The sequence below is a fragment of the Gymnoscopelus braueri genome (genome assembly GCF_963280865.1).
Source record: "Gymnoscopelus braueri genome assembly, contig: SCAFFOLD_233, whole genome shotgun sequence".
NCBI classification, from domain to species: Eukaryota; Metazoa; Chordata; class Actinopteri; order Myctophiformes; family Myctophidae; genus Gymnoscopelus; species Gymnoscopelus braueri.
This window is the reverse complement of record NW_027660698.1, coordinates 1-103,810: the sequence shown is the minus strand read 5'-3', so window position 1 is coordinate 103,810 and position 103,810 is coordinate 1. Positions and strand designations below refer to the sequence as shown.

At 41.3% G+C, this 103,810-nt stretch overlaps 1 protein-coding gene across 1 annotated transcript; it reads right to left on the bottom strand.

Annotated features, from left to right (window-relative positions):
* Positions 1 to 12,212: 12,212 nt before the first annotated feature.
* Positions 12,213 to 70,658, bottom strand: gabrg1 (gamma-aminobutyric acid type A receptor subunit gamma1; the record flags this gene model as incomplete). Its single annotated transcript, XM_080457679.1, has 10 exons — positions 12,213 to 12,494; positions 18,503 to 18,708; positions 26,494 to 26,646; positions 31,145 to 31,282; positions 42,152 to 42,234; positions 47,777 to 47,997; positions 50,407 to 50,474; positions 55,339 to 55,499; positions 68,682 to 68,698; positions 70,533 to 70,658. 10 exons carry the CDS (start codon positions 70,656 to 70,658, stop codon positions 12,213 to 12,215), a joined length of 1,455 nt encoding a protein of 484 aa, XP_080313805.1.
* Between the last annotated feature and the right edge of the window lie 33,152 nt (positions 70,659 to 103,810).

The following is a 103,810-nucleotide window of genomic DNA, read 5'->3' as shown; positions in this document are numbered from 1 at the left end:
GTATAGGCTATTAAGCCTATACTACTGACCCCGATCCCCCCCCCCCCCCCTCTCTCTCTCTCTCTCTCTCTCTCTCTCTGTTCCCCCCCTCTCTCCCTCTCCCCCCCCCTCTCTCTCTCTCTCTCTCTCTCTGCATATTACGCACGGTTTTACGCATTTCGAATTGGAGGGGTTTCGGACTTCAAAAATCCATTTCGGAATCACGGATCGTCTAAATAGAGATGCGTCGATGTGGGGGTGCGTCGAAGTGGGGGTGCGTCGAAGTGGAGGGTTGTTACCCAGACCGTTAGACAGACAGACAGACAGACAGACAGACAGACACTCCGTCACTCCCAGGTGGTGAGCGCACGCACTCAAGCAGCTCTCTGCCAGAAAAGCTTCCAAATGCGAAGTTTTATTTTCGCTTGATATCGGTGGTTGATAGAGAGAAAATGAATTCGTGACTGATAGACAGACAGACAGACAGACAGACAGACAGACAGACAGACAGACAGACAGACAGACAGACAGACAGACCCAGGCCGTCCGTGGGAGCGCACTCACACCAATGCGCTAAATTATAATATAATAATAATAGGGTAATAATAATAATAATAATAATAATAATAATAATAGCATCAATTTGTTTATTGCACTGCACATTTATGCACAGCCTCGTTTGGTTTGAGACACAGTGTCCACTGTCCAGTCTGGTCTAATATCAAACCAAACCAGGCTGTCGGTGGACAGCTGTGCTTAATCTCATCTCATGGACGCCTCTTGAAGACTTCATTTATGTGAATATGAAGTGGACTAATATAGTAAGTGGACAGATTAAGGTGAAAGTTTAATTTCATCATACTTCTGGTGGTGACAGAGACATTAGAATCACAGACAGTTGTTGTGAATTAGGTGAGAAAAATCCTTCTGAATGTGGCAATTTGGAGAGCTCCAAGTTCCGCACAGATGTTTAATTTATTTTTCCTAGTTCCTTAAATGCTACAGTTTCTTCGAAAATATGTAATCTCCTAGTTCAAAAAGGCGTGGCGCTGTGATGCATCCAAGTTCATGGTCATGTTACCAAGCCATATTGTAGTACAGTCAATAGTAGGCTAATAGGCTGCTTATTAAATCTACAATGAAATGACAACGGATCACCCTCCCATGCGCGTGTTGTTCTGCAATGATTTTTCATTCATTGGAGGCAGCAAATAAGCAACACATTTAACATATTAAGCTCAGATGATTCCAACCAGGAGGAAAGAGACGGGAGGGCAGGAGAGAGGAGAGGGAGAGAAACGATATATAATGCTTTTTCTTTTCTTTTTGTTGCGTGTCAACTTGCACAGCGCGCCCCATCCCACACCGCGATAATGGACTCTGAAATCTTGGCTCATGTGTAGCCTATCATAATTATTCACAAAAGTAACATATGGATATATACACTTAGGATTTACAGAGAACCCTGAACTATTGCGCTTGAGATTTGGGTACATTCTGGGTTAAAACTAGCCCCTACGGAACCTCTCCCTCCGCTAAGTAGCTCCGAGATGAGGTCCCTCTTTAATTCCTGCCGGATGCGGTTGACATTTTCGGACATTTTCCAGTTTTACATGTTTCTTACCCCTTTCTGCACATCGTATCCAAAAAGCAAAGCAATTGCGCCACTCTCTCAGATGTTTTAAGTTCTAGCGGAACATAACAGCTTCCAACGTGTTGAAGAAAGTATTTAATTTGCCTCGGTTTTCATCCGGTTACATGTTTTTAAGACATTGCGCAAGAGTTGCGCCCGTTGAGATAACATTACTGATTACCCTACTGGTCAAATGTTGAATTGCATCTTCTAATGCAAAATATTATGGAACCGGATGAAAACCGAGGCAAATTAAATACTTTCTTCAACACGTTGGAAGCTGTTATGTTCCGCTAGAACTTAAAACATCTGAGAGAGTGGCGCAATTGCTTTGCTTTTTGGATACGATGTGCAGAAAGGGGTAAGAAACATGTAAAACTGGGAAAATGTGCGAAAATGTCAACCGCAGCCGGCAGGAATTAAAGAGGGACCTCATCTCGGAGCTACTTAGCGGAGGGAGAGGTTCCGTAGGGGCTAGGTTAAAACTGAATCTCTCCATTGTCTCCAAACTAAAGGCCCAGAATTAATTGGAGACGACAAAAAGAAAGCAGTGCTGTTCACAAAAATGACATATGCCTATGGTTGAGGCGGGTGTAAACTTAAATTTTATTTAATAAAGGAGGACAGGTGCTTTGATGTTGGGCTAATTTGACAATAGATCAGATGCAAGTGTCTCATTAATGCGCATGAGATGGTTTACCAAGTATGCCTACATTAATTCACATTCATTGTGATTATATATTCGCAGCTTCTGATGAGTATGTTTTCATAGCTCTGCAGCTGACCGTGCTATGACAATCAACTACAGATCTGTGAAGCTTACGCGTGCAGAAAATGATGTTATGGTCGCTTAGACTGCACTCAATGACCCCACTTAAAGGAATCCTCAACTGGTCTGATGTCAAAATGAGGTCAATGATGGTCTGAGAAGTGGGGCCTACCCTCGTGATATTTTTTATCATTTGGGTGAGGCTATGCATGTCACAGAATTTACTGAAAGATTTAAATATGGCGGCGTCTTTCCGGAGTACATCCGTATTGTAGTCGCCAATCAAAATCAATTCCGTGTTGTGTTTGCAGCAGGGCAGTGGGGGAGGGGATGGACTTTTGGGGGAAATGGGAAACTCAGGGAGAAAATAATCTCTGTTTCCACGCCGATCCCACAGAGGAAAACCTTGTAGTTGACCTCCAGTGCCCGTTGGAAAAACAGGGAAAAGAACTCCGCATTCCTCTCGGTGGGACACTTTGTTGTTGTCCTGATATCGACTGGTGGTGGTGGTGGTGGTGGTGGTGGTGGAGGAGGAGGGGGGGGTGGGGGAGGGGTGAATCTGTTGTCCCGCATCATCGCCATGCGGTGGTGCCAGGAGATAGGAAAAACAGTGGAAAAATCACTGTATCCCTGTGCTTCCCTCTGAGAAAAACCTTGCGTTTGTCTCGAGTCCATGTTGCGCATGAGGAAATCCTCTCGGTGACGATGTTGGTGGGGAAACCCCTGTGACGTCATTGGTGGGGAAACCCCTGTGACGTCATCGGCCAGATTTCCTCTAGCAGTGGTGTTCTGTATGAGAACGTGGGTCCTGGAACCAACACAGACGTTAAACGGGACAAATAATCCATTCTTGTTTCTCCAGGGCTCTGCTGGGGTTCGTACTTATCAGGTGAGGTGGTCCGTTGCCAAACAAAGTTATTTGTCTGCATGTTGTAGACCGCCGGGCTTTGTCTAACGCTTCCATCGCGTGTGTAATCAGCTGGGATGTTAGTTCGGCCATTGAAGTTGTGATCATAGCGAGTATCCGTGCACATTACGGTCGGTGGGCCGGGATTAGGGTGTACATTTCCCGACAACAATAGACTCAAACAAATGATCAATCTTACGGTTAGGCCGTCAAGCTGACTTGGGGTTCTTGTTGCTGTGTTTCGTTGAGACATGGCTTGGAGAGAAGACCCCCAGCGAGGCTGTAATACTAACAGGCTACACAGCCTTCAGAGCCTAGCAGCGGATTGTGGCAAAACTTGCAGCGGAGGTGCAGTGATCTATGTCAAGCAGTCCTGGTGTACTGACACAAAGGTAATATCCCAGTCCTGTTCTGAGGATGTGGAATATATCACCTTAAAGTGTAGGCCATTCTTCTTACCAAGAGAATTACAGTGCATCGTTCTGAGTGTCGTATATGTCCCCCCCCCTCTGCTAATGAGGAGAGAGCTCTGAGCGAGCTGCATGACATGATCAGTGGACATGAGAACATGTACCCGGACTCTCCTTCTATTGCACTTGGAGATTTTAATCATTGCAATTTGAAGAAGGCTATGCCCAAATTCTACAAGTTTGTGGATTTCCCTACCAGAGCGGAAAACACGTTAGATCAGTGCTACAGCAACATTAAAAAAAAGTATTCATTGCCATTCCCAACCCTCAATTTGGAAAATCTGACCACCTGGCAATCCTGTTAAGGCCCACTTACATCTCTACGCTAAAAGCAAACCCAGTCACAATTAAAACAACCTGGATGTGGACTGACAGTGCACTGGCAGACCTACAGGGCTGCCTGGAGGCCACAGACATGAATGTTTTTTATAGAGGCCACGGGCAATATTCATGACTACACAGAGACTGTTAGTGGTTATGTTGAATGGTGCACTTCCATCTGCATCCCCTCCCGTACTATTCGAGTCTTCCCTAACCAAAAGCCCTGGTTCAATGCAGACGTACGCATGAAAATCAGGTACCATGTGTGCAGCTTTCAAGCCGGTGTGCAGCTTTCTATGCTAGATTTGACAGACACTCCCTCAAAATCTCCCCACAACCCTGGGGAGACGGCACTACAGGTGACACACACACAGGTCCTGCGGGCGTTTGGGCAGGTCAACCTAAGAAAGGCAGCCGGCCCTGATGGAGTGTCACCAAGAGTCCTGAAGGCCTGTGCTGGGCAGTTGGCGGGGGTGTACTCGGACAGCTTTAACAGCTACCTTGCACAGGAAATAGTTCCCCGGCCTTTCAAATCTTCTGTCATAATACCAGTCCCTAAAAAAAAAACACAAGCACAATGAATGATTTCAGACCAGTGGCACTGACTTCAGTGGCAATGAAGTGCATGGAAAAGCTGGTTCTTCAGTCCATGAACTCTGTTATTCCTGAATCATTGGACCCCCTGCAGTTTGCCTACCGCAAAAATAGATCTGTGGATGATGCGGTGGCACTGGCACTTCATTCTACATTGCCGAAGTCCCAAACTCTACTCCTTGGACACACATGACTGCATTTCCACCCATAAGAGTAACAATTTAATAAAGTATGCCGATGACACGACCATCCTGGGCCTTATTAGGGGAGGAGACGAGTCAGTGTACAGGGAACAGGTAAACAACATCATCAGCTACGGAGAGGACAATGACCTCGTCCTCAACGTGGACAAAACGAAGGAAGTAATTCTGTATTTTAGGAGGGGACCTCCCACACTGCAAACTATACCCTCCCCCTCATTATCATAACACAACAGGTGTGGCCATGAGGAGGAGGAGGGACTAGGACAGGTGGGTGGTGCTAAGGTGGTGGAGGAGGTGCTAAGGTGAGAACCAGGTATACTTAATGAACTGGAGGCGTGTCCACAGAAAAACATAATTTTAACACTTTCTGTACACTTTTTTGAAAAAAAACTTCCTCCTAGTATAACCATAATACCTGATGATTATGTTTTAGGGGGGGGGGAATCACTGAAAATCACGGCACCCCGTCTTTAAGTTTCTCTGCCTTCATGTGTCAACAAATCTGAGCTGGACTAAAAACAGTGATTTTCACTGTTGCTACAGTCCCCGGCCCCTCACTCTGGCCTACAGAGGACTTGTTGAAAGCATCCTCACCAGCGGTATCACGGTGTGGTTTGGAAACACTACCCAAGCTGAGAAGAAATTGCTCGAGTCATCAAAACTGCAGAGAGGATTATTGGATCAGATCTCCCTGCCATGGACACAATCTACACACAGCGCTGTAGGAGGAGAGCACATAGCATCCTTAAGGATCTACATCATCCTGCTCACCCTCTGTTTGTGTGGAGGGACTCAGGACACAACCTGAGACACAACAGGCCAGAGAGCATCTCCACCCACACAACACGCTTTTTTAACAGTTTTTTTCCCTGCCACTGCCACACCGAGGACATTAAGGACGGTAGTCAATATGACAGATGAACTGAATCAGAGCAGATGAATTAAATCATGATAGATCATGATAAGATGAATTGCACTATTATTTGCACAGTTTTTTAGACTGTGATGTGCTTATTTATGATATTTGCCTTTTAGGGGATGTGGTATGTAGGATTGTAGGATGTACTGTATGTTTTCTCTGTATTGTCTGTACTTTCTGTGTTCTTTTAAAATGCTGACCCTGGGAGCTGAGCTCCAAAATGTCCTATGCACTTGTGCAAATGGAAAATAAAGTTTATTGTATAATTTGTTTTACTTTATACTTGAGTATTTGTATTTTTGGATACTTGTGACTTTCACTCCGCTACATTTCAAACAATTGTTTGGGGGTTTCTTTTGGTTTATTTTTGCTCTTTTTATTACTATTACTAATGTTTGTATTACTATTATAAATGCTGATACAAGGTCTGAGGAGAATAAAAAATAAAATGTATGTGGACTTCACGTCTGCTATACACATTTAAAAATGTTCAAGGATCACCATACCGGTAATTCTGAGACTGTACAACTGGTTCCATTTGTACTCTCTCGGACTTACAGACCTGTAAGTGTCCAATTTGGAACCCCCTCAAGTAAACCAGAGATTCCCTGGACCTCACTTTGAGAACCACTACAATCATATGTATGCAATGCTTGTATTTGCGTTTATAACACTTGTTTTCAAAGAAGCCCAACATTATATCGATTTAAATCGTTAAAGGGAACCGTTAAGGAATCGCACTGTTAAGAGGGAATCTTTAAGGAACCGAAATCTTGTGCAGGAGAAAAAAACTGCACGTGGACCTTTCAAGCACTGCTTTATTCTTTCACAGTGGGTGAACTTAGTTTTCACAATACATTCTAGACAACATTTAGAGAGAACAACATTGTACACAGAACAACACACACAATATGGCTTTGAGTTGATACACAGCATTGGTAGTTTGTCCAGTATGACAAAACAACAGTGGTGGAAAGTACATTTACTCAAGTACTGTACTTAACTCATTGGCCGCCATTATCGCATTAACGCGATCTAATAAATAGCGCGCTTGGCCGCCAGGATCGCATTAATGCGATCTAACGTCTTTATTGATCTTTATGCTCTGATCACGCTATTCTGTTATGAATCAGGCTAAGTTTCGGGTTCCACTTACTTCAACCACCACTGCATCCGGTTCCATGACTTGGGTTCCGTTTTCGGTTTTACATTTTTCCCCCCAGTCATTTTCGACCATAATAGGGAAACAAACGGTTTTTCACACGCTATGAAAAGCGATCGGAGACCTCCCCTCCTATAATCTATGGTCTGGGTGACGAACAGTCATCCCCGTTGTGTATCACAAAGTAATTTTCGCCGATAACAGAATCTGGGACATTTCACTTCCGGTTCATGTGTTTCACTGTGTGAGTGGGTCTGGGAGGGGGCGAGTGTGATCGAGAGGCAATCAAGCTTGGTATGTGCTGCCCTCTAGTGGTGGAACGATCAAAACGATTCAAGTGTCAAGGTAGACTTTCTAGATGTGAATTAAATAACAAAATAACGAAACAAAAAAACACGAAAATCGCTGGCAAGGGCTGCTATGAACGAGGTTTTAACTCTGGCAGTCAATGAGTTAAGTACAATTTCGGGGTAATTTTTTACCTTACTTTGAGTATGTTTTATATTTCTATTCCACTACATTCCAGATGCAAAATGTTACTTTTTACTCCACCACAATTATTTGACAGCTTTAGTTACAAGTTATGCAGTTTGCATTAAGCCTATTTTTATTTTAAGCCTTATATTTTATACTTAGGCTATTCAAAAAGGATGACATGCTGTGAGCTTACAGATCAACATTTTTGTTACAAAGTAACTTTGGCACTTAAAGTTTATTTAAGTACAATTGTGGCCTACTTGTAACAGAGTATTTCTACATTGTGGCATTGTTACTTTTACTTAAGTAAAAATGTAAGTACTTCTTCCACCACTGCCAGTATGGCACACCAAACATAGACATGATACATAGACAACGTGGCTGCCATATTGGTACAGGCAAATTACCATAACTCCACTGCAAGCACTATGCCTGAGTTGTACTGTATGTCTGGAGACTAAAACATTGTCTCTGTTTTATTACGATTACTGTTGCTACTGTAAGATAGGCCTACTTTGATATGAAAACCCACCATTTTTAATTAAACTAAGTATCCTGTATCATAACATAACTACATTTGTAACAAACCAAACCGCTTGAAAAGCGGGTGAGAATTCAGCGAGTTGATGATTTTAATTAATGAGAGACCTCCTGCTTCAATGGACATACGTGCATTATGACTTAAGATGATTGTAATAGTGTAGAGACCTCCTGCTTCAATAGACATACGTGCATTATGAGTTATAATGGTTTTAATAGACATACACACATTATGAGGCGTGGCTTGTCCCTGCCAATATGGCGGCTGAACACCAACCAACAGTCTTGCTCAAACACAACCTTGAGGAAAAACAAAAATGTAAAGCAGATTTTGAAGTCAACTGCTATACACAGTAAAATTCTATAAGTGCTGATTTGACTCTGAGAATGTGCAATTGGACCCTTATGGGTCCATTTGGTTAGATTTGTACATTCTCTGAGTTACAAACATGAAGACTGATGATTTTACCGTGTACTTGAAATTATGAAAGCATTTCAATTTGTGAGATGTAGTGAGTAAACCTGTGTAACACTAAAAAATTGTAGGTCATAATAATACTTCAAGTCAATGGCAAGGCCTCAGATTTTTACTTTCTAAACAAACCATAGTATGGCAGAAATAAAAATACCAAATTAGAATAACAAGTGGTACACCGTCAAATCGACGTTGTTCATTGATCCATGACATTTACACACTCTCACAGTTCAATTAACACCCATGTAAAGGCTCTTTATCCATAAAGTAATAGGTGACAATGTTTATTTTTTCTTTTAGAACGCAGACCTGACACCACACTGTAAAATCCTCAGTTAAAGTTAAGCCGGCACTATGTAATGTTGGGTATCACTGGCTACTTTTGACACAAATAACATGGCAGCCAACGTCTTTGCCTTCATTACCCAAGATTCTCTGCGTCCCTGCTCGGTCGCGCTAGTGACCTGAGACACTATGTTTGAGTATTGTGTCTGAATGGGCGTGGCTTTGCAGGAAATAGCAGCGAATGGCACTCCACTTCACTGACTGGCTTTGTCTTCGTTGTATGTGACTTCTGCCTTTCGGTAATTAAGCCAATCGCAAGAAAGTAGGGGTGGTGCTTGGTATAAGTGTGACGTAGGCTAGAATTATTAGCAGATCTACAAGCTCACAGCGCATCCCCGCAGCACGACACGTTGTGAGCTTGTACCTCATTGTCTCCCCTATTCATAGTAATACAGTAAATAGACCCCTCATGGGTCTATTAAGTTGTGGAAGGGTGTTTGTTATTGCTTACAAATTGAACATTGTAATTGTGTGGGACATAATATGCTATATCGTTTTCAAAAAGTTACATAGTGCCGCTTTAACCTCTTCTATGTGTACACTCAGACAACCGTAAGGGTCAATTTAGATTAATTTGTACATACTTGGGAGTAAAAAAAAATCATCTGTACAACCTTACCCCACCTTTCTCTCCCTTTGAATGAGTTGGAATAGAAAATAATTCATAATTATTTAATACAAATGCCATCTGGTAATTATTGGAATGCTACTTAGCAATAAATATTGGAACTTTTGCGAAACTATAAGTATTAGATTTGTTGCTCATCATTACAATCCAAATTGAACCTTAACGTCACACATTTATAGAATAGAATAGTAGAAGTCCCCACTCCTTGGGGTGTTTTTGTGTCACTATACAGTATGTATATATATGCACATACGTGAAATTCGTCCTCTGCATTTATAAAAACTTGTAACAACTAGGAGCAGTGAGCAGCCATTCTACGGCGCTCTGGGAGCAATTAGGGGGTAGGTAAGAGTCTTGCTCAGGGACACACATCGACACATTGCTGGCCTGGCATCGTACCTGGGACATCCAGGGGCTCTGGCTTCTCAGGCGGGCTCACTAACCACTCAGCTATGGCCACCCCTAATTTTTTTTAAATGCATATCAAACTATATCCCGGTGCTGTCGGGCAGAAACCTTGTATCTCCATATTTCAACAAGCCAAACAAATAACAGAAAATAGCAGATCTACAAGCACACAACACGCCACATCATGACGGGTTGGGAGCTTGTAGATCGGCTATTTTCACGATTTTATTTTATTTTTCAAATAGTAATAAAAAAAACATACAAGTTTTCCACCGGACAGAGAGGATTTGACAGTTCCTTTGGTTTATGTGAAACCTTACAGCTAATCTAGCTTTACTGTAGTTATTTCATGTTTGCTGTCTTATTGTCTGCAGGTTTCCAGCTAAAACTAGCGGCTGTAATTTTACATAATGTAAGCTACATTTGAAAGAGCATGAGAGTAATGTTCAGGTTGAGTCATATTAGATCTACTACATTAGTAATATCTGAATTGGAAGTATTTAAAATACTATGTACATGCAATACAATAAATATAATCAAATTCATTTATGTATTTAATCTGACAGTGAACGAGTTAAAAGCCATTTACTGCCAAAGAGTTCTGGTCTATTATTTGTCATGTTAGACAAAACTAATTGAAAACGCCAGACTGGAAATTGTACCTAATTGTCTTTTAATCCTGTACCATACTGTAGCAGACACAAAAGCAAAAGCATTTTGTTTAATAAAGCAATAAAACATTATTTGATCTACTGTCTTGAGTTTATTGCTAGTGTGATATTGATACAGGCTATTTACAGCTGCCGTTTGGTCAAGCTAATTTGTGGAATTTGTCATTCTGTCCCTAAGGGTATGCAACTCAAGTGGCGCTGATTTGGCTGAAGCTGACTTCGCAACGCTCGGCAGCTCGCTCGGCGGTGCCTCTCACTCAAGTCCGCTTCAGACTGTCGTTTTAAAAGTTTTTATTTTTCTTTCATTTTTTTCCCCATTGTGATACCGTTAAACAGGAACTTAATTGTTAGTTCCATTAATCCAAGCTGGAACACAAATAAACATAATCTGAAAATGCATGCAGGCTACCCGGCAAACACTTTCAAGATTTGGGAGTGGGGCCCGATCTACAAAAGGTTGAGAACCACTGCATTACAGTATACAGCTTGAGATTGAGAATGTGTTGAAAGGTGTTTTAGGGAAGCTCAGTGCTTTGGCCAGACGTATGGACAGCATCTAATTCAAACATGCCACAGAAGTATTGTACAAAAACAAATTCAAGTCATTCACCAGATGCATCGTGGAGGGTTTAGTTTGTGTCAAATTCATCCAGAACCAAAGGCAAGGCCCCAATTTGGCAGTAGTGGAGAGTAACAGTACTATTTGCTCAAGTACTGTACTTAAGTACAATTGTAGGTACTTGTACTTTACTTGATTAATTAACATTTTCAATACTCTATCCTTTAGTACAAAATGTTTTTTACTCCTCTACTTATTTTACAAATTTAGTTGCAGGTTTTTTTGTTTTTGTTTTTTACAAGAAAAACATTAACCGATTAAGCCCTATTTCATACTTTGACTTTTCAAAAATAGCCGATCTACAAGTTCAGAACGAGTTACAATGTGACACGTTGTGAGCTTGTAAATCAGCTATTTTCGAAACATTTTGACAAATTTTGAAAACCTTTGAAAAACAAATATGAAAAGGGACATTCAGTATAATGAGTACTTTTACATTTGGTTGTATATTTGGATGGCAATAATTTTATTCAAAGAATCTTTCACACAGGCCTTTTACATTTAACAGAGTGGTATTCTATTTTTTTTTCTTTCTTTTTAACAAAAAAAATGTCTTCCACCACTGCATTTTAGATAAACTTTCCAATGTGTTTGAATGCCTCTAATAGACAACATTGAGTACAAAATGTGGCTGCAGCAAAAGACCAGCCCTATTTGCTTCATCAGAATAAACTGCTTCCCAGAGGTTAGAGATCCTGATCATGCAAGAGCTAATGAGCAAAGACGCCACTAGCTAGAGCTAGAAAAATACAGTTCAAAGATTCAGTAGAAAGGGTACTACATTTCCCACAATTCCACCTGCTATAAGTGCAAGTGCAACGCACTTTTTTGTATCGCTATCAGCTGTACCGATATTATTAGCAAGGCGAGCGAGAGTAACAAAACATCTGGAAAAGCTGTTTCCCCCTTCCTGGTTTGATGGCGATAGCTGTAGTTTTTTTTATAGATAAAGATATATTATATCGAGTAAACCATAGCTTTAGTTTTTATAGATACAGATAGCTTTAGTTTGTTATAGATACAGATATCCCATAGCTTTAGTTTTTAAAGATACAGATAACCAATAGCTTTAGTATGTATTATTATTATTTTTTATAGATACAGATATCCTATCCAATAAACCAGGTTGAACAGGCCAAAGGCGGTGGGGAAGAAGACTCGCGAGTAGGTGTCGATCTTGGAGACGTGGACGTGCATGCGGTTCTTTCGCCAGGCACCTGAGCGACAGTCGTCGAAGCAGCAGAAGAAGCTGGCGCAGTCCTTGCCGTCCAGACAGTCGTAGTAGTCTTCATCTTCGTGATACGACGGAACCATGTTGTTCATGTGCAGCAGTGACGTTCCTGGGCGGATGTTCAGCATGCTGGGTGCCCTCTGCTGGACAACAAACAAATATATCAACAATCACAGTGGGTTTTTTTTCCCAATTTTTTTTTGCCAGGTATGTTAACACGTTCACCACCAATCCCGTAGATCTATGGGATATAAAATTCAACCGTCCCCCGCCGATCCCGTAGATCTACGGCATACATGGGCAACTGGCGGCCCGGGGGCCACATGCGGCCCCCACCTTCCCTTTATGCGGCCTGCAGGTTAATATCGGAATATTGATATATTTTTCATTTCAGCTGTTACAATTCCAAACATGACCCCCTTTAATTACTTCAGTCTACATTAGCAGCTTAATGACTATTACAATTTTCTTTTTTATGTCCAATGTATTTGTATTTAAGTTCTTAAAGTTAACATAAGTACAACTAAATGCATTTGAAATTAAATAAAAATGTTACTTTTCAGGATTTAAATTTAAAAAATAGCAAAAAAATATCAGGATTCCAATTCAAAAATATCAAAAATAGCAGATCTACAAGCGTTTTGAGCTTGTAGATTGGCTATTTTTGCTACTTTTGTGTGACATAGAATGGCCTGACAATATATGCAATGTGGCCCTCTTCATTAGATTGGACCGTTCGGCACATGCCGCGGCGGAACAGGAGGCCTACCTGGTTGATCCTGCCAGTAGCATATGCTTGTCTCAAAGATTAAGCCATGCATGTCTAAGTACAAACGGCTTGTACCGTGAAACTGCGAAGAAGAGAGGGCTAGCTTGTAGATCTGCTATTTTCACAATATTTATCTGTGGAACCAGTCAAACAAAATGGGGGTCCCCAGTTCAAATATGATTATGATTATTTATCACAGCCTGAAAAGGTTGAGAAACACTGCATAGATTATTGAATCAGGTCCATTTGGTTGCAAATGTTTGTGAACAGAGACATCTCACTGTGTGAGAGAGAGACAGACAGAGAGACAGCCAGAGAGAGGGGAGGAAGAGAGGAAGAAGAAGAAGAGAGGGCTAGCTTGTAGATCTGCTATTTTCACAACATTTATCTGTGGAACGAGTCAAACAAAATGGGGGTCCCCAGTTCAAATATGATTATTTTGGGGGTTCACAGCCTGAAAAGGTTAAGAAACACTGCATAGATTATTGAATCAGGTCCATTTGGTTGCAAATGTTTGTGAACAGAGACATCTCACTGTGTGAGAGAGAGACAGACAGACAGACAGACAGACAGAGGGGAGGAAGAGAGGAAGAAGAAGAGAGGGCTAGCTTGTAGATCTGCTATTTTCACAATATTTAGCTGTGTAACCAGTCAAACAAAATGGGGGTCCCCAGTTCAAATATGATTATTTTTTGGGGGCCCTGGCATCCCTTATTTGTATTTATTTATTTTCACACGCACACGTGTTTTAATGTTTTGTGTGGGATTAGCCCTGAAACATGACTGTCATACCATGACAGTCATGGTGCCGAGTCCCCCTGGTCTAAAGTTGTGTTCGATTTTTTCACATTGCCATCTCTCACATAAACATAAACGTTCAGATTTCAAATATAAAGTGCTTACCACCGAGCCACGGATGTTACAAGGCGATGCGGACCGCGATGAGTACCCGTATCTCCCGTATTGTTCAATAAAAAGCATTTTAATCCCATCGCCGGCCATTTTCTTTTTTTGTTTTTTTTTGTTTTGTAATGTATCAGAGTGCAATACACCTCCCAACCATTAGTGTCGCATGGTTGAAAGTATCGGAGACAATTTGGAGAAAATGGCCGGCGATGGGATTAAAATGCTTTTTATTGAATAATACGGGAGATACGGGTACTCATCGCGGTCCGCATCGCCTTGTAACATCCGTGGCTCGGTGGTAAGCACTTTATATTTGAAATCTGAACGTTTATGTTTATGTGAGAGATGGCAATGTGAAAAAATCGAACACAACTTTAGACCAGGGGGACTCGGCACCATGACGCTTGTATACAAGCGTCATGTGAACCATGGCTAGTGTGGGATGTGCATGACATATTAGTGTGAGTGTATTGTGATAGAGAGACATGAGCAAAGTGAAAGCAACGGCGGGGGTTGAAGCGAAGTGGTCGCGTCGCGTGTGTTGTTGTTGTGGGGAGATTTCAATAGCGAATGCGTGGTGTTGCTTTCGGTTTCGCTCGGCGGTGGTCGGTGGCGGTGCTCACACTAAAGGGAACAAAATGGTGTACCCGTAATGTTGTCCGGCTCGCGGTGTTTCGGTTGCGCTCGGCGGTGGTCGGTGGTGACACTAGGGAATAACATGGTCGACCCGTAATGTTGTGAGTTTGTGCTGGCCGCAATTAATTATGCTCCGAGGAGGCAAATGTGTGGTGAGCAATGAAAAGTAGCCTACGCCACCCGCAAATTAATTGCGCACGTTGTGGCTTGTGTTGTTAGTGACATGTGATATGTTGTTGTTGTGTTTAGTGCGAAACAATGACACGGCCTATGAATTAATTACCAAGGCCCTCATTGGAAACAAGCCCGCAAGGACTTTTATGAACGGACCTGTTAGACAAAGTATTTTAAATGTAACTGTGCTGTTTTACATTTTTTTGCCTAATAAAATATTCAATCAATCAAACGGGAAAAATGAGGACGGACTTCTCTCCAATGTAATAATAGATGGCATAAAAGGAAAAAAAAAGCTGATCTACAAGCTCAGTAAAAGCTTGTAGATCTGCTATTTGTTGCTATGAATACAGGTGTCGCTTGAGATTTTGACTTGCCCATTGGTGTGGCTTGGGCACAAAAGGTTTGAAAACCACTGCAGTATAGAATATTGGACTGGAAAATAAGTGTTCTCATGAGCTCTCGATGACCAATTTATTGATGTTGCACTTTGAACTTTGAGTTATTATTATTTATTGTTATTTGATGTATATAACTTGAGTTGAAAATTTTAGTTTGAAATGAGCTAATAACCTTGCACTTTGGAAGCCATAAATGTACATTTAAAAGCAGTTTATTTTTATTTTTTTATAAGCAAGTACTGTTTAGATGACTACTGTCACTGAAGGCGCAAAATAAATGTCAAATCACTTGTTAACACATTGAATGCCAAAAACGGTCCGGACCGTTTTTGAGGGTCCAAACGAGAAGTGCCGAAAACGGTCCGGACCGTTTTTGACCCAATTCTATTTTTATACATGTGGGCCACGTGGGGCGCTAAAACGAAACTTTGACATCACCCAAGCAGTTTCTGAGAAGAAGAGGCTGGATCTGGCTCCATGTCAAAAATCCTTCCGGTCGGCGTTTTCAATGTTATCTCCTTGACTAAAAGCTTAATATCTCCATTTCTTTTTAATGTGGTGGAAACGAGCCGTTTTCGATCGGCGATCACGCTGCAATGGAGGATCGCGTTAGAAATATTATTGTTCCAGGCGTTAGTCGGGACCCTCCGCCGTCTCGCACGCACGCTTTGTTTACATGCACTTCCTCGTCGGGGCTTCTCACAGCACGAAACTTATAACGCAAGTGGATGGAAGAAATGCAGGCACTCAACGTATAATATTTTAATAAACCTCTGGCACCCAATGTGTTAAATCATCAAAAAAAATTGCCTGTAACCTAGTGTGTGTAGTGAAAGTCGCTTTCACTAAAATGCCCATAACTCTGATTCTAAAGAAAAAGTTTGTTTTCATTTTTTTGTAAAAACAAGCTATATTCAACTACCAATAGCTAAAAAACGGAACATGCTATCAACTCAACTCACTTGAGATGAAAGAAGAGATTCTAATCTTTGTTTTGAGATATTCCATGTGTTCATAGTCATAGCACAAAATATTCTGTGGGTACTCAAAGATGAGTCAGAATGGTCAAAAAGCCTGGCAGAAGCTGCAGCCTGTTCTAGAGAAACTCTGGCAGTGAATGTGTTAAGGGCTGGCACGATCATGTCATTTTAGATGATGAGTAATTGTCATACAAATAAATGTGGTTAATGATTTAATTGTGTTTTTTGGTATTGAACATTGTATTGGGACGTTGAACATAAACAAAGGCATTTATGTTGGCATTTTAGGCTTTGATAACAAACTATGACAAACTAGAAACAAAATGTCTTAGACATTTTAAGTGTGCCTAAAGCTCGCCAAGTCTGTGCAAACCTTTTGTTCGAGAGGTTGGGTCAAATAAATGAATGTAGTGGCTTCCGGTTTTCTTGACTTCCGGTCTGTACCTTTGGATTTCTCATAACCATAAATAGGCAGAGTTTTGGGTCTCTACGACCACTTTCTGGTAAAACCGGAAGTGAACAGATCCACTTCCGGTTTGCAACATTTAACTCCTGTGTGGGTGAAGTTTAAAGACAATCAGACAAACCAGAAGTAGGAAGTAAAAAAACGGAAGTGGTCATTTGTGTATGAAATTGGAGGTCTATGGGACCACCCACCAAGTTTGAGACCTGTAGCATGCTGGGTACTGGAGTTATGGCTGTTTAAAGCCCAGCCAATAGGAAGACAGAGGGGGCGGGACTTCAGCAATTACAGCTCATCCCTATTGGTGGTTTAAGTCCACAAACCAAATTTGTGCTTGGTACCATGCTGCCAACTCGAGTTATAGCTGTTTAAAGCCCAGCCAATAGGAAGACAGAGGGTCAAATTGCGTGTGTGTGTGTGTGTGTGTGTGTGTGTGCATGTGCGTGTGCGCGTGCGCGTGCGCGTGTGCGTGTGTGTGTGCGCGTACTTATATACTGGAGTTGGCAAATCCTCACAGACCCCTGTCGGTCCCTGGACCGCACTTTGAAAACCAATGATGATTTGAAAACCCCCTAGAAATCCCTCAAGGACCCCTGGGGGTCCCCGGACCACACTTTGGGAACATCCACTCTCAGAGTCAGCAATCATTTACCTGGGGCCCCCTGGGAAGACCTCAAAGACCGCTGGGGGTCCCCGGACCACACTTTTCTGTTGGCCCCATAGAAAGTCAATGGCTTTTTTTGGCGTCGTTTCTTGCATATTACGTCGCCATGGTAACACGCAACGGCTAGAAAAATTATCGCACACTTGTCCCCGCCGAGCCGCACGTTTTGACATAACTGACTGTTTTTATCTGGGGGACAGTCATCTCGCTGGTGCCCATTCTTCAGAAAAGCAGAAAAACATAAAAAAAACAACAACATAAAATATGTTTTACAAAAATGAGTTAATAGCCCAGTTAGACTCTTCACATACTAGAGTATGTCTGACATAAATGTCAGAGCTTAAATCGACATGTAAATATGAAATAAATGCATAAACATGTAGCTAAGATATAAGGTTAGCAACCTCTAATTCAAGTGGCGTTTTCTCTTCTTAAGAGTTTTAACTTGACTTCAGTTCTATAAGCTGTAGTTTCAAAACTATTCACTCAATCTTATTAACCAATATATGATTATTTTGCTATGATTCCTTGCTTTCATATGACATAAAAAATGAAAATGAAAAAATGCTAGATGACTGTCTCCCAGTCAAATTTGGTCACTTAGATATATTGCCGGGGTTGTGTCAACCGTGCGGAGTAACACTTAAGGGCGGAGTTACACTTCCTTGTTTTCCGAGGCAACACTTATGGAATACTTTCATTACTGTAAGCAAGGAAATACTTTTTTTGTTTTGTTGTTACTTTTGGGTCAATTTATTTATTAAGTAGCCGTGTAATAAGTGGGATAATGTACCCCGCGCGGGTCGTTGTTTATAAATAACCCCCTTCAGGATGATTAAACACCTCGGCTATTGCCTCATCCTGTCAGGGGTTATTTATCAACAACGACAGGGTATTATTATCGCTTGCTTAACCACCATTAACTGAGAAGTGTGAATTCTTCAGAAGCCGTTTTCTCTGATTTGGTTATTCTGGCTTAAGAAGCATAGAATGGGCTCTTCAAATATTTTCCAATCTCAATGAATGACACATCACTTGAAAGCGTACAATCTGTACTTTCATAATCTGTAAAAAGCTGAAAAATGACCGTGGGCCCCTTGTGTCTCAGACCGTTGTATTCGGTCACAAAGGAAGTCAGACGGGGGACGGGGGGTTCACCTGTGCATTGTTGCTGTTGGTCTTGGATTTCTTGGTCTGTCTGTTGCTGGTGAAGTAGTGCAGGGTTCCATACTCCATGAGAGCAGCAAAGGTGAAGATGAAGCAGACAGACACAAACAGATCCATGGCCGTCACATAAGACACCTTGGGTAGAGACTTCCTGGAGATGGTGCTGAGTGTCGTCATGGTCAGCACTGTGGTAATGCCTGCACAGTGGTTCACAAAGTATGTACTCAAGTAAACACTCATGTATTCAAAAGTACATTTTATTTTTAATGTACGCTAGTGATGCACGGGCCGACCCGTAACCCGCAGGTTGAACCGCGGGCGGGCGGACGGGTTATAGATTGCGACGCAATTATCGCAGGTCAACCCATGGAAAAAAAAACACACACCAAAACACACCTTCTTTCTCTCGCGCACACGCTCTCTCTCTCCCTCCCTCTCTCTCTCTCTCTCTGGAAAGCAATTTTATGGACTTGCTTGTGCATTTTCTTTTTTTCTTTGGCGGGTTGCGGGGCGGGACGGGTCGTTGATTTATATACATTTTTGCGGGACGGGTTTGGGTGGGTTGTGGTTTCCCGTGCAGGGTGGGCGGGGCGGGTGATGAAAAAACCTGACCCGCGCATCACTAATGTACGCACTGCTACTATTATTAAAATAGTGAAAATAGCTGATCTACAAACTCACAACACGTTGCGGTGTGACACGTTGTGAGCTTGTAGATCGGCTATTTTCACTATATTTTAAATAGGGCTCAAGTGGTTCATTCATAATTGATTTTTGTTGTTTGAGTCCCAATTCCTAGAAATGTAGTTGAGTCACTCAAAAGTGCAATATTTCTATTTTAAAATGTTGTGGAGTGAAAGGCATGAGCTTGCAATAATAATAATATTAATAACTAGAAAATGTGCTCCTCGGAGCACAAGTCTCCGCCAGCAGACCCGTGCTATTTTAGTAGCACGGGTCGTCTTGGTAGAACGGGTCGTCTTGGTAGAATGCGCATGGTTTTTGGTGTTCTGCAGGGGCGACTGAATATGTAGTGTCTGCATCTAAAAAATGTTCTTCTTGAAGCAATGTGTCATATGGGAGTCGTCGTAATTGACTGGTTTGTTCAAATGCTTGTCTGTCTTCTTCATCTTCATTGTCTCGAACAGTTTCAGCAGTTGATTGGTGTGTTTGATCTATGTCAGTTTTCTCTAGTGCTACATAATGTATTTTATCAAGGTGGCCAATTGTTACAGTATTAAGACTTCGGCCTTGTTGTGGGATCAATTCAACTCTATAGTCCTCTTCTGTGTTACTGTTGTAGATGAGTATGCTTGCTTAGCTTTGGCCTTCTGCGCCTTTGCTTGACCAATGTTAGGTGTTCTCAGAGGGACACACACACGCACGGACGGGTGATTTGTACTGGAAGGTACTGTTCCAATCAAGACTGATTGATCCTGTCTTACCTCACTTCAAAAAACATAAATGGCTTTTTGAAGTGACACACCTATTTATAGGATTTTATTTCGTCATGCGTCCCTCTAGCCAATCAAAGGCATTGGTGTCAACATATTGACACGTGTCACGTGGAGCTTGACCAATGTTAGCTTGGCTAGGAGGGAGGTGAACACACGACGGGACGAAGCGAAAACATACTCTCCGCCTCCGGCGGAGACAATAACTAGAAGGAGCACAAGTCTCCGCCAGCAGACCCGTGCTATTTTAATCAAATGAAATCACTTACCCTATCTTTAACCATAGTTAAGAGGGACACACACACGCACGGACGGGTGATTTGTACTGAAAGGTACTGTTCCAATCAAGACTGATTGATCCTGTCTTACCTCACATAAATGGCTTTTTGAAGTGACACACCTATTTATAGGATTTTATTTCGTCATGCGTCCCTCTAGCCAATCAAAAGCATTGGTGTCAACATATTGTCACGTGTCACGTGGAGCTTGACCAATGTTAGCTTGGCTAGGGGGGGGGGACACACAGCGGGACGAAGCGAAAACATACTCTCCGCCTCCGGCGGAGACAATATTAATAATAATAATAATAATAATAATAATAATAGTTTAATATTTTTGATACTTTATCATTCTACTCCACTACATATCCCAGGCAAACATTATACTTTTTACCTCACTACAAATTGTCAGCTTACGAGTTTACGCCCTTCTGGTCTACGAGCTCACAATGTGTTACATCGTGACGCGTAGACCTGTTATTTTCAAAAGATTTTGACACATTTTTTAAAACCTTTTATAACGTGTAGTGAGTACTTTTGCTTTTGGTCCTTTAAAGGGGTATTTCACTTTTGTGGTATCTGAACAGTGTGCAAGTCAAAACATATTAAGAAATGATACTAAAGTAACCTAGTAATAATAATGTGTTGTAGAACAGACACAGTGAATGTGCTAATTCTAACGCTGCAACAGCTGTCAATCTAACAGCTGAGCCGAATGGCCATTATGTTTGCGTTGCTCTTATCTTTAGTACATACCTTATATGGCTATTTAGAATGGCATCTTTGGTAAATGGTCTACTATAAGAACTGTGTAAGATGTTTGTTTGAGATGGTTGTGCCCAGAGGGGCTGCAGGAGAGGGCTCTCTGCCCTGGATTCTATGATGCTGTACTTGAATGAATGCTGAATAAATGAACATGGAACTTGGACACCCTGACGTCTCTCTCTTCTTCTCCTCCATTTTATTACAAACTACAAGCCTGCTCACACGCAGTTTAATGCCTCATCATATACGACACTTTCAAAAAACATTTAGGTCCTTTTATCGTCTACTCAGGCCTTTGTGTAGCCTGGTAAACCCTAGCTCCGGAAATCTCATTTGTCATTTATTTCAGGAGTGAGTCTGGCATGATCGCCCATTCTGCAATTTTGGCTGTGGGCTGGAGTTGGGTGGGAGTAATACCGTTGACTGACAACCCCTTCAGCCAATCAGCAGTGTTCCCCTTCAGCCAGTGCATTTTTACCACCTCCAGACTAATGTGACGCAACGGGACTTTTGAGACGGCCATGCCCAAAATAGGTTGCCTTATTCGGATACATGCGTGTCACTGCCCGCCCCTGCCGGTTCTCTGAATTTTTATTTTTAAATAGGCTCTGTCATGATTAATTGACCACATATATGAAGTTAAACAACTAAATTCTATCCAAACGATATCTTAAAAGTAAATTCCGTGCCTCAAAAAATAAGTTTGAGAGCGTTTTAAAACCGAAAGTAAGAAGTAAAGACAACGCACAAAAAACAATGGCTGCCGTTCGTTTTTGGTCGGCTGCACTCAGGCTGCACTCGGCTCCATTTGGGCTCACTCGAACTCGCCACCTGATTGGCCAACTTTCGCTGTCAATCACAGAACGATGAGCGACGACGCTGATAGGCTCGTCCATTTGGTGAACGGGCTAGAAACGCCCAGACAAGCCATCAGGCCAGACTCCTTCCTGAAATCAAATGGAAATGAGATTTTCCGGAGGGAGGGGCTTTACCAGGCTAGCCTTTGTGAGCCCCCCGGACAGTTTTTAAGTTGCTTGATTCAGTATTTAGATATTTGATATTCATTTTATCAGACACGCCCCCTTCCCATACAAACTCCATTTTAACTATGTTAGATTCATCGAAAACACCTTGGTTCTGGTGACTGATATTGTCTTTCTAATACGTGAGGAGACCATGTTTATTCAGTCACTTTTTTCATTATTATATATTTTTTTTAATTGGAAAATTAAAATCGTAAAATACAATAAAAAATGTATAAAATAAATGAAAAGTGATAAAAAAAACACAGACCCTCACTTATTGGGAGGGCAGTAGGAGTCATCAGAACCAAGTACGGGTGTTTTTGATGAATCTAACATGGTTAAAATGGAGTTTGAAGTTACAATGGGTTTGTATAGGAAGAAGGTGTGTCTGATAAAATGAATATCAAATATCTAAATACTGAATCAAGCAACTTAAAAACTGTCTGGGGGGCTCACACAAGCCTGAGTAGACGATAAAATGACACAAATGTCTTTTTTAAAGTGAAATATCCATTTAACTGTATTTTAATGCCAATACTTTTCTATTGTACTCTTTTGACTTTTCTTAAGTATTATTTATTATCAAGTAATTATTTTTATCATTGTTATTATCATTTGTATTATTATTATTACCCTTATTATTAAGTATTATTATTACTATTATTATTATTATTATTATTATTATGCTTTCTCAGGCTTTTTGTGCACAACTTATTTTCCTTTCTTTACTGCTAATTATTTCATTTTGCTCACTGAGCTGCAAACATGAAAGCCTGAATAAACAAGAGAGATTGATTGATTGAATGATTCATTGATTGCTTATTATTTACTTACTTATTTCTAAATGTCTACATTGTGGTATTGCTACTTGTACGTCAAGGAGTAGTTCACCCAAAACATGACTTATTTTCTATCCATTACACACCACATGAAGCCTTGAATTCATAGATATTTTTTTGTTTTTGTCGCATTCCTAAGCCAATAATTTGATGACGAGTCATCGGTCAATAGGAGACTCAGTATACCGGAGACTCCGCCGGTAGTAGCATGACCATAGACATGTAAAGGTAGACACCTCCTCCGGCTCTGAGGCGTCTGTATCTCGGGCGCGCACCAGCTTCCGCCCTCCCTCGGGAAGTTTCCGCATTCGTCACAGAAGGGGACGTTTGGTAGGCCAATCAGAGGCCTACCAAACGTCCCCTTCTGTGACGCACGCGGAAACTTCCCGAGGGAAGGCGATACAAGGTATTGCGATACAGGTCGCTCCAATGAACTGGAGGCCAATGAGGTATCTAGGTTTCTATATATATGAGCATGACCCCATGAATTCAAGGCTTCATGGGGTGTGTAATTGATAGAAAATAAGTCATTTTTAGGGTGAACTACTCCTTTAAAGGATGACTTGCCCCATTTTCAGCCTATCTTCATAATTGGTCCTCACTAATGCTCATGATAAAATGGTACAATTTGTTTCCACTCACTGTGTCTCATAGGAGGGCTGTGGACAGTTCAGAACCCCGCTCACCAGTGCCATCATCATTAGGCATTGCCATGTTTTTGTCACAGTCTGTGGCTCTATGTGCCTCCCAGCTTCCAGCTTTGCACACCTGACTATGGTCACCTCATCTCCCTCAGTTCGACGCACCTGCCGGCCATCAACTCATCAACCCTCACAGTATTTGAACCCTGGTTTCTATTCACTCCAGATCATTGCACAACCACCCATGGTAGTAGTTTGACTCTTGCCAGTTGTATTGAATTAACAGTTACTAGTCTGTTAATTCAAGTTTTCCCTAGAACTTGGTCAACTCCTTGTGTTACCTAGTATTCCTAGTGTTGTGCTCCTGTGTTACCTCAGAACCCAACCCTGTTCCACTGCCTGCCTGCCTGCCTGCCTGCTCACTTCCACGCCACCAACCCCTACTTCCACCATGTTTGTGAATACATAACCTTTAACTTGCTCCCTGTGTTTGGCTCTGCTTTTGGTTTCACCAGTTTGCAAACCGTGACACTTTCTTTTTTTTCCTACTTTTTTTAAAAATGCAAGAACAATGGTTTCTATTATAGCCTGCTAACTTTCTTTAATATTTTTTATCCCTCGATTTTTGTAACCCTTTTTTTCACCCGGTGCCAATTGTTTAAAGGCATACTAGGTAACGTTTTCAACAAAACTAAAGTTAAATTGTATATATTTTGTGAGTGGCAAAAGTTTCACAACACCCACTCCATGAATTTCACCCCCGGAAGCCTTTTATTTATATATTTTATATTGAACGTGGACTGGGGGGACTTTCCCGGGGAAATGACGTCATCTGGCTGGAAAACGGAGGTGGAAATGCACTGGTTTCCTGTTTGGCCAGGAACTACCGCAACGGTTTCCTGTTTGGCCAGGAACTATCGCGCTAATAACAAAAATGAACCTCACGCTGATTTTAAGAGAATGTAGGATTAGAAGATCGAAAAAGAACAGAAAAAGAAAGCACAGCTCATGGTAACTAATGCTCGACTGGCTAAGAGAAACGATCCGTAGATAGTATAAAACAATTAAAAGATCGCTTTTTGAAACGCTTCCGGCTTCCGGTGAAAACGAATGGAATTCTGGGTAATCGAGGACTTCGGAAATTGTATGCAGTGACGGTAGTGACCAGCAGAGGTTGCTAAAAATCGTTAGTTGTGAATTTGCATTGTACAACTTTAAGTGATCCTGGGCACTACCCTCCCCCTACCATCCTAGGGAGCCCAGGGCCGAGCTCATGCCTCCTTCAATGCATGAGAGCCAACTGACCTACTTGTCACCTGACAGGGGGGAATTCCTGGAATCCCTGGTTGGACGTAGCGTGTGGAAGGAACACGTTATTCCAACCAGTTCCTTTCCCCTCCATCAGGTGCCCCGGCTGACCAGGGGGAGGCAGGATTACTACATGTTTTTGTGAGGGTATTAACTACCCTAGGAGACACGGGGAGAACATGCAAACATGCCAACCCCACCTAGGGTATGGGCGCTGGTGACGCGGAGGAGAAGACACGCCCCAAGCGCCCACAGCTTCCCCGGCGGGAATCGAACCCAGGAACTTCTAGCTGTGAGGCGACAGCGCTACCGACTGCGCCACCGTGCCCCCTTACTAACTTTCCAGGAATAGAAAGCCTGCAGTTTATATTAGCTTGGATTCCCCATCGATGATGTCACTAATAGGCGGGTTCCTGAACTGTCCACAGCTCTCCTCTGAGATACAGAGTGAGTGAGTAGACACAAAATGGTACCATATTATCATGAGCATTAGTGACCAATTATATGATAAATAACATTTGAAGATAGCTGAAGTTGTCCTTTAAAGGGTCTACACGATGAAAATCACTTTTTTCTTGTTTTTTTGGGGTCCCCAGTGTCTCTTGTACCCAAAAAAATGTTTTTTTTTTAATTCAGTCATTCCTTCTCATTTCATGGATTTCCAGAATGGGCGTGTCTGAACAGGTGATCTCAGAATGGAAATGTTTCTGATGTCACAAACATTAATGATGGCAAACCCAATGTTAAATGAAAAGTGCCCGAATCGCTCCGAAACTTTTTCTACCCCCCCTAAGTGGGGGTCTACGAACAAATACTTCGGGCTCGGATTTTGGCTCCGCCCCCCGGAAGTGGGTGAAACAGGCACCTCAAACACTTGGTGGAATTGTTAAAAAAATTTCAAAGTGTTTTTTTTTCGATTTTGTATTTTTCTTAGATGCTTCTTTTTATGCAGAATTTTATTATTTTTATTTTATTTATTTTTTTAATATTTTTTTATTAACAGACAGAATTGCTCAGTAGCCCCCCCCTGCCCAAGAGGACGTTTTGGTATTGCAGCTGAAAGTGCTGTATAAGCCAGAGACAATTGACTTGGGATGAGTATATCTGAGTGATGATTTAGGCTCAAACCTTTTGAAAAAGGTTTGAGGGACATACACCATATGATATTAAATATCAAATATTTTTTTTTAATTCATGGTGTAGATCCTTTAAGTAAAATAATCAGAATAGAGCAGCAGTGGTTATTATAACTGTGGTTCTAAAGTTTTTTTGGCTCAGGTAAACCCTGTAAATAACTTTTTCATCCACCTGAATTACATTGTTACTTTATAGCACCTTACATTTATGTCATATTACAGTACGTACATATGTAAATGTCTCCCTCTAAGATACAGTATGTCACGAGAAAAACTTGAGAGAATATCTGTTTCCATTAGTACAGGCTGAAAATAACTTCATGCTTGACTTTTAATCACTTGAACCCCAGCATCCCTATTCTTGGGGGGGAAAAGAACGCACCAGTACAGTGCAATTCTGTTTTTACTACATATAGAGGTCGTTAAACTGAAGTGATGTTAATGAATTCAAAATGTTATCAAAGTTGCGTCACACGGCATGCACCCTAGGGTGGCGCGTCACCACACTTTGAGAAACCCTGTATTAGAACTCAGACCCAGGGATGTGCGGGCAGGAACAGCATCTTTGTTGATCCAGAAGGAGACCCAGCTCAGCACCACGATCATACTGCAGGGGATGTACGTCTGGATGGTGAAGTAACCCATCCTCCTGCTCAGGTCAAAGAAGATGGTCAAGATGACGTATTCGCCTGATGAAAAGAGAACATAAAGACGTTCCAGTGTGAGCCAAAGTGACAGTGAGACTTGTCACCTTATTGGCTGGGTGTGCTACTTCATTACACTAGATTTTCAGGCCGCAAAGCAGCCTTCAAAGCTAGTCCTATGTTGCGCTGATAAGAGCAACGGTCACCGAAGTATGGCCATTTGAAGTGTTAAACACTGCTATAACACTGCTGCCAAGCAGTGGTGCACTTGCAGCACCCAGGTGCACTGTCATACCTGTGCGATAGAGATGCGCGGATGGCCTCTCACGTCATCCGAATCCGCATGTACAAATTAATTATCCGCCCGTTATCCAACCGCAATAATTATATAAGCCAATTTAAATATCCGCACCAACCGTTTTTCCCGTATGTCAAAATATTATTATTTTCTGGTATTCCCCGTTAGTTGTGCGATGCGATCACAAAATGCATTGATTTAGCCTATGGAATGTCGGTGCATCTTTTTTCTTTTTTTTTAAACCGGTGCTGCGCTGAACATGAGCGCACATGCTCTGCTGCGCTGAACATAGACTCTGTGCGGCATCCAACATACAGGCATCCAACATACATGCGGCATCCAACATACAGAGCGCACTGCTCTGCTGCCAGCGCAGCACCGGTTTGAAAAAAAGAAAAAAGACGCACCGACATTCCATAGGCTAAATCAATGCATTTTGAGATCGCATCGCACAGAGGCTGCTCTACACACTCACACAGACACAAGCACGCAGAGATGTAGCTATTTTATGGATAGATATATTAGATGTCATTAATTTTTTTCCCGCAATATTTCACCCGCGGTTTATCCGATATTAATTAATAATTATATTTGATTGACCCGAATCCACCCAAACTGCGGTTAACTGCGGCAACCGCGGCTAAAACCGCGATCCGCGCATCTCTACTGTGCGACCTTGAGTTGGGGAGGTAGGGGCACTTCCGAGTTGCACCATTGAACTTCACAGCCCTCAGAGAGTGTGAAGGTGAAGTTTCAAGGCAACCGACAAATCGGAAGTAGGAAGGAAAACCCGGAAGTGGTAATGTTTGATCAAATTGGAATTATTTGGGACCACCCACCAACTTTGGAGCCTGTAGCATGCTGAGAACTGGAGTTATGGCTGTTCAAACCCTAGCGAATGGGAAAGCAGAGGTGGCGGGGCTTCAGAACTCACAGCCCGTCCCGTAAGACCACCTACCAATTTTTAAGCATTTAGCATACTAGGAAGTGGAGTTATGGCTGTTTAAACCCCAGTCAATAGGAACACAGAGGGGGCATTAGCAGCCCATCTGATGCTGCTGATGCCCCTTCCCTATTGGCCGTCTAAGAGCACCCACCAAGTTTGGGGCCTTTAGCATGCTGGGAACTGGAGTTATAGCTGTTAAAAGCCCAGCTAATAGGAACACAGAGTGGGTGGGCTTAAGCAATGACAGCCTGTCCTTATTGCCGTCTAAGAGCACCTACCAATTTTGGAGCGTTTAGCATGCTAGGAACTGGAGTTATGGCTGTTTAAAGCCCAGCCAATAGGAACACAGAGGGAGCGTAGCATCTGGGGACCCCACCCAAAAAAAAATCATGTGGGGAGGGTAAGGAGTTACACTCTTTAATGTTTTTTTTAATGTTTTTGACAAAGTCAAAGATGGTGGATTTAGAAAGATGCACCACCCCAATTTCAGCCACTAGAGGCGAAATGGTAGCCTGGTAAACCATCCCGGTCACGTGAATTCACATTATCATGTGTCTGCAGAAGACACATGAAAATGTGAATTCACGTCTCCTAAGACAGTGTATATCAACCCTGGCAAACGTCCCAATTTTGGGCCGGGGCTACTGCTGAGGTGTGCCGCGCCGTTTGAAGGAGGTTTGAAAAAAAATCATTTTGAAAAAAAAAAAGAAAAAAAAAAAGTTTTTTTTTTATTTTTATTTTTTTTAAACAATAATAATAATCAGGCATGCAAACAGCCCCGAGGTGAAAAGGGTGACAACATGCTGTTTTTTTTTCGGGTCAGGTGTCACACTATTGCCCTATTTGGATTCAAAACGGCTAGTGGAAGCTGAAAAGCTACAAGTTTGCATGTCTGAATAATGCAAAAACAGAAATATTTGTTTGCATTTGCTTTTTTTCTCCCCCATATATTTTCATGATAAAAAAGTGCGTATCGTATCGAAATCGTATCGAAGTTGTGTGCCCAATATTGTATCGTATCGTTTCGTGAAATGTGAAAATCGGCACACCCCTAGTGTGTGTATATAGATATACCGTATATATATATATAATTATATATACCGTATATCTAGGTGTGCCCTGGGATTTTTTGGCTATGCCAGGTGTGCCTTGGCACAAAAAAGGTTGATTTTTAAAGAAGGGTACCCCTGGAGAAAATGTATGTGCCCTGATCTAAAATGAGCCTCCCACAAAAAAATTATCAATTACCCTCCCCAAGTGATTAAAAAAAAGATTAACCCTCCCCGCCTAGGAGTGTCACGATATATTGTCCCACGATATAGCCTATCGTGGTATTATACGATAGGTATTGTCATGATGTCATACTGTATCGTAATATTTTTTAAATTATTTTTTTAATAAAAAAAGAACACTTTCTTTTTTTTTGCTGCCGGTGAAAGTTATAGGAGTTCTTACTGTATGGTGTATGCGTATCACAGTAATTATTAATCATGTCTTCCATCATATTCAAGGTATTTTGGAGAGAAATGAAACTCCAGTCACTTTCAGTTTAAACACTGCAAGGGGGAGGGGTTGTGTGTCAGCTGATGCTCGTTGACGCTCGTTAATCTGACATGCATCAGAGCAGATATGCCTCTGCACTCTCAAATAGTCCTACATCTAATCTAAGATTGTTTACACGGTAGTATACTGTATCTGGTATTATAGTTTTTTTTTTAGCTGTTGGAAATAACTAGGCTATACTTGGTTGATAAAGTTGAGATGACAGAAATATGAGGTTTGTGGAATTTATAGTTATGCAGTGTTATATTATATGTGTTATATTAGTGTCTATTTGTCCTCTGAAACAATGGGTTTATAGTTACTGAGAACTTCACTTCTCCCTTAAGCTTGCACAAATGTATTTATTTGTGTGTACAAAGCACTTTGTAATTGTTTTTTAAAGTGCTTAAAGTTATTTTAAACTAAAGATGATGGCCAATGTTGATGATACATGAGAAAAGAACGTTAATAATGTATCATATCGATATCATATGCCCAACATCATGTATCGTATCGTGAAATTAGTGTATCTTGACACCCCTAACCCTCCCCATCAAATACAACATCACATTTAAAACTGATATGTCCGATGTTTTGCTTTCCACATTGATTAGAACATTACTGTAGTCAGTCTTGCTAAATGCACAGTGTAGAATCTGTAGTAGTGGTAGCAGAATGGATAGTGTTCTCAACTTACATGTGGGGAACCCATTGAATCCTGGTCAGATTGAAGAAAGTTGAGTATTTGGTAACCAGTAGTTTACAACTTTTGACACTCTGCCCTTTTAATTATTAACTACAGTGACTACACTGTTGCCTACATAAAACAAATTAGGCTATCAATTATGGCCTGATGATTCTGGTTTTACTTGTGTAGCTAGGCTGGCATCTATACACTGTCCATATAGATCCAAATTAATCACATGCACGTAATTTCTTCAAATGATTATGAATATCCAGTTATAAATTGGTCATTGTAACCTACCTGGTGTATGTAATTATATGAGCAACAAAAACACACTTAAAAGAGGATATCTCTGTGTTGAAAACTGGGATAATGCATCTCTCCAATATGCCTAACGCCTGTTGAAGTTTTGCTTAATTGTTCAACCACCATCGTTAAAACGCTGAATAGATTTGACTGGGTCGTTCACACTCACTGTGCGTTGATGGCTTGTTAACGACCATCATTGATTCTAAATAGACCAAGGTGTTACTTGATTTGAATCTTTTGTATCCTTTGAAATAGAGAGGGGTCATTTCACTATTTTATCAATTCAAAATTGCATGACCCTCCCTTGGATTCAAAGTAAAATTAGCTGACCCTCCCTTGGGCTAAAATTAGAAAGGCATGACCCTCCCCTATTTTCCTCCAGGGACCCCCTTCTGTAAATTTTGACTGGTCCCTAAGTGGGCACCGTCTGACAGCAGATCTCGCGAACGACCTAGGTTTACTGGTGCTAGATCTATGTTTATCGGTGCTACATCTCGCGAGAGTGTGTTGCTGGGACAGAGAAAGGCAGTATGTCTGTCAGTATGTTCAGAAGACTGTGTGGCTTGTGACGATTGGCTCCAATATTTAGTTCAGTGACCATGGGGCTAAAGAAGGGTTCAGAAGTTGTGTTCACGTTCAATTCTCCCATTGGAATGAATAGACTCCAAACTAATTCCGGTCACCTAAAAAGGTGGCCTCCTACGTCACGCACATACGGGAGATGGCATGTGCTTCTTTTTTTTTGTCTTGGACACAGTGTCACCTGACTGGGTGTTTGCTACTTCAGAGGTGTTCCTCAGTCCCACAAAGGCAAACTGGTACAGTCTCCAGTACCGCTGGTCTGCAACCTCCACCGAACGCCTCTGCCACCTGTATATGATCTCATTCTTAGGATAGCCATCTACACACACGCACGCACGCACGCACGCACGCACGCACGCACGCACGCACGCACGCACGCACGCACGCACACACGCACACACACACACACACACACACACACACACACACACACACACACAGAGAGAGAGGTTACTATACTTGTGAGGACATAAACGTTTTTGGACAGCGATTTTATGAATGTTTTGTCATTTTTAACCGTAAGCCGAAAAATGTAAGATCTAGGTCACACAGTTGTGAGCTATTTTTGCATGACACTGGTATGACATCTAACCTCGAAATGTCTAATCCTAATCCTAATGCCAACCTGAATCTTTTCCTAATTGTAAACATATCTCTAAAAGTATATATACTGCTCAAAGAAATGTAGGGAACACTTTGATCCCTTAATTGTTTAGATTTTTCATGAACTGTGTACATACTGCTAACAACAACTGCTCAAAAGAATTAAGGGATCAAAGCGTTCCCTTAATTATTTTGAGCATTTTTTCCAACCATAAAACAGCAATTCTTCGTGTGAGGACCAGGAAAATGGTCCTCACAATGTTTATTTCTCATATTCTACTATACCTGTGGGGACATTTGGTCCACACAAGTATAGTAACACGCACGCACGCACGCACGCACACACACACACACACACACACACCAGTGGTGTGTTCTAGGTTTAATCGGAGGGTATACGATAATAATTCCCTGCACGACATGCGCGATACGCTAGCGCGTTTTCAATGGATGAAATGGTTAGTAGACGGTATAGTGCTTGCCAACGTGTCGTCACCACGGGGGGGCGTGGCATAGTAGCTGCAGACATACTTGTGGGGGTCAATGTTAAGTCAACCTGTTTATACCCCACAAAGATGTCCGCGCTACCAAATGAAACTTGTTGACACCCCCTTCAGGATTTTTTTGTACGCACTATACGCTTTTTCCCAAACAAATCTGCACTGTATACGGTGTATACAGCGTAACATGATAAGAACACACCACTGACACACACACACACACACACACACACACACACACACACACACACACACACACACACACACACACACACACACACACACACACACACACACACACACACATATCCTCGTATGTCCACAACTATTACTTTTCAAGGAATGGGAAAAATATTGTGTATATATATAGTATATTACATATATATATGTAATATACTGTGTACCAATGGATCCAATGTAGTTATTTAGTCACAAGCTCTTGTTTATACTCTTAATTGGTTCAATATTCAGAAAACCCACAGACACACTTTCATATTTGTGTGGTCATTTTATCATCTGCTCAGGCTTTGGAAAATTTGTGTGTATATATATGTATATAAAACATTGCAGATCCACAAGCTCACAATGTGTCACGATGTGACCAATTGTGAGCTTGTAGATCTGCTATGTTTGGTACTTTTGTGTGACACTGTTAGAGTGATGAAGTAGGGCATTAACACATTGGCTGCCAAAGACGCATATCTGCGTTCTATTTAATTTCTCGCCTGGCTGCCAAAGACGCAGATCTGCGTTCTATTTAAAAAAAAAATATATATTTTTAGACCCAAAGACCAAGGAGATATGATATATCAAAGATTTAAACTCCTATCCACTTTATTGTTAACTTAAAACTTAAAAAATCTGTATCTCGGCTCCTGAGAATTTTTTTTTTCAATGAAAAATTTCTGGCAGTCTACAGCAAAAAATCTGAAATAATTCTGGCAGGAAATGAGTTTACGAACAAAAAAAAAGAAAACATTAACATTATTAACACATTGAGTGCCAAGGACGTAGATCTACGTCGCCTCAAATCCAACCGCCGGGTGCCATAAACGTAGATCTACGTCTTTTCATTATTATTATTTTTTTCACAAGAGGGCGCTCTAACCCATCTTAGGAATGATCCCTCGACTCTGCTAGAAGGAATTGACGGATGTGACATCATCCCAAAATACATCACTTACGTCCATTCCTATATTAGGATTTGTAGAAAAACACTCCTAGCTACCCCATGAATTGAGTACGTGAGGATCCCATTTGAAACAAGCCATTGCGGCTTTCCTGTGCAATCCATTTTAGTTGACCTTGTATTGTAAAATGTACTTCCATGTGTTTTTCTCTGCAAACTTCTAAATAAAGTATTCAATCAATTAAAAAAAAAGTCAACAGGTGATCGCTCCAAAATGGCCGATCGCGGTAGAAATGTTATTGTTCCAGTGGATAAACGGGACCCTCCCCCAATCCCCGGACACCTTTTTTTTACATCCGCGTGCACGTTGTGGCTTCTGCGGCTGTCCGAAGATCGTCAAAACACGGTAAATAAAACGCTGGCACTCTGAGGATGATTTGTATGCGTGTGTGTGTGTGTGTGTGTGTGTGTGTGTGTGTGTGTGTGTGTGTGTGTGTGTGTGTGTGTGTGTGTGTGTGTCTAAATCTAAATCCTAACAGTTTTTTGAAAAAAATAAAAAATATATTTTTTCACGATTTTTCAAAAATAGCAGATCTACAAGCTCGTAGCGCGGCACTCGGTGCCGCGTTATGAGCTTGTAGATCTGCTATTTTTGAATAGCCAAAGACATCTAAAGTGACACAGATGCGTTCCAGGTATCAATGAGGGCAAGAACCCCTTGGTAGAGGTTTGGGTTATGTAGTTACCTTGTCATGATGTAACTCCAAAGGTGGACAAGAAATAAAAAATAATTGCTCCATTGACTAGCTCCATTCAAAAATATTCTCCTCATTGACTTACATTGTACAGTGAAACAACTCTCAAAGTCACTCTTTTAGCATATAAACAAATGCAAATAAAGCTGATTCAGACAATATGGAACATTTTTATGATTTTGTAATTAAACTATGAGAGCTGTTTCACTGTACAATGTAGGTCAATGAGGAGCATAACTTTTTTAGAATGATTCATTTCTAATCAATGGAGCAACCTTTCATGATTTCTCGCCCACCCTTGGAGTTACATAATGGCAAGGCAACTACACAATACAAATCTCTACCAAAGTGTTCTTGCCCTTTAATGGTCTGGATTTACCATTGGGCTAGGGTGGGCTGCAGCCCAGGGGCCCCCAAGTGGAGGCAAATATTATCAAATTGTAAAGTAAGCCTATAGCCTGACTCGACGATCCAAATCCGGTGAAATTGGTGGTGTAATGTGCTTCAATGTGACCACCAGTTCTCCTATTTAAACCATTAATTAATTCATAGTTAACACTTTGATCAGTGCGTGGAGCTGACTGCCTTTGATGTGCCAACGAGGTCTGAGGCAGGCAGCAGCTCTGACCATGTGCTCTCTGTCAGAAGCCACAGACTGTTGGATAAATGCTTCAACTTAATCATTATCATTATTCAATGTTGCTGGCCGCCATGGCACCTCTAATATTATTGACATCAAAACAAGAGCCGTGGGTTGCTTTTAAAGGCTATCCTATAAACTCCAGGTAAGTTTAATTTTTCGCTTTTAAATAAGAAGCTTTGATTGGAAACCAGCATAGCTGATCAAGAGACATCCACTGTCGGAAATCACGGCAGTGGAAAACATTTCCACAAAGATGACTGTTTAACTTCAGTGGCTGCTTGTCGGGTGTCTGTCTTGGTGTCAGGCTACTAACGTCAGGTGCACTAGACTAGGTCAGTGGTTCTCAACCTGTGGGTCGGGACCCCCGGGGGTCCCCACATGATTTTGAGGGGGGTCCCCAGATGACAGTGAAGTGACAATTTTAGAATATGAAAAATCAAACAGATCCATCTTGATCACATGACTATAGAGATCATGTGTACCGATGTGCGTGAAATTTGGATAAAATCTGAAGGCTTAATATCAAAAATTTGTTTTACATAAGTCGGCCTGCTGGTGGCGGTATGAAAGACAAAAGTGAAAAATGCAGGGACTATGTTTTTTCTTGGCCTCTAGGGAGTGTGCGTGCAAAGTTTTATGCAGATTGGTGCAGTTTTAGTTAAAAACGCAAATGGGCCTGTTATAGCGCCACCATGAGGCTGATTTGAAAAATGTAAAGTGGCGTGTGAAATTTCACGGAAATCGCAAGCTGCGTTCATGATTTGAGGCATTTTGTTCAAAACGGAGCAATCCTGCAAACCTTGGAAGCCAACCTTAGCCAATCAGGAGGGAATATGGAAAATCGGACAGATCCGTGGTGATCACATGACTAGAGATACTGTGTACCGATTTGCATGACGTTTGGATAAAATCTGTAGGAGTAATGGAAAACAATGGGTTTTGCACAAACCGGCCTCCTGGTGGCGCTATAACAGGCCCATGTGAAAGATTTGGGGCAGAGGTTCTGAATTGGCATCCAGGGAGTGTGTGTGCACAGTTTCACAGCGGCCGGGCCAACGGTGCCGGAGATTAGCCGCTCGCAGACAGATGGACACACGGACACACGGACACACGGACACAAGGACGGACGGACATGGGGTAAAACATACTCTCTCACCATGCCTTCGGCCTGGCGGAGACAACAATATGGCTCGCCTCCTAGTAGACATGATTTCTTGTTTAGAACCTAGCTAGCTACATCACACATCTCCTCTAAACCATTTAAATATCTAAGTGCATGATGTGCATCTGACTTATAGCTCCATCATCACAGCAGCTCAAAACCTTTATAAGGCATATCATGTCTAGTTTAGCTACATCACATCTGGAAAAATAACACATTTATTGTGAATCTGATGAGGTAAACAACAGCAGCTCAAGTCAAAACCATTGATAAGGCATCATGTCTTGTTTAGCTTCATCACAGCATAACACTTTTGCTTAATTGTATTACCACCTATTGTCCCATCTTTCAGTCTCACAAATCGTGTATAGATGTGTTATTTGTTCAGATGTGATGTAGTCTCGCGTGGCCAGACTGTTGCCTCCAACAATTTTCAAATGTTTCCGGTCATACAGTCGCGCAAATTTATCCTAATATAAATACAAATCATCTAAGCATATTTTGCTTGCTGCTTAGCAGAAATGAAAGTAAAATGTAAAGATATTTTAAAATATATTTTCGTGAACGGAAGTGCTAGTTTCCTCTCTCGGATTTCGGGAGTTGTAGTTCCAGACTCTATATAGCATTCAGAGATTGTGGAACTACGCGAGACTAGATGTGATGTAGCTTAAGTCAGCTGTTGTTGTTTACCTCATCAGATGCACTATAGATGTGATGTAGCTAAGACATGATATGACTTATAAAAGTTTTGAGCTGCTGTGATGGAGCTAAAAGTCAGATGCACATCATGCACTTAGATGTGTGTGTTGTTGTTGTTTTTTCAGATGTTCAGATGCACATCATGCACTTAAATGTATTTTTTTTTCCCACAAATGTTTTATATTTCATATAAAATGTTTTTGAGGAGATGTGTGATGTAGCTAGCTAGGTCCTAAACAAGGAAGCGTGTTTATAGTAATTGCACGGAAATTAAGCACTTTTTACAAACAAAGTATGCTATTTTTGCAATGTAGTTAAATAAAAGTTGTGAAAATGTGGTGGCGCGTTGTGTCAAGTGTACATATGAGATTAATCCAATCCAATTGGATTAATAGCTTGGGGGGGTCCGGCACCCGGCCCCTTGGGTTTCTGACAATGTGGCCCCCTGAACAATTTAACTGAATAGCCCTGCCTTAATATCATTTTTTTCAAAAAAGAAAGAAAAGAAAAAATACCATTACTGCACAAAAGTAATCAACAAACTATACAATAACTTGTCAAACATTTAACATTAACAAATTGTTAAATAATATAAGAAAGAGGCAAACATTGTTAAAATAGCTGATCTACAAGCTCACAACGCTATTTTCACATTATTTGTCTGTGTCTGAGTCAAACTAAATGTAATGCCTCAACTTCTACAATTCCAAGTGCTTGTCGGGATGGGGGGCCCCAGTTCAAATATAATTATTCTGGGGGTCCCCAGTTCAAATATTATTGTTTTGGGGTTCAAATATGATTATTTTGGAGGGTCCCCAGTTCAAATATAATTATTATGTTGGGGGCGTCGCGGCCTGAAAAGGTTGAGAACCACTGGACTAGACTACATAGACTATGGCTTACGATAAACTCCAAAACCGACATGAGCCCGTGAATGTCCAAAATAAAGACAGACCCACATGCTATAACGTTGTACAACCACTATATTGCATTATGTGCAGTTAAATTTACCAAACAATTTAAAGGTAGGGTAAGTGATTTTCTTTGGTTAAAATAAGTGTTAAATAGCTCTATATTCTGATAGTACTCATTGCAATAGAGTGTTTGTTCAGTAAAAGGAGTCTCCTTGTCTCTCCAGCTCTTTATAAAATAGAAAATGCATTTTTGTTTCAGTTTCATTTCCAATTTTATCCAATCAGGATACAGAACTCAATCAGGATATAGATTAAACAAGTGGAATTGGAAGTGATGACACTAAGAAATGAGCAGGCAAAATTGGAACTGGAACGCTATAAAAATGAAGCTTGAAAATGGGTACTTTCTCCTGATTGGCTGAGATTTTGACACCTACCGGAACATGTATTTTCTGTTTATTAACTCTTTGACTGCCGTCGACGCGTTATCGAGTCAATTGCTAGTTTGTCCACATGGCCGTCGACGCGTTAGACGCGCTGATAGCTTTTTCATTGTTTAATCTGTGATCGCGCAGCTCTGTGTATTTTCCACCATCACTTTCGCTTTCCATTTACTTCACACTCACCCGGATCCGGACCCATGATGCAGATTCCGTTTCCGGTTCTCTAGAAGCCTGAAAGTATAGGGAAAAACACGTTTTTTCCCACGGTATAAAAAACAAGCGGAGAGCTCTAGCTCCACTCTCTCTAGTCTGGATGACGAACAGCCATCGTCGTCGTGTATACCAACTATCTGAAGCCCGATCGGTGAGCTTCGAAAACGTCACATCCGGATATGACGTATGACGCTTGGACTGTCTGAGCCTGTTTGGGGGGGGGGGGTCGAGCGAGTGAGCGAGTGATCGAGAGGTCGATCTGCTGCTCTCTGCTGGTCGATCTGTCGTGTGTGTTTAAAACCGCAGCCAGACAAAAAAATGTTAATGTAAAATAACAAAAAAAAAAATCGCTGGCACTGGGGGAGTACTTTATGAAAATACTCTGGCAGTCAAGAGCTGGAGAGACGGGGAGACTCCTGTTACTGAACAAACACTCTATAGCAATGATTACTATCACAATATAGTGCTTTAACCTTTTAACAAAATACTTTTTGTTTTAACCAAAAAATATCACTTACCCTACCTTTAAGGTAGCCAAAAGCCATGTGGTATTTGTAATTGTTGTTGTTGTTGACAGTAACCTAATCATGCTGCTGCACTTAACTGTATTGTAGTCAGGCCTGAATCACTCTGCACTAAACTGTACATTGTTAATGTTACAGAGATATTTAATACAAGTTGCTCATTGTTGGACAGCAAGCAGTCTGTGTGTGGTCCCCCTTATTGTGTGTCAAATGACAAGATGACTTGCAAAAATCAAAAGTCATTAATGCCCTATATTAGTTTTTCTTGTCGTTCTCAGTGTACAGACTTGCTTTTTCCTAATGTGCTTTAAATTATGCCAATAATATGCATGTGTCATAATTCCTAGATCGAGTAGTTGTAGTTTATCATTTTGTGGTAGGGGGGCCTCATCAATGACTCAAGCCCAGGGCCCCCCACAACCCTAAATCCGGCCCTGATGGTGAATGAAGAATCCAAAAACGAAGACAATACTTGATGAATTGAAGTAAATTGGAGATCAACATTAACTCTTTGACTGCCAGAAATAAAACATTGTTTACTACACCACTGCCAGCGAAAATCAGCGTTTTCCTTACCTTTCAACTAGTCACAGAATATTTATTTTCAGTCCGATGGAGCCCCCAACCATTGGAAAACAAAGACGTGTCTCTGTGGTGTCCGCGAGAAAACTGTTGTCTAGTTGTGGGCTCTTGAATATAGCCTAAAATGGCCGCGTCCACAAGAAAGTGGAGGAAACGACACTTTTCCAGATCCAATAACATGGAAGTGGATGTGGCCTTTTTTTTTGCGATTACGTCATTTCCTGTTTCAATACGTCACTGATGGTCAAGCATTGGCTCATGTGTTAGCTAACAGTGCCATCTAGCGTAAAACACTGAAAACACAAAATCTCGGATTTTGGAATATGAAAAGTTAGACGGATCTGTCTTGATCACTTGACTATAGAGATAATGCCGATTTGTGTGATGTTTGGACAAAATTTGTGGGTGGCATTTGCTCCGCAACGTATTGCGAATGTGCATGCAAAGTTTCACCGCAATCGGACATTCATGATTTGCGGCATTTTGTGCAAACTTTAGATGTCAATCTTAGCCAATCAGGATTCAATATGAAAAATCTAACAGATCCGTCTTGATCACATGACTATAGAGATCATGTGTACCGATTTGCGTGACATTTAGATACAATCTGAAGGAGTAATATTTTTTACATAAGTCGGCCTCCTGGTGGCGCTATAAAATGCAGATGTGAAAAATGCAGGGCAAAGGTTTTCCTTGGCCTCTAGGAAGTGCACATACAAAGTTTTATACATATCGGTGCAGTTATAGGTAAAAACACAAATATATATAAAACCTGATATAGCGCCACCATGAAGCTGATTAGAAACATTTCAAGTGGCATTTATTCCTTGGCCTAGTAGGAAGCAAAATGTCACGGAAATTGCATGCTGTGTTCATGATTTGAGGCATTTTGTTCAAAACAGAGCACGACTGGAAACTTTGGAAGCTTTTTTTTAATATATATTTTCTCTAAAACGTTTTTTACCCCTTTTTCTTCCCAATTTAGTCTTAAGCCAATTGATTCCTCCCGACACACATTTCTGTGTTGTCACTGCTGTCGTATCCTACTGACTCACCTGCCAGTGAGGAGCCCCCACCAGGAGTGACGTAGAACCTTCGTCCTGCTCCTCCCGCCCAACACTCCCCTCTGACAGGTGCCGCCCCAGCCCGTAGGAGTATGTGCAATAACCAGTATCACCCTCCCCGCCCAGCTTCCCCCCCCCCCCCCCCGAACACAGGCCAATTGTGTTTGTGTATAGACGCTCGACAAAGTTCATTGGACCACAGTGGATTCCACAACCTCCGTGGTGGTGGGCAGTGACTTTACCACTGCGCTACCCGAGCGCTGGAAGCCATTTTTAGCCAATCAGTGAAAAATCTGAAAGACACGTTCTGTTTAATGACTATAGAGATACTGTGTACCGATTTGTGTGATGTTTGGACAAAATCTGTAGGAAAAAAACTGTCAAAAAATGTGTTTTGCAAAAAGCGGCCTCCTGGTGGTGCTATAACAGACCCATGTGAGATGAAGCGATCAAGCCAACGGTGCCGAAGATTAGCTGTCCACAGACAGAATGACGGACGGATGGAATGACGGACGGACGGACAGGGGGTAAAACATACTCTCTCGCCATGCCTTTCGGCCTGGCGGAGACAAATATCCGGTCATAAACTCCAAAACATGCATTTAAAGTCCTCTCGTCTTTGATCTCGGTGTGAACCTTTCCAAAATTTAACCATAGAAGGAGGGCTAAACGGTTTCATGCATGAGTGAAGAACGCGGAGACGAGAGGACTTTAAATGCACTGGGAGCGTTGTTTTGGAGTTCATAACCGTTTTTTTTAAATATAGTTTTGACTTCTTACAAACGGAAATTCTCTGTGTCCAAGACATCACAGGGTAAGCAATAGAAATAAAGTAGTTTCTTGGGTGAAGTATTCCTTTAAGTACAATTTGGAGGTACATCTACTTTACTTGAGTATTTCAATTTGTGTATACTTTACATTTCTATCCACTACATCTCAGATGCAAATATTGTACTTTTGTACAATTGTACCAATACAATTATTTGGCATTTGATATTTGACTTTAGTTACAAGGTACTTTTAGACAGATTTACATGAATAAAACACATAAGCCCTATTTCATACTTCAGCTATTCAAAAATAGCCGTCAATGTGTCACGTCACACTTTATTTTTGAAAAAGTTTGACAAAATATGAAAAGTTTGAGTACATTTATTTTGGTACTATAAAGTTTAATTTGATGCCAATACTCTTGTAATTTTACTCAAGCAAAATATTGAATACAGGCCTTTAGCTTGAAACAGAGTATTTCCATATTGTGGTATTGACACTTTTTACTTAAAGAATTCGAGTACTTCTTCCACCACTGGTGTGACTGTGACGTTAAGCTAAAGCATGATGCATGAGACATATGACTCAATGACAATGACACAGACGGGGGAGCTGTTATTCCAACAGCCTGTCGGAGCTATATATATATATATATATATATATATATATATATATATATATATATATATATATATACGCACGCACGCACGCACGCACGCACGCACACACACACACACACACACACACACACACACACACACACACACACGTGTGTGCATGCATGCGTGCGTAACATGCACTTCTTTATTATTGGTTTAATAATGGAGGATAATGGATAGTTGGATGAATAATAGATAGATAGCTACAGACCTAGTTCATAATGATAGATAGCTGCAGGCTGATAGAAGAAATGGGGTCGCACGCCTCAAGACACATGGCTCTTTTTTGGTGTGTGTGTGTGTGTGTGTGTGTGTGTGTGTGTGTGTGTGTGTGTGTGTGTGTGTGTGTGTGTGTGTGTGTGTGTGTGTGTGTGTGTGTGTGTGTGTGTGTGTGTGTGTGTGTGTGTGTGTGTGTGTGTGGGGGGGGGGGTAGTCTGCAGTACAGCCGTGATCTCTAAGGGGAGATTACTGAAGCTGAATAGGAGATGAGCTGGTTGAGCAAACATGGGAAAAAACAAGACACCTACAGCTGGAGAACTCCAGGGGGCAGGAGTGTTCATCCATGGGAAAGTTATGCAGCTTAAGGTAGCACTCCGCATTTATAGTCAACCTGACGGAAAACACACACACACACACACACACACACACACACACACACACACACACACACACACACACACACACACACACACACACACACACACACACACACACACACAAACAAATCTCAATGGGGAGCCACATTGTTTGTTTGTTTTAAAGGTAGTGTAAGTGATATTGTTCAAAACTGAAAGTAGTAATCATCACTATAGAGTGTTTGTTCAGTAACGGGGGTCTCCCCATCTCTCCAGCTCTTAAACAGAACATTTTCATTAATAGATCATTTATTAATTGATAAGCTGTGATTTTCCTGAGATCCTGAATTTACTATTACTAGTACAAGGCAAGCTATTAGTACCACCGAGATGGACAATGCTGCAACATTTTGTCGTGAAATGACTGGTGCTTAAATTTACCAAACAACACAACTTGTTAATTGATGTTACATCAGTCATTGTCAACTTCAAGATACTGTATTATCAGGCAAACACTGGAACAGGAGCACACAGCAATAGTGAGGAGCTGCAGACTACAGGAGATATACAAATCGTTGCTGTGGGGCAGACACCTCTTACCTCCGTATTTTAACTTTTTGTTTTTTTCATAAATGAATGCCTTACGTGATCATACTAGAGCGTCACACAAAAGTTTAAAAAATAAGCTCAAAACACGGTGCGAAGCGGCGCGTTTCGATGGGGGGGGTGATAGGAACTAGTTTTTACATTAACAACTTGAATCCTAGCATCCCTATTTTCAAGGGAACGACGCCTTGCAGCTTGCATATCGGATAAGAAAAGAAAGAGTAGACTAAGTACACGATTTCTAAGTATATTGAGGGTTTAAGTGGTTAACTATTAACCATTAACGTGAATCCAACACAACGCTACACAATGATAGTGCTGTCAAACAATTCTATGAAGCTATCTATGTATCTATATAAAAAAGTTTAATCTGCAGCACAAATGTATACAATATGTAGTGGGGGTCCCTGCTTCATCTCTCTCTCAGCTAAGGGGTCACTGTGGAAAGCAGTAGCAGTTGAAACATTTGTGGAGAATAACATGTTGAGCTGCTCAGACAGTTCATTGAATTAATTTAATTGAGTAAATTCTTAGCGATTGGTCGACAGTCGATTAATTATTAGCATCTCTATCCTGTATCCTGTATGTATGAGTTCTCTCTCCTGATTGGATAAAATTGTTATCCTCACCGGAAAATGTATTTTTCAGTTTACTAAAGAGAGACAGGAAGACCCCTAGCTGTTACTGAACATCAGAATATATTTAGCACTTATTTTAACAAAATAAATATCACTCACTGCAACTTTAACAACAACCTTTATATAAAACATGGTTTGATATAATATAGTGGCTGCTTAAAATAGCTAAGCCTGATTTAGTTGCATGCCTGTGTTGCACACTGAAAATAGCTCATCTACAAGCTCACCATGTGTTGTGGTGCGTCACTTTGTGAGCTTGCAGATCAGCTATTTTCAAGAATCAAGATTTAAAACTTTCATTGTCCAATAAATAGGGGCTCCCCAACAACAACATATAAAACATACACTCATGAAAGACACATAAACAACACTGTAAATCAACAATCGTAAAACAACAAAGTATAAATCAGACGTTACACGACAGAGCACTGACGCACACGTCAGAGCTACACAAACAACACAGTTCAGAGGAATCTAATCCACACGCGTGCCCTCCCTCAGTGTGTACATGTACTACCTCAGTGTGTACCTGCTCTACCTATAGAGGCGGACAGTAACAAAGTACATCTACTTGAGTAGGCCTACTGTCCTTAAAAGGATATTTCACTACTTTCAAACCTGTTTGGGGTCATTTTAATGTCTACTCAGGCTTTGGGCCTCAGACAGTTTGTAGCTGGATTCATTTAAATATTTGATATTCACTTTATCAGACACCCCTTTCTATACAAACCCATTGTAAATTCAAACTCCATTTTAACCATGATGGATTAATCGAAAACACACGTCACATTTTTTTAAATCACTTTTTTCTCTTATTTTTATTTATGTATTTATTTTCATTTTCCCCAAAAAATTATACAAAATGAATGAAATAAGTTATTGAAAAAACAGCCAACTCACGCGATAATTGTTTCCATAGGATGAGCGGGCCTTAAAGGTAGGGTAAGTGATATTATTTGGTATTTTTTTGTGTTTGTTAACACATTTACGGCCAATCCCGAGATATCTCGGGATATCAAATCCACCCGTTAACCGCCTAACCCGAGATATCTCGGGATAGGGTATTTTTGTGGTTTAATAAACGATCGCACTGTTCTCTGTACCATCCTTGATCATTTTCTCTTCCCATTCGCTTTCCGCTCATCCTATGTGAAAATATCCGTAAACCATTTCCTGTTTCCGGTTTTATCTTGAGTTAACTGGTTTTGCCCTGGTTTTGGCCAGACATCATAGTTTTCATATGGTATGAAAGACAAACGGAAAGCTCCGGTTATATTTTCTTTTCTCTGGACGACAAACAGTTATCCCCTTTGTGTTTACCAACGGTCTGACACGCAATCATAATATATATAAATGTTCTGTGGCCAGCGGGGGGAGGGGGGGGGGATACATGCAATATTGCCGGATATGGTGCCTGCAGCCTGGTTGCGATGGTGAAAACTAACTCAAGACAGCTCGCCTCAGAAAACGTAACCCTTTGGGAGCTGGTACATGGATCGTGTTTATTTACACACACGGTAAGACGACGGATCAAAATGGATATAACATTTCTGTGACCGGTTGAAATTTCGGCGTTCAACGTTCGGCGCGGTTCGGCGGTGCCTCTCGTGGCTCAAGGCCGCTTCAGATGCCTTAGAAGGACAATATCAGTCATCAGAACCAAGGACGGGTGTTTTCGATGAAGCCATCATCTTTAAAATGAATATCAAATATCAAAATACTGAATCAAGACGTTCAAATTACCCCAAACATGTTTGAAAGTGAAATATCCCTTAAAGTATACTTTTTTTTGTTTGTTTTACTTATGTCTTTTACTCCATTACATTTCAAAGACAAATATTGCAGTTCTAACTGAACTACATTTTTAGGAAGGGATAATGTACATTATCCACTTAACACATTGACTGGCAGGAATGAATGAATTAATTCATCATCCTTGCCAGCATTTTTACCTTATTTTGAAGATCCACAGAGACCCACGGAAAGCCACGATGTGAACACGGATGTAAACAAAGCTGTCTGGGGGGAGGGGGAGGGGGAGGTTCTCGTCTATCCAACATTTTTACCGCTATCGTCCATACTGTTGGAATCGTTGAATATGGCTCGTTTTCATCAGCTCATCCGAGCTAGATGTGTTTGGGTGTCAATGGAGTAAATTTTTTTGGGGGGTGGCCTCATTTCTGCTTCTATGATTCTCTCACAGTCAAGAGATCATTAATAGGTTGCCCAAGAGCGCCCTCTACCGTAATCACTGAAAATATGATTTGTTTTTGAAAGGATGCATATATGCGTTCTTCGCAGGCAAGTGTTGGATTTAAAAGGACGCATATATGCGCTCTTGGCAGCAGTGTTAATTTCGTCGACTAAGATTAAGACTAAAAGACTAAGGTTTTTGATATTTAGTCGACTAGACTAAGACTAAGACTAAACATTTTCAGAAGACTAAAGTAGGACTAAAACTAAATGGTGTGTTATTCAAAAGACTAAGACTAAATCAAAATTTGCTGCAGTGTAATTGTTTTTGACTAAGACTAAAAGACTAAAAGACTAAGGTTTTTGATATTTAGTCGACTAGACTAAGACTAAACATTTTCAGAAGACTAAAGTAGGACTAAAACTAAATGGTGTGTTATCCAAAAGACTAAGACTAAGACTAAATCAAATCAAATTTGCTGTCAAAATTAACACTGCTTGGCAGGCAATGTGTCAAAGGGCAAGACCACTTTGGTAGAGGTTTGGGTTGTGTAGTTACCTTGCCATGATGTAACTCCTAAGGTGGACATTAAAAATAATTGCTCCATTGATAACAAATTGATAATTCAAAATATGCTCTCAAAGTCACTCTTTCAGCGCTTTAACAAACGTAAACAAAGTTGATTCAGACAACATAGAACATCACCAAACCCAGTACTGTTTTTTTTAAATATACAAATGTTAACTTCCTGTTGATTTTGCCTTTTTTATTTGGAAGAAAACCCAGACCGGATACGGATCTTCAAATAGTAAAATCAACAGGAAGTTACATTTTTTATATATAAAAAAAACAGTACTGGGTTTGGTGATGTTCTATAGTGTCTGAATCAACTTTTTTTGTGTTTGTTTATGTGCTAAAAGAGCATATTTTGAATTATAAATTTGTAATCAATGGAACAATTATGTTTGATTTCTTGTTTCTTGTAGGAGTAAATCATGACAAGGTAACTACACAACCCAAACCTCTACCAAAGTGGTCTTGCCCTTTAAAACCTATTTCAAACATAGTGAAAATAACAGATCTACAAGTTATTTGCACTATTATTGAGATATATCAATATATATATCAATATATATCAATATATCAATATATATATATATATATATATATATATATATATATATATATATATATATATATATCAATATATATATATATATATATATATATATATATATATATATATATATATATATATATCAATATATCAATATATATATATATATATATATATATATATATATATATATATGGGGGGGGGGGGCTCTGCCTTACTTCCTTTACAGGTGTTACCAATTACACTAACTAGAGGTTTTGAGGTTCTAGTCCCAACCTCCCAACCTCACGACTCACCTGCTGTCAAATGGAAAGCCTTTCTTGAGGTCAAAAGAGGTCAAACTTCCTGTATCTGGTTGCTATGGCAACCTGCCAGAGCAGGCTGAGGGTCTGATAGGCAAATCAGAAAATCAATCAAGCCGAGAGTCTGATCACTGATCGAGGTGGGGTAAGATGCCTAAATAATAGCCAGAGCTCTGATCAACAGTCTGTGACGGGTCTTGGAGGCATGTGGAGTGATCCTGTGCTTGTGAATCCCGGACGAACTTCGGAGCTTTTGTCAATTATAGGAAGAAAAAAATAGGAATAGGAATTATAGTAGTAGGATGATGAAGGCTCTGTTCCATTTTGTGTAGCACAGTGGTTCTCAAAACTTTTTTATTTCAACAACCCCCATAACTCTGAGAGTGTACAAATGAAACCAAATGAACCTGTAGTTCCATGTGTACACTCTCACAGTTACACACCTGTAAGGAACCCCCTCAAGGAACCATGAGGGTCCCTAGACCACACTTTGAGACCCAATGGTGTCATAGAGTGTTCCCAGTGAGCCAACATGCACAATATCAGCACCCTGACTCTGTTTGACCAGAATGGAACAGAGCCTTAATTATTATAATTGACCTGTGAAGGAAGTAAGGAAGGGGGCCAATTTATTTCCAATATAGCTGCCATACATAGAGCATATTGGTAACGACTACATTCGGGAGAAAAAGGAATAGAAAGCATGTTACATGACGTTACCTGAGTGTGTACATGACTCTGCCGTTGCTCCACAGCCTCAGCAGGCGGTTGGGGGTGGTGATCCAGTGGGCGTCAGACTTGCGTGAGTTTCTGAAGAAGGTGTCGGGGATCCAGATCTTTCCCACCATGTTGCTGTTGAGCATGAGCAGCTTCATGCTGCTGTTGAACTTCAGCCGGCTGTCGTACCACGTCTGAGCAAAGAAGATGTCGATGGTGTACTCCTTCAAAAGCAGAGTGTACAAACAAAATGTGTCGAGCAGACAAAACAAAACAAAATCAATCAATCAATCAATCAATCAATCAATCAATCAATCAATCAATCAATCAATCAATTAATCAATTAATCAATCAATCAATCAATCATCCAAATACTTCAGTTTGAAAATATTCCTCACACTCTTGAAACCAAACTGAGTTTCCCCATTTTCCCAAACTGGGAGTTTTTCAATTGTATTTCTGCAGTTCAGTAAGCGTTCTATAAACTGATGCGTGCGTTAGTGCGTGCATGCGTGCGTGCATGTGTGCACGCTAATCTCTCTCACACTGCTGGACCTAAATGTCTTGTGTACAATGCCAGGAGGCCACACAAGTACCTGCACACTTTATTTATTTACTTTTCACATAATGATATATATCATTTTTAAATATAACATGGATGCGCGTTCCTGTTAGGGAACGTGCCTCCATATTAAACACGCGTGCGCGTTCCCGACCAGGAACGCACCTCCATGTTAAATTCTATGTTTAGAAAAAGGTACGAAATTCTGTGTGACTTTTGGAAATGTATGAATTAAAAAAAAAATCTCTCTTTTTGTTATTTATGTCACCTGTGTCCTGTTATATAGTTGCCCCCTCAGTTGGATCTTAACCATACATGACCGAGTCCAGGAGCTAGAGTGGAGGAGGTGGTCATAGACGGGGCTATACGACCATGGCAGCATTACGTTTTATTCACGCCCACACTCCTCTCTGCTGCCATGTTTAGTGACATTACTTTTACAGTCCAACTCTGCAGTCCTCACTGCGCACAATCTGTTCAATAATTGTACTTTTACTTGCACCAAGGTTACTATAGTTCTGCATATGGTATTAGATTATTATTATTGTATATTTTTGTATTTTTTTTTTGTGTTAATTATAATATGGGGTAGTCAGTGGTAAGATTAAAAAAAAGCTCATAAAAATTGTGAATATGGCCAATCTATAAACTCACTTAAAAGAAAAACCTGTGGAATACGTCCAAACTAGTCTCAAATGTCAGCAGTCAACAGATACTGATGAGACAATCAGAAAAACTCGTCTATACCCGGGGATGTGCGCAGTGCGCAACCATATTATTGCAGACTTTGGGATTATGCACTTTGTATGTGTAGTTTAACTTTTGGAGAGGAGCGCTGCTCATTTGATCCTGCTGGCTGCCAGCGACAACCCGGTCATTTACGACCTGTCGTTGCATCGTTAACACAACCATGAGAAGTCCATACGTTGTTTGAGCTAAGCTATGTGTGCTAATATGACGTTCATTCTAACGTTGCGCGTGTCATTAAACACGTTGTGCAACAGTGCAATGGACATAGGAGATATGTCCAAAGCGCCCTTCGGCTCAAAATGCGCAAAGTGGGTAATGCGGTATGGTGGAATGGATTACGGACTGTCTCTCTGGTAGACCGCAGTATGTGAGATTGCAGGGATGCCAGTCTGATGTATAATAAGCAGTGTTGGGGGTAACGGCGGTACAACTACCGCCGTTACTGTAACGGAATACTTTTTTGGGTAACGGAGCAACCTAACGCGTTAGTTTAACAATTGGAGTACTTAGTTACTAGTTACGTTTTCAAATAAGTAATCTGTTAGTTTTTAAAAAGATGTCCCTCATTTTGTTGGCACAGATATAAAAAAGAAAGCCCCGAGTCATATTTCCTCCTGATTTTGCCAACACGGAATACACGTACTGAAGAAAGGTGTGTGTGTGTGTGTGTGTGTGTGTGTGTGTGTGTGCGTGCGTGCATGCATTTTACAAACGGAGACAAGCTGAGTCGGTCACATGTCCAAGGATTTGTCAGTGATGTCACATCATCGACGAATCCGTGGTATCTTTATGCCGTGCTTGACCCATGACCTTGTGATCCCAATGCGAGAGCTTTTTTTTGTATCTACTCAAGCTTTTGTGAGCACCCCAGACAGTTTTTAAGGGGGGCCGTGTTTTTTCAATTACGTTTTTCATTTATTTAATTATTTCATTTAATTTAATTATTTTCATTTTCCAAAACAATGCAATTTTTTAAAAACACGCCCCCCTCACATTAGAAGGCCAATGTCAATCAACAGAACCAAGGATGGGTGTTTTCAATGAAATGGAGTTTGAAGTTACAATGGGTTTGTATAGGAAGGGGGCGTGAATGATGAAATTAATCTAAAAACTGAATCAAGCAACTTAAAAACTGTCTGGGTGCTCTCAACAGCCAGAGAAGACCTTAAAATGACCCCAAACATGCTTGAAAGTGAAATATAGGTTCGGTTAGTTATCCTTTTTTTTTGTAAAGCCTTTTATTTCAGTTAGCTAAAATGTTTTGTCAATTCTAGTTTTAGTTATTTTGTTAATTTTGTAACTATAATAACGCTGGTCTCACCATGTTAATGGGGTCTACAGGTCCAATGCTGTTGACATATACCGCTGTCTCGATCACCGTGGGCCGCACTGAAACACAGAAATAATCCTATTGTTTTACTGCAGTAAAAGTAGCAATACCACAATGTAGAAATACTTGAAAATACTATAAATATTGAACACATGACAAGTATTAACAAGAGCTTTTACCTGAATAATAACTAACTACATTGGATCCATTGGAACACAGGTTTTTATTATTTTAGTTTTCCATTTCTGAAAAAGGAACCGTTTTGGACATACAAGCAGCGGTGGACAAAGTATACAAAGTAAATACTCAAAGTAAATATAAGTAAGTATTCAAATGTACACATTACAAAGTGCATTTTCTTGTTAATGGCAATGCATTGCTGTATTGACATTGTGAAAATGAAAATAAAAACTGTAGGCAAATAAATTAAGAAATTGTGAAAATAGAAGATCTACAAGTTCACAATGTGTCACATCTTGAGCTTGTATATCAGCTATTATTGTAACTTTGAGTCCAAAGAGTCAAAAGTGCAACAACAAAAATGTAGTGGAGTGAAAGTCATGCATGAGCTTGCAAAAAAAAAAAGAACTAGAGAAGTGCGCTCCTCGGAGCGCAGATCCTCTCCAGGCCAGGTTGCCTACCCAGGGCCCGCAAACTTTGGAAGGCAGTCATAGCCAATTGGAATGGAAGCTTCAAAATCTGACTGATAAATCTTGATCACATGGCTGCAGAGATAATATCTATCGATTTGAGTGGGGTTTGGACAGAATTTGTAGGATTTGCCATGATCCAAGGAATCCAGAAAATGGTGGGCTGTGGACAGTTCAAAAACCCACCTAACTGTGACATCATCGATGGGGAATCAAAGCAAATAGAAAAACTTCAGCCTTTTTATTCCTGGGAAGTTAGAATTCTTTATTACACAGCTTGGTTGAATGTGTGATTCTGATTGGTCAATCACTGAATTCAGCCGCGTGTTATTTCTGATTGGTCAATCACTAAATTCAGCTGTGTATTATTTCTGGATAATGACCGATGAGCTCAATAACAGACCGCTGTCTGATCAAAGACTCAGAGCACCTGCTGTGCTGCTTGATTTTGTGGCGTATCCAACATGACAGCCATGTAAACAAACACACAATGTCATTTACAGCTAAACATTGCTCTCAAGAATGTTTTTGAAAACATTTGAAGCGATAAATAGACAATGCAGTAACCAAAAATGTACACTTCCTTGTCCACCCAGCGCAACACTTATGGAATACTTTCATTACCGTAAGCATTAACCCTTGCATAATGGAAGATATTATTCTCGCATTAATACAAATCCTTTTTTTTACGTAATTTTTGGGGCTTTTCTGCCTTTATTTATAGTGGAAAGTGGAGATGGACAGGAAACAGGGAGAGAGAGATGGGGTGAGACTTGCAGTAAAGATCCCGGGGAACGGGACTCGAACCCACAATACACTGTAAGGCTACATAAGAGCCTAGGTGCCCAGACCGCTAGGCCATCGGTCCAGGCCACATTAATACAAATCTAAATGGAGAAATTGAAATTGTGAAAAAAAAGGGTGGGGAAAAGCCCTACGATGATGTCACTGGTAGGCGGGTTTCTGAAGTGTCCACAGCCCTCCTAGCACTCGACGGCGAGTAGATGTTTTTTTTTACCATTTTATCATGATTATTAGTGAGGACCAATTATATGAAGATAGGCTGAAAATGGGTGAAGTGCTCCTTTAAGTACAGTACTTGAGTAAATTGTCTCTGTCGGGTGGAAACATTACATTACATTACATTACAGTCATTTAGCAGACGCTTTTATCCAAAGCGACTTACAATAAGTGCATTCAACATAGGTAGGGAACGAAACTACTAATCACCAGAAGCATTAAGTGCATTCTCTTCTAAAACAAGCAACCAAGAGTATACCTAGCGCTAACGTAAAAGTGCAATATATCAGCTACCTAATTTCATAAACAGATGAGACAAAATAGGAAAATCAAACGAGCAAGAGCTAAAACAAATAAGTGTATAGAATAAACAAGATCCAATAAAACAATAAAACAAGAGTTTGTACAACTAGTTAAGAACAAGTAGGAAGAGAAAGAGGAAGGGTAGTGTTTCCTGAAGAGGTGGGTTTTCAGCCTGCGGCGAAAGATGGGCAGTGACTTTGCTGTCCTGACATCAGTGGGGAGTTCATTCCACCACTGTGGGGCCAGAACAGAAACAAGTCGTGACCGTGTAGATCGGCCAGAAGGACCCTTGAGCGACGAGGCAATCAGTCGTCCCGAGGTGGCCGACCGAAGTGGTCGGGCAGGGTGTAAGCATCGACCATAGCCCGGAGGTAAGAAGGAGCTGTTCCTTTCACTGCCCTATAGGCTAGCACCAGGGTTTTAAACTGGATGCGAGCCGCTACGGGGAGCCAGTGTAGAGAACGGAGAAGGATAGTTGTGTGGGAGAACTTGGGGCGGTTGAACACCAGACGAGCCGCAGCTTTCTGAACAAGCTCCAGAAGTCTGATGGCAGATGCCGGAGCACCAGCAAGGAGGGAGTTGCAGTAGTCCAGGCGGGAAATGACAATAGCCTGGATAATAATAATAATAATAAACTTTATTTATATAGCACCTTTTTAAACAGTGTTACAAAGTGCTTAACAACATAAAATCAAACAGTGAATCAAGGATCATAGATAATTACAACAGTAAAAATAACATATAACAGTATCAGTGAATATAGATGCGCCAAATTTCTGCTGTTTAGGAGGTTAAGAAAGCCTTTCTATAAAAATGAGTCTTTAATTTCGATTTAAAAATGGTGATGGAACTAGCAACCCTGAGGTCCAATGGGAGGCTGTTCCAGAGTGTAGGGGCCCTAACGGCAAAGGCCCGATCACCCTTGGTCACCAGCCTAGACGTGGGAAAATCTAGTAGGGCTGCATCGGAAGACCTTAGACGGCGGACAGGCACATGAGGTTTTAGGAGGTCAGTTAAATATTGTGGTGCCAGGCCATTAAGAGCTTTAAAAGTTAACAATAAAATCTTAAAATCTATTCTAAAAGTTACTGGCAGCCAGTGTAGTGCAGCCAGTACCAGGGTTATATGTTCGGATCTTCTAGTCCCAGAAATGAGTCTGGCGGCGGCATTCTGTACTAACTGCAGGCGATGTATGGATCCTTTGGTGAGAGTGGAATATAGGGCGTTACAGTAATCCAGGCGTGATGAAATAAGGGCATTAATGACTTTGTATAGGTTAGGGGTGGAAAGGACAGGGCGGATTCTATGAATGTTCCTTATGTGGAAGAAACAGGTGCGCACCTGGGCTGCCTTCTCCGAATCCTCCTGATGTTGTAGAGGAGGAATCTGCAGGACCGTGTCACCGATGCGACGTTTGCCGAGAACTACAGTTGATCGTCCCGGGTCACACCCAGATTCTTCGCAGTCCGAGTTGACGTCACCACAGCATTATCAATGGTGATGGCCATGTCTCGATGAGAGGATCAGCTGGGTGTCATCGGCATAGCAGTGGTAGGTAAAGTCATGGGAGTGGATGACAGCACCAAGAGATGTAGTGTAGAGAGAGAAAAGAAGAGGACCCAGAACCGAGCCTTGGGGAACCCCAGTAGTGAGCCTGTGTGGTTCTGACACAGACCCTCTCAGCATCACCTGGTTGGAGCGACCCGTCAGGTAGGATGCAAACAGGGAGAGTGCAGAGCCTGAGACACCCATCCCCTCAAGGGTGGAGAGGAGGATCTGATGGTTCACTGTGTCGAACGGTGCAGACAGGTCCAGGAGTATCAGGACGGAGGAGAGAGAGTTCGCTCTAGCGGCATGGAGCGACTCCGTCACTGCCAGGAGGGCAGTCTCGGTCGAGTGACCCACTTTGAACCCGGACTGGTGGGAGTCCAGGAGGTTGTTCTGGTGGAGGTATTAGGACAGTTGTTTGAAGACAGCACGTTCAAGAGTTTTAGATAGGAAGGATAGAAGGGAAACCGGTCTGTAGTTATGGATCTCAGAGGGGTCAAGTGTTGGTTTCTTCAGGAGGGGGGTGACTCTGGCAGTCTTGAAAGCAGAGGGAAAGTAACCAGACGTCAGAGAGTGTTAATAAGGTGGGTCAAGAAGGGAAGAAGTTCAGGTGCAGTGGACTGCAGCAGAGTGGATGGGACCGGGTCCAGGGAGCATGAGGTGGGGCGACTAGAGGTAACAAAAGCCGGGGGAGGAGGGAAGGAGGATCGGATATCGTTCACCTTCTTGTCAAAGAAGTTGGCGAAATCATCAGGGAGGAGGGACGAGGAGGGAGGAGGGGGTGGTGGTTGCAGGAGAGAGGAGAAAGTTTCAAAGAGTTTTTTAGGGTTGGAAGCAGAAGCCTGAATTGTAGTGCAGAAGAAAGCAGCTTTAGCAGCTGAAAAAGTAGAAAGGGGAGATTGGAAGGTAAGAAGGTCCTCTGGGAAGTTGCCATTTCTCCATTTGCGCTAGGCCGCTCTCAGGCTCCGTCTCTCAGTTCGCACTGAGTCCGACAACCAGGGGGCAGGTGGAGTTTGGGGTGCAGGCCTGGTGGTGAGGAGACAGAGAAGGTCGAGAGAAGAGGATAGAGAAACCTAATTATGTCCAAAACTGTTACTTTTCAGGATTCAAAATAGCAAAAATGGCATATCTACAAGCTCAAAACGTGACACTTTGCGCCGCGTTTAGATCTGCTATTTTTTATACTTTTGTGTGACACTCTAATATGATCAAGTAGGGCGTTAATTTACAGGGGAAAAAACACAAAAAGCTATTCAAAAATAGCAGATATACCAGCTCACATCTGCTTGTATCTGATATTTTTGGACATTTTTGAAAAATCTGTGAGAACTACTGATTTAGAAGGCATTTCTAGAATCGGCGTTGGGTGTTAATGCGTTAAAATATGTACTTAGTTACTTGCCTCCTATGTCCGGTCGCAGCTTGTTGTCGTAGCCTTGCAGCAGTTTGTTCAGGATCAGAGTGACATCGCTCTCATAGACTTTAGGTGATAGAACCCAGGTCTTATTAATGGGAACGTCTTCATAGTCCTCCTCATCCTGTTTACTGGGCTCGATGGCTGCACTGTGGACACACACACACACACACACACACACACACACAGAAGCACACGCCAACACGTGTTACATAGTCATGGCTTAAACATTCTAGGAACTATGTTTTACTGAATTGTGCAGTTAGACCTCTTAACCATTAATAATAATAATAATAATAATAGTAATAATAATAATAATATCTGAGTTAAGATTGTTTTTGGCGGGCGGGGTTAAAATCGGACCTAATGACACAACACAGTCAAGTTCAATACAAATCATACCAATATTGTTGTGCATAATCTACCAGGCATACAAAGTTGTGTAGATATATTGCCACAATGAACCAAATGTTCAAACCTTGGCAGATATAGTCACTTGTTGATATTCTCAATAGCTTTAATGAATTCTTTGACCCCAAAAACATATTTTGACACCATGATTGACCTTCTAAGTGGCTTGGAAGCTGAGATATTGGCACTTATCGATATTACATGGTGGCCATCTTTGAGATCCAAGATTGCCACCATCTTGGTGACGTGGCTCCCCTTCCAAAATGAAACTTATCGTGATGGAGAGCATGTAGAAAAAAATGTGCGTCTAAAATACACGTTTTGGCCAGAAAATAAAATATTCCACCGGATGGGGAAAAAAAAGTGTTACTCCATTGCGCCCCTACAGATCTGGTCAATGGAATGTTTTACCCGATGAGGTGCGTCTTTTCCTCGGACGCACGGTAGGAAGTTGTAGCCTAATATTACTCTCCTCTTATCAAAAAATGAACCTAAATTAAAGTCATAACCCTTAACTAATATAGTTGGTTTCACTATTTAGTTTAGCCTGTTATTATAGCATTTGTATGTGTGCATGTGGGTGTTTATTATCGTACATCTATACATTATTGTATATGATTATATATTATATAAAATATTCAAATATATTTTAATATTAAAAATAATAAAGAATTCGAATAGGATTATAGAGAAAAAAAATAGAGGAAAACTGACAGCCCTAATGTCTGAAGAGTGCAAACTGACTGTGGAAAGTAGACGGACTAAGTAATCAAATTTGACAGATGTGGGGAATTTGTCAAATCAAGTTTAGGATGAGGTCACCATCGCAATCAATTGGCTGATTTGGGCCACGGCCAGAGCCTTTTCTTGTGGTTCTGGACAACCGCCTATCCGACCGACTTGATGCCGGGCACACTCCCTCATGTCGTCTACGACGTGTATGACGAATTTGAAGTAGGTCTCGAGATACGTGGATTACAGACATACGTACAGAGATGCGTTGCATTCATTTTAAGATGAGCAAATTAATCACCAAAACTGGAAACGGCTATACTTTTGCTTTTCGCACCATTAAACACTTCTGCATCCTCAATAGTGTGCTCACTAAGTTGAGGACCTTTAACCCCTTACGTAGATGGTTATGCTCTACAAACACATCCCAGCGCATCTTCATATATCCTACAATGCATGTATGTACACAATAATTGCTCTTCACTGCATTAGAAGGAGTGCAGCAACCACTGCTATCTCTGTAACTGACATCTTGCTTCTATCGATTGTCTACTTCCTCATGATGATTGAGATGAAAGCCGAACGCACAGCAAAGGAAACAAAGTACATCCAGTTGATATGATAGTGGGAAATGGAAGCACAGGTCCTCAAACTATTTCCGGGTTTCCATGCTCTGACTCGGAGTGACTCAACCTCATACACTGCAGGATATATGAATAAGACATGCTAGGATATGTTTGTAGAGCATAACCACCTCTTTAAAGGGTGTGGTGAAAGTCCTGAACTTAGTGACCACACCATTCAGAATGCAGTGTTTTTTTTGGGCAAATCGGTGCGAAGACAACATCAATGAAATGTGGTCATGCAAATTATGCCAATGAAGAAAATATTTATGACATGATGAAATACTGGACTTGAAAACTAAGACTTCAAATATTTAAGATCATCTTTCTAAGTTTAAGTCTAAGAAAGACAAGTAGCAATTTTCAGTATTTTACATAGTTATTACATAATCTATGCTAATAAGGAAAGATGTCACGTCACCATGGTAATACATTTATTTTGGATGTCACAAACATCGACTTAGACTCTTAGATCATCTTTGATCATGATCCTAGGTGGTCTAGAACCTGAGATACTGGTAAATTAAGAGTAGGTGGCGGACATTTTTGAAAATGTCTGCCATGGTTACCACGGGACAAATCTGCAATGGCCCTATAGCCAAAAATGGTTCTTAGGGCACGCTCTAACAGTGTCAAATTACATGCTCTTATCGTAAAGTGCAAGATGTTTGGACTATAAGTCAAAGACAATGTGACGTATAGGCCAATTAGCTTTGGCCTAAGTCACATTGTCTTGTGACTTAGGCAAAAGAAATGGTCAGGTTTACAATTGCCTTAGTCAAAACACACATTTTTATTTAATCATCTTATGTTAAATAACCGACATACAGCATTATTTGTATGTCAATAGTCATATATTGTTATAAACCTTTTGGGTGAGATGATTAAGAAATATCATATAGTTTGTTTTAGTTCAGTTTGTTTTCTGAAAAACAAAAAAATATACATAGGCCATTATTTTAGCAAGATGACCTTTTAATACTTGTTACCCACACATACCGTACACTTAAAGGGATATTTCACTTAAAAAAACTACTACACAGGCTTTTGGGAGCACCCCGGGCAGTTTTTCAGTCGCTTGATTCAGTATTTAGATATTTGATATTCATTTTATCAGACACGCCCCCTTCCTATACAAACCCATTATAACTTCAAATTCCATTTTAACCATGTTAGATTAATCGGAAACACCCGTTCTTGCTTCTGGTGACTGATATTGTCCTTCTAATACGTGAGGAGACCATGTTTTTTCATTTATTTTTAATATTTTTTGGGGAAAACAAAACAAAATGTATAGAATAAGAAAAATCAATAAAATAAAGGAAAAAAGCAATCGAAAAAACACGGCCCCCTCACGTATTAGGAGGGCAGGATGAGTCACCAGAACCAAGGACGGGTGTTTTTGATGAATCTAACATGTTATAATGGGATTTTATAGGAAGGGGGCGTGCCTGATAACATGAATATCAAATATCTAAATACTGAATCAAGCAACTTAAAAACTGTCTGGGGGCTTACAAAAGCCTAAGTAGACGATGAAATGAAAATTTATAATTAAATAAATAAATACATATTTTTAAAGTGAAATATCCCTTTAACCACTTTCAGAAGTGCATATTGGGAAAACAACAAGCAAGCTTCAACAGACACTCGCTCCGGGGATATGTCATTAGAATGCCTATCAAATGCCTATCAAGTATAGTATCAAACCTCAAATAAAAATATTTACGTACCCAACATTTGTCATCACATATAAGACATATATGTCAAACGATCTATTGCTTGGTTGCATATTATAGATATGATGCAAATGCAACGAATGCTATTTATTTTCAGTTGACGCATTAAGAGCTGAATTATTAGTTCCCTCAGCTTGTTTTCCGTTTCTGCAAGTGTGGCCACAATTTCACATATTGGACTTTCATGCCAACTCCAATGTTGCACTATTAATTTATAATATTGACCACATCTTATGAACGCTGTCTTACCATCTGATGAGGATACAGTATGGATGAAATCTAGCCATCAGTCCATTTCCGATGTAGGACGGTGGGGATATGTTGGGGATATTGATCTCAGTAATCAATAAAGCTTTGATAAAAAACATATTGGATATCAGCGGATTCCAGCATCATATTTTTACCTCGGCAAAGGTGAGCAAGCAATTGTTCAGTACAAAGAACAATGGAAACAATTGGCAGAACGACTACATTAGGGAGAAAAAGGGGTAAAAAAAAGCCCCAAAAAAAGAAATAAAAAAGAAAGGGCTTATTTAATGTCCTTTTTATTAGCCTTTGGTCGTGAGGTTAAACATTGTAAACTTCTTATTCTCATTACACACATGAGAGTAGGCTATTATTTTATTAAGGGATTTGCTTGCCAAAATACACTGATCTACAAGTTGTAAAGGCGGTGCATCGAGACAGGTGTGTTGGGGGGTTTGGGTACCACACAATGTCATTTACATTTACAACTAAATATTGCGCTCAAGATTTTTTTTTTAAACATTTGAAGCGAGAAATAGACAATGCAGTAACTAAAAATGTATTCTATTTGATCAACACTTCCTTGTTTTCCGAGGCGACCGTGTCCACCCAGCGCAACACTTATGGGATACTTTCATTTCCGTAAGCAAGGAAATACTTTGTTTTGTTGTTACTTTTGGGTCAATTTATTAATTCATGTATTAAGTAGCCGTGTAATAAATGAGAGAAACGTGAGCAATAAAACTGTTCAGGGTGATTATGGCACCTCCGCTACGTGTCGGTCCTTAATCACCCTGTCGGGTTTTATTTCTCAACAATGACCGGCTGGCCGTCAATTATCCCTTGCGTATAACTGTGTGTATAACAGAGGGTCACAGCAAGGTTCACTGTGAGTGAAGGTGTGTCTAATAGTAGTGCTCAGCAGCCCTATAATCATAGGCGGCGGGTGAGCCTGACAATTGGGAAGGCTAGGAGATCTGGCTTGAGGCTCGGGGGTTCACCCACTTTCTTTTTGGTTTTTGGTTACTTTATTTCGGTTTTAGGGTAGGGATATGTTATTTAATTCTTATTTTTGCCTGCTTTTACTGATTTATTATTAAAGAAATTACTAAATAATGCTGCGCACATATATTATATATAATTTGCACAATTCCCAGAATTTCCCAGCATAACATTTGGGAAGGCTTAGCCTACCCTAGCCTTCATTACCCGCCACCTATGCCTATAATTACAAAGGTCACACAAAACTACCAGTGCAACACTAAACGATTCACTGCTGATTACAAATAACCAGTGGTGGACAAAGTATATACTGTTCAATACTGAAGTAAATACTCTAGTATTCAAATGTATGTTTTAAAAAAAAATCATATTCTTCAATTATGCCGGGAAAATATATTTTAAAAGATCGAAGTGTTGACTATTAAACCATGTAATGGGCCAACTCCCACAGTTTTATTTAAGTCTTTATTCAACTCCATAAGATGCCATATCTGAAGGAGTTGGCATCTGACGGAGTCTGACGGAATGAACAAAATGTTTTTTTTCATTCCACAGCACAGTCGTAGTGAGTTAATTGACTATTTATTTATTCAAAGTTGCTTAGGTTCTATTAGGTAACTAATAGAATCACACTTTTTTTTATTTTAGTTTTTAGGATTTAGAAGGACTGGCGAAGTTGACATGTTATGGTTGGGACACACCAGATAGTAATATTATTTAGTGCATTTATCAAAAAATGAAATCTTATCAGAGCTTTCGCAGATTTCCCGCCTTTTTTTAAACCGGGAAGTGAGACAGGGGACCTTGCTTAGAATGTAGCTAAAACCTGTTTATGCCTGATTAAATTGTGTTTTTGTCGAAATCTGATGGAGTTGACAACTTTAAAGGGCAAAAGCTTCTACAAAAAAATACATTAAAAAAAATGAAGTTGATATACATTGTACATTCTTTCACGTTATCATGGTTAGTTTTTTTTAATGCTTACAACAAAAATAAATACAAATATAGCTGCAAGCAGCGATAAGCGGGGCCAGGGAATAGAGAGAGAGAGAGAGAGAGAGAGAGAGAGAGAGAGAGAGAGAGAGAGAGAGAGAGAGAGAGAGAGAGAGAGAGATAAAGAGAGAGAGACTAATGAGGAGTGAGTGAGGGCAGGTGATTATGGATTGAGAGGGAATGACAGCAGGTGAGGTGGGTAGATCCAATCCATGGGAATAGGCCAGGTGGACTGTTGCTGTTGCTCACTTTCTAAAAGAACATAATTATGAGAAAGAGAGAGAGAGAGAGAGAGAGAGAGAGAGAGAGAGAGAGAGAGAGGGAATAGATTGAAGAGAGAGAGAGACGGAACAGATTGAAGAGAGAGAGAGATAAACGGAATAGATTGAAGAGAAAGAGAGAAACGGAATAGATTGAAGAGAAAGAGAGAGAGAGAAACGGAATAGATTGAAGAGAAAGAGAGAGAGAGAGAAACGGAATAGATTGAAGAGAAAGAGAGAGAGAGAGAGAGAGAATCGGAATAGATTGAAGAGAGAGAGAGAGAGAGAGAGAGAGAGAGAGAGAGAGAGAGAGAGAGAGAGAGAGAGAGAGAGAGAGAGAGAGAGAGAGAGAAAAGGAATAGATTGAAGAGAAAGAGAGAGAGAGAGAAACTGAATAGATTGAAGAGAAAGAGAGAGAGAGACTTGGAAAAGGAATAGATTGAAGAGAGAGAAAGACATGGAAACGGAATAGATTGAAGAGAGAGAGAGCGAGAGAGACATGGAAAGAGAATAGATTGAAGAGAGAGAGAGAGACATGGAAACAATAGATTGAAGAGAGAGAAAGATGGAAGCAGAATGGATTGATTGGACGTGTCAACCTATTGCCATTAACAGGAATCGAACCCTCAACCTTAGGATTGACAGGCTGCAACACCACCTATAGTGCTATAGCTTTGACAAGGCTGAGGTTGTCTGTTGAAGATAAAACTGAACCAGTGAAAGCAGCCGATCTACAAGCTCAGAAACACGTTGCTATCTGAAAAGTTTTGAGATTGTAGATCGGCTATTTTCAGAATGAAGTATGTCATACATTGCAAAAACAGACCTTCTCAGATAAGCATTTCATGTTATCTTTATCAATTGCATATGTATTCATTAATACAGTCTTGTAGTTTGCAATGCACTTTAAATGAAGTCTCCACCAAGTGAGGCTTGAACCGGCAACCTTGATGTTGTGAAACATTCACTTAAGCGGGAAGCCATTGGACCAACAGACCTGATACAGTGAAAACGTTGGTCAGACAGATTATACCATTTCACGCAAATAACTGAAAAATCCTGGGTTTAAGTGTTTTTCAAACTGCTCAAAATTGCGAACAATCTAAGGGCGGAGAGAGAGACATGGAAACGGAATAGATTGAAGAGAGAGAGACATGGAAACAATAGATTGAAGAGAGAGAAGGATGGAAGCAGAATGGATTGATTGGACGTGTCAACCTATTGCCATTAACAGGAATCGAACCCTCAACCTTCGGATTGACGGGCTGCAACATTACCTATAGTGCTATAGCTTTGACCAGGCTGAGGTTGTCTGTTGAAGATAAAAGTGAACCAGTGAAAGCAGCCGATCTACAAACTCAGAAACACGTTGCTATCTGAAAAGTTTTGAGATTGTAGATCGGCTATTTTCAGAATGAAGTATGTCATACATTGCAAAAACATACCCTCTCAAATAAGTATTTCAGGTTATGTTTAACAATTGCACATGTATTAATTGACACAATCATGTTGTGTGCAATGCAACTTTAATGAAGTCCGCATCAAGTGAGGCTTGAACTGGCAACCTTCAGGTTGTGAGGCACACGTTTAAGGGAGAAGCCATTGGACCAACAGACAAGAACCTGTGAAAAAGGAGATCACACAGATGATACAGTTTCACGCAAATAGCTGAAAATCCTGGGTTTAAGTGTTTTTCAAACTGCTCAAAATTGCGGACAATCTAAGGGGGGAGCTTACTGGTCAACGTGATACATGTGTTCCTCATGAGTCAAGGCACATGTGTAAGCAGGTTTAATGGCTGTCGGCCAAACGAGGCATGACTTTTGCCTGTTTAAAGTTTGCACTTTCAAAAAATCGCTATAGCGCCCCCCTTTGACCAATTGGAGTAAGATTGGTTTCAGTAATATTTGGAATGACCCTCAACATTAACGCAAAGTTTCAAAGAAATGTGAGTCTGCATGTATGTGTTAGGGGCAGATGAATAATTGTCATAAAACTGCAATATTCATTGGCTCATTAAAGCTTCATATTTTCACTTATGGAAAATCTTTTGCATCAGTTTGTCGGCATAGGTCCAAAGTTCATGTGTAAAACGTTTCGTGCAGATTACTCAAAAATCCCAGGAGGAGATAGGTTTTAACTGTTTTTCATATAATTCAAAATGGTGGGAGATCTAAAGGTCAGAGGTCAAAAGTCAGAGGGTTAAAGTTGTTCATCATGAGTAGACGCATGTGTGTATTGAAGTTTTATGGCTGTAGGTCAAACAGGGCATGAGTTGTACCTGTTCAAAGTTGGCATTTTCAATTGAGTGCTATAGCGCCACCTTTTGACGAAAGATTGTGAGATTTATTTCTTGATAGTTTTTCATGACCATCTACCATATGGCCGAGTTTCGTAAAAAGCTACAGCACGGTTCAGCCAGAACTGCGAAAAGTGGCAGAAACAGAATACGTACAATAATAAGACAGGTCCAGAGCTGAGCTCTGGCCCCGTAAAAATGTGAATCCTTCTGGCAGAGTGCAAGTTTAGATAAAACATTAAAAAAAAGGAAACCAGACCAAAACATTGTATGAATCTTATGTAATTCATACATATATATAAATCCTTTAAGAATATATTTTCCCCCAAACTATTTATTTTTAATTAGTGTGTTAATAAATAGCGAGAGAGAGCGAGAGAGAGAAAGAGAGAGAGAGAGAGAGAGAGAGAGAGAGAGAGAGAGAGAAAGAGAGAGAGAGAAAGAGAGAGAGAGCGCTTGCAAAGCAGAGGATTTGAAATGTGTCTGATTTGCGGTGAAAATTAATGAAATATATATATATATATATATATATATATATATATACATATTGATATATTGATATGTTTGCACAATTTTGAATAGCGAATATATGAATGGATAAAGTGGTTAAAATGATTGTGATGCTGTATTAAATACTTGTTGCTGGGGACCCCCTGAAACCCCCCCAAGGACCCCTGCAGGTCCGCGGACCCCGTGTTGAAGACCCATGGTCTAAGTGGTTAATGTAAGCTTAGAGGTCTGTACTGTACAGAATGAGCTGTGTGCCTCTCCAGTTACACTGAGAATAGATGTGACTGAAGCAAGCATAGAAGAAGTACTCTGTAAAAGTCCTGTATTCAATATTGACTTAAAAGTACAAAAGTATTGACACAGTGCCATACAGTACCAAAAGCAAAAGTACTCATTATGCAGAATGTCCTATTTTAGAATTATTATTTATAATTGTTTTCTACAGCAGTAGTGTTTAACATTTCAAATGGCCATAACTCAGCGACCATTGCTCTGATCAGTACAATGTTGGACATTGGACTGGATTTGAAGGCTGCCTGAAAATCTAGTAATCAAAATCTACAAAGTAAGCTGTCAAATCATTGTAGTGGCGTATTAAGCATTATGATATTTACCTTGAGATGAAGTGGAGGAGAAAAGTATTGGAAAATGGACATACTGAAGTAAAGTAAAACTAAGAATTGTACTTAAGTACAGTACTTGAGTAAATGCACCTAGTTACTTTCCACCACTAGTCATACAGTATATATGACAATTGCTGTGAAACTGTCAACATTCATTCCCTACTTTTACATACAAGCGTGATGCGCAAAAGATGGAAAAGTAGCAGATCTGCAAGCTCACAAAGTGCAGATCTCCTCTGCTTTTGATATCCCCCCTCTGCTCATTATTTTTTACGTCCGGTTGATGTTTTATCCCAGCTTCTTTCTTCCTTTCTTTCTTTCTCTTTCTGTCTGTCTGTAAGTTTGATATTTATGTTTTGATTATATCACTATTTCACTATTTAATTAAAACAATTATCTTAACCACATTAAACCTGGTATGTGACGACATTTTCAGAATTTGTCATAAGTTGTCAAGCTCATCAGGACATGCTGTGATCGTCAGTTTCCATATATATATATATATATATATATATATATATATATATATATATATATATATATACATATTTATATTTATATAGTAATAATAACGCAGCAGTGACAATATGTATTGCAAGGTTGCCAAAACGAAAGATTAGTGTAACCTAGTTGAATTGCCCAAGGTTGCCACCTGACTTCAGTGACATTGCCTACAAGGATGCTTCTCAATGTCCAGGGGTCGTTGAGGGGGTTGCAGGGGGTCCCCAGCCAAAATGACTTAAATATGAAAATACAGAATATAGTATCACAATCCGTTTAACCACTTTAACCCTTAATAGCCTACCATATGTCGGCTATTTAAAAATAGCAGATCTACAAGCTCTCAATGTGTTGCCATGCAAAGCGTTGTGAGCTTGTAGATTTTTTTTGTTGGAAAAAACAAAAATGTGGAATATTTTTGAACAACACAAATCTCGTATGGGGGGTCCCTGGCACATATTACTTTCAGATGGGGGGTCCGTGGACAAATGCATATCCTATTAATCTTGGGGGTCCTTGACATTGAAAAGGTTTCAGAACCACTGGCCCACAAGATGCATTAATCATGATCTCTTATTACAGATTCCCCATTGCTATTCAGGCGACACTAAGGACACCAAGGTGCTATGAAATGCGTGTGTTGTGTTACGGCAGTGTGCGTGTGTTGTGTCACGGCAGTGTGCGTGTGTTGTGTCACGGCAGTGTGCGAGGCACTGGCCGTGGAGCACAAAGCGACTCGTTTGAGCAAACAAAAGACCCGCAAACATCTGCAATCTGCAACAATCGTTGTCATTCACAACGTGTGTGTGTGTGTGTGTGTGTGTGTGTGTGTGTGTGTGTGTGTGTGTGTGTGTGTGTGTGTGTGTGTGTGTGTGTGGCTGTTTGCGGGCAGGAAGAGGATGGGGTCATTCATTCCCCTCTATAAAGCCCCATATGGATGTTGGGGGGGGAAAAAACACTCACCACAGTCCGATCACACAGCAGAGCAGCCAGGGATTCACCGCGATGTTTCGTGGTTTTCCTACCATCCTAATCCTCCTCCTCATCCTGGTCACCTTCATCTGCAAAAAGCCACGCACGGTGGTTGTGTGCGAGAGTGTGTGTGTGTGTGGAGGGCGGGGGGAATGCGCGACGCCTCGACACGCAGCTTGGTGGATGAGGAGTGGTTGATGAGGAGGACAACGATCCACAGAGTGAAGGTGCTGCTGATGTGTGGAAGCGTTGCAGTTTGCTGCCCCCCCCCACACTGTGGAAATGCGCAGCGTTCATTAAAAACCAGTGGTTCTCAAACGTTTTTTATCGTGCCGCGGACCCCCAAATTGATATGTATTTATATGTATCCACTGGCCGCGGACCCCTACCTGAAAATATGTTGTGCCAGGGACTCCCAGAAGCAATGATTTGTTAAAAAATATTTTTTAAAAAAAGATTAAAAAAAACACACATTTTCACGATTTCTTAAAAATAGCAAATCTACAAGCTCATATCGCGGCAAGTATAAAATATGGATAAAGGGGTTAAAATGATCGTGACGCTTTATTAACTAATTTAGCTGGGGACCCCCTGGTATCCCCCCAAGGACCCGTGATCTTTACACTCTCTGAGTTACAGCTTGAATACCCCAATGGAAACAAGCCATAGTGCTTTTTGGGGTTATCCTTTTAGCATCCTTTGTATAAAACTGTATACTGCACTTTTTTTTAACTGTATAAAGTATTCAATCAATCAATTAAATAAACACTGAGGATGTTTACTGTGAGTATATCACACACACACACACACACACACACACACACACACACACACACACACACACACACACACACACACACACATACGTATGTGCATTTAAAAAAAAAAGCATTATTATAATTATTAACAAGTGAAATTGGAAGTAATGGCACAAATAAATGAGCAGACAAAACTGAAACACAATACAATTTATGTTTACAAATGGGTACTCTTTCCTGATTGGACATTTTTAACTCAAATCTTTGATTTTGGAGGTTCCTGGCACAAAACATTTTCGGACAGCGGTTCTCAGCCAGATACATATCAATTTGGGGGTCCTTGACATGAAAAAGTTTGAGAACCACTGTACTAGAAACCCCCACCCCTGCTCCTCTGACTATAACACTGAGATTGTAGAGATGGAACCAGAGTTAGACATGCATAAATAAAGACAGGATTTTAACAGTGTGAATGAGTCACACCGGACATGCAGCGCTGCTGGCAAATGGGAAATAAATACACCTTTAACACTAATGTGAAGAGGCGTTTGGCTATTTCCCCAGAGGAGGGAGACACTGGGGTTCAAGTGGATATTATGAAGGCTCAGAATAATCTGCAAATCTTAAAATTGTCACTTTACCCGTTCTACCATATATATATATTTTTTTTAAAGCAACATTTTAACTCAAATCTTTGCTTCTGGAGGTCCCTGGCGCAAAACCTTTAGTTTTCAGATTGGGGTCCGTGGCCAGATACATATCAGTTTGAGGGTCCTTGACATGAAAATGTTAGAGAACCACTGCTTTTCACGTTGTGTGCCGTAGGTTCTCTGTCACCTGCATGGTGGCTGCTGTCACATACAGTGTGTCCATGTGGCGTTAGGCTGTTGTCTGCTGTCCCTTTCTTTAAACGTCTTCATGTCGGAGGAACAGCCTCCAGGCTCCACATGTCACTGTGATGTCATCAGTGTGTGCCGGGAGGGGGGGGGCTTCATAGCGCGCCACCGTGACGTCATCAGTGTTCGCCAGAGGGTCTTCGCAGCATGCCCACGCCATGGTTTCACATTGTCAACCATTCTCATCAAATGCGTGCAGGTTTGGAGACACACAGTGTGGCTCGCTTTATATGTTCATTCATTTTTGGCCAAATTAAAGGTAGGGTAAGTGATATAGTTGTTGTTTAAATAAGTGTACATTGCTCTTATAGTACTCAGCCGCGTAGGCTGGAATCTAATGTTGACTGGGCAACACCGGCCGATAGGTCTATTGAGAAGGAACCATTGTAACGTTAATGCAAGAAAGAGAAACGTGAATAAAATACAATATGCAAGTATAATCAATGTATGTTTTTTTATTCTCAAAAGTGTAATTACAACAGCAAAGTTAACAAATCATACACACTGCTGTGCAAACATATACCAGCCTAGTCTGCTACAGCACAATACAACGGGGCTTGCACTTGAAAATGTCTGTAGGAGCCAATATGGGTGTTTTTGGTTTATTTGATTTATATTCCTTATTTGGTGGTGTCATTGCACTGCCAAGCCACAAGGGAGCATATGGCGCATTGGTGATGGTTCACGTCACCTACTCATTGATATAATGAACACACGTGTGTGACTCTCTGTGTGTTTGGACCCGAAGAGAAGCAACAGTTCTTACCGCACGTTATAGCGCACCTTTAGGAATTTAGGAAACAAACATAGAAACAAAAGGATTTAGGAAATACACACACAAGGGTGACTTTACTTTGGGGTGTTATTATTATTATCAATACAAGTGAAGTGCTGCTGGAAGGAGCCAAGCTGGAGTGGGCGAGGCGAGCGCGTCAAGAAACAAACTTTTGGTGAGTCCAAACGCCACCGTGACCGAACTGAAGGCGGTATTGGGCCAAATTTAGTTCTATCACTACAATGTCAATAACCTCATCCTGGTCCAAACGGTTAGTTAAATCTCTCTCAAACGCCAGGAGACATAGACTATTTAGACGAGAGGTTGTCAAATTTGAAAACAAAGGTGACTTGCTGTGGTTGGCTACAACAGAAGAGGGTGAGGGGCTGCAAATGTTGTTATGTTGATTTTTTCTTTTTTTCCCTGGCGAATCTTGCCTAGGAGTTTGAGCACCTAGACTGGGCAGGATCTTTACTGACCGGGCAGCTGCCCCACTTGCCCTCATGACGCCACTACTCATTGCTGTAGAATGTTTGTTCAGTAACAGGACTCTGCCTGTCTCTCCAGCTCTTTAGTGAACATAAAATGCATTTTCAGGTCGGGATACCTATCTAATCAGGAGAGAGAACTCGCACAGGATACATATTAAACACGTGCCATTTCCACCCCCCACGCCAAACCCAAATCTCCTTCAGAAATATCAAAAACATCACCCAAGACACAATGGGCCGGATTCACTAAGCAATTTACGCCCATATTTTGATCGTACCGGCATTTACAACAATTCCTACATTAGTAGTCAGATTCACTAATGTTTTATTGTCTGTGATTTTAGCGTCAGGTCCGCTCTTTCTCAAGTCAGCTCCGAGGCTGACTTACCAGGGATGCAAGCTTGCGTATGTCATTAAAATTATTTATTCTATATGCAAAATCAATTTCAACAGTGCCAACATCTCTCCTCTGCAAACTTTTTATCAGTAAGTGAAGCAGTGGATTCCCTGACCAGAATCTTGGATCTCCACGCCCCAATAAAAACAAAAACTGTCACTTTTTCATGCACAGCCCCCTGGTACACCTGTGAGCTAGAGCGGCGTCTCAAAGCCACAGGACTCACTGTGCACTAACTGGCCTACAAAGACCACCAGAAGGCCTACTCTAAAGCCCTAGAGATGCACAAGCACAGTTCTACTCCAACATCATCAACAATAGCCCTGGCAACTCCAAGCAGTTATTTCCCACCATCAATCAGTTCCTCAAACCACAACCCTCCACACACACAGAAATCACAGAAGAACATTGCAATAATGTCATTACCTTTTTCAGAACCAAAGTTGACACCATCCGCTCCCTTCTCTCTGTGACCGTGTATATCGGCCAGAAGGACCTCTGAGCGACAAAGCAACCAGTCGCCTCGAGGTGGCAGAGCGAATCGGTCGGGAAGGGGTGTAAGGTTTGACCATAGCCTGGAGGTAGGAAGGAGCTGTTCCTTTCACTGCCCTATAGACTAGCACCAGGGTCGTAAACTGGATGTGAGCCGCTACAGGGAGCCAGTGTAGAGAATGGAGAAGGGTAGTTGTGTGGGGGAACTTGGGGCGGTTGAGCACCAGACAAGCTGCAACTTTCTGAACAAGCTCCAGAGGTCTGATGGGAGACGCCGGGGTACCAACAAGTAGGAGGTTGCAGTAGTCCAGGCGGGAGATGACAAGAGCCTGGATGAGCACCTGCGCTGCCTTCTCAGTGAGGAAGGGGCGAATCCTCCTGATGTTGTAGAGGAGGAATCTGCAGGAGCGTGTCACTGTGCGATGTTTGCCGAGAAGGACAGTCAGTCGTCCAGGGTCACACCCAGATTCCTCGCGTCACCACAGCGTTATCAATGGTGATGGCCAGGTCTCGGTGCGGACAGCCGTTCCCCGGGAGAAACATCAGCTCAGTCTTGTCCAGGTTGAGCTTCAGGTGGTCCGTCGACATCCACTCTGAGATGTCAGCCAGACAAGCAGCAATGCAATGCTCCCACTACCCCACAGCCTCTAATCTCCCAGTCTCTCAGCTGCTTTTCCACCATCACACAGCAAGTGGTTGTGGACATCATCAACACGATGAAACCATCCACCTGTGCCCTGGACCCCTTCCCCACATCTCTAGTCAAATTAAACATCTGCACCATAAGTCCCCTGATGACCAAAGCCATAAACCTCTCCCTCCAGTCTGGCCATGTTCCCCCCTGCTCTGAAAACTGCCATCATTACACCCCTCCTCAAAAAACACACCCTGGATCCAGAAGTCCTCACCAACTACAGGCCCATATCACACCTCCCTTTCCTATCAAAAGTTCTGGAAAAAGTTGTAGCTGCACAGCTTCAGAACCACATCAACAATCTTGCTGAGAAATTCCAGTCCAGTTTCCACACAGCCCATAGCACGGAAACAGCTCTGGTTGGGGTCACAAATGATCTGTTGATGGCAGCTGATACCGGCTCCCCCTCAATCCTCATCCTGCTCGACTTAGCTGCAGCCTTCGACACTGTGGATCACCACAACTGCTTCAATACATCCAAAACAGCACTGCTAGAATCCTGATGAGAGTACGTAAATTTGACCACATCACACCCACACTCCGTTTGCTCCACTGGCTCCCCATCACCTTCAGGACTGAATTCAAGATCTTCCTTCTGACCCATCATTGCATCCACGGCAATGCAACCCCCTACCTTAAAGAACTTCTCCAAACAAAACCCTCCACTCAAAACCTTCGCTCATCCAACACCAACCTTCTCCAGGGCGACCAGACTTTTTGCTCCACTGCCCCCCGCCTGTGGAATGCCCTCCCCGACCACTTGAGAGCCCCACAATCCATTTTAAAAATGGATTCAAAACATACATTTTTTTCAAAGCTTTTTCTTAGGTCTTTTAATTCGTTTTTAATCGACTTTTCCTCTCTAAAAAAGGGTATTCTTGTTGTTTTTGCCCTGATATTGTTATATCAGCATATAGTGGTTTAACCTTTTAACAAAGATATTTTTGTTTTAACCAAAAAATATATCACTTAACCTACCTTTAAGTGCACATTACAAAGACACACACAAGACAACATTCAAACAAAATAAGTGAAATCAGAATGCAAACAGATTCATTCTGTTTGTTTTAATGTATTTATACGGTAAATCCTGGCTTACCCTTCTGTGTATACTTGCTGCTTAATTGTAAACAAATAGTTGATTGAATCATTGATGGATTGATGTGCTACGCATGTGGGGGCAGAGTACGAAAACTTGGCACAATCACTGTTCAGGGGTCTGCCATGCGAATGCTGTGCTGCTCTTCAAACAAAAACAATACAATGTTCTGTCTGAATACATATGCTGTCACAGGCCCGCCATAATATCAATATTCTTTTTGTCATCGCAATATCGCAGTAACGACAACATCATGCCACCCACAATACAATATTGTCCACAATAAACTAAAACTATGGACATTTACTCTATGACTCTATGACTAGTTAGTTTCAGTTAGTAAACACGAAATATATGTTTTTTTTTGTGAAACCTTTTTTGTAATGTAATTCATTTCAGTTCAGTTTTTTTCTTCACATTTTAGTTATTTCATCATTTTAATAAAGTAATAACCTTGCTTCAAGGTCATAGTTTTGATTCCTTTAAGAAAGAAGCTGAACCTGCATTGTCAGCAGCTCAGCAGATAAAGAACATACGCATAATGTTCATTCTCTCTCTCTCTCTCTCTCTCTCTCTCTCTCTCTCTCTCTCTCTCTCTCTCTCTCTCTCTCTCTCTCTCTCTCTCTCTGTGTGTGTGTGTGTGTGTGTGTGTGTGTGTGTGTGTGTGTGTGTGTGTGTGTGTGTGTGTGTGTGTGTGTGTGTGTGTGTGTGTGTGTGTGTGTGTGTGTCCACTGTTTACTCCATTCAATAGCAGCGGAGGGTGCAGTCCACACAGAGGTATAAAGTGCTGATGGATTATGGATTCCTCACAGGTCTTTATCATTACAGTGCTCTCAGCACTACTGACCCACACTGCTCAGCAGTGGTGGACAGTACTGTACTCAAGTACATCTTCTGAGTACCTATAGTATTTGTGTTTTATAAAGACACATTTTATCTTGAATGTCCAAAAGGGTTATCTTTTTTATCATTAGTTTGAAACAATTTAAAATAGTGAAAATAGCCAAGCGTCGCAATGTGACGCATTGTGAGCTTGTAGATCTGCTATTTTCACTCATTTTGTGCGACACTCTTGTATGATGAAGTAGGGCATAAATTTACGGGGGGAAATAAGTTGAACTATGAAGATACAAGATTTCTGCCCGACAGCAATGATATATTCAAAGCCAAATATTGTACCTGACTCAACTACATTTCTAGGAAATTAACTATTTGCCTACATTATGAACTAGAAAAAGTGCTCCTCGGAGCACAGGTCTCCGCCAGGTCATGTAGGTTATTGTGGCCTCCTGGTGGCGCTATAATAGGCCAATGTGAAAAGGGTGGCATTTCTTCCTTGGCCTAGTGGGAATGTGCGTGCATTCATGATTTGAGGCATTTTGTTGCAAAAATGTGTTTAGCTAAATTAGACCTGCTGGTGGCGCTATAACAGGCCAATGTGAAAAGGGTGGCATTACTTCCTCGGCCTAGGGGGAATGTGCGTGCACATTTTCACGGAAATCGCACGCTGCGTTCATGATTTGAGACATTTCTTCAAAACGGACCAATCCTGCAAACTTTGGAAGCCAACCTTAGCCGATCAGGATGGAATATGAAATATTGGACAGATCCGTCTTGATCACATGACTACAGAGATACTGTGTACAGATTTGCGTGATGTTTGGATAAAATCTGTAGGAGTAATATCCAAAAATTGGTTTTGCACAAATCGGCCTCCTGGTGGCGCTATAACAGGCCCATGTGAACAATTTGGGGCAGAGGTTCTGAATTGGCATCCAGAGAGTGTAAATATGTAGGAGTAATATCGAAAAATTAGATTTTGAATTGGCATCCAGGGAGTGTGTGTGCAAAGTTTCGATCAAGCCAACGGTGCCGGAGATTAGCTGGTCACGGACGGACGGACGGACGGACGGACAGGGGGTAAAACATACTCTCTCGCCAGGCCGAAAGACAATTAACCACTTAAGCCCTATTTCAAATTTAGTCAAAATAGCTGATATACAAGCTCACGATGCGTCACGTTGTGAGCTTTTAGATCAGCTATTTGACTAGGCTACTATTGATATTTTCTGTGCCTTGTAATTTGTACTTCTGAATACTTAAAGTGGCACTATGTAGCCTTTTTAATGAATAAAATGTCCTTTTGTCCAATCTGTATGGTAGAGTTAATATTGTAGTAGTAGATGAACTGTAGATGTAGATGTTAATACAATATAAGTTATACAGCTGGGGTGGTTGCATTTGGTCTCCCTGCTCTTCTATTGAGACATTTAGATCCTGTGTCTAGGTGAGACATGACCTTTGCCACAATCCTTTTTCTGGTTTGATACAAAGTTTTACCTGAAGGTCAATTTTTCCCTTGAGCAAGCAGGCTTTATTAGCTCAGTGGTAAAAATGTCAGAACTTGCGCAGGAGACCCGGGTTCAAATCCAGGGTAGAAGAGGAACATAGAGCAGCTTTAAATATACAATTACCTTTCAAACATGTTTGGGGTCAATTTAAGGTCTATTGGGTGCTCTTGTAAGCACCCAAGACAGTTTTGAAGTTGCTTGATTCAGTATTTAGATATTTGATAGGCCTATTCATTTAATCAGACACACCCCTTTCCTATACAAACCCATTGTATAACTGTACAACTTCCAACTACATTTTAACCATGATGGATTCATCGAAAACACTCGTCCTTGGTTCTGGTGCCACATTTTTTCACCCAGTGCCAATTGCCTATGTAATCCTGGGCGCTACTCTCCCTCTGCCAGCCTAGGGAGAGCCCAGAACTGAGCTCATACCTCCTTCAATGCATGAGGAGCTAGCAAGCCGCTGCTTATCACCTGACAGGGGGGAGTTTCCCCGGTAGGTTGTAGCGAGTGGAAAGAAAATGTTATTCCAACCAGTTCCTTTCCCCTCCATCAGGCGGCCTGGCTGACCAGGGGGAGGCAGTATAGAGACCAGGATTATTGCATATTTTTTGTGAGGGTACTTACCCTAGGGGACACGGTGAGAACATGCAAACTCCACACAGAAAGGCCCTTCCGCCAACCCCCCCTAGGGTATGGGCACTGATGATGCGCCCACAGCGTCCCCGGCGTGAATCGAACCCAGGACCTTCTAGCTGTGAGGCGACAGCGCTACCAACTGCACCCCCACATTGTCCTTCTTATTCATGAGGGAGTTGTGTTTTTTCAAATAGAATTTATTTGGAAAATGAAAAAAATAAATACATACAAAATAAATGAAAGAAGTAATTGAAAAAACACGCCCCTTTGCGAAGGAAAATATCAGTCACCAGAACCAAGGACAGGTGTTTTCGATGAATCTATCATGGTTAAAATGGAGTTTGAAGTTACAATAGGTTAGTATAGGAAGGGGGTGTGTCTGATCCAAATTGATATCAAATATCTAAATAATGAATCAAGAAACAAAAAAACTGTCTGGGGTGAAACACAAAAGCCAGAGTAGATGTTAAAATGACCTCAATCATGTTTGAAAGTAAAATATCCCTTTTAAGTATTTTTAAAAGCAAGTACTCCAGGACTTTAACTCCAGTACAAATGTGACACTTGTAGTTGAGTAATATTTGACCAGGAGTATCTATACTTTGACTTAAGAACACACGCACACACCCACACCAACACAGTCTCACTCCGAAGAAGGCACGTGCACACACACACACACGCGCGCACACACACACACGCACGCACGCAGGCAGGCACACACACGCACATACACACACGCACGCACGCACGCACGCACGCACGCACGCACGCACGCACGCACGCACGCACGCACGCACGCACGCACGCACACACACACACACACACACACACACACACACACACACACACACACTTCCTTATCATTCCAGTGGTCTCAGCATAGCGATGTGCATTATGCACCGCTAACGCTAAGCCTCGCTTATGCCTGTACAACGGTGCTGCGTGCCGAGTAAAGCCGACCGAAAAGCTCACAACACATCGCGGATGTTGTGACAAGCGTAAATTTGGCTTCAGGAGTCGGATGCCACGAGTCCTCCTGACTCATCTTTGAGTGTGTGTGCACAAACACACACACACACACACACACACACACACACACACACACACACACACAGACAGACAGACTAGTCTGCCCCAACGCTCCTGATTTCGTGTATAGAGGGGCGGGTGTATAGAGCCGGCGAGAGATTGCGGCTGATCCCATTGGTTCACCGATCTGTCCGTCAACCCCCGCCCGTTAACACAACATTACGAGCGACGCCCACTGCACTCTGGTTGGTTGGGAAATGAAACACTTCCTCATACCCAGTACAGGCTATGGTTGGGCCAGGCTTTTATTTTTTAGCAAAACTAAGCAATAAAAGCCTGGAGATCGAGACTACAGACAGACAGACAGACAGACAGACAGACAGACAGACAGACAGACAGACAGACAGACATAGTGTGCCAGTATACACAGTGAATAACAGGACAGAAAATTAGCACTTAAGCTAAAACACTCAAACAATGCATCTGGTTTGTCCAATGATATCCATGTAACATTTGACTGATTGATTGATTGATTGATTACGTTCTTAGTCAACAATGTAAACAGCACGTAAGTACAGTAAAACACTTGTGCTAAAAGTATAACACATAATTTCCATCGTGGTCCTATGTTCAATTCATCAACAGAGCATAGAATAACACATTAATACATGTCATCCAATCCAATCCAATCCACTTTATTTATATAGCACATTTTACAACTCAAGGTTTCCAAAGTGCTGCACAGAAAATCAAAAACCAAATACACTGGGTAAGCTAAAAACAAAACAACAGCAAAAACACACAGCATAATAACAAAATAAACAACAAAAGGAGACATCTCTGAAAAATACAAGACGCAGCAGCGTCAGCAGACAGTGAAACAAAACATAGACTGATTAAGCTGTTTTTCTTTATCACCCACATAAAGTACCAGACACTATCATAAAGGCGACAAGAAAATTCTGCCGGAGACAGGCAGCCATTGGGTATAATGATTATATTATATTTTAAGTCAGACAGAGAGACATGGGAAGGTTACAGTATCACATGTTCACGCTTCATCGGTCGTCGTCTCTCACCACATAGAACGAAAAGACTGGACTTTTACATGGCCCATTATCAGTTAGGTAACATAAACAACAAGAAAAAGTGCTCCTCGGAGCACAGGTCTCCGCCAGGTCAGGTACGTTATTGTGGCCTCCTGGTGGCGCTATAATAGGCCAATGTGAAAAGGGTGCCATTTCTTCTTAGGCCTTTCACGGCAATCGGACACTGCATTCATGATTTGTGGCATTTTGTTCCAAAAATGAGTTTTGCTAAATTAGACCTGCTGGTGGCGCTATAACAGGCCAATGTGAAAAGGGTGGCATTTCTTCCTCTGCCTAGTGGGAATGTGCGTGTGAAATTCACGGAAATTGCAAGCTGCGTTTATGATTTGAGGCATTTTGTTCAAAACGGATCAATCCTGCAAACTTTGGAAGCCAACCTTAGCCAATCAGGATGGAATATGGGAAATCGGACAGATCCGGGTTGATCACATGACTATAGAGATACTGTGTACCAATTTGCATGACGTTTGGATAAAACCTGTAGGAGTAATGTCAAATAAATTGTTTTGCACAAATCGGCCTCCTGGTGGCGCTATAACAGGCCCATGTGAAAAATGTGGGGCAGAGGTTCTGAATTGGCATCCAGGGAGTGTGTGTGCACAGTTTCGCAGTGAGCGGGCCAACGGTGCCGGAGATTAGCTGGTAACACACGGACAGGACACACACACACACACACACACACACACACACGGACGGACGGACGGACAGGGGGTAAAACATACTCTCTCGCCATGCCTTTCGGCCTGGCGGAGACAATGACATCATAGGATGTGACATAGATGAGTTTCCGGGCGAAGGTGGACTTCTTGGATTGGATGAGAGTGATGATTACATCGTCGTCAGATGAGGATGATGATGGTGATGGTGTGACAGTTTATCTTGGACAAACAGCGTCCAAATGTCTCAAACAACACTTTGACCTCGGCTCTGACCGGTCACTGGTCAGTGGTCACTGCGTGGCACTGAAAAGAATGGTTATCGTAGAGAAGAACACAGAGAGGTATTGTTCTGAAAACAGTCCGAGATTAACCTCCTAGTGTTATGGTTAACATACCAGGCTGGACCCATCAGAGCAAAACAAAGTTAATGGGTGTTATCTCAAAAAGAGCCAGCCCAGCGGCCTTGCACAGAGAGAAGTAGAATAGGAGAAATAGAAGCATATTATATCAGAGATGACATTTTAAGCAGGTTTATGACACTAGACAAATTATAATCAACAAGATTAACTCTATCATAGACCATAGAAACTCTCAAACGGGATAGAAAGCCACTTGAATATGATGGAATATGATTAAGGATTACTGTGATTATGGTAAACTCACATTTCATATCACACACACCATACAGTAAGAACTCCAGTAACTTATTATTAATAAAAATAAAAAAGCAATACAGATATCTTCCGATATTACATTTTTATGCTAAAATCAGCCGATAATATCGGACAACCCTACTCTCCTCCTCTATATAATCAGGCTGTTGTTCATTGTTTGGGTATGCTGTCATGTTTTGTCTGATCAAAGTACAACCTTTGCTTGACCTTTAGGACAAGGCTAAATATTGCACACATGTAGAAAAAAGAAGAACTGTTGTCTAGACACACCAGGTAAGAGGGTAAGTGCCACTGATGTATTCTGTAATAGGTTAGCTAGTGTAGTCAGTTGGGTTAGATTTGTTTTTTTGAGTGGTGCTAGCCACTCCAAGGACTGACTTTGTGTGTGTGTCCGTCCGTCCGTCCGTATGAGCACAGCCTCAACAGCTGCAGCTGATTGCAACACAACGTTGCAACCAGTTACACTAATTAACTCATCAAAGGCACCACTCTCTTCACACTGGGTGTGATTGTTTTATTGTCTCCGAGAGAGTATGTTTTAGCCCCTGTCCGTCCGTCCATGTGTGTGTCATTCTGTCATCTGTCTGTGTACAGCTAATCTCCGGCACCGTTGGCTTGCTCGCAGCTAAACTGTGCACACACACTCCCTTGATGCCAGAGCTGAACCTCTGCCCCAAATTATTCACATGGGCCTGTTATAGCGCCACCAGGAGGCCGATTTGTGCAAAACACATTTCTTGACAGTACTCCTACAAAATGCCGCAAATCATGAACGCAGCGTACTTTGCGGTGAAACTCGCACATTTGCACTACGTTAAGGAACAAATGCCACCCTTTTAACATTGCCCTATTATAGCGCCACCAGGAGACCGATTTTTGCTACATTTTTCTTTTTTATATTACTCCTACAAATATTGTCCAAACATCATGCAAATCGGTACACATTATCTCTATAGTCAAGTGATCAAGTTGGTTCCGTCCGATTTGTTATATTCCATCCTGATTGCCAAATTCCCAACATTGCTGGCCCATAATAACCTACCTGATCTGGCGGAGACCTGTGCTCCGAGGAGCACTTTTTCTAGTATTCCCTTTCGTTTTGTGTTATTTTGGCGTTATTTAGGTTAGTTTCAAACTTCTGAGTTAGTAGTTATTTTGTAATTAAGAGTAGTTAATTGCCTCCATCTGTCTTGTTTATTGTTGTTTAAATCATGTGTCCTAACCACTTTTTGTAAATATATATTTTTTCATCTTACCATCCTGCTTTGTTACTCCCTGTGCCCGAGACCCCTTCAAGGTCGTAACACTCCTGGTAAAATTTTACTCAAATACAAGTGAAAGTTGCTCAGTCAAATATGTACTTGAGTTAAAGTTAAGTGTTCAAAAGTACATGCTTTAAAAAATATCCAAAGTATCCAAAAGTACAAATTACAAAGTACATTTGCTTTTCAATATCAATTAGTCCGTGAGCCAGGGGGGTTGGTCATTACCATCTGAGGGGATTAATGCTCATAGTGATTTTTGTCAAGGTATGCATGTCTAGAGTTAGAAAATATGTGATAGCCTTGCACCAATGGTAGCTTTATGGGTGCTATCATGCATTTTATGTTATAACACTAGGCGAAAATTACATGGGTCAATATATGAAAACATACTATTAACCCCCCCCCAAAAAAATATACAAAAGGTTTTTCAATTGGTTCTGGTACGTCTAGGCATGCTTAAGAACATACAAAAAAATCTAGGAAATTATATTTCTCGTAAAGCCATCATTTTCAAGATGGCGTCCAATATGACTGCCAGGAGCTTAAATGGCTTTATGATACTGTTCAACCTAGAAAGGTGGTTTTGGTGTCTAAAACTAGGTCTTAGGGTTCAAGAAATATGGCTGAATCAGTGAAATTACCATCAGTTAATTTTTTATTGCCAAATCAAAGATGGTGTCCATCCCATGGTGATGTTCCATTGTACTAAATTATGTTAAAAACAACAAAATATTGCAGTTGTGTGAGGGAATCTGTGAACTTCGTGAACGTGATTCATATGGGGACCTGGGGGGGGGCATTCATAGGTGTAGAATCTATTTCTAATGTTATATTTTGACTTGCTGGTCAGTCTTTGGCCTATGTGCTAAAGGTCAGGTCAAGGTCTCTCTCGCACCTTATCGTCCAACCAGGTGTCCAAGCAGGCAGCAGATATGGTCACTGGTTGACATGTACAGCAGGCCCTATTCACCTCACAATTGACATGGAGCCGTTTGTTGACACCTTGCAGGTATATAAGCTCTATAATGTAATTGTGCATCCCGGTGGGATGCATGTTATACAGTCATTATTCAGCTGCATTGCAAAACTGATGCAAGGTTCAGCACTGGAAGTGGAAATGCATGTGGTTGCAGAACATGACAGGCAAGTTCAGTGGTCAGTCCTGAGTGTATCAGCAGCACTCTGAAGTGGTTTCTATCAACTTGGCCAAAGACATTTGAACAGATACAGCAGTAGCCTACCTGGACACTGCACATCTCCATCCTACTGGCTGACAGTGGGTAGACAACTTCTTCCTACACTTCACATCCACCAGTTTGAATGCGCAGGGAGACACATTGACATTAACTTCACCTTTTCTCTCATGAAGCACATGACTGAAGCACTTCTTCCATGCTGGCCATGTGCAGTGTGCTTGATATCTAACCCAGTGCCTGCTGAAGATGCATGTGCTCCATGCCATAGCATAGAGGCTAAGCTAGACCTTGTCTGTCGGCACCATGATGGATTCTGGATCACTGTCTCTGCTGACCAGTCTGGGGAGCAGACTGCCATAACGATCAGGAAAGATGCTGTCATGATGCATGTGAGTGGAGTGGACTGAAGCCTTCCCCAAAATGTGCAGAAACAGAGGGAGATTTGAAGCACTGGTGTGTCTTGGTCATAAAATATTGGGGTGTAGGATTCCTCACACACAGAAAGATCATCTCTTCAATCCCATCCTTGGCTAATTTGCCCCCATGCTGTTGTGAATAGTAATGTCCTTTACCCACATGAGATGTCATCATGAAGAGTAAGAACATTAAGCAGAAGCCGTTGAGCATGTTGTTGTCAAGGATATTTGAAGATAAACATTTAAAATGAACTATTGTGATAAGATGTTCTCCTGCTTGGCTCCGCCTTGCTTCAGGACTGGTTGCCTGCTAGACATCCTGTCTCCAAACAGAGACATTTGCATTCTTTTGTTTCACTTCACATGCTAAAGTGACAAATTAACAAGTCTGAAGATGAGCCGAGTGATTGTTCCATGTGAGAGAGGAGGTCTTTGAATTGTTTGAAGTCACTTGTATAAAACCTGTGTCCTTACAGGGTGTTCTTTGAGCCAAACTGGATTTCCATTGCATGATGATTTTGTGTAAAGTTTGCTCCTTTTACTCGAGTAAAATCTCTCATACTTGGAATTCTGAATTCTTGTCTGTCTCATCATTATTGTGTTATGAGTGCTCCAAACAGATTCTGCTTTCACATTTGGAAGTCCTACGCCGACGATTTTTGGACTGGGTTTGCTGCTGTCGGTGTTTCTTTGCTTTGGAGGCCCAACCAGTCTTTCGCTGTTCAGCCAATCACCGCAGTAAGTGTCTTGTTAGTGGGGAATCTGTTTGGGTGTACTAGTGGGAGACATTGTTTCAGTTTTGAAGTATTAGTGATGTATTGTGATCACCATAGGCATTTTGATGGCCTATATGTAGGGAGACTGAAATGTCTCGCCTTCATGCGCATGACACAGATTAGAGGGACTTTGCTTGATTTTTTGAATACATAGGATACAATATATGGAAAAATGGAGGCTGTGCACGTGTTTTAATCTTTTAAATTTGTATTCTTGGTGGAATGTTTTTTAGTGTTGCCGATTAACGTCAGTCGAGGAAACGCAGTGGTCATAAGCCGACACACTCAAACCGTTAGGAGGTCATGTTTAGTAAGGTTGTGTAAATGCGTTCAGTGACTCTTTTAGTTTTTGCATGTATTTGTTTAGAAGTTATTCAATCAATCAATCAAACGGTCGCCGGCTGTCTGTTCAGGGGGACTTTTGTCCGGCCTGAGGGATCCTGTTGTACAGATATACAACAAAGCTAGCACAGAATGAATGTGTGTGTGTGTGTGCGAGTGTTGTTTATTGTAATGTTGTGTGTACAAGACAACACAATTATCTTTTGATCAAGGTTAAGGTTCCGCATCTGTAAGTACATGGATTTTTTTAAAGGCCTGTCGGGACGGACCGAGGCCTCGAGAAAACCGTCATTCTGCTGTCTTGAAAAGGAGGGGTACTGAGTAGCTTAAAATTCAAAGTGAGTATTAACTAATATAACTAATAATAGATAGGAATTTTTAGATGATAAGAGTGAATTTGTGTTCACAAAATTAGGAGGCATTATCTCTGGTTGTGTGGAGAGAATATATTGAAACAAAAAGCGTCACATATAGTTTTATGTTTACATAGGTAAGTGATCTTGGTTTTAGGTTTATAAATAGGAAAATATGTGCTCTGTGAAGCACATACTGCCACCTATCTTAGATCAACTGTCACCTGTAGTTTTTCTTTGCTCTGATCTTAGTGGGAGTGTTTCAGTTTCTTTCCCTCACAGCAGGTGGTCGACACTTGGAATTAGGGATTAAGCCCTGTACCTTGGCTACTATGGTGATTTGATTAACCATTCCTGTTGACACTACAATGGAAGTGCCATTATTTTTAGGGATGAGTGATTGAAAATGTGATTTTAGGGTCTGGGTTGAGGATTTCTGCTCCATTGGGACGCCATGGCAGCAGGAATCCGACAAATACCAGTATGGGTTTTCTTTTCTGAGTTTTGGGCTTGTGGGAAAGTTATTCTCGATAATGTTGTTTCCTTCCCAATTTCTTTTAGGATCGGTGTCGTTCTATGGGAGGCTAACATAATGTTTTGATGTGATTTCATGTTGTATAATGAGTGTGTTTTATCCCACGTGTATTTTGTGACTAATAGCACGACTAACAAACTAATTGATAACTGACCTATTGAGACGTGCGTCGTCGAATGTATTACTTTCAATTTTTCTGGTAGCCGGGAACACTGGATTTTCCAATAATCCGAAACACGGGGGGTAATGTATGGTGTTTATTCTGATTTTGATTGTTACAATTGTTTATTCTGATCTGAAGTATCCTAGTGCTTTTCCTACTGAATAATTGAGCATAAGGGCTGTGTAAACATATGACATGGTTTCTGTGTGTGCTTAGATTTTTATTGAATGATGCTAATTCATGTCATGTTTTATTTTGTTTCTTTTTAAGATGTTTTTGTAGTAAATGATTGCTTCTCTCTTAGTGACACAGACACAGGACTGCAGGACCACATCACTAAATAGCAATATTAATCTAGTGAATTTTATGGTAATTGGTAACTAGTATAATTGGTTTGAGAATGGATTTCTAAACATGAAGTAAGATTAGTTTACTATAGCCAGTGGTGTGCCTCTAAAGGCCATACTTGACTAAATGCCATACATGTGGTTTAGTTAGGGTGTGTTAAATAATGTTGTTGTGAGTGTTTATTCTCAGGTCCACTTATGAACTGCAGTGGAACTGTTCTGGGAGAGGAGGAAAGGGATGATGACAACGTGCTAAATATCTCTACGGCTTGTGTGGTATTAAGTATCGTGGTTTGCTATAAAACATTGATATTTGTTTTTCCATATGCAGAGTCAAATATCATATGATATATATATATATATAGGTACATTATGTGTATAGCTACACTATTTGAAAAGATTTCATCTAATCCTATGTATTCCTGTATATGATAGATGTTGGCGAAATTTTGAAAGTATGCTGTATGTGATTTTAATGAATTTTGTGATTTTACATTTTGAACCCTTGATGAGATTATTTATACAAGTTTTGTGTTTCTTTTTCAAGAATGGCGTATGATGGTGTTGCTAAGGGTCCTATGGAGTCTTCAGCCCTGGTGTTCACAACTGGGGATGGACTGGCTGAGTGGATGAGGAAAGAGCACTCTGACCTCTGGATCCCAAAAGTTTAGGAGGACCGGCTTCTGGACTAGGAACGACCTGGAACCACGCTTCACATGGACGGGGCAAACGCCACGGGAGGATGGAGGAACGAGGAGCTACGCAGGATTCTGAGAGGACACCGCGGGGCATTCGCCGTCCGGATCCTAACGTTGTTTGCTACAGTTGACGGCATCGCTCTTTTTGTGGATGCCCATTCCATAACGGCAGGAGAATGACATTGCTATCACTTTGGTGAAACAAGATTTGGTGGAACAATGGACTATGGTACTTTGAGGCCATGAAGAAGGACCTTTTCGGAGCTTTATTTCTTTTATGATCTGTACCTGTATTTTGTAACTGTATGTTTCTGTACATTAATGGACTTTCTCCCTGTGCATTTTGGTTTTGTTGAACTTCTACATGTCGTTGGCCGGAACGGTGGTCGTGGCTAATTGAACTGGGCTGGATAGGAATTTTCCTGTGAAATTGAATATGGGTTTTTCGCCTATTCCTGCGATATGCTATGAGTATTGTTGTGTAAAGGTTTTTAAATGTTAAAATGGGGGAAATGTCAAGGATATTTGAAGATAAACATTTAAAATGAACTATTGTGATAAGATGTTCTCCTGCTTGGCTCCGCCTTGCTTCAGGACTGGTTGCCTGCTAGACATCCTGTCTCCAAACAGAGACATTTGCATTCTTTTGTTTCACTTCACATGCTAAAGTGACAAATTAACAAGTCTGAAGATGAGCCGAGTGATTGTTCCATGTGAGAGAGGAGGTCTTTGAATTGTTTGAAGTCACTTGTATAAAACCTGTGTCCTTACAGGGTGTTCTTTGAGCCAAACTGGATTTCCATTGCATGATGATTTTGTGTAAAGTTTGCTCCTTTTACTCGAGTAAAATCTCTCATACTTGGAATTCTGAATTCTTGTCTGTCTCATCATTATTGTGTTATGAGTGCTCCAAACAGATTCTGCTTTCACATTGTACACCTTCAGTGCTGACGATAGATACTGCATTTAGTCATGATGAGGCAGACATCACCATGAGTTCCTATATCCCTGATGCAGCCATCTCTGGAAAGGGTGTGATACACATGCTCAGTGATTACACTGATGTTCTTGTCCTGTTGTATGCTGTGTATTGGGGTGTATCAGGTGGACCTACAGTGTAAAGTATAGATGGAGCATTGGGATGGGACAGTCTTATATGTATGACAAAGGCAAGATCAGAGCACACTACACTTTGCTGGCAGGGAACTTCCCAGGCTACCCTGATGTGCTGGGTGAGGTGGGTGCCACAAGTCAATGGCCCTTCCTCCAACACCGACCAACCTGTTGCACCACATGTGGGCTCATTTATTTACAAGTGATGTTGTGGAAAGTGGCAGACCACCAAGCCCCACCTGACAAGTCGTTTGATGTCACAAAATTTGGATAGGAGATCTAGGATATTCTTGTTCCTGTCATTGCTAAGGGTGACCCCACCGTCAGAGCTATGTGACATGGTGCAATATCAATTTAGGGCACAGAGAGTGAGAAGTACATCACTGATGTACTGTAACTGCTCTGGTGAAGATGGTTACTGATGATATGTTCAAGCTACAGATGAGGAGTGATGTTAATAAGGAGGATACTTGTAAGGATGAGGTAGAACAGGATGTGGGTTGGAGAATACAGATGTAGTTGCAAAAGATACATATTTGACATTAGATTATATCATTTTACATTCATGTTATTATGAATACCCAACCCGATCGCCAGAGAACTACGTATGTATGCACGGATCCAGTGCACTTCATTCCGTGGATAGTCGCCTCGGAACCCCCAAATTGCGTGCATATGTACGGCGCTCTAGAGATGCGCGGATCGCGGTTTTAGCCGCGGTTGCCGCAGTTAACCGCAGTTTGGGTGGATTTGGGTCTATCAAATATAATTATTAATTAATATTGGATAAACCGCGGGTGAAATAGTGCGGGAATTAAATTAATGATATCAATCTATAGGCCTATAATAGCTTTTAAAAAGCACTACATTTCACCGTGTGTGCGTTTGTAGTATTTTAATATTACGTCATGTTACACCAGGCACAAAATAGCCGCTCACTACATGTTGCTTTGCAGCGAGCCAGTGTTGCCAGGTTGCGACAACTTGCGAGAGAAATAAGCAGCCAGGTCTATGAAAACAAGCCCACAACAAGTGCCTAACAAAAGTCGCTTATAAAAAGCTTATAAAAAGCCGACATGGCAACAAAGTGGTTGAAAGCGAAAGTAACTCAATGAACTGAATGAAGACATGCGCTTGTTGTTACCATGGTTGTGGATTGTATACAGTCACTGCATCGCGACAGTGGCGAGTGACATTGTTTATAAGAAAACTAACGTCAGGAAAATAACAATTATTTGGTGCGGTTGGTGCGGATCTATAAATAGGATGATATAATTACCGCGGGTGGATGGCGGATGGATAATGAACTTGTTAACACGGATTTGGGTGACAAAAAATCCCTGATGCAGCCATCTCTGGAAAGGGTGTGATACACATGCTCAGTGATTACACTGATGTTCTTGTCCTGTTGTATGCTGTGTATTGGGGTGTATCAGGTGGACCTACAGTGTAAAGTATAGATGGAGCATTGGGATGGGACAGTCTTATATGTATGACAAAGGCAAGATCAGAGCACACTACACTTTGCTGGCAGGGAACTTCCCAGGCTACCCTGATGTGCTGGGTGAGGTGGGTGCCACAAGTCAATGGCCCTTCCTCCAACACCGACCAACCTGTTGCACCACATGTGGGCTCATTTATTTACAAGTGATGTTGTGGAAAGTGGCAGACCACCAAGCCCCACCTGACAAGTCGTTTGATGTCACAAAATTTGGATAGGAGATCTAGGATATTCTTGTTCCTGTCATTGCTAAGGGTGACCCCACCGTCAGAGCTATGTGACATGGTGCAATATCAATTTAGGGCACAGAGAGTGAGAAGTACATCACTGATGTACTGTAACTGCTCTGGTGAAGATGGTTACTGATGATATGTTCAAGCTACAGATGAGGAGTGATGTTAATAAGGAGGATACTTGTAAGGATGAGGTAGAACAGGATGTGGGTTGGAGAATACAGATGTAGTTGCAAAAGATACATATTTGACATTAGATTATATCATTTTACATTCATGTTATTATGAATACCCAACCCGATCGCCAGAGAACTACGTATGTATGCACGGATCCAGTGCACTTCATTCCGTGGATAGTCGCCTCGGAACCCCCAAATTGCGTGCATATGTACGGCACTCTAGAGATGCGCGGATCGCGGTTTTAGCCGCGGTTGCCGCAGTTAACCGCAGTTTGGGTGGATTTGGGTCTATCAAATATAATTATTAATTAATATTGGATAAACCGCGGGTGAAATAGTGCGGGAATTAAATTAATGATATCAATCTATAGGCCTATAATAGCTTTTAAAAAGCACTACATTTCACCGTGTGTGCGTTTGTAGTATTTTAATATTACGTCATGTTACACCAGGCACAAAATAGCCGCTCACTACATGTTGCTTTGCAGCGAGCCAGTGTTGCCAGGTTGCGACAACTTGCGAGAGAAATAAGCAGCCAGGTCTATGAAAACAAGCCCACAACAAGTGCCTAACAAAAGTCGCTTATAAAAAGCTTATAAAAAGCCGACATGGCAACAAAGTGGTTGAAAGCGAAAGTAACTCAATGAACTGAATGAAGACATGCGCTTGTTGTTACCATGGTTGTGGATTGTATACAGTCACTGCATCGCGACAGTGGCGAGTGACATTGTTTATAAGAAAACTAACGTCAGGAAAATAACAATTATTTGGTGCGGTTGGTGCGGATCTATAAATAGGATGATATAATTACCGCGGGTGGATGGCGGATGGATAATGAACTTGTTAACACGGATTTGGGTGACAAAAAATCCCTGATGCAGCCATCTCTGGAAAGGGTGTGATACACATGCTCAGTGATTACACTGATGTTCTTGTCCTGTTGTATGCTGTGTATTGGGGTGTATCAGGTGGACCTACAGTGTAAAGTATAGATGGAGCATTGGGATGGGACAGTCTTATATGTATGACAAAGGCAAGATCAGAGCACACTACACTTTGCTGGCAGGGAACTTCCCAGGCTACCCTGATGTGCTGGGTGAGGTGGGTGCCACAAGTCAATGGCCCTTCCTCCAACACCGACCAACCTGTTGCACCACATGTGGGCTCATTTATTTACAAGTGATGTTGTGGAAAGTGGCAGACCACCAAGCCCCACCTGACAAGTCGTTTGATGTCACAAAATTTGGATAGGAGATCTAGGATATTCTTGTTCCTGTCATTGCTAAGGGTGACCCCACCGTCAGAGCTATGTGACATGGTGCAATATCAATTTAGGGCACAGAGAGTGAGAAGTACATCACTGATGTACTGTAACTGCTCTGGTGAAGATGGTTACTGATGATATGTTCAAGCTACAGATGAGGAGTGATGTTAATAAGGAGGATACTTGTAAGGATGAGGTAGAACAGGATGTGGGTTGGAGAATACAGATGTAGTTGCAAAAGATACATATTTGACATTAGATTATATCATTTTACATTCATGTTATTATGAATACCCAACCCGATCGCCAGAGAACTACGTATGTATGCACGGATCCAGTGCACTTCATTCCGTGGATAGTCGCCTCGGAACCCCCAAATTGCGTGCATATGTACGGCGCTCTAGAGATGCGCGGATCGCGGTTTTAGCCGCGGTTGCCGCAGTTAACCGCAGTTTGGGTGGATTTGGGTCTATCAAATATAATTATTAATTAATATTGGATAAACCGCGGGTGAAATAGTGCGGGAATTAAATTAATGATATCAATCTATAGGCCTATAATAGCTTTTAAAAAGCACTACATTTCACCGTGTGTGCGTTTGTAGTATTTTAATATTACGTCATGTTACACCAGGCACAAAATAGCCGCTCACTACATGTTGCTTTGCAGCGAGCCAGTGTTGCCAGGTTGCGACAACTTGCGAGAGAAATAAGCAGCCAGGTCTATGAAAACAAGCCCACAACAAGTGCCTAACAAAAGTCGCTTATAAAAAGCTTATAAAAAGCCGACATGGCAACAAAGTGGTTGAAAGCGAAAGTAACTCAATGAACTGAATGAAGACATGCGCTTGTTGTTACCATGGTTGTGGATTGTATACAGTCACTGCATCGCGACAGTGGCGAGTGACATTGTTTATAAGAAAACTAACGTCAGGAAAATAACAATTATTTGGTGCGGTTGGTGCGGATCTATAAATAGGATGATATAATTACCGCGGGTGGATGGCGGATGGATAATGAACTTGTTAACACGGATTTGGGTGACAAAAAAACCCATCCGCGCATCTCTACGGCGCTCCCTTTGTGACAAAACCATTTCGGAGGCGCGCAGTCACAGGCGAACTGTCACCCCGTGAAGGACCACCGAGGGAGCTAAGGCGACCGAGTTGCCGTCCTGAACGGTGTGACGTTCGCCTGTGACGTTCGCCTGTGCCTACTCAGCGCCGTTTGAGTTATGTACCGATAGGCACAGAATCGTAAATTTTGTTGTGGGGACTGCTCTGCTTCCGGGTTTTTCCGGGTTGCGACTGGTTACGCCCACCGTGGGACTCGCCGTACATATGCACGCAATTTCGGGGTTTCTAGGCGACTATCCACGGAATTAAGTGCACTCGTTCCGTGCAATGTTACGGTAATCTCTGGAGATCAGGCTGGAATACCAGTTCTTGTGACATGTTAATGACACTTTTCACAAAACAAAATCATGAATAGTGAACCATGAATGTTCATCAAGTTGTTTCCATTTGTTGTTCTCCCAGAGGTCAATTTTAACCTTGACCTGACCTTTGACATGATTGACCTGATATTAAAAAAATAACATCAGGAATGGATTCTACATATGAAAACCCTAAAAAATAGGTATTAAACAGAGGTATTCTAAGACAAGCGGATTAAAAGTAAAAAATTGCCAGGCGTGTGTTTAGTGGCCATTTTGGATATGTTCTTACCCATTGCACTATATTCTGTTTATTGAATTTCATAATACATTTCCTTAGAATCTAACATGGTTTTAAATCTATAGGTAATTTACAAAGGAACCCTTTGTGTTCCATCTTTCATTAAAACCAAAGTACATCTTATGTCACATATAGTCACTATGTTGTCACTGCCTGTAATAGAAAAATATTCTAGATATGCAAATTTTAACAACCTTTCTGGACAATATATAGTCTGAGCTTTATCCCAACCATTTTTCAGAGAGAGAGGGTCAATAATAAGAGAGAACCATCAGTTTGAAGTAGAATGCTTCATTCGGATCACATTTTTCCTAGCTCTAGGGGTGTATACCTACCCAAAAATCACTATGAGAATTAATCCCCCCAGATGGTAATGATGACCCCATTTTTGGGGTCCTGGCTGACGGACTAAATGCATGTATTCTATTGAATAGACATTTTCCAAAGAAATTGGAACGCATTGTGAGCTTGTTGTAAGTGCAATATTTGTCTTTGAAATGTGGTAGAGTGAAAGTATCGAAAAATACAAATATTCAAGTAAAGCACTTGATAAAAAAGTACAGTACTCAAGTAAATGTACTTTGTTACTGTCCACCGCTGCTTATCATTCTGTTGGTATCCAAACAGCATTATTCTTCAAAGCATTGTGTTCAGAGGCGGGATGAAGTGAGGTGGAACATTGGAATTCCACTCTCTCTCCAAACACCTCCATTCTCAGGCTGATGTAAGCTTCAAATGGAAGTTGATGTAATGTGTAGCTTACAATATACTCCAGCATATGGTGGTGTTGCACGGCGGAAATAGCAGATATACAAGCTCACAACGCGTTGCCATGCAACATGTTGTGAACGTCTGTCGAGAATGTGTGGAGAATGTCTTAAGTGTGCAAAGAGACTGACTAAAAGTAATCAAATGGCAGGTGTGGGGAATTCGACAGGTGTGGGGAATTTGGCAAATCAAGTTTAGGCTGGAGTTGCCATGGCAATCATTTGGCTCATTTGCCGCCTATACGACCGACTCAACACCGGGCACTGCACTCCCTCGGGTCGTCTGCAGTGGCGGCTGGTGGGTTTTTCCCCAGGTAGTGCTACACCAAACATTAAGCCAACAATAACATGTACTATATTGTTATGGCACTAGTTTATTTTGATAGGCCCTGCCCTAGTAGTAGTCATTTATTTGTGAAAGACAGACATAATTAATGGCATCATTGGCATGAGCAAAATTTTAGATTAAGTACTACACCTTTTTGTACCTTTTTGGCTAATAATAGAATACTGCTGTATTATATGATTCATATCCATCAGTGGTGTAAAGTACCAAATACATGTACTCAAGTAGTGTACTTAATTACAATTTTGACTTATTTTTACTTCACTCTCTCTCTACCTTGTCCTCAGACGAGCCCTCCATCGGCGTCGCCAGTCATCTCGGTTCTCCATACATCTGGCCAGCTCCTTTGTGCTTTCTGCACCAGCATCTTTCCTTGGTACATCCACGTAGGTAGGTATGGGACGTCCTCTTGATCGATGCCCGTGTGTTGGTTCCCACTGTACGCGATTTTTGGCCGGGAATTCTCGGTGTCGGTGGCAGTAGCCGGCTAGTCTCATACTCCTGACTGCTATCTTTTCTGATACACTTGGTAGTGTTTTTCTGATACGCTTGTTGGTAATGTGCTCGTTCTGGTTGATGTTCAGTACCACACGTAACATTCTGGTGTAGCACCCGTCCAGGGACTTCTGTAGGGCTTGCTTTAGTGTCCAGCATTCACAGCCTTATAGGAGAACGGACTCCACAGTTGCAGAGAAGAAACTGATCTTGATGCGTCGGGGGAGGATTTCCACACACTGGTCATGCCAGTAAGAGCTCTCCAGGCAAGTGCTTTCATCACCTTAAGGTCCTTTTCTGTGGAGCCGACCCATGCGCCCAGGTATTTAAAGTCACTGACCTCCTTTAGCACAGTGCCTTCTGTTAGGGGCGGATGTTCTTGGGGGATGTTATAGGTCATGACCTTGGTTTTCTTTGCATTTAGCATGAGGCCAACCCTAGCACACTCTAACTCCACTCTGGTCAAGAGCTCGTGTGCCTGCTTTACATGGTCAGATAGCAGGCAGAAGTCGTCAGCGTAGTCCAGGTCTGTCAGGGTTTCTGCAGGGTGCCTCGTAGACCTTCTGGGCGCGATAGTGAAGCCGAGCTCATACTCCCTTCCTTTCATAGCTTGTCTCAGAGCATAGTCCAGTACTGTTATAAAAAGGAAGGGGGCTAGGATGTTACCCTGCAGCACTCCGGTTTGAACTCCTCGCTGTTACCGTCGGGCGTTGTCACTTGGGCTCTCGTTCCCGTGTACATGGTCCCAATGGCTCGGAGCAGGTTGGGAGGAACATCGTAGGCCTTAAGTATTCTCAACATCATTCCTCTGTGGATAGTGTTGAAGGCCTTACTGAAGTCGATGAAGCACAGCACCGCCGCCAGGTTGTTCCTCTTAACTTCCTCAATGATCCTTGAGGTGGCGGTCGATAGCACTCCGTATCCTGTTCAGTATCATGCGGTTGAATTGTTGCGATGATGGTCAGGCTGATACCACGGTAATTGTCAGGTTTTGAGAGATCTCCAGATTTTGGTACCGGGATGATGTGTTAGAGAGACCATATTTCTGGCATGATGTTTTCCATCAGAGCTTGGTTGCAGATCTTGATTACCTCTGGGGGAATGCCGTCAGGTCCAGCACTCTTCCCCTACCTTAGGGAGGCTTCGACCTTGGCAAATTCCCCTGTTGTGAAAGGGCCGTCATCAATGTTGAGATCCCTCAGGACTGCAGGTATTTCCTTCTCGGCACCTTCCACTGTCTGGTGTGTGCCAAGAAGGTTCCTGAAGTGAGTTAACCAGGTGGTCACTCTCTCTTCTGGGCTGTTTCCTGCCACCTGTCCCTCTTTCGGTCTTTTCCTTCCACACATCTCACTGATCACCTTCCATGATTTGCTGTACTGGTGTTCTCCCTGAGCAGCTTCCACTCTGCGGACCTTTTGCATCAGCTCCTCACCTCTGATTTTGTCGTACTCAGCAAAGAGAAGTCGCTTGGCCTCCTTCAGTGTCTCGCGTTGTTCTGCGGACGGGTCTTGACCAGCTGTATGGCATGCGTCCTCCACTTTTTGACGTGCTGCTATGACATCCGTGTGTTTCGATCTCGCAGGGCTTCTGGTCTTCTGCATCACCGGTACACACCTCGCTCTTGCTGCCTCGTTTGCTTCCATGAACTTCATGTACACTGCGCCCAGTTCCTCCTTCACATCTTGTATGTGAACACGGTCCCTGACCTCTGCTGTGTATCTGGCTTATAGTTCAGGGTTTGTGGAGAATGTCCTCCAGTCATGGTGTACCCATGGGCTCGGTTTTGGGATCCTAAGGCTCAGCCTCACTCTCATGGATACCACCCGGTGGTCAGAACCCACAGAGTTGAAGGTGTTGTAGGGTTCCGCATTCAAGATGGAATCCCTCCATTTTCACCTCACTAATATGTAGTCTAGTTGACGCCTCATACCAGTAGGCCGGTCATGGAAGGTCCATCTTTTGCCAGTTCTTTTCCTGAACATGGTGTTTGCAACCCTAACTCTCAACCCTGCAGTATTTGATGTTAATCTCAGCGTGCACCCTTCTATGCTCCTGGACTCCTAGGATCTCCACTCCTCTGCTCTCTACACAGTCTGTGAGTTCCTCCAACCTCCCATCTTCTCTGACTGTGCATGCGTTGAAGGTCCCCATTATAAATGGTTTCCTGCAATGCAAGATTGCGTCAGACCGTGTGCTGTTTTCGGACTGAACCCTCCCTTGCGGGTTTGGGGTCCAGTCGTCATGTTGTCCCCCATGAGGAGGACCAGCACTACGGTCCGCTGCGAGTCTCCTCTCTGGAAGTATAGGATTTGACATAACTAGACTCTCCATGTTGGGCTTTACAATGCTATATAAGGACTGTGGGGCGCAACTCCTCACAGTCCTGGTTTTATTTCAGAGTGTCCTTCTCATAGATGGGTTGCCTACCATAGCTATGAGCCCCATCTGCCCATGTTATTTGCCCATAGCTGGGACAGTGGTTGGCAGGCGCCAGGGCATGTCCACACGCCGGTGAGCTGTTGCTCCGAGATCCCCTACAGTTTAGCCTGGGACCTCACAGTATCCAGTTACCATGTGTGGCCACGGGGAGGCACTGTAGGAGTCTTGACGGTGGAACGTCTTTGTACCGGCAGAAGGAGACTTATGCACTCTGCTCCTCTTTTCACCCTCCATGAGGAGGGCTAGCCGGCGGCAGTAGCTGAAAGCAGAGTTGCAAGCATGCAGAAGCAGCATGCAGCATGCACTAACTACAAGCACTACTACTACAGATCTACCACACTACACATCACTCAGCCCTGCATGCGAGCACACACACATTACTGGAGTATTTTCAATTTTCAACTTTTACTTCTACTCCATCTCAGAGGCAAATATTATACTTTTACTCCACTACAATTGTTTGAAAACTTTAGTTACTAGTTACTATGTGGATTGTGATTATTACAAAACATACATCACCACTTCAGCCCTATATACATTTCGGCCATTTGAAAATAGCCGATCTACAAGCTCAGAATGCGTTGCGATGCAATGCATTGTGAGCTTTTAGATCTGCCATTTTCAAAGGATTTTTATAAATTGTATACATTTGAAAACTTGTGAAATGGGACATTCTGCATATTGAGTAATGAGTATACTTTTACTTTTGGTACTTTAGTTAGGTTAGGCAGGGCCGTGCTTTGCTGTAGGCAAGGTTCGGCGACCGCCTGGGCCACCACACAGGCAGGGGGCCCCATGAGATTTTTTTTTATTTTTTATTTTTTAATATATATATATATATCTTTTTTGAAAAACGTTCAGATAGTTTTAAACTCATGATTTTTTTTTCATTTGATTTTTTTTGTAAAACATTTTTTCATCTTTTGAAATAATTACAAACTAAATGTAGGAAACAAAAATAAAGGGTTATTTACCCTCACCCTCACCCTGGCATATAGAGCGTGCCAACACGTCGTCACCACGGGGGGGGGGCGTGGCATAGTAGCGCAGACATGTTTGTTTTGGGCAATGTTAAGTCAGCCTGGTTTATACCCCTCAAAGATGTCCGCTGCTACCAAAAGACACTTGTTGACGCCCCCTTCAGGATTTTTGGCACGCTCTATATAGTCCATGAGCCAGAGCCCCAAAATTGAGCAATGATTATCGAAAGAGTGGGCAAAACCATACCTATATTAAATTGTTCATAGGGTCAATACGAGTAAATAAATACATGATAACCTTTCCACAGGAGTAGCTTTTTCATGGTTATCACACATTTTGTTATTTTCCCCATACGTACATGACAGGTGAAAAAATGACAACATTTAAAAAAGAGTTATCATAATGAAACTTCCTGAGTTGATTACTTACATGAAAACAATGATTTATCGTATTACAAGTTTTCTGAAATTGTATATTTAAATATGCAAATTAGGCATTAGGAAAATATGCCCACATTTGCATAACTTTCCAGAATCAACATTGGAACATTGGACAAAGCCAGAGTCAACATACTTATTTCATTTTGTTAAGATGTTGGAGTCAAAGGTTTTTAACGAGGGAATATTCAATATCTGGCTAAATTTTGGGGCTCTGGCTCATGGACTAAATGCCAAATTTGCATATTTAAATATACAATTTCAGAAAACTTGTAATACGATAAATCATTGTCTTCATGTAAGTAATCAACTCAGGAAGTTTCATTATGATAACTCTTTTTTAAATGTTGTCATTTTTTCACCTGTCACGTACGTATGGGGAAAATAACAAAATGTGTGATAACCATGAAAAAGCTACTCCTGTGGAAAGGTTATCATATATTTATTTACTCGTATTGACCCTATGAACAATTTAATATAGGTATGGTTTTGCCCACTCTTTCGATAATGAAATCTTGTCTGGCTCATGGACTAATAGGGGGTATTCACCTTTAGGCTAGTGGATAAGATGTTGGCTTTACACGTGGGAAACCTGGAATCGAATCCCAGGCATTACACACACATGCACTCAGTGGTCTAAGTACATTTACTCAAGTACAGTACTTAAGTACAATTTTGAGGTACTTTTACTTTACTGGAGTAATTCCAATTGTCAATACTTTTACTTCTACTCCACTACATCTCAGTGGCAAATATTGTACTTTTACTCCACTACAATTATTTGAAAACTTTAGTTACTAGTTACTTTGCAGATATAAATTATTACACTATAAAACATACATTAACCGCTTTAGACCTATTTTATACCTCAGCTATTTGAAAATAGTAGATCTACAAGCTCACAACGCGTTCAAACATTTTAGTACTTTTACTTTTGGTACTTTAAGTACATTTTGATACCAATACTTTTGTACTTTCAAGTAAATTTAGAATTCCGGACTTTTACTTGTAACAGAGTACTTCTACATTGCAATATTGATACTTTTACTTAAGTAAAACTTTTCAGTACTTTTTCCACCACTGCGATGCACTCACTGACTCACTCAATGACACACACACGCCCGCCAACACAGCCTCTGGGGTTCAGTGCCCTGGTGAAGGTAGTGTACACTGTAAACATACCCGCCCTTCATCTTACCCCTCCTTTCTTTGTCTTCCTCCTCCTCCCCCTGCTGCACTTTGAAGATTTCTTTACTCAGCTTCATCAAAGGGGAAATGAGCAGGAACAGAGCTAAATGGTAATAGACCGCCGAAGTCTGACGTCATTTACACATCCTTTGTTTGTCTACCTGGTTTGCAGTTTTCCACCCCCGTTCTGAATCCCATAGACGTATTGAATATCGCGTCAAATAAGAACTGTGTTCCAAAAATAAACACATGACCTCGGCGGGTTGACTCTTATGGATATGAAGCATCAACTGACGGTGAGAAAACGCTAATGTTACTTCCGCCGAATTAGTTACATTTTCGCCAGAAACAGACTGTATCAAATATAAGTGACTGACTATCATAAACGATACAGAACCTCCTCCCTGACAATAACGCCGACACGCGGTGTTTATTTTTGGACCACAATTCTTATATGAGACGATTCTAAGATGACCCAATGTTATTCTCCATAGAGAAATTACTTCCGCAAACCTGGGGATGAACGAGTGACGTCAGGACTTCGGTGCTCTATAAAGGAATATCTTTAGGCCACAGTTAACACTGCATGGACCACTGGTGCATGGGAACATTAAGACCGTGTTAATGTGCTACTACCTTAATGTTAATATCAGCCTTTTGGCTGATATCACATTGTTGCTGTCGGAGAGAAACCTTGTATGTCCAAAACCATTCCTTTTTTATTATTATTTCAAAAACATATAAGAAAAGTAAAAATTTGCCAATCTACAAGCTCACAACGCATCGCAATGCGACGTGTTGTGAGCTTGTATATCTGCTTTTGTGCAACACTCTTGTATGATGAAGTAAGTCATATATATGGGGGGGGGGGGGAATAAAACGTTTAAGTGTGGAGGTGTCTGACTGACAGCAATGATGTCTATACTGGTTTGCTACACAGTCAGTGGTGGAAAAAGTACTCAAATGTTTTACTTAAGTAAAAGTACCAAAAGTAAAAGTACTAAATGTTTGAAAATAGCAGATCTACAAGCTCACAACGTGTCGCATCACGACGCATTGTGAGCTTGTAGATCGGCTATTTTCAAATAGCCTAGGTATAAAATAGGGCTAAAGTGGTTAATGTATAGGGGGCACGGTGGCGCAGTCGGTAGCGCTGTCGCCTCACAGAAGGTCCTGGGTTCGATTCCTGCAGGGGACGCTGTGGGCGCTGGGGGCGTGTTCTCTCCTCCGCGTCATCAGTGCCCACACCCTAGGTGGGGTTGGCGAAAGGGCCTTTCTGTGTGGAGTTTGCATGTTCTCCCCGTGTCTCCTAGGGTAGGTCCCCTCACAAAAAACATGCAGTAATCCTGGTCACTATACTGCCTCCCCCTGGCCAGCCGGGGCGCCTGATGGAGGGGAAGGGAACTGGTTGGAATAACGTGTTCCTTCCACGCGCTACGTCCAACCAGGGAAACTCTCCCCTGTCAGGTGATAAGAAGTTCAGACGGCTCTCATGCATTGAAGGAGGCATGAGCTCGGCCCTGGCCTCCCTAGGTTGGCAGAGGAAAGGTAGTGCCCAGGATTACACGCTTAGGCATTGGCACTAGGGTGAAAAAATAGGGGTTACAAAATCGTGGGATAAAAATTTATAAAAAAAAAAAGTGGTTAATGTATGTTTTATGATCTAATCATTTACATCTGCAAAGTAACTAGTAACTAAAGTTTTCAAATAATTGTAGTGGAGTAAAGTACAATATTTGCTTCTGAGATGTAGTGGAGTAGAAGTAAAAGTATTGACAATTGGAAATACTCCAGTAAAGGAAAAAATACCTCAAAATTGTACAGTACAGTACTTGAGTAAATGTACTTAGTTACTTTACAGGCAGTAGCCTACATCTGTCAGGACTGCATGCAGGTGTTCTCCATGGTGCTGTAGATGTAGGGCAGGGGTTCCCAAACGTTTTCGGCTTGAGGATTTCAGAACATTTCCCAAATTATTTTCAAAAAAGTTTGGTGATTTTTTTTATTTCGGATTATCTGTCAGAATTGCGAAGAGAGGTGCTCTCCATGGTGCTGACACTGTAGAGCTTGTGGAAGACCTTTTCATGTCAGGGACCCCCAAATGTATATGCAATAGGTCACAGACCCCCATCTGAAAATGTTTTGTGCCACGGACCCCCCTACAATATTTAATGCTCTTAAAATGTTTCATATATATGTTTATAAGATTTGGGGAAAATATAAGATATACAAGCTCCTGATTGTGATTCTATATGAAATCCTCAGGGGTCCTGGAACCCCCTCAATGACCCCTGGGGTTCGTCGGACCCCAGTTTGAGAACCACTGTCCTAGACTCTTCTCCGTTTTCTACCACAGTCTGATAACTCCCCTCCGCTATTTGCTTATAGATTGCAGCTATACTTGCTACCATGCTACTGCTTGTACAAATGTACAAATGTACATTGTAGATAGCATTGTTTAGACACAAGCTAGGTTCATTGTTTACCTGCTATGCTATAGTTTCAAATTTACATAATGTTATTTACAGCACACGCAGAGAGAGAGAGAGAGAGAGAGAGAGAGAGAGAGAGAGAGAGAGAGAGAGAGAGAGAGAGAGAGAGAGAGAGAGAGAGAGAGAGAGAGAGAGAGAGGGAGAGAGAGAGAGAGACTTGGCTAGGTGTCAGTTGTCTCCACAGAGCATCTTTGAGTGTTCTGCCAGAATTAGATCATTATCCTCAATTCTAAGAGATGAATATCTTTTTGGGTTGCAGGGCTTGTGACATTGTGATCCAGCCTGTAGTCATGGTGGACAGTAACTAAGTACGTTTACTTGAGTATCATACTATACTCAAGTACATGTTTGGAGTTTTGTTTAGTTTTTTTGTTTGTTTTGCAATCTCATGACTTTCACTCCGCTTCAATTCAAATAGAAATATTGTACTTTTGATGTAAAAACATATATTATGAATTAACCACTTAAGCCAATCAAATATCTACAAGCTCACAACACATTAGTATACCTTTGAATACTTGAGTATTTACTAGAGTAGGCCTATACCAGCCATCTTGACACCAGCAGTGACAGCTTTGATCTGTGACATCACATCCTGTCAAATAACACAGAAATAAAAAGCAGATAGAATGACACATCATGAAACCAGGTCAGGAAACATGTTGGTACTTTTATTTAAAAATAGTGTTCGGCTCTCATGTGACGTCCTCAAGAAGACGTTGAAAACACCATGAATGTAGAAGACATTTAACCAACAACAACTCATGGCTTTGTGCTGTTCTGTGCAATTCTGTGACACATTTCAATACACATGTACAAATGCAGTACAACATCGTGAAATGTACAATTGTCTGTACCAGGGTTATAAGTTATAACTAAAACTAAACTAAAACTAAATAAATAAACATGTTAGTTAATTGAAATACAACAAGAGAAAAAAAAGATAACCAATCGAGGACGGAATGTCCTTAGTTTTAATATTTTTCAAAGAATCTACAAGCTAACAATAGATCGACAATTTTTGCACATGTTCTTGCCCCTAACTAATCCATATTACAATAAAAAACTAAAACTAACAGTAACATTTATAAAAGCCAAACTGAAACTAAGCCTTTTCTCAAAATAAAAACTCCTAGCAAATCAGCTTTAAAAACCTAAACTGAAAAAAACACATCAACAGGGATATAAAGAAGTCTAAACATATATTGTATTTGTGCATAGGATGTACTGTACTACTACTACTACTACCACTACTAATACTACTACTACTACTACTACTACTACTACTACCACTAATAATAATAATAATAATAATAATAATAATAATAATAATAATAACTAGAAAAAGTGCTCCAGGTCAGGTAGGTTAGTGTGGGCCAGCAATGTTCAGAATTCACCAATCAGGCTGGAATGTGAAAAATCGGACGGATCCGTCTTGATCACTTCACTAAAGAGATAATATGTACCGATTTGCGTGATGTTTGGACAACATTTGTAGGAGTAATATATATAAAATGTTTAGCAAAAATCGGCCTCCTGGTGGCGCTATGATATGGTAATGTTGAAAGGGTGGCTTTAGTGCGAATTAGCGCGTGCACAGTTTCACCGCAATCGGACGCTGTGTTCATGATTTGCGGCATTTTGTTCAAAACGTCAATCTTAGCCAATCAGGATGCAATATATATATATATATATATATATATATATATATATATATATATATATATATATATATATATTTATATTGCATAAGTCGGCCTCCTTGTGGCACTATAAAAGGCAGATGTGAAAAATGCAGGGCAAAGGTTTTTCCTTGGCCTCTAGGGAGTGCACATACAAAGTTTTACACAGATCGGTGTAATTATAGGTAAAAACACGCCTTTTATAGCGCCACCATGAGGCTGATTTGAAAATGTTCAAGTGGCATTAGTTCTTCGACCTAGTGGGAATGTGCGTACAAAATTTCACGGTTATTGCACGCTGTGTTCATGATTTGAGGCATTTTGTTCAAAACGGAGTACTCCTGCAAACTTTGGAAGGCAATTTTGGCCAATCAGGATGGAATATGAAAAATCGGTTTTGTTTTATGACTATAGAGATACTGTGTACCGATTTGCGTAAGGGTAATAATAATAATAATAATAATAATAATAATAATAATAAGGGTAATAATAATAATAATAATAATAATAATAATAATATTGCTTCTCAGGGTCAGACAGAAAGCTTGACTTCAGTTTAGGAGGGAGGTACAAACCTGAACACACACACCTGAACATGAGTCAGAATTTAAAGGTGGTGTACGTGATACACATTATTTTTACAAGTGTAAAAAATTGCTCTCCATTTTGATAGTCATTGCTATAGAGTGTTTGTTCAGTAACATGGCTCTCCTCCTACCAGTTGGGATTGGACGTGAAAACATTGTATAAACGGCTAAAAAGTGATTCCATCGACCTCCCTGAATTTGGTGTGTAAAAATACGACTGGCATGACCAGGAATAGCAACCCCCTCTATCACACAGTGTACAGTAGATGACTCAACAAGTGATTTATGTGACATCCGGACACATTTCTGTGTTTTTGTCATAATTCTGTTAAAAAATTAAAGAAGGCAAAAAAACAAACAGACAGCCAGCGACATGAGACAACACTTGAGCACGACACTTGAGCTACAAAAGCAACAAAACGGACAATATATGTGGACAATCAAAACATTTTGGAAATATTGTATTTTTATGTGTTGTCATAATTAAAGGAGAGATCCGGACATTTTAAGTGTTATCTTTGATGTGTCGCTAATCACTCACCATCATTGAAGCCAGAACCTGGCGTCTGTGGAAGAAACAAGCAACCAGCGTCGTCTAGTTCTGCACGAACGATAGCTCGTGCGCGACCTTTCAGTATAAGCTCGCGAACGTGTAGTGCGCTTAGAAGCGATATAAGAAAAAAAGTGAAAGTGGTTACGTCTGTCTGTGGGTTTTATAAATATTAAACCAATAAAGAACTTGTGCCTAATAATAATAATAAATATAGCTGCAAGCAGCGATAATACGGGGCCAGTGAATAGAGAGAGAGAGAGAGGAGAGAGAGAGAGAGAGAGAGAGAGAGAGAGAGAGAGAGAGACGGATTAGATTGAAGAGAGAGAGAGACGGAATAGATTGAAGAGAGAGAGAGAGAGAGAGGCGGAATAGATTGAAGAGAAAGAGAGAGAGAGAGAACGGAATAGATTGAAGAGAAAGAGAGAGAGAGAGAGAGAGAGAGAGAGAGACATGGAAACGGAATAGATGAAGAGAGAGAGAGAATGAAACGGAATAGATTGAAGAGGAGAGAGAGAGAAAGAGACATGGAAACGGAATAGATTGAAGAGAGAGAGAGAGAGAGAGAGAGAGAGAGAGAGAGAGAGAGAGAGAGAGAGAGAGAGAGACAGACATGGAAATGGAATAGATTGAAGAGAGAGAGAGAGAGAGAGAGAGAGAGAGAGAGAGAGAGAGAGAGAGAGAAAGAGAACATGGAAACGGAATAGATTGAAGAGAGAGAGAGAGAGAGAGAGAGATGGAAACGGAAATAGATTGAAGAGAGAGAGAGAGACATGGAAACGGAATAGATTGAAGATGAGAGAGAGAGACTTGGAAACATAATAGATTGAAGAGAGATGGAAGCGGAATTGACATCTCAACCTATTGCCATTAACAGGAATCGAACCCTGAACCTTCGGATTGACAAGCTGCAACACTACCTATAGTGCTATAGCTTTGTACAGGCTGAGGTTGTCTGTTGAAGATAAAGTGAACCAGTGAAAGCAGCCGATCTACAAGCTCAGAACACGTTGCTATCTGAAAAGTTTTGAGATTGTAGATCGGCTATTTTCAGAATGAACTATGTATACATTGAAAAGACATACTCTCAAATAAGCATTTCAGGTTATCTTTAACAATTGCACTTGCATTAATTGACACAATCATGTTGTGTGCAATGCAACTTAAATGAAGTCTGCATCAAGTGGGGCTTGAACTGGCAACCTTGAGGTTCTAAGGCACACACTTAAGCGAGAAGCCATTGGACCAACAGACCTGACCTGGTGAATATGAGAGAGAGAGAGAGAGAGAGAGAGAGAGAGAGAGAGGAGAGAGAGAGAGAGAGAGAGAGAGAGAGAGAGAGAGAGAGAGAGAGTGAGAGAGAGAGAGAGAGATGGAAACGGTATAGATTGAAGAGAGAA